Source organism: Sander vitreus, unplaced genomic scaffold, assembly GCF_031162955.1.
Source record: "Sander vitreus isolate 19-12246 unplaced genomic scaffold, sanVit1 ctg154_0, whole genome shotgun sequence".
Taxonomy (NCBI): Eukaryota; Metazoa; Chordata; class Actinopteri; order Perciformes; family Percidae; genus Sander; species Sander vitreus.
In genome coordinates, this window is record NW_027595402.1 from 1 (window position 1) to 112,500 (window position 112,500).

The following is a 112,500-nucleotide window of genomic DNA, read 5'->3' on the forward strand; positions in this document are numbered from 1 at the left end:
AGCCTAAAAATGCCCAAAAGATCATCTTATCTCAGCTAGTAAAGACTTGCTGCAAAAATGCAACAGATGACAAGTTGACCTAACGTCCACACATCAGTTTTATAAAAACATATCTATTGTTAGTGTACGTATTATTTTGCATGCAGCAAATACACAGTGTGTTTAAGACATGAGGTCAATTTGTACGTTCTAAATATCTGCCCAACATCTTCTTCCTCCTTGTCAGTGTTTGGGTTCATTTTGTAAACAGATAACGTTTGATGAGATCTTGAGAACGGAGGTAAAAGAAAAATCTCTTTATCATCTCAAGTCTTGGATTGTAAAGAGAAATAAGTCCGTGTCAGAGGTTACTGGCGTAACTTTGAGGTTTTGTTTGTGTGAAATGTAATTTGAAATCTTCCAAGATTGACATCGTGACTAAACCGCAGTAATCCAGTTCAGATACGTGGACTCTCCGTGAGTAAATAGAAACCGAAAGGCTGCTGCTGTTTTGACTGTGTATTTGTTCTGTTTCCTGTTTTATTTTGGTAATCCGTTTTTCTCCCTTGTCATGTCTTGTTTTACTTCCCGCTTTGCGTTTTCCCGCCTTTTGTGACCGTCACACACTGACTTGTTTCACCGGTTAAAGAGTGCTCGTGTCACCTTGTCCCCTTCGTTACCTCTTGTATTTAGTCTCTGCGTTTTCTTTGTCTGTTGTCAGGTCATTCATTCTGTTTTGGAGCGTCGGTGTGCGAGGCTACCCGTTTTGTCCCAGTGTTCCCGTTTCCTGCGCCTCCCGTTTTGGATTTCCTTGCCTGCTGTCTTGAGGACTCCTTGGTTGTATATCTTGTGTTTAATAGTAAATCCTCGAGCTTAGTACTTTTGCCTGCCGTCTTGGGTCCTACGACGTTCTCCGATTCCCACAACTGCTGCATACAGAAAAGGTGCCCAGGATGTTGATATTCCGGGTCGGTTAAATGCGATATAATGTCGATAGTCCGATGTCTGCTGCTAACCAACTTTGCCATAGCAGGGATCGTATCAACTGCCCTAACAGAACTGTCGGATAGGAACTAGGGGTGCACGATTCAGAAAATGTCACGTTTCGATAACGATTCTCGATTTAATGTAGTTACTATTCCCATGTGATTGCAGTAGACGTACAAAAACAAAAAATAAGCAAACTATTTTGAATCGTTAGAGCTTGAACCGCGATATTCAAATAGATTTTTTTGCACACCCTTAATAGGAACCGTCAACTTTTTTAACGCATCCTACTGAGCACTCCGATACAGAGACAAACTCACTGTCCTTTTCTTCCATCGTGGGATGATTAAAGGTCGTCATCTCCCGACTGAACGCTGGCCCAGACCAAGTAGTGAAGGCAGCGCTGGCGCTTTCTCTTAAATGAAGAAGTCGTCCTGACTTACAGTTTGGGGTTGATGCCGTAGTTTGAGTAAATATGCGCCGACTCCAACACCCAGGATCAGGACGACGCAGCCAAACACACCGAGGATCGGTACGCTCAGGAAGAGACGGCCACCTGATGAAAAAAAAACAAACATACATAAGCTACAGAAGCTGGAATATCACATACACACATTATATATATATATATATATATATCTTCCATCTTCCATCTTCATCCGCTTATCCGGGGTCGGGTCGCGGGGGTAGCAGCTCCAGCAGGGGACCCCAAACTTCCCTTTCCCGGGCCACATTAACCAGCTCTGACTGGGGGATCCCGAGGCGTTCCCAGGCCAGGTTAGAGGTATAATCCCTCCACCTAGTCCTGGGTCTCCCCCGAGGCCTCCTCCCAGCTGGACGTGCCTGGAACACCTCCCTAGGGAGGCGCCCAGGGGGCATCCTTACCAGATGCCTGAACCACCTCAACTGGCTCCTTTCGACGCAAAGGAGCAGCAGCTCTACTCCGAGCTCCTCACGGATAACTGAGCTTCTCACCCTATCTCTAAGGGAGACACCAGCTACCCTCCTGAGGAAACCCATTTTGGCTGCTTGTACCCTGGATCTTGTTCTTTCGGTTATGACCCAGCCTTCATGACCATAGGTGAGGGTAGGAACAAAAACTGACCGGTAGATTGAGAGCTTTGCCTTCTGGCTCAGCTCTCTTTTCGTCACAACGGTGCGATAAATTGAATGTAATACCGCACCTGCTGTGCCGATTCTCCGACCAATCTCCCGCTCCATTGTCCCCTAAGCTCGCGAACAAGACCCCAAGTTACTTGAACTCCTTCACTTGGGGTAAGGACTCATTCCCTACCTGGAGAAGGCACTCCATCGGTTTCCTGCTGAGAACCATGGCCTCCGATTTAGAGGTGCTGATCCTCATCCCAGCCGCTTCACACTCGGCTGCGAACCGATCCAGTGAGTGCTGAAGGTCACAGGCCGATGATGCCATCAGGACCACATCATCTGCAAAAAGCAGCGATGAGATCCCCAGCCCACCGAACTGCAACCCCTCTCCACCCCGACTACGCCTCGATATCCTGTCCATAAATACTACAAACAGGATTGGTAACAAAGCGCAGCCCTGGCGGAGGCCAACTCTCACCTGAAACGAGTCCGACTTACTGCCGAGAACCCGGACACAGCTCTCGCTTTGGTCGTACAGAGATTGGATGGCCCTGAGAAGGGACCCCCTCACCCCGTACTCCGCAGCACCTCCCACAGTATCTCCCGGGGCACCCGGTCATACGCCTTCTCCAGATCCACAAAACACATGTAGACTGGTTGGGCATACTCCCAGGCTCCCTCCAGGATCCTTGCAGAGTAAAGATCTGGTCCGTTGTTCCACGACCAGGACGGAATCCGCATTGTTCCTCTTCAACCTGAGATTCGACTATCGACCGAACCCTCCTTTCAAGCACCTTGGAGTAGACTTTACCAGGGAGGCTGAGAAGTGTGATACCCCTGTAATTGGCACACACCCTCTGGTCCCCCTTTTTAAAAAGGGGAACCACCACCCCGGTCTGCCACTCCTTAGGCACCGTCCCAGACTTCCACGCAATGTTGAAGAGGCGTGTCAACCAAGACAACCCCTCCACACTCAGAGCTTTAAGCATTTCTGGACGGATCTCATCAATTCCTGGGGCTTTGCCACTGTGGAGTTGTTTAACTACCTCAGCAACCTCCACCAGGGAAATTGATGCCAATCCCCCCTCATCCTCCAGCTCTGCCTCTACCATAGAGGGCGTATTAGTCGGATTTAGGAGTTCCTCAAAGTGCTCCTTCCACCGCCCTATTACCTCCTCAGTTGAGGTCAACAGCGTCCCATCCTTACTGTACACAGCTTGGATGGTTCCCTTCCCCCTCCTGAGGTGGCGAGCGGTTTTCCAGAAGTACCTTGGTGCCGACCGAAAGTCCTTCTCCATGTCTTCTCCGAACTTCTCCCACACACGCTGCTTTGCCTCTTTCACGGCAGAGGCTGCAGCCCTTCGAGCCCTTCGGTACCTTGCAACTGCCTCCCGGAGTCGTCTGGGATAACATATCCCGGAAAGACTCCTTCTTCAGTCGGACGGCTTCCTGACCACCGGTGTCCACCACGGTGTTCGTGGGTTACCGCCCCTTGAGGCACCTAAGACCCTAAGACCACAGCTCCTCACCGCAGCTTCAGCAATGGAAACTTTGAACATTGTCCACTCGGGTTCAATGCCCCCAGCCTCCACAGGGATGCACGAAAAGCTCCGCCCGGAGGTGTGAGTTGAAAGTCTGTCGGACAGGGGCCTCCTCAGACGTTCCCAATTTACCCGCACTACCCGTTTGGGCTTACCAGGTCTGTCAGAGTCTTCCCCCACCCCTGACCCAACTCACCACCAGATGGTGATCGGTTGACAGCTCCGCCCCTCTCTTCACCCGAGTGTCCAAAACATATGGCCTCAGATCAGATGAAACGATTATAAAATCGATCATTGACCTTTGGCCTAGGGTGCTCTGGTACCAAGTACACTTATGAGCATCCCTATGTTCGAACATGGTGTTCGTTATAGACAATCCATGACTAGCACAGAAGTCCAACAACAAACAACCACTCTGGTTTAGATCAGGGAGGCCGTTCCTCCCAATCACGCCTCTCCATGTGTCTCCATCATTACCCACGTGCGCGTTGAAGTCCCCCAGCAGAACTATGGAGTCCCCGACTGGAGCCCTATGCAGGACTCCACTCAAGGTCTCCAAGAAGGCCGAATACTCTGAACTCTTGTTTGGTGCATATGCGCAAACAACAGTCAGAGTTTTCCCCCCCACAACCCGCAGGCGTAGGGAGGCGACCCTCTCGTCCACCGGGTTAAACTCCAACGTAGTGGCGCTCAGCCGGGGGCTTGTGAGTATCCCCACACCCGCCCGGGGGCCCCGGGCTTCCTCCGGGCAGGGTCACTTCATCCCTTCCTCAATTTTTCATAGGATTTTTGAACCATTCTTTGTCTGGCCCCTCACCTGAGACCACTTTGCCTTGGGAGACCCTACCAGGAGCACAAAGCTCCAGACAACACAGCCCTCAGGTTCATAGGGACACACAAACCTCTCCACCACGATAAGGTGATGGTTCCCGGAGAAGTGGTTCTGTATTGACGGGTGCAATATCTGAAAATCGATAATTATTTATTATTTTATAATAAAAATTATAAATTTATATTTATATATTTATATCTGCATTTATGTCAAAACCTAGATACTTTCAAACATCAAAATGTCATTTATTAAATGTATTTGTGTCAAAATGACATATAAACATCTTTTCCTATTTTATTTTGCCTGGAAACGCTTCCAACACGCTTGTGTGTCTCGTGAAAAATAGGCGTCGGTCGTCCTGCTGTTTTCAACGCTGCAGCACCATAAAAGTACCAAAAGTGGTCAAAACTCCACAGGGTACCTTTAGGTTATAATGCTTGTAATTATTGTAAATTTAAAGAGAATACTGTTTTTATTCTTCTTTTTTTTTAGAGCTGAAGAATTTAGGTTTTTAGGTTAAAGCCTTCATTAAAGAGGGCGATGTCAGGTCATTTTAGACACATGTACATCTTGGGCTCTTAAAATCTTAGTCACCACGTTGCATTGAAAGCTACGTCATTTACATGAAACACTCATCTGCATTGGGTTATTTTTTGTTCCACCTGTGATTGGTCGGTGGTTGTCTATTTCCATTGTCCTTTGATCTGAGGATGTGGGTAAAGTGTTAAAACTGCACAGAAACAAAACGACATTGACGCAGTATGGAGCTCACATCACTCTGCCTGATACTTTGTAAGAAAGCTCAATTCTTTCAATAATTTCAATAGATGTACTTTTCTTTCTTTTTCTGGTTTATTTGCAAGTACCGAGACCACAAAATGGAGTTAAGCATCGAAGCAGAAGTGAAGGTAAACAGTAAAGTTCAGATTATAACAGGAAGGGACAGTTTAAAAGAACCTAAGATATATACAATGTCAACAAAAATATATTTAGTGCAGGTGGAAGTACAAGTAAAGGCAGGAGATTGGGGAAAAAAACCCACCAGGAACGTGGTCACGTCACGGCACTCCCGTGTTCTGCGAGGTAAAATTTTTTCAAAGGAGTCTGGTGGCTTTGTTAAAGGGTAACTTCAGTATGGAGAATTGGCACAGACAACCACACTTCTAAACATCGAAACTGTCCCTTTAAACTAAACCTGCATTTGTGCAGCAACACATTTATCGACTCAAATGCTCAAGTGAATTCATGTGCATTTTCATTTCTTAAATAAAATAAACCTAGATATCAAAGCTTGTCTCCTCATTACCACAATCAGTGCATGTACATGCAGTTTAAAAACCAGATTGTATTAAAGCTACATTGTGTAAGAATTTCTCCCATCTGAAACTGTATATGACAACCACCTGAATATTACTTTCTAGCCCTTCCTCCTACGGTGGCCGAATCCGAAATGCAGAGGTATGTCCCTCTTCGGCTAATGTATTTTAAAGATGGAGGCGCTACATGGCTGCCGTCATTCCAGCGACTCACTCGTCATGTATTCTGAATGATCCTGAATGGCAGATTCTACGCTTACGAGAATACTTTGATTAGCTGGTGGAAGTAATTACACATGAATGAGCACATATTTGTGAAAGAACAAAGGGGTTTTTGCTAAGAATAAAAAAAAAAATGACACAATGTAGGTTACGGTTACTGGGTTTTCTTAAATGTCTTGTCATAAAACCCACGTGTGAACCCATTTTTCAAATCAATCTTGTTCTAAGAAGTTTGATGAAAAATGTTGATTTAATTGACAATAATTGTTGATTAATCATATCGATACAAAGGTGGAATAAGACCAAACGCACAAGGTTTGGTGTCTCTGTTTTTAACACAGAAAACATCTCTATTTTCCGGGTTTGAACCAGCAGCGGCAGCCACACTGAGCATCCATCCTGATAAATCGCAGTTCTTCCGGTATGAGGACATCTCTCTGAGCTGTTTGGCGCGGGCGAACTCCAGCGGATGGACACTGAGGAAAAACGGCTCCTCTAAGACGCCCGAGCCATGCGAGGGTAGCTGCCGCCTCAAGGACGTGTACCCATCGGACACCGGCGAGTACTGGTGTGAGTCGGAGCGGGGAGAGTGCAGCAACACCGTCAGCATCACAGTGACCCGTATGTATTGGCTTGTTGTTTTGTTTCACACTGTTTCTGCTCTACCGGTTTGACAAAGGGACCATAAGTCATTCATTTATATCTTGAGTTTAAAGGAAAGTAGAAGATACTGCTTTGTGCCTAAACCACACGCACGCTCATTTCTACCAACAAGTCCTCCAAACCGTACGACAATATGGGTCTGGGATTTGTTTCTAACTCTCTAATATGACCCACAGGAGCGTTTCAAGTTAGCGCCAATGGTGGCAGAAATATAGCCTGGCGCCGCCCTCCTACGTACTTCCTCTCAATTTTCATTTTCCTTCAGTGCTACGTCTGGGTTTGTGGTATATTCTTGGCTTTTCTCCGGCCAAATCTTTACCAGTCCTATCAGAAAAACCAAAAATAGACAGAAAACGACCAAGATACCTACTACAAATGACCCAAAACGGCCACATACAAAAGTAAAATGGCTAAAGATCGATGAAAAAAAATTACTTGCACAATTGACCAAACATAGATGTAAAATGACCAAAATAGAAAATGGATGCTAAATAATCACCGATACAAAAAGACTAAGGGCCCTATTTTAAGGATCTAAGCGCCTGGCGCGGGTGCGTTTAGGGCGTGTCCAAATCCACTTTTGCTAGTTTGACGGCGGAAAAAAGTGTCCTTGCGCCGGGCACATGGTTCAAAAGGGTAGTACTTAGTGTCTTCATTAATTCATAGTTGTGTTTTGGGCGTAACATGCAATATACCAATCAGAGATCATCTCCCATTCCCTTTAAAAGCCAGGCGCGTTTGGACCTTGGAGCATTGCTATTATGATGGAGGATTTGCACCGTAATATTTTTATTTGTAATCTTTTGCATGCTTGTGTGCTGCTGTGCGTCCCTGTGTGTGTAACAAGCATAGTGTGCGCTCGCTGTGCACGAGCCTAGGCGCATTTACTAATTTGCTGCGCCGGGTGCAAGATAGAGCCCTAAAAGTAGACTCGTTGAGTTTGGGTGGCTTGTTCCTATGTAGACAGGGTGGGGGGGCCTCTTACATCTCATAATCCGTCCATGCCCAGGCCAACGAAAATGCAGCAACAGTCAGAGTTTGTAAGTGGAAGAAGCAGCTGGAGACTCCATGGGACAGGGAAGAGTTGGCAGACACACGGACTGCTGCAGAGATCAAACAGAACACACACCTACATTGTGTTTTTAAATCAAGTTAAGCTCTGCTGATCCCACTGGCTTTACGCACAGATTCTAGTTGTCTGTCACTGTTTATACGGATTAACTTTAAAAACTACCCTGTGATAAAAGCTTTCCAAACGTGAACATATTAGATGTAGAGATTACAGTAGGTTGCTAACCTATCTTCAACCACAACAACAACAACGATTGAATGCTATTCTTTGTTTCAGCCGGCGTTGTGATCCTGGAGAGTCCTGCACTTCCTGCGGCAGAGGGAGACAACGTGACGCTCCGCTGCTCCTACAGGGAAAGATACGAAGCGCATCCTGCATCCAACTTCTCCGCCGCGTTCTTCAAAAACGGCGTGTTCATCGGCTCCGAGCCTGCAGGAGAGATGATCCTCCCAGCGGTGTCCAAAACTGACGAAGGCTTCTACAAGTGTGAACACCCAACGAAGGGAGAGTCCCCGCAGAGCTGGCTGGCTGTGAGAGGTGACCTTAACAAAAAATGAACAAATGGAGAAATTTCTCTCTCAAAATCACCATGAACCTGGCTATTTTATTTTGAAATGTGTTTTATTTTGGTAGTAGTAAGTATCCGGCTTCACTGTTGTCTTCCTGTATGTGATTTCCTTCCTGGCTTGACACGTACGCTCGCGTCTCGCGCCGGTGTGGCCGGACAGATTGGATTACATGGGCGCCGTAAAACAAACAAACTACGCCGCTCACGCGTGCGGTGTGTTCCAGCTGTTAGTCGACTCAATAGTATCGCAATATTTCGCATAGTATCGCAATATTTTCCGTGGCAATACTGTATCGATATACAGACACCGAGTATTGATCTTTTATTATATATAGTTGTGTTCAAAATAATAGCAGTGTGAGTTAAAAAAAGTGAATAATGCTCAAAATCCTTAGAATAGCTTTTAATTCCATAATATCATTGCATTGGGAACACTGCACATTCAATTCCAAATCAAAACATGACCAAAATTGATCACGTTTGTGTTATACCTTTACAGAAAGTGAAGAAAAAGGAATATTAGGCTGTTCAAAAAATAGCAGTATTTGCATTTTTCTTTACAAACTCAAACATTTACTGTATGAACTGAAAAATGTCTCAAGGGTTTGCTTTACTTTGAATCACTGCACTAATATTTAGTTGCATAACCATTATTTCTGAGAACTGCTTCACATCTGTGTTGCATGGAGTCGACCAACTTCTGGCACCTGTGAACAGGTATTCCAGCCCAGGACCATTGAACTACGTTCCACAATTCCTCTGCATTACTGGGTTTTGCCTCAGAAACAGCATTTTTGATGTCACCCCACACGTTTTCTATGGGAATTCTTTTTTTTCAGCAATGGGACTTTGCGGTGGCTTCTAGCTGATAGCTTTGCTTCACATAGCCAATCGTAACAATCGTAACAGTACTCACAGGTAACTTTAAAGGGATATTTCACCGTTGGAACGATGAATATATCTTTAAATTGGGTCACTTATGTAGTAGAAATGTGAATGTGATGTGAATTTTTGGTGGCTTCTAGGCCGAGAAAAGCTAGAAAATGTGTTTTTGGCTCATGTGGATGAAAGACACCAAATCCCAGAATGCACTTGCTTCGCTGCCCCTAAGCTACGTCTACTGTTACAGACAGACGGTGAGACAGTCAACTCAGCTTTAGTCTGTTTTATTGTCATTTTAACCATATACACGAAACAACGTTTCACCGTGGCTCAATTGGTTACACAATTAAAATATATAAAAACGACATTATATAAAAACGACATACGAAACAGGCTACATTTAGTACACATGATATGCTCCGTAAGGTTCAGCTAACACATAGCTACTAGCATTAGCGCTTGGTACAAATTTGCATGTAATGTAAATGGTCGGCATTTAACAGTCACAAACTCCACCAGCAGTTAGCAGTTAGTTGTCTAGTGAGCAGACACTTGCAAGCAGGATTGATGGAACAGGTGGCCGGCTAGCGTTAGCTTTCCACCCGCAAACTCGCTCAACGTCCCCCGCTGATGATGTCCCTTTACCGGCCAGAGGCTTCGATCAGCACCGCTGGTCTCCATAGCCGAGTATTCCGTCTGTAATAAAGTGTCCTGTGTATTCTCCGATCTGTACCAATGTATCCCGGAGGTACACGTGTGCGGTAGTTTGAATGCACATAATTGTTGTTCTAAAATTTCCTTCGGGATGAATAAATCTATCTAAAGTTTTGATGCTGAGAAGCCACTAAGCTACGCGAGGATTCAAGATGGCTGACACCCGTTTTGTTTCGTGGAATTTCGGAGAATGCCGGAGTCCAACCCCCCTATGGGCGGGTTTGAAATATGCGGAAGTTGGACTGTAGTCCATAGCCTCTGGGCAAAAAAGCCTCTTATGAAGCAAAATGACGATTTTTGCGTCATAAGAGGCTTTTTTCCAGACCCACAATACAGAGATCTCTCGTCTCAGGGGGACATGAGGGAGGGAAGCACGGTCATTCAAAAATACTACCGGGTTTCTACTGATACAAAGCTCAATGCTAAATCGGTGAAGTATCCCTTTAAGTCTTCTTTGATTTTCCTGGAGCTGATCATTGGTTGAGCCTTTGCCATTTTGGCTATTCTTCGATCCATTCGAATGGTAGTTGACCGTTTTTTTCCACGTCGTTCAGGCTTTGGATGCCATTTCAAGGCATTTGAAATCATTTTGGCTGAGCAGCCTATAATCTTCTGCACTTCTTTATATTTTTCCCCTCTCCAATCAACTTTTTAATCAAAGTCCACAGTTCCTCAGAGCAATATCTGGAACGACCCATTTTGCTGAGTATTTCAGTGTGAAATGCACTATAACCTTCCTTAAATATGGGCCATAACTGACACCGGTTTCTTCACAGAATCAATCACCTCACTAATTGAACACAACACTGCTATTATTTTGAACATTCCCCTTTCAATTACAGATTCAATTACACAGAATGAGCAGCATGCATGTCATGACTGTTGGGTCTGTTGGTTTTCTATGGCTCTACAACACCATCCATCCATCCATCTTCATCCGCTTATCCGGGGTCGGGTCGCGGGGGTAGCAGCTCCAGCAGGGGACCCCAAACTTCCTTTCGGTCATGACCCAGCCTTCATGACCATAGGTGAGGGTAGGAACAAAAACTGACCGGTAGATTGAGAGCTTTGCCTTCTGGCTCAGCTCTCTTTTAGTCTAACGGTGCGATAAATTGAATGTAATACCGCACCTGCTGTGCCGATTCTCCGACCAATCTCCCGCTCCATTGTCCCCTCACTCGCGAACAAGACCCCAAGGTACTTGAACTCCTTCACTTGGGGTAAGGACTCATTCCCTACCTGGAGAAGGCACTCCATCGGTTTCCTGCTGAGAACCATGGCCTCCGATTTAGAGGTGCTGATCCTCATCCCAGCCGCTTCACACTCGGCTGCAAACCGATCCAGTGAGTGCTGAAGGTCACAGGCCGATGATGCCATCAGGACCACATCATCTGCAAAAAAGCAGTGATGAGATCCCCAGCCCACCGAACTGCAACCCCTCTCCACCCGACTACGCCTCGATATCCTGTCCATAAATACTACAAACAGGATTGGTGACAAAAGCGCAGCCCTGGCGGAGGCCAACTCTCACCTGAAACGAGTCCGACTTACTGCCGAGAACCCGGACACAGCTCTCGCTTTGGTCGTACAGAGATTGGATGGCCCTGAGAAGGGACCCCCTCACCCCATACTCCCGCAGCACCTCCCACAGTATCTCCCGGGGCACCCGGTCATACGCCTTCTCCAGATCCACAAAACACATGTAGACTGGTTGGGCATACTCCCAGGCTCCCTCCAGGATCCTTGCGAGAGTAAAGATCTGGTCCGTTGTTCCACCACCAGGACGGAATCCGCATTGTTCCTCTTCAACCTGAGATTCGACTATCGACCGAACCCTCCTTTCCAGCACCTTGGAGTAGACTTTACTGGGGAGGCTGAGAAGTGTGATACCCCTGTAATTGGCACACACCCTCTGGTCCCCCCTTTTTAAAAAGGGGAACCACCACCCCGGTCTGCCACTCCTTAGGCACCGTCCCAGACTTCCACGCAATGTTGAAGAGGCATGTCAACCAAGACAACCCCTCCACACCCAGAGCTTTAAGCATTTCTGGGACGGATCTCATCAATTCCTGGGGCTTTGCCACTGTGGAGTTGTTTAACTACCTCAGCAACCTCCACCAGGGAAATTGATGCCAATCCCCCCCTCATCCTCCAGCTCTGCCTCTACCATAGAGGGCGTATTAGTCGGATTTAGGAGTTCCTCAAAGTGCTCCTTCCACCGCCCCTATTACCTCCTCAGTTGAGGTCAACAGCGTCCCATCCTTACTGTACACAGCTTGGATGGTTCCCCGCTTCCCCCCTCCTGAGGTGGCGAACGGTTTTCCAGAAGCACCTTGGTGCCGACCGAAAGTCCTTCTCCATGTCTTCTCCGAACTTCTCCCACACACGCTGCTTTGCCTCTTTCACGGCAGAGGCTGCAGCCCTTCGGGCCCTTCGGTACCTTGCAACTGCCTCCGGAGTCGTCTGGGATAACATATCCCGGAAAGACTCCTTCTTCAGTCGGACGGCTTCCCTGACCACCGGTGTCCACCACGGTGTTCGTGGGTTACCGCCCCTTGAGGCACCTAAGACCCTAAGACCACAGCTCCTCACCGCAGCTTCAGCAATGGAAACTTTGAACATTGTCCACTCGGGTTCAATGCCCCCCGCCTCCACAGGGATGCACTAAAAGCTCCGCCGGAGGTGTGAGTTGAAAGTCTGTCGGACAGGGGCCTCCTCCAGACGTTCCCAATTTACCCGCACTACCCGTTTGGGCTTACCAGGTCTGTCCAGAGTCTTCCCCCACCCCCTGACCCAACTCACCACCAGATGGTGATCGGTTGACAGCTCCGCCCCTCTCTTCACCCGAGTGTCCAAAACATATGGCCTCAGATCAGATGAAACGATTATAAAATCGATCATTGACCTTTGGCCTAGGGTGCTCTGGTACCAAGTACACTTATGAGCATCCCTATGTTCGAACATGGTGTTCGTTATAGACAATCCATGACTAGCACAGAAGTCCAACAACAAACAACCACTCTGGTTTAGATCAGGGAGGCCGTTCCTCCCAATCACGCCTCTCCATGTGTCTCCATCATTACCCACGTGCGCGTTGAAGTCCCCCCAGCAGAACTATGGAGTCCCCGACTGGAGCCCCATGCAGGACTCCACTCAAGGTCTCCAAGAAGGCCGAATACTCTGAACTCTTGTTTGGTGCATATGCACAAACAACAGTCAGAGTTTTCCCCCCCACAACCCGCAGGCGTAGGGAGGCGACCCTCTCGTCCACCGGGTTAAACTCCAACGTAGCGGCGCTCAGCCGGGGGCTTGTGAGTATCCCCACACCCGCCCGGCGCCTCACACCCTGGGCAACTCCGGAGAAGAAAAGAGTCCAACCCCTATCCAGGAGTATGGTTCCAGAACCAAGACTGTGCGTAGAGGTAAGCCCCACCAGATCTAACCGGTAGCGCTCCACCTCCCGCACAAGTTCCGGCTCCTTCCCCCACAGAGAGGTGACATTCCACGTCCCCAGAGCCAGCCTCTGCTGCCCGGGTCTGGTCCGTCGAGGCCCCTGACCTTCACTGCCACCCATCTACAACACTTACTCGTAAATTATTTGTCATATAAATATCACTTCTACCAAAAATTTTGATTTATGAGGTTAGTGATGTTGGACTGCTATTATTTTGAACACAACTGTATGTCTTGGTCAGTTTGTCTGCTTGACAATCCCATTCATCAGCAGTAAAAGTGAAGTGCGATGAACAAAAGAGAAATGTAAACAGATGTTTTGGGGACATCAGTGGAAGTTAGAAAAAAGGTATTAAATTGCAATACATCCCAGTATCAAACCAAATCAAATGCTATGAAATTGAATAAAACTTGTGAGAACCCTCCACGTTATTTCTTTTGAAAATGTGGTTGAAAAAACCACATTTTTCATTTGAAACTCTTTCTTCCTCCCAGCTCAGCCTACTCCTCCTCCTCCTCTTCCTCTGATGATACCTCTGCCCTGGCTGCTCTGCTGCATCCTGCTCGTCGTCATCTACAAAGCCATCCTCACACTGGGTATCTACAAGTACCACAGGTGGGCTTGAGGTAAGAACTGCTCTAAACCGGGGGTGTTCCAATGCAACCAAAACTGTTTGCTGGTGTGTTTGCGGATCAGATCACATTAACCGTTCAACCGTTTTTTTCAGTTTGAGTTTGTTATTGTTGTTCATGCTGTTGCGTCACATCCTGTTCCACTGAACTGTGAAGGTGGCCTCTCAGGTCTCACTGTGGTTTTTCGTCACGTTGATAAAGCAGCAAGTGGAAGATTCACACTTCACTCTAACCTTTTCTCCGCTCTGGTTTCCCTGCAGCTCGAGCCGAGGCGAAAAGCAGAGCTTCCGATCATCTTGTACCGGAACGATGAAGATAAAATGGTTCATATGCTGGCAATATTCATATTTTTGTATTTATCTTGTTGTTGTGTATTACGATGCCTACATGCTTTATTTAACCCTCCTGTTGTCATCGGGTCGAATTTGACCCATTTTTTTCAAAAAGTTTCTATATCAGAAGCGCTACAACCAACCAGAGCACGCTAGGCAGGGCTCAATCCGAGGGGTAGGATAAACGCACGCAATATGATAGCACTACAACCAACCAGAGCAACGCTAGTTGATAGATTAAACTTTTGTCGTATCCGGTCGGCAAAACTCCGAACACATCTTCCTTTTTTAAGAATGACTTCAGTGCTTAACTCCAAGTCTTCCAGAGTCGCGGCTAAATTAAATATTCTGACCAGAATTTGGTTTTTCCAGCTGGCAAGCCAACGGAGAGTCGCTAGACGCGTTCTAGGCTACAATCTTATAGCATTTGAAGAAAAATTGATGAATGACCGATGAAAAATGTGACAAAAATGTCAGAAAAAGGGGGGAAAAAATCAACAAAAACATCGAAAAAAAGTGACAAAAGTGTCGAAAAAGAAGACCAAAAAGCTTATTTTTAATTTTGACCCAGAAAAACAAAAAGTTGATGGGAAGATAACCCAAGGTAATCATCCTTCTGCGTGCACTGAACCATCTGGTGAATTATATTCAAACCAGACAAAAAGATGCCAGATTGATTCTGTTGGGATTTCCCTCCTCTGTGTCCCCTCTTTTGGGACACTGTGTCTGACTCCAATAAAAGACCAATATATCCCCGTGCATTTGTTAAATTGGTATTACATTGATCCTAAGCAGGAGCCAAATAAGATGATAAGATAAAGTCAAATACATTTGTTTAATGAGTCAAGCATCGGAGTTACAATACACAGATCTGTGGGATCACAAAGCACACGGAGACTAAGTTTCCCTAGCAACAGACAAAAAGCCGGAGCTGGTCCACGTATCTCTTTACCTTGTGAGCCCCAATCTATTATTCCCCTCATCTCTTATATTTATTCTTTCTTGGACCCCCTGTTCTTCTCCGGCACAGGGACTGCTATCTTCACACAACACACGCCAGGGTGAGGGCCACTGTGTGATGATCGACCACCTCATACATTATTGTGCGACGCCACCTGCGTTTCAGTCTAACACATGTTTCACCCTTGAAATGAATCTCTAATGAGTCATGTGAACATACATTTGTAATTGCACTCTTAATTAAAAACCCAAACACACAGGTACCACTGCACGTTAACTCTTTATTTGACGTAGAAAGATCCTTTCAGACGAGAAGTCACTGTGAGAGCTCAGAGCTCTGCAGAACTTAAAAATCGGTCAAGGTTGGTTACACCTGAACGCATCATTCCGTCACTTCTTCTGCTGCTGATCATCCCACCGAATAAAACAAAGGGAAATTCATGTTTGTCATCTTTTGCTTAACCCTTGTGTTGCCTTCCCGTCGACCATGCAACATGCAACTTTTAGTTTTTCTGGGTTAGAATATTACAGTTAAAACCGCACACACTTTTTGTCACTTTTCACGAAGTTCTTTTTTTTCCTGCGGGTTTTTTTAAGACATTTTTGTTGTTGTTTTTAAACCACGTTTTTGAAGCTATCTCCGACATTTTTGTCACTTTTTTTCTCGATGTTTTTGTCTCTTTTCCCAAAGTTCTTTTGTCAATTTTTTTTTCAAATGCCATAACACTTTACTTGTGAAGAGCGTCGTACAGAACCGTCCACGTTATTCTTTTTTTTTACAATTTGATTGAAAGAAACCAGAATTTCTGATATAGAAACTATTTGAAAACGAGTCAAATTTGACCCGAGGACAACAGGAGTGTCTGTTTTGTTTTCTTCCTTTTCCTATCCTTTTATCATCACCCGAGCCTTCTAACTAAATAATAAGGATGATTTCGGCAGATTAATTTCTATTTTGACTCTTTTCAAACGAATGCATTACCAAGGTTTGACCAGCAGATGTCACCGTCCTGACTTTTTTAAATGCTTCAAATCAGTAGGGCCAGATGTGAAAACAAGGTAGCCATCCACAAATACAGTTCATCCCTAGGTGCCACATGTATGTTTAACATTAAAACATGATTTATAAAATCATGCCAACGATTATTAGGCTATTTTAATAGCTTAGTATTCTATGCAGTATAAGGTATGTATAAAGGCTTTAGGCCGCCCTACACGTTATTGTAGACCTAGTTTATTATGCAGCTTCATTTTATACAATATAGCACTCAGCATAAGTGAATACACCCATGCTAAAGTTGACTAAAAAGAGGAATAAAAAAAATCAGCTTTTGGAAATTGATCTTAATGCCTTCATTTAAAAAACTAATTAGGAAAAATCCAACCTTTAAGAACACCAATTGTCTGAATGAATAATTTATTGTAAATAAATAAATGTTCTTCCTTAAAATACAGGGGGCATAACTATACACAACCCTATGTTAAATTCCCCCATAGAGACAGGCATACTTTTATTTTGAAAGGTCAGTTATTTCATGGATCCAGGATACTATGCATCCTGATACAGTTCCCTTGGCCTTTGGAATTAAAATAGCCCCACATCATCACATACCCTTCACCATACCCCCACATCATCACATACCCTTCACCATACCCCCACATCATCACATACCCTTCACCATACCCCTACATCATCACATACTCTTCACCATACCCCCACATCATCACATACCCTTCACCATACCCCTACATCATCACATACCCTTCACCATACCTAGAGATTGGCATGGGGTACTTTCCATAAAATCATCTCTCAGTGCAAATCAAACCAGCTATTAGGCTAACTGAAATCAAACCATGCCAAAGGACTATGGTTAACTGCTCCTTAGATCTCTGCAGGGTAAATCCAGACAGCTAGCTAGACTATCTGTCCAATCTCAGTTTTCTCTTGCACGACTATTTTACAGCGGCTCTGTGCGGAGTTTAGCGCCGTCTGTCACGGTTGTGATTGGTTTAAAGAAACGCCAATAAACCAGAGCACGTTTTCCTCCCATCCTGCAATGCTGTGTGGAGTAGTCAGACCCTCGTTCAGCGCACTTTGGAAGAGGGTCTGGCAAAGCGAGATTATTAACAATTAGACTCACAACTTGAACCAACTTTGTAACATAGAAACAAACTTATTACTGACCCCTGTTGTCTTTTTCAGGTATTAAAAGTGTATCAAAGTCTCTCAGGTTTTATTGGATTGATCAATGAAAGTGTAAATACTTTGATAATTGATTATTTTCTGAATTCAAATTAGGTGTGTGATGTTTCCAATTTAAGTTTGATTTTGATCCAGGCTTTTGAGGCAACAGCTGTGTCGTCCACCTGATGTCTCGTAGAGTTACAGTCTGGTTTGTAAGTGTTTTCATTGTGTCAGTTTATATGCTCAAATGTTGCATATAACACCCAAAAAGTCATGTGATAAATGACATAACCACAAACAATACATACACCGTTTTGGCTCCCGGAGGAAACTGGAAAATCTGACTTGTTCTTTGTTTAGTTGTATGGAAAAATACCTTAATGGAGGCATAACTGGGGGGGGGTTTCTTTTGTTGACGTACAAAGGAACAGAGCTGGCTCTATCAGGATGCTGCTGTGTTTTTCCTGCTGCTGATGGCATCATAGTAGCAATATATTAACCAGGGGAAAACTGTTTTATTATTGACTGTTATTTTACTGCAGCCTTTATCGTCTGCTCACACGAAACAACAAAACAGAGTTTCCCGTGAAGTTTTCAGGGTTTTTTTTTAGGGAAATGTAGACCTCTTCATGATGTCATGTTTGAAGATCCCGAGTCACTTTAAAAGTCATGAATCTAATGTTTGAACCAGGCTTGTTTCTCACCCTGCACTCTGACTTGTATTCGTGTATTTCGGTCCTGTCTCATAGGTTTGTATTCAGTGTGTACATAAAAGGAAGGAAATTTCCATTGTGACGACTAACAATCAAAAGTCACGAGGAAGTAATAATAGTACTATGTATTGTTTGTGTTGCTAAGAATAGGATCAGGACGTTCACGAACATTTCTCTCATCAGTTTCTGTCAACACGTAAATGATTAACTATAATTAAAGTCGACTTTTGACCTCACAGACGGACAGATACTCGACAACTGATACACAGAGACTTAGAGCCGCATGCCTTAGAAATGCTTATGTAAACAATATGAACACATGACGGCATGTCGAAAGAAGTCTCGAACACCCTCACAAATCTATGTTTAGTCTTGATGGCAGTTCAGTTCATTCAGCTGTATTATTTTCATTCTGTTGTGTCTACAACTCAGAGATTTTAAAGGGAACTATCTTACTTGAAAGAAAGCTAATCTCTGTTTCTAGTAGTATCTTCCTTTTCTTTTAACCCTAACTCTGCTGTAGAAGGGAATTAACATATACCATAATATGTTATAAGAAAAAGCTCATGGCTGTTGATATAATTCTAAGTCTTTGACTTTTTACTCTGAAAACACAGACCAATGATGCATCTGAGATAATTAATGAATGAATCTCGCGCCAATGTCTGACACTGAAAACTTTGAACTAAGGAACATCACATCTATCAAATCCTTCTCCAAATCCATAAAACATTGGTTACTGAATACAGAATAATGCGTTTGTCTTTATTGCTACAGTAGTGTCTCTGTGTGTGCTTATGTCTTGTTGATGCGTCCTAATGTGTGTCTATGCACTTTTACCTGTGTCTACTGTGTATGATACTTGTGATATGTTTTTCTCAGGCCATTAACCTGCCGGGAACTCCAGACTACAGACGTTTACTGTCTCTGCTTTCATGGGATTTATTTCACTTCAGTTTCAGCTTGTTTTATTGCACGGACACTGAACTTTCTGTTTCATTATATCCAGACGAAGAAACTGAGACGTCAGTGTTTTGGTCGACCGTTAAGTCTTCATTCCGTCGTCAATGAAGTGGCTCAGCTTTGTGAAAAAATTTCAGCCAGGCTGCTCAGAAGACAAACTCTTTAATAAACTTTGTAATTCTGTAAAAGCACACTGGACATCAAATCATAAAAATATACATTTCCACATGTTGAAAGCCTCCTGCATCTGACCGAGACGCTAAAGGAGACTTTGTGCATCAGTAACAAACGCCATAGGCCCCTGACCAAGCGTTGGTTTTTGACGTGCTGGAAGTGAGACTGTTGATGTTTCCTGTCAGGTGTTCTACCGGTTGTAGAGTAGAGTAGAAGGTATCTGCAGCGTCCACATCTGTCCAGGAGCATAGAATCACAATATTAGAATAATACAAACACTATAACATATGTCACTGTTCCCTGGAGGCCTTTCAGAAGCGGTGGCGTTGATTACGGATTAACAGATTAAAGATTATCTGTTTGCTTTGAAGCCTTAATATTTATTCTCCTGTGTTGATGTTTGTCTGTTTCCATGTGTTGTATCAGATTAATATAAATAGAAAATGGGTCAGTCTAATAACAGCAGTATGTGGAGAGTTAAAGTCTAGGTGGAGCTGTGATCTCGTGCCAACTGTTTAGTTGCTATTGTAACCATGGTGAGTTATGACGGAGCTAGATCACTATGTGAAGTAGGTGAGAGGGCAGGATTCCCTTTACAACGCACGCACATGGCTCTGAGAGAAGTTAAATTAAACAATCATAATACACAGTGGTAGAAATGACTCACGGGCAGCTGATAATCACACTGTGAGTGTGTTATGGTGTAAGATCACACACACACACACACACACACACACACACACATATATGCTAGGGCGAAATATCCACTGGGGATGACTTTTCAAAAACCTGTTTGTGCCCCCCCCTCCCCCACTTTTAAATTAGTTTGATATTATTTTATTTATAAGTCTCGGCTTTTGGCCCCTTTTTTAAGCAATAAAGAAAGACATCTTTTTCTTATACAAAGTTTAGAATACCAGCTGAGATCAGTTGCATTGTTTTTTTAACTAGGGCAGCAGTTTCCAGATATTACATTATGTGCTTACATAATTGCAAAAGGGTTCTCCAATGTTTTCTCAGTTAGCCTTTTAAAATGATATCAGATTAGTAAACAGAATGGGCCTTTGGAAACGTTGGATGAATGGTTGCTGATAATGGGCAATGTAGATATTGCATTAAAGATCAGCTGAGTGGAATGGAAATTTCTAAGTGACCCCAAACTTTTGACCGGTAGTGTGTGTGTGTGCGTGCGTGCGTGCGTGTGTGTGTATATATATATATATAGTCCTTAAGCAAGAGTTTAATAAGAGTGTTCTTTTGTTTACCTCTGACCCTGTTGGGCTGCACTTCCTGTGTGATGATAACGTCGGTGTACGAGACATCACGCTTCACTTTACCTGCAGAACAACACACTCACTGTTACACAGCGGCCGTATTTTAACATTTAAATAATATTCATTTCATGTTAATTCCAATAAAATGGAAAGGTTGCTGCTGAAAACTTTGTAAAATGGGTTTTTGTGCCTACTTGAGATTAGAAGCTTTTGGACAATAAAGCAAAGATGTAAATATGGAAACGGTAGAAATATTGTTCTGATTTCACCACCAAGGAGAAGATATATTTTTCTGTCAGCCATGTATGGAACAGCATGATGTTCTGTTTGAAAATCTTTTTAATATCCATAGTCATCAATTGGTTGAATAGAAAATCGTCAAATAACCTGAAATCCGACAGTTATTATCTGATGAATACAAACAATACGAAACATTGCTTTAAACTTAAAGGCCATTTTAAAGATCAGAATCTGTGGGACATGCAGACTTGTTAAAGATGGCTGACATCATGAAGTTGAATTAACCTGCACTTTACCGATTCATTCTTTAAGTTTTCTAGTCTTTTCTACCGTATGAAAAGAGATGCCATCATCATCAGCAAAAAAACTAACAGAAAAATAATTATTTTATGTGTTTTACAGGAAGAAAAGGGTTGGTCATGAACTAAACTTGTAAACCTGCTTGACGAACATGACTCTCCTACTGATGTCACTTAAGAACAAAAGATGTATCTGCTCTATTTAAAATGAATAGTAGGACCTCAAAGTATTGTAAGTTTGTTTTATCGTCCAGACTACAGTCAGAGTTACGTAGGTGGAGACACTCCCAGTTAAAATTAGATTTTTTGCTATCGCTTTTCAAACTACAGACATACATTCATGCAAAACATTTTCACGGTCAAGGTCCAATTACTGACTTTTCCTGAGGCTGCCCTGCATCTTGTGTCTTTTTCTCAGCAGAATGAATTAGCTCAGTTGTCATGTGTTTACATGTAGATTATAAACCAGAATATATATGGGTTAAGGCAATACCCCGGTTTCTCAAATGCCATGTAAACACTGACCTTACCCCGGCTAAAATCTGAGTTCTCATCCCCTGGTTAACAAACCTAGATAACTTCTTTAGTAGTCTTTATTGAGGACGTTTCATTTCCAGGATTTTTCTGGTTCCCTAATTTTCTGCCAGATGTCCATTACCTTCCTCTTTCTTTGCGTTGTAATTTTACAATACGACTATGGTTAACTGCTCCTCAGATCTCTGCAGGGTAAATCCAGACAGCTAGCTAGACTATCTGTCCAATCTGAGTTTTCTATTGCACGACTAAAACTACTTTTGAACGTATAAGTTCCACCAAAACGTGTTCCTTCCCAAGGCTATTTTGCAGAGGCACTGTGTCTACGTCCGGTCCTTAGTGCCGCCCAAGACGATTGTGATTGGTTTAAAGAAATGCCGATCAACCAGAGCACGTTTTTCTCCCATCCCGGATTGTTGTGTGGACTAGCCGGGCCTTCCTCCGCAGCGCTGTGGAGGAAGGTCTGGCAATGCGAGACTACTCCTTAAGTAACCGGGGTATTTGTGCATAACTGGAGTAAACTCAGGTTAGGTGTCTGCACATGCTCCGCTGCAGACCCAGTTGGAAGCAACAGCGCTAAAAACAACAGCAACAACACAAGGTTTAACCCTTTAAACCCACTCAGAACTAGCAACAAGACCCATTGCTGGACGAACCAGGAGACTTATTTCTCCCTGCTTTCCATGTTGTCCAACGGTCAACCGGAAGAACAAGCCTCATTACGTACTAGTTATACGTTGGCAGAGAGCAACCTATATTGGTGGCAAAAACAACAGCAACAACACAAGCTTTAAACCTTAAAACCCACTGAGGACATGTCCAAAATGTACAGCACTGAAAAACTGTCCATGTTGTCCCCGCTTTTCAAGTTGTTGTGATTTTGACAAAGGTCATCCGGAAGAAAAAGCCTTGTTGGCTGTACGTTGGCAGAGGTAGAGTTACTCCGGTAATTTTTCCCATTCTTCCCCGCTTATGTATACGGGAAGAACTGGCAGAACATGGTTATTCACTTAACCTGTTACTGTTGTGTATGTAAATGCACGTTTTGGTGAGTTGAAAACCAGGAAAAAGCTAGTAAGTGGACCTTAAGATGTATTTATTTATTTCATGTTTCCTAATTCAAGAATAAAGCTTCCAGGCTTGACAGAAGTATCGCTGAAACAGCAGGGTGCAAAATGTTATTTTGTTGACATTCAAACAGCCTGACCTTTGTGGCTTCTCCAGAGGCAGAGCAGCATCACCGAGACAAGAGCGACCAGCGCTAGGCCCACCACAGGAAGTAGAATGCGTGTGCAGAGGGAGTCAAGTGACTCAGGATGCCCTGCTTCAAAAACAGAAAGACCAAAGGTTGGCCTCAATGCAAAGGGGGAAAAAATATCTGTGTACGAGGCTGGCTTTATGCTATACACACACTGATTTATATCTACACTTATATTCAGGGTTTTCTCATGAACCATTTGTACATATAGCTAAGTAAAGCACTGTAACTCATGTATTCCACCTATTTTTTACTGTCAGCACCACATTAACTCCTAGGGTTTAAGAGCGCTGTCGTCAGTGTAGGGAGGAGGTCGGGGTGGATGTTTGGCTCCTAAAACACAGGGCTTTCAAGCAGGGGAACGGAGTTTGCTTTCCGGGGAAAACACAAGACTTTCACCCAGGTAATGGGTGATCGTGCCCCGGTATTACGACTTAAGGCAGGGATGTCAAACTCAACTTCACTTAGGGCCAGACTGGAAAATGAGAATAACGTCAAGGGCCAGACACGTATAGTTTATTGACATGCTTTAATGTATAAGAAAAAGTCAAATATGTTGACTGTATTATTGCATGTCTCATATAGCCTTCTCACTTACAGTTTGGGCTTCATAAAGCCCTAAAAAAAAGTCGGAAAATAGCTCCTTAGCCATCATAGAAAAAAGCGACAAAAACATCAGAGAAAGCACCAGAAAAAAAGTCTTAACTAGTCATTTTGGTGTCTAAACTAATTATAAAATAACATATTACTTACTTATAATTACTAAAATAATTTCGTATATCATACAAACCCATTCATGAGAATGCGTTGTTATATTACATTTTCAATCCTCTCATCTCAATTCTCCGGACAATGAGCTGCTCTATTATACAGGCTTTGTACTTATGAGCTGGTAGGTTAAACGCCGTTTGATGTCCTGCCCAAGTGATTCGGACGTTTGCATTCCCTAATGTCTAGATAATTTCAGGGTTGCAGTGCATGTATGAAAGGGCCATCAAGGACCTCTGACAGTCAGCCAGCTGTCTGGTGATTCTCCAGCTCCAGAGACGTTGCACTTGTAGAGTCCTTCGTCTGAATTTGAAACTCTGTGGATGGTCAGGTTTTTTGTAGAGCTGCTCCTGATGAGGCGGCCATCTTTATAGAAATCAGCTGTGAGGTTGAAGGAGGAAGTCGTCTTGGTTCTGCAGTGCAGAGTCACAGCGTCTCCGTTCATCACAGGAAGGACTGGACTCTCCAGGATCACACCACCAGCTGAATGACAGATGGCCAGAAAGACAAGAAGACAGTTTAAGATCTTTTGAAAAGGGCAAAACTCCAGCAACACTAGAATAAGGAAGCAAGGAAGGGTTAAACTGGGTGGGGTGGGGTGGGGTGGGGTGGGGTGGGGGGGTGGGAGCACTAAAAACGTTTGTGAAAGTGCCAAAAATCTAAATTAAAAACCTGCCAAAAATGTGAAAAAAAGCAACAAAAAACATTGAAAGAAAACGAGAAACAAAGCGAGAAAAACGTTGAAGGTGCTCAAGAGATGTTTTGTCTCTCATCCAAGAGACTTCTTCAGTTCTGACTGAACTATTTAACCTCTGTGAGGTTGTTAGATGATTTATACAGTGGTATAAACAGTCTTTACGGTCGTTGGAGACACCGGAGACAAAGTCTAAACAACCATTGTTGGCATTCTCACATGAGGCCAGATGTAAGTATTTGTTTAGTTTCCTGGGAAACATTAAAAGGACAATACATTCTCACTCCCATCCTGTAAAATATGAACGCTTGGTCAGGTGCCTTTGGCGTTGTTATTGATGCTTAAAGTCTCCTTTAGCGTCAGATCTAAACACGCTTTGTCTAAACGCGCTGGGCCGGGACTATTGGCGTCACTTTGGACGCAGTTAGGTTGAGGAAAAGGTCGTGGGTGGGCTTATAAAAGGTATGTTTCCGTGACACGCGGGACAAGAACGGGACAGTTGGGTTTAGGAAAAGAAGAACGGGACAGTTGGGTTTAGGAAAAGAAGAACGGGACAGTTGGGTTTAGGAAATGTGACACACGGGACACGAACACTGGTCTCCTGGGTGAACGCAGAATTTTGGCCTTTCATAGTACTCGCTACCGTTAATACCACGTCACCTTCAAGCACCGTGTAGCTGCTGCTCTGCCCGGTGCGTTCTACACACACACACACACACACTGAAGGGTGCTTTTTGCATCATATCTGACGCGTTTTTCTACCGTATAGACAAAACTGAAGAAGTCTCTCAGGTGAAAGACGAAACGTCTTCGGAGCATCTTTAACCAAGTCCAGTTGCCCTCGAGTTTAACACTTCCCTGGATAACTCCAGTATGACCTATAGATCACTGAGAAACTTGTGAAATGTATGTTCAGCCTCTCACAGGAGGATATATTGAGATTTTAAAAAGATTCTCCCCTATAGAACTACACCTTTGTTTAAACCCACCGCCAATCACGGTGATGTTGACGGTGTTGCTGCATTCTCCCACCGCAGACTCGCACCAGTACACGCCGGTGTCAAATGGGTAAAGTTCAGTGATGGAGCAGTCAGATTCATTCATTCTATCACAGGATTCATTTATGTTTGTGGATGTGTTCTTCTTAACTCTCCAGCCAGAAGAGTTTCCCGGCGGCCCACAGCTCAGTTTGACGGACTCGTACTGGAAGAACTGGGATCTGTTGGGAATGACACTCAGAGCGGCTGCAAGAAACAGACAGATCATGGTTCATTTAGATTGATTTTTTTCTTTCCTTAACATACACACTGTTGTGTGTCTGACAATCAATGGTACTGATAACTGAACTTGTGTTGCTGCTGGAATCCCTGCCGGGAAAAAAATGCTCCCAGAGGTCATTAGTTTCAAGTGCTCATATTATGCTCATTTTCAGGTTCATAATTGTATTTAGAGGTTATATCAGAATAGGTTTACATGGTTTCATTTTCAAAAAACACCATATATTTAGTTGTACTGCACATTGCTGCAGCTCCTCTTTTCACCCTGTGTGTTGAGCTCTCTGTTTTAGCTACAGAGTGAGGCATCGCACTTCTGTTCCATCTTTGTTGGGAGTCGCACATGCTCAGTAGCTAGTGCAGTACCTAGGTAAGGACTACTAGCCAGTCAGAAGCAGAGTATGAGGGCGTGCCCTGACAGTACCTAGGTAAGGACTACTAGCCAGTCAGAAGCAGAGTATGAGGGCGTGCCCTGACAGTACCTAGGTAAGGACTACTAGCCAGTCAGAAGCAGAGTATGAGGGCGTGCCCTGACAGTACCTAGGTAAGGACTACTAGCCAGTCACAAGCAGAGTATGAGGGCGTGCCCTGACAGTACCTTGGTAAGGACTACTAGCCAGTCAGAAGCAGAGTATGAGGGCATGCCAGGCTAGCAGCTAGGCGAGCATCATTATTTTTTTATTTATTATTTTACATTAGCGACGTACAATTGTGACCTATACGTTATATTCTCTGCTTTTAATGAAATATATTTTCTGCCACCGCTCAAGGCACCAATTAATAAAACGCTCCTGTAGGTTGAAATAGGAATAAACGACAGATATCATCTTGTGGTCTCATTTGTTGGAGAGTTAGATAAAGATAAAGTTTGAAGTAAACATGCAGGCAATCTTCTCCGATGTTTGGGCACTCAGCAATCCGCAAACCTTTTTTTTCACATCTTCTTGCTTCCTTCTTTCACTGCGGATGTTATTTTGAACAATACGTGTTATCTCTCATCTCTGCAGGCGTCAATTTCAAACACAACAGCAACAAATCTCTCGGCTGCCTTCACTGTCGGGGTCGGAGGGGAAGACGCCAAGATATTTCGTGAAGTTTATTCACGAAATATATATATTCAATTCTTATAAACACAGAGTGCTCTCCGCCTGTCTGCAAAGCAACGCTACAGTATGAAGGCCAAAAAACAAAAAAATTCAAAGAACCAAAGCTGATAGCTGTCTGCTAGCTGATAGCTGTCTGCTTCTGCTCCTGCATCGTTGTAAAAGTCGCCGCTGTCAGTGTGAAAACCACGATAAGAGAAACTAACACTTTAAAGATAACGCTGCATCTCGCAAATGCTCTCTGCACACACTTTACAGACACACACAGAGAGAGACACACACACACACGCATTCTGCAGACACTGAGAAAGATGAATATGCGTCTGTGAAGGGAAACAGGCGGTTTCTGTGATGCTCTGATGAGTCGTCTTCACGTTGCAGTTTGTTTTCTGATTAATGTGTGGTAACATGAAAGTTATTATTATGTCTTTAGTTATCAGTGCAAAAAGGTTCCCTGTGGTTTATATATTATTAAGATAATAAAAGATAGAAGTTTTACTAATTCCGAAGGGAAATTGTTGTGCAGCAAAGTAGGAAAGAGTGCAAATATACAAAAGACAATATGCATAATGCCCAAAAACATAAAGCAGGTTAACGGAGAGGATTATATCTATCTCAGGTTGCTTCTTGATGAGATGCACACAGATAAGCATGGGTAGTATTAGTAGGTTAGTCATTGCCGGAGTTGCGTAAGATCATTCGTGGTGATTATATAATCCCATTCAACCTTTATTTATACTCGAGAAATCATTGACATTTACAACGACGTCGAGACAAAAACAAAACATCACAGAAAAATAGAAAGACACTAAAACTTTCTGAATTGGAGAAATGATTTGATGACTAAATCAGGATAATAAGGACGCACAAGAATGCACAAGTTTGCAGGTTTAAAACCAGATTTCTTTAAAACCAGACTTAACCATTTCTTCTATTTTTAGTAGTAATAACCCTTGTGTTGTTTTGTCTCTTTTGGCGCCTTTAATGACGTTTAAATCTTCTTTTCCCTACCATGTATAAACACCACTAGCACCAACTCATTACTAGATTTGCACTTATTGTTGAAATTCATGGTCAATAAACCTCATTCATAGGAAATGATACCTAATTCTTGAGTTAAAAAAGCAGAAATTATGAATTTTGTAGACTAATATTAAAGGAAGGATAATCGCAGAAGGGTCAACATTCAGTCGAGATACCGTTTCTTTTCAAATGCTACAAAAAATTTAACCAAACACAAAATTCAATGAAAGTAGAGATCCTATCTTTTGTTGTACTTGCGAAGCGCCTTGTATGGAATCATCCATCCATGTTATTTTTGGGTAATCAAAATTAGGTAGTTAAAAAGAAACCCATATTTCTGATATCTCTTTTGTACTAATTGTATTCTGTCTCTTTACTACATCTCAGCAATGTTATAGATTGTCTATTTCATGTATATTGTGTGACTACCATACCACTTTCGCATATCCATCGACTTCCTAACAGCTCACTTTGTGCCGGCTTGAACTGCCTACGTTGTCTTGCACGCTTACACTTTTCTTGGCCAGGTCGCCGTTGTAAATGAGAACCTGTTCGGCCTACCTGGTTAAATAAAGGTTACATAAATATATATATATATATAAGCTTGACCCAAAGTCGACACAAGGGTTAAGTCAGGTTATTATGGAGATCTTGTTAACCCTAATCCTAGACACACAACACAGTTTTCAATCTAACGTTAAGATATTAACATTGAAATTGCTCAGAAACAAGGACGGAGTTAACCCTTGTGTTGTCTTCGGGTCAAATTTGACCCGTTTTCTAAATTTCTATTTTAGAAATATGGATTTCTTTTGAACTACCTAATTTTATTCACCCAAAAAAAAAAAATAACACAAACGGACGATTCCTTACAACGCCCCTTCGCAAGTACAACAAGAGATTGGATCTCTACTTATATTGAATTTTGGGTGTTTTTGTTCAAATTTGTAGCATTTGAAAAAGAAATTGAAATGTTTTTCGAAACAGTATCCTCTCTGAACTTCCATATAAATGAGGTTTATTGACCGTGAATTCCAAAAATAAGTGTAAAACTAATAAGAAGTTGGCGTGAGTGTTGTTTATACATGGTAGTCTAGTGAAAAGAAGCGTTCCAATGGCAAAAAAAAGTGCCAAAAGTGTTGAAAAACGGAACAAAAACGAGGACCTGCGTGCATGGTCCAATGGAAGACAACAAAAGGGTTAACTTTTTAGAACGAAAACACACTTTTATTAGGCCTAGTACTCACCAATGACGGTGCACAGTGTTGTTATCGCCATGCTGCTGCTAGACAGACTGACTGATGACTGACTGACTGGGGGGCTGTATCATAGCGTCATCACCATCTACCTCATACAGGCCTGCCTGTGTCAGGCCTGCCTGTGTCAGGCCACAGTTTCCTGCTGTTTTGTTCTTTAACATCTCAAATGTCAAACGTATATGAGCCTGGCCAGTGGCCTCCTTTCACTTTCCTGATGCCCTGATTTATTTATTTTTTTGTTCTTTTTGTGGTAATGAAAGTTTGAAACAACTGCGCTGTTTTTTGGAGAACACATACATACATCATCCGCGTACGGCTTTAACTCACGATTCAAACTCTCAAAAAAATACAAAATTAAGATACGTTTTTAGAGAAGCTTAAATGTGGCTGTTCTAAATAAATCCTGTTTTGTTTGAGGTTGGTAACCGAGTCTCAGTTTGATCAGAAGAAATAAACAAAAACTAACAGGAAGTGTTAGAAAACATCTGTTTGTCCCAAAGTAAACTGCTCAGACTGGAGAACAACTGCAGATTTAAGTGTTCAGTGTGTCTGCAGAACACACACACACACAGGAACTCACACACACACACTCTCTCACACACACACACACACACACACACACACACACAGAAACTCTCTTACACACACACACACACACACACACACACACACACACACACACACACACACACTCTCTTACACACACACACACACACACACACACACGTATTGGCAAAAGCAAAAAGTCAAACATTCTTTGTTCCAAGCTTCTAAACTATAAGGGTTTGCTGCTTTTAGTTGATTAATTATATTTTGGGTTTTAGATTGTTGGATAAAATAAATAATGTATAGATGTGACTTTAAGCTCTAAAAAGTAAGGCTTTAAGCAGATATTTCACCTTGTTGTAACACTAATAGAGCCGAGGATTAATCGGTTGTCAACTATCTATCTAATAAAGCGAGACGTATCTGTATGTACAGTATGTATGCAGGTCTAAACGGCAGGGTCAGGGTGATTCTAGGCCTTACTGACACAGAGTTACAGAGGCTAGAATGGAGGGGTTTTTTTCCGTCCAAGTCATACATCCGTAAAATGACTAAAACGCGCTGCTGTAAATACATTTAGGTGAGATACAGACAACACAAGACCAGAGCCACATGTCTCAGCTTACTACAGAAAATATTTGAAGTCACAAGACTCAAAAATGGATTTTATATAACAATAAATTCTACAGTTATGTCTAAGAACCCCTTTGTCTAGACACATCATGGTCTCTATTGAAAGCTAATACTCTGAGGTATCTTGCAAGATTGGATTTGATGTCAGTCATTTAGGCACAGCATTACATAAGCATAAAAACACAAAACCCATATTTTCCTTCTATTCCGCCCAAGAGATTTGATAGAAAAAATGGGCAAAGTGCACTGGCAAACTTTCTTTTATATATATATATATATATACATATAAATAAATATTAGAAAAGTGCAAAACTGAAAGCCCACCTCCACTAGTCTTACCCGGCGACAGAGCAGCAGGCCTGCTAGCTGGATAGTCCGGTACACTGTTGTTCAGCCATGTTTCCACAACAACAAAAAACACAGCAGTCTCTGAACTCGCGTTGGGCGTTTCGTTGAAGTTGGATGTAGTCCAGTTTGTTGTCTAATGAGAGGACACTTGCAAGCAGGATGGATGGAGCAGGTGGCCGGCTAGCGTTAGCTTTCCACCGGCTCCAACTCCTGCACACCGCTGTCGAGGTCCCTTTCCCCGGCTAGCGTCCCCCCCCTCCTATGGGCAGGTTGAAAACATGCGGAACTAGCTGGCTGTAGTCCACAGACTCTGGGCAAAAAAGATCTTCCGATGACGCAAATATCGCCGTTTTCCGTCATCGGAAGATTTGTTCCAGACCCACAATACAGAGATCTCTCGTCTCAGGGGGACACGAGACAGGGAAGCACGGTCATTCGAAAACACTACCGTGTTTCTACTGATACAAAGCTTAATGCTAAATCGGTGAAGTGTCCCTTGGGATGGCAGATGGCCTATAGTTTGTTGATAAACCCAACAGCTGATGGTCCAAATGATGGAAACACACAGATGAATGACACAAAAATAAACTATTTACATAAATATGTAGAAATGAGTCATCATAAATTGTTCAGGGTGTGCCATGCATTGTAACAGTCCCTGTTTATGGTGAAACACAGACACTTATCGCAGGAGGAGCATTTCACGGTGGTCCTCTGGTGGCAGTGGACACACCTCCTCCGACCTGCACTGCCGTCCTGGGAAAAATGTACGGGTTTGTGCGAGGCGCCTGGGGGAGCAGGAGGGGGTGGCTGTGGAGGGGCAGTGGTGGTAGACCCAGCCGCTTTCAGCTCTGTCACCAGGGTCTCGCGAAAGGCCTTCTGTGACATCACCTTCTCCTGCCTCGCAATGGCCATCTCCTTGTACAGGATGAAGGCGTTGACGATGGCAATGTCTATGAAGTGGAAGAGGAAAGACCGGTACCACTTCTTGGTCTTGTGTAGGATGGTGTAGTAGCCAATCAGGGCATCGGACAGGTCCACGCCACCCATGTTCCTGGGTAGAGAAACAAATATAGGAAAAGGAAGGTTTCATCGTGGCTTCATCGCGGGGGTTTGCAGCTTTTCGATAATGTTCACGTCGCGTAATTACGTCACTTCATAACGTTCCCAGTGGCGACAGGGGAAAACGGCTGCTCTTGTGTGTGTAAGTAAACGCAACATTTTTCAACTTTCTGCTAAGATATGTGGAACTTTTTTGCAACGAAAATTCGGGAAGTTATGAAATCATGCAAGCCCCGCATATTTTGCGCGGAAATCGGCAATTTATGCGGCGAAAGTGCGGCGTTGGCTGGGACTGACAAAGGCATTTTCTATGGGCCCCTCCCCGCATCCGCAGCTATTCATTCTAGCATTTTTTTTTGGGCCCTCCTGGGTACTCAGTCCGACGCCCCTGCATTGACACAATGTCAAAATTCAATTCAAAAGAGTTGAAATGATGAAAACGGTGTACATACTTGTTGTAGTCCTTGATGGCTGGTGGGATGGGGACGTCCTGCACAGACCACTGCCCATCTGCCCCCTTGACCCTTCTCTGGGTCGTGTCGTCTCCGTGGGCTGCGTGGATTGTGGAGCACATCAGCACATCTCTGGTGTCCTTCCACTGAACGAACACCACGGGCCCCTCGCGGATCCAGCGGATGGTGCCCCGGGGAGCCTGCCTCTCAAGCCCGCCTGGCCTGTCTTTGGGGAACCCAACTTGATGTTGGCGAATGGTACCACAGGCCCAGATCTTCTTTGCCAGCAAATCGCGAAAGAGAGCTGGGCTGGTGTAAAAGTTATCCACAAATAACTTATACCCGGTACCCAGCACCGGTGTATTTACGAGCCGCGTTACGATGTCGTAACTGAACCCCTTCACAATCGGTGACCCTTTTCCTTCGTACACAAAGAAGTCCCAGGTGTAACCGTTGGTGGAGTCCGCCAGCACAAACAGCTTATAACCCCACTTCACAGGCTTATTTTTCATGTACTGGCGGAGTCGATTGCGGGCTTTGGATGCGACCATCCTCTCGTCAATGGCGATACACTGGTGGGGGTGGTAATTTGCCATGCATACCTGCCTAACCTCATTGTACACTGGCTTAATTTTGCAAAGCCTGTCGTACCCGGCAGTGCCTCTCTTTAGGTCGTTGGCAGCGTCGTCGTCAGGGTCACTGATGTGGATGGCGCGCGAGACGGCTTTGAACCTGCGCCCTGACATCACACTTGATGGGAAAGAAAAGGTGTACAGCTCAGATCTCCTCCAATAGTCAGTGATGTCCGGCGTATCGATTATTCCCATGTAAATAATCATGGCCAAGTACGACATCATGTCTGGCATGGTGATCCTCTGAAAGGTTTCTGGATGGTCAGCTTCTCCAAACTTGTTTGAATTATTCAAAACGGTCTGAAGTATGTGAGTCGACATAAATAACTGAAATAATTGTAAAACTGAGTATTGTGAAGCACCCGCGAGCTGGCCACCGGGTGTGCGTGCTGGCTGGAAGGATGGCTGTTCAGGAGTGATGTCATCCACATCAGTGCCTTGCCACGCACCTTCAGGTGCAGAACTCTGCTCTGGAGGGCTTCTTCCTCCTGCTCTCCCCCTCCCCTGTCTTGCAGGCGGTGTGGAGATAGAGGGTTGGGATTCCAGCTCCTCCTCTTCTTCTTCTTCTTCTTCTTCTTCTTCTTCCTCTTCTTCCTCCTCCTCCACCTCCTCCTCTTCCTCCACAACAGGAGACCTTGGGGTCCTCCTGGGCTTCTTTGCCTCCGGCTGCCAATCTGGGTCAGACTTCTCTGGCTCTCTGAAACAGAAATACAATGATTATTAGCTCATTCTCCACACACACACACACACACACACACACACACACACACAGACATATATACACACACATATACACACACACACACACACACACACACACACACACACACACACACACACACACACACACACACACAGACACACACAGACACACACACACACGCACGCACGCACGCACGCGCTTCGGCAGCAGCAGCCCTCCCCCTTGTTTACATTCTCAGAGCGACATCGGTCTTCACACATAATAACTACTCAAATTATGTCCGTAATAAATACTTTCTGATCAAATAATCAGCATGTAACGCAGGCTATGTACTCACAGATCCGGATCAGGGTCCCTTCCTTTGAGAAAATCCTCCTCGGCTGCAGAGTCCCCAGAGAACTCGCTTGATGAAGAGGACAAGGACAACTCCTCTTCATCGGCTAGTTCGAGCAATAAAGCAGCCGCCTGCTCCACTGTAAACATGTTCTCCCCCACGGACATGTTCGCAAAAGTCGACAAACGCTAAATAACTCAGCAAACTCGCAACTGAAAGTTCACTCTCTGCAGCCAACGTGTGCTCATTCTTTCTTTTCTACGTTTAATGGCGGATCGCAACCAACTTGTTTAGGTGTATACCGCCACCTACTGTACCGGAGTGTGTAATATCAAGGCTTTAGTACTTCAGGTGACATTTTAATAATAATAATAAAATGTTTTAAAAAATTAGAAAAAATAAAAATAAATTAAAAAAATAAAAATAAAAAATAAATAAAAAAAATAAAAAAAAGAAATAAAAAAAATAAGAAATAAAAATAAAAAATAAATAAAAATAAAAATAATAAAAAATAAAATAAAACTAGACCTTAGTGCACTATATTCTCTTATATAGTCCAGTGTCTGTTAAACATTTGAAAAGAACAACGTGTTCCCCTCCCGCTTGACCCTATACTTCTAAAATACTTTTCAGAGATACTTCTTCCAAAGCCAATTTTCTCGCAATTCTCAGAGTAGATCTTGTCTTTGACGGTCATCATTTCTACAAGAAATCAAAATGTCGCACAGTACTGTCTCAGGTTCCAGTGGAGTTGCATATGAAGTGGTTCGGGGGTCCTTCTGTAAAGTCATTTTTTTGGGGGGGTTACAATTCTACAAGACAGGCCAAGCAATCGGCCCGTTTCAACGGGCACTGGACTAGTTCAATTAATCGCCAATAACTATTTTGATAATCGGTTTGAGTCCTTTTTTTAATGAAAAAACAGAAAAACCTTCTCTGATGTCAGCTTGTTAAATGTGAATATGTCATGAGTCATTTTGTATTTATAAGTTGTAGTAGAATGCGGATTTACCTTAAAATACCCCCCTCCAGAAACTCTGGGCGTCACTTTGGTTTGACATGTGCTGGGTACAATGATGCATTTATTTATTTTTCTTTCTCTCTCTCGCGCAGTTAATGTTTTGAAAGACGCTGTCCTGAAGCTTACTGATGTAAATGAATAAAAATGTATACAAAAATGAAGCAACTTTTTGTTTTTCTGGGTCAACATTTAAAATGAAATCTTTTTGGTCAACGTTTATTGGTCGTCTTTTTCGACACATTTTTCGCTTTCCCCCCTGATGTTTTTGGCACTTTTTCCAGCGTTTTTTTTTCTTTTTCTCACTTTTATCCAAGTTTTCTTTTTGACACTTTTTCAGATGTTTTTGATGATTTTTTTCAATGTTCTTTTATCATTATTTTTTTTATTGAATACAACATCCAAAAGCAATGAAAGTAGGCCATAATTGACTTTACTAATTGTATAGAACCATCCACGTAGTTGTTGTTTTTTTTCTTCTTTTTTAACAATTTGGTTGAAAGAAACCCAGTTTTCTGATACAGAAACTTTTTGAAAATGGGTCAAATTTGACCCGAGGACAACAGGAACAGGAGGTTAACGTTAACGAACCTAAGATAATTCAAATGGGTCTGTTTCTGAAATAAGAAATCAGTATAAATGAGCAGAACATTCTAGGATAGTCTCGTTTTAACACGTGTTATATAATCCAGCTGACTGCTTTTGATACACAGTCAGTCAGAGACACGTGTTTATATTTACATGCATCCATGGATCCATGGGAAGGGCTAAACAAACATTCACCAATGGAAAGTTACGTCAGTTGGTACGTGCTGACGTAAGACGCAGCTTCATAAGTAACCACGTCCACCCAGGCATTTATTCATTCGATAAGCTAACTTTCTACCGAGGTCTTCGTTGTTTGCTTCACTTTTACACTCTGGACGGTCTTTGTGCCTTTTAGCACGGCAGTACAGACGGACGTTAAAGGTAAGCTCGTGTGTTTTCGCTAGCTATACTTTTCAGGTGTCTGAACATGTTCTACTGATACGTTTTATCCATAAACCCGTAACTTGAATTAATATTAGACGTTATTTTCGGTGTGGCTTCGCTGTAACTGTTTAGCTATTTAAATGTATTTAAACAGTCCGCTATCATCCGCCCATCTCTATCCGTTTTTACTAACGTTAACGTTAGATATATAGCTAACACGCGGACACTGTTTGGCTAATGTTCGGAATATCTGTTTAAATATGTTATAGCTGAGAACGGTGTCAGACTCATAGACTGTATATTATTATTAATAATACTAATAATATACAGTCTATGGTCAGACCATGGATACAGTTACGATATGTAGCTAGCTAGCTAGCTAGCGTTATGTTTACTAAACTGTTAACGTTACTAACGCAACGTTTCCATAGCTACAGCATCCAAGCGCATAACATGAATAACATACATAACATGAAAACATAAATAAATAGAAAATAAATAGAAGGGGCTATCTCAAATTTTAAATTAAAAGTTTCAAGTAATTAATTTAATTCAAGGGCTTTTGTTTCCTTAACGTTTCAATGACTTACACAAAATATTTAACTCCTTCTTCCAATGGACCAGCGAGGTTTTGGTCTTAAAATATCTACATTTATGTATAAAATGTTTTCCTAAAAGCATCAAGTACAGAGACTGAGAGAGACACAAACCGACTACAAAGGGAAACGGAAAAACCCAGAGACATAAAATGTACGGGGGAAATTTGGTATGAATTGACTGAAAGAAAAGTTTGGGAATTATTTAGAAGTAAAATATTAGTTGAGATTTACAGGGGGGGGGTTTTTAGGCTGGTGGTGTGAAAAAATACATTCAAAAGTAACTCCCAGTGGCTTCGGCCTGCAGTACGCTGAGGGAAAGTCCAGTACGTTCCAGTCTCCCCCCTTTTTCAGAAGGTTTAAATTGTCCCCTCTGTGTGATTTCCAGTTCAGGTGAATGGGTCCCTTCGGCCAATCGTGGCCGCCCCGGGCGACGACGTCATCCTGCCATGTCAGTTAGAGCCCAGAGAGGATGTTCGGGACAAGACGGTGGAGTGGTCCAAGCCCGACCTGAAGCCGGACCCGTTGGACCGGCTGAGCCGCGTCTGCTACGTGCACCTTTACCGGGACAAACTGGAAGTCCCGGACATGAAGATCCCGTCGTACGCCCGGAGGACGGCGCTGTTCACGGACGCCCTGAAGGAGGGGAACATCTCGCTCCGGATCGCCAACGTGACGCTCGCAGACACGGGCAGATACCGGTGCTACGTACCCAAGCTAGGCTGCCACTCGATCGTCGAACTCGTCGTCGGTGAGTAACTTTTTGTTTTCGGACGTTTAAGGTCCGTCACAAGGCTGGAGGTTGTTGTTGTCTTAGTCTCGCTTTGCCGGACCTCCCTCCCTCCACAGAGCTGCGGAGGAAGGTCCGGCACTTTAAAACAAATTAATAAAGCTTGGAATGAATCCCAGGACACGTATCTTGTCATGTGACCCAGATATTGTAACGTTTTTTGCCCAACGTGGCGTTTATTTGAAGTGGCAAAAAAGTAATCAGCTGCGGCCCAGGATGTGTACCTCAACAGTCCTATAATTAACAATTTGGCACATCTGAACAAAGTCGACAATTACCATCAACAGTCATACCCCGTAGCTAACGTTAAACAAAGGAACGGTAAATTGCTATTAGACATTTGTGTAATAATATAATTGTTTGCCTATCTAATTTAGGTTCACAATACATTTTGGCCATCTAGTTGTGCACAAAACTAAAAAAGGCCAACAGGGTTTTTTGGGTTTGGGTTTCAAACTGATGACTTGTTGACTCAAAACCAGAGTAGTTTACATCGGTCGTTGTTTTCAGGGGTTTCACTCTCAGTTGCAGCACCCCAGCCGTTTTGGGCTGCTCCTAAACGCAAATGTGGCAAAAAAACCCCAAAAAGCATTTAACTTAACCCTTGTGTTGTCTTTGGGTCACATTTTGACCCGTTTTCTAACTTTCTTTATCAGAAATATGGGTTTCTTTCAACCAAATTAACCAAAAATAACATGGGTGAGTCCCAGCGACGCTCTTCGTGAGTAAAATTAACGATCTACTACTTTCATTGAATTTTGGGTGGTTTTTTTTTATTTAATTTTTTGCAATGGGACACTTGTGCTTTACAGCTGAGACACACACACACACACACACACACACTAGAGCTGGGCGATATGGAGAAAATCTAATATCACGATATTTTTGACCAAATCTCTCTATCGATACAGAGACGATATTGTGGTGTTGAATATCGGTGCTTTCACAAAATATTTACACAATGAGATTTTTGATAATGATAAGTAATGACTAAGTGGGTAAAGGCAAATAATAAATGAATAAATAATAGATGACATCGCTTTACTGTAATGCAGCCTTTAAAACCAGGAAAAGGCAACACTTATGCCATATGACGATATCCTAGTCTCATATCACGATATCGATATATTGCCCAGCTCTAACACACACACACACACACACACACACACAGTATAACAACAAGTATGAGTCTTACACATATACACCTAAGTCTTCCACAAACCGAGGGGAAACGCTGTTTGGGCTTGATTTTCTGAACTCTACGATGGCTGAGGAACTGTTTTTGGGGTCTTTATGTCGACCAAACTGTAAGTGGGAAGACTTCATGGTACAGGAAGTCCAAGATATTTAACACTTTATGATTTATATGTTAAATAAAAGCACGTCGACAAACTATAAGTATGATATGGTTCGTATTTGTTGCCCTCGGTGAAGTTGAGTTCTGACACCGCTGGTCTAAACGGACAGTAAGAGGACATGTAAATGAGATTTTTTGGTAGATTTTCTGCCCTGTGTTCAGAATCCGACAGCTTTAAAACTTTAAGGATCGTTTTGTCAACAACTGTTTGTCCTATAATGTGTGTTTTTTTTGTCCATAGAGACGAGCTCTGTTAAAGCCTGGACGACAGAGACGCCGCTGCATCCCAAAATCCTCCAGACTCCAGGTCCAAACGATGGGACGGGTGTTAACGGTGAGAACACGGGCCGACTCCGGGAAGACGGAAGCAAAACGCTGAGTCATGCTTACTTTGACTGATAGTTAAGATCAGAGGATGTTGAGTGGATCACAGTTTATTTCAAATGCTATAAAATTGGAGGAAGAAAAAAAAAACGCCCACAATTCAATGAAAGTAATCTTTAATTTAACACATTCATGTTATTTTGGGGAAAGGGTTAAAAAAGTTAACATGCGTGAATCCCATTCCCCATCCGCTTTATGCTTATATGTATGTGTGTGTGCGTGATATTCCAGCTTCTGTAGCTTATGTATGTTTGTTTTTTTTCCATCAGGTGGCCGTCTCTTCCTGAGCGTACCGATCCTCGGTGTGTTTGGCTGCGTCGTCCTGATCCTGGGTGTTGGAGTCGGCACATATTTACTCAAACTACGGCATCAACCCCAAGCTGTAAGTCAGGACGACTTCTTCGTTTAAGAGAAAGCGCCAGCGCTGCCTTCACTACTTGGTCTGGGCCAGCGTTCAGTCGGGAGATGACGGCCGTGGTATTTCACCGGACCTTTAATCATCCCACGATGGAAGAAAAGGACAGCGAGTTTGTCTCTGTATCGGAGGGCTCAGTAGGATGCGTTAAAAAAGTTGACGGTTCCTATTAAGGGTGTGCAAAAAAATCTATTTGAATATCGCGGTTCAAGCTCTAACGATTCAAAATAGTTTGCTTATTTTTTTTGTACGTCTACTGCAATCACATGGGAATAGTAACTACATTAAATCGAGAATCGTTATCGAAACGTGACATTTTCTGAATCGTGCACCCCTAGTTCCTATCCGACAGTTCTGTTAGGGCAGTTGATACGATCCCTGCTATGGCAAAGTTGGTTAGCAGCAGACATCGGACTATCGACATTATATCGCATTTAACCGACCCGGAATATCAACATCCTGGGCACCTTTTCTGTATGCAGCAGTTGTGGGAATCGGAGAACGTCGTAGGACCCAAGACGGCAGGCAAAAGTACTAAGCTCGAGGATTTACTATTAAACACAAGATATACAACCAAGGAGTCCTCAAGACAGCAGGCAAGGAAATCCAAAACGGGAGGCGCAGGAAACGGGAACACTGGGACAAAACGGGTAGCCTCGCACACCGACGCTCCAAAACAGAATGAATGACCTGACAACAGACAAAGAAAACGCAGAGACTAAATACAAGAGGTAACGAAGGGGACAAGGTGACACGAGCACTCTTTAACCGGTGAAACAAGTCAGTGTGTGACGGTCACAAAAGGCGGGAAAACGCAAAGCGGGAAGTAAAACAAGACATGACAAGGGAGAAAAACGGATTACCAAAATAAAACAGGAAACAGAACAAATACACAGTCAAAACAGCAGCAGCCTTTCGGTTTCTATTTACTCACGGAGAGTCCACGTATCTGAACTGGATTACTGCGGTTTAGTCACGATGTCAATCTTGGAAGATTTAAAATTATATTTCACACAAACAAAACCTCAAAGTTACGCCAATAACCTCTGACACGGACTTATTTCTCTTTACAATCCAAGACTTGAGATGATAAAGAGATTTTTCTTTTACCTCCGTTCTTAAGATCTCATCAAACGTTATCTGTTTACAAAATGAACCCAAACACTGACAAGGAGGAAGAAGATGTTGGGCAGATATTTAGAACGTACAAATTGACCTCATGTCTTAAACACACTGTGTATTTGCTGCATGCAAAATAATACGTACACTAACAATAGATATGTTTTTATAAAACTGATGTAGTGGACGTTAGGTCAACTTGTCATCTGTTGCATTTTTGCAGCAAGTCTTTACTAGCTGAGATAAGATGATCTTTTGGGCATTTTTAGGCTTTTATTTTGAGAGGGGGGGGGTGAGATAGATAGATAGATAGATAGATAGATAGATAGATAGATAGATCTCTATCTCACTCCCATACATACTGAGCTACCCAGGCACCCAGCTGAGATATTTAAGTTTAAATGGGGCTCTCTCTCCACTCCCTAACTGACCCCAGCATCACCTTATTTATATTATACTGTATATTACATTGTTGGGTTTTATCATTTAAGAACTATATTTCACTGAAGGACCTCTTTGTGGGTCTTGAAGATCTAAATACATCTTGCACATCTAAGGTGGGACTGTCTAGTTTGTTGCACTTGGTTCTTGTTTTCAAATGTTGCCCTAATGTTGTTCTCGTGGTTACAAGGACAAGCTGCTAAATGAATCACAGATTTGAAATGACTAACTTATCTACAAATTCATTTGTCGCCTGAACGTCTCTCAGAACAGCGTTGTTGTGCTGCTGGCCAATCCTAGCTTTAGTGCCATACGATACCAATCATCACTATGGAAACGCTGGTATAAGTGTCTTTTTATAGAAATCTTGATATTTCTCTGTATATGTTTACATTTCTCTCTTTAATGTATGTTGTATGGCATGTCTGTCTTCTGAGTGGACCTTGAGTCTGGCAATAAAGATGATGATGAAGATGACTACAGTGCAGCGTGTTGACTGTTATCTGCCGTCTCTTTGCATAAAGGTGGCGTTCAATGTCCTCTCTCAGACTCGGCTCGTGTCTGCCTGCATTTGTCTCCGGCGGTTATGACATACCATAAACAGACGTCCTCTTGTTAAAGGTGCTCTAAGCGATGTCACACGTGTTTTTTTTTTAGGCTACAACATTTTTTTTTGTCACATACAGCAAACATCTCCTCACTATCCGCTAGCTGCCTGTCCCCTGAACACACTGTAAAAAAAAAAAAAAAAAAAAAAAACAGTCTCTGAATGTCTGAAGTGTGACCCAAAAACAAGAAGGTAAACTCATTTTCCTCAAGTTCCTGTTGCGGGGCTTCCTCTAGTGCAGGGATCTTCAACAGGGGTTGTTCATGCGGTGGGGCCTCCAAATTATTAATTTTTTCTTTTTTTTTCTTCAAAAATGTAAGTCTTAACATAAATCCAACATATTAGCAATTATAAATCCCCATTGATTGGTAAGGTTACTGGCCTATAGGTAAGGTAGTCACTAAGATCCACAGATACAGTTCATCCTAAAGACTCACTGTGCCACATGTATGTTTAACATTAAAACATGATTCATAAAAAAACAATAGCTTAGTTTTTTATGCAAGAAAGTTATGTATAAAGGCTTTAGGCCGCCCTACACGTTATCGTAGGCCCAATTTATGTAACTTAATTTTATAAAATACAGTATATGTAGTAGAGGGTCCCTGCTCCATCTCTCTCTCAGTCAAGGGGTCCTTGACTTAAAACACGTTGAAGACCCCTGCTTTAGTGTTACAAATGGTTGTTTAGTGTCCGAGTGTGTATGTATCCTAAATATACACCGAGACATTATTTTGTAACATCTCCATGTTTTAACTATGGAAAATGTTTTTATATATATATATATATATATATATAAAATTTACAATTACTCTCGAATGTATCATCTGGGTGCCAGTGTTTTGATGGAAGTTATGAGTAACTAGAGGGTGAAAGGTTATATGACGCCGACTGACAGGCGACTAAAGGAAACGTCCCATGTCAGAAATAAAATAACAGATTTCTCTGGGTTTGACTTTCGGTAGAAACATTTGGGATAGTTTTAACTACACAACTCAAAAAAAGATATAACATAGGTATGGTCATCTTTAGACATTTTAATGCAGAAATGTTATGTTGTACCTTTTTAAGGTAAATCCGCATCACTACAACTTATAAATACATTTAGAAAATTACAGTTAACCATTTGATTATGTATTTTTAGCCAGTACTTACTAGACTTGCTGAGTCACAAAAGAGATGCTGAGTCATACGCCACACAATAATATCATGATTTTATATGTGATCATGCGAAAAAGAAGTGGAAAGCAAAATTAGCTTTGGATTAAAGTCCACTTGCATTAATCTAAACCATGTTTTGGTTTATAAAAAGTATAATTCATGAAGGATTTTTGCTTGATTTTGGGATATTGGAAGCCGCTCGAACTGCAGTTCCAATGAGACAACGTGAAGGGGGACCGAAGAAAACGTATTGGAATACAACATCCAAATTCAATGAAAGTAGGCCATAATTGACCTTACTAATTGTATAGAACCATCCACCTAGTTGTTGTTTTTTTTCTTCTTTTTTAACAATTTGGTTGAAAGAAACCCAGTTTTCTGATACAGAAACTTTTTGAAAATGGGTCAAATTTGACCCGAGGACAACAGGAACAGGAGGGTTAACGTTAACGAACCTAAGATAATTCAAATGGGTCTGTTTCTGAAATAAGAAATCAGTATAAATGAGCAGAACATTCTAGGATAGTCTCGTTTTAACACGTGTTATATAATCCAGCTGACTGCTTTTGATACACAGTCAGTCAGAGACACGTGTTTATATTTACATTCATCCATGGATCCATGGGAAGGGCTAAACAAACATTCACCAATGGAAAGTTACGTCAGTCAGTTGGTACGTGCTGACGTAAGACGCAGCTTCATAAGTAACCACGTCCACCCAGGCATTTATTCATTCGATAAGCTAACCACAACCGGTAGTTTGTGGTCTTTCTACCGGGTCAGTTCATGGTTCACTTCGAGGTCTTCGTTCTTTGCTTCACTTTTACACTCTGGACGGTCTTTGTGCCTTTTAGCACGGCAGTACAGACGGACGTTAAAAGTAAGCTCGTGTGTTTTCGCTAGCTATACTTTCATGCTGTTAGCTAACTTATTTATTCTTTCAATTCAAATTTCACCGGGCAGAGCTCAACGATAACGTCAACGTCACGTCAGTTAATGTTAGCTGGAGGAGAGACTGTGTCTGAACATGTTCTACTGATACGTTTTATCCATAAACCCGTAACTTGAATTAATATTAGACGTTATTTTCGGTGTGGCTTCGCTGTAACTGTTTAGCTATTTAAATGTATTTAAACAGTCCGCTATCATCCGCCCATCTCTATCCGTTTTTACTAACGTTAACGTTAGATATATAGCTAACACGCGGACACTGTTTGGCTAATGTTCGGAATATCTGTTTAAATATGTTATAGCTGAGAACGGTGTCAGACTCATAGACTGTATATTATTATTAATAATACTAATAATATACAGTCTATGGTCAGACCATGGATACAGTTACGATATGTAGCTAGCTAGCTAGCTAGCGTTATGTTTACTAAACTGTTAACGTTACTAACGCAACGTTACCATAGCTACAGCATCCAAGCGCATAACATGAATAACATACATAACATGAAAACATAAATAAATAGAAAATAAATAGAAGGGGCTATCTCAAATTTTAAATTAAAAGTTTCAAGTAATTAATTTAATTCAAGGGCTTTTGTTTCCTTAACGTTTCAATGACTTACACAAAATATTTAACTCCTTCTTCCAATGGACCAGCGAGGTTTTGGTCTTAAAATATCTACATTTGTGGTCTTTCTACCGGGTCAGTTCATGGTTCACTTCGAGGTCTTCGTTCTTTGCTTCACTTTTACACTCTGGACGGTCTTTGTGCCTTTTAGCACGGCAGTACAGACGGACGTTAAAAGTAAGCTGTAACTGTTTAGCTATTTAAATGTATTTAAACCGTCCGCTATCATCCGCCCATCTCTATGTTTTTACTAACGTTAACGTTAGATATATAGCTAACACGCGGACACTGGCTACTGTGTCTAAATGGCTACTAAATGTATTTAGTACACTGATTCATCTGCTGCTGTTATAGCCTACATATTATATATTTAGACCTATACTAGTATAATAGTTTTCAAAAGACGAACACAGATATATAGCCTATACATCATTTGGCTACACTGTTCCAGATTAACAAAGGCCTAATTAAAATAACAATCATTGGAGAACGAGCACAACGTTGTAGTTTGGAATGATAACAAGGAACCTGTTGGAAACTGGTTTGACTGCAGCTTAGTCACCACCCTCTGCTTTGTCTCACAGTCCATCTCAGATCATTATACCGTAGTAGACTCCTACTTCCTTGTTCTTCCTCAGTTGAAAAGCTCTGCTAACTGGCGCCATCTAGTGACAGAAATACATCACTGTAGCTGCATGTTGTCAGTCCTCTGGTCACTCATGTGTAAGTAACAGAGGAAGAAGTATCAACAGACTGTGTGGGTCCTCTCTCTGTCCTGTAAAGGCCGCTTTATGCTTCTGCGTAGAAACGACTGCGTACCCCCGCAGGCCCCTCTGCGTCTACGCCGGACCCTACGCCGTAGCCTGACGTGCACCTCTCGAAAAATGTAACTACACGTCACGGCTTGGTAGCGTTGCATTCCCCCCCAAACTAATTTCCTGGTTCTCCTTCTCCATAAACAACATGAGATCAAGGAGAGGGTTAACTTCTCCTGCTCCAGATTTCACCGTGGTCAGAAAGAACAGAGGAGACGCTTTGTTTCTCTCGCTACGACTCTAGAGACGCTACTCGCTACGAAGCTAATCTCCGTCACTCTCCCACTCCTCCCTCGCTCTACACACACACACACACACACACACACACACGCTGCTCGACGCACACACCAGCGCACAAGTATAAACATCAGGCCACTTGCGTAGGCTACGGTGAAAGCTCTGCGTGGAGCCTCCGCAGAACCATGAAACGGGCTTAATAAGTGAACTCTGAGCTCATGTGTTTGTGACTCTTCACCTCTGTCTCCTCTCACAGGGTGAAGATGTTCTGCAGCATCCTGCTGCTCATCATCCTGACCTCCTGTGTCTCTGGTTAGTTTACAGCTTCACTTTATTATCCACTAACACTAAACAAAGAATCACTAAAGTGTCCACAGAAACATGTGGAGATGGAGTTTAAAGTTGCCAGTGTGTGTGCTCCTCACTTCCCCTCTCTGTCTCCTCAACAGGAACATTTGTAGTGAATGTGACCCAGACCTCCTATCAGGCAGAGGAGAACCACGACATCACACTGGAGTGGACCTTCACAACCAACCCTCCCAGTTCCTCCAACTCTCTGAATATCTTCTGTGAACTGTTAACTGAGCTCAAGAATCCGGTCCTGTTTCGTCTCCATGAAGGAGTTGAGGTCCCAGAGTCTCAGCATGAACAGTTTGCAGGACGAGTCCAGTGGGACAAAGACGTCCTCAGAGATGGACGACTCAGACTTCATGTGTCCAGACTCAGGACTGAAGACTCAGGACTGTACGTGTGTGACGTTCACACAGATTATGGGAGTAACTCTGGTGGATGTCGGCTCAATGTCACTGGTAAGTTGATTCATTATAAAAAAGGGGTAGCTCAAATCTTTCAATCCGATTGGTTAAAAGCCGTGATATAATAACCATACAACGGCTATAATCGGACTCCTTTGCACATTAAGTATCACTCCGCGTCTGAGAAAAACGTTGACTGGTGGCTGGTGCCTCGGAGGGAAGCACTGCCAGGACACAGAGCTGGCTTCAACTCAAACGCTACATTTAGGATATTTCCAGAGCTTCACCTCGCTGTCAGACGGCCTTTACGACGGGGAACTGAAGCCGTTATCGCTGCTCTCTTCAAAGCCGCCAGACTCCTTTTCACAAAAACAGACATTTTACCGTCGATTTTCTGCCCTGTGATCAGAATCCGACAGCTTTAAAACTTTAAGGATCACTTTGTCAACAACTGTTTGTCCTATAATGTGTGTTTTTTTTCTTTTCTTTTTCATAGAGACGAGCTCTGTTAAAGCCTGGACGACAGAGATGCTGCTGCATCCCAAAATCCTCCAGACTCCAGGTCCAAACGATGGGACGGGTGTTAACGGTGAGAACACGGACCGACTCCGGGAAGATGCTGAGTCATGCTTACTAGGGGCTGGAAGATGCTGAGTCATGCTTACTAGGGGCTGGAAGATGCTGGAAGATGTTGAGTCATGCTTACTAGGGGCTGGAAGATGCTGAGTCACGCTTACTAGGGGCTGGGACCATATGCTTTTGTCCCGATTCGATTCTTTCACGATACGTGGGTGCCGATTAGATTTGTGTTGGCTTTTCATTAATTGCAATTCTAGAAGTGTGTGAACTTGTTGTCCTTCTGGGTTTTTCCAACAATTTGTGACGTTTTTTTGAAATGTTTTTGTCTTTATATATATATGTGTATGTATATATGTATGTGTGTGTGTATATATATATATATATATATATATATATATATATATATATATATATACATACATACATACATACATAAATATGTGTGTATATATATATATATATAAATAATGTGTGTATGTGTGATATTCCAGCTTCTGTAGCTTATGTATGTTTGTTTTTTTTCCATCAGGTGGCCGTCTCTTCCTGAGCGTACCGATCCTCGGTGTGTTTGGCTGCGTCGTCCTGATCCTGGGTGTTGGAGTCGGCGCATATTTACTCAAACTACGGCATCAACCCCAAACTGTAAGTCAGGACGACGACTTCGTTTAAGAGAAAGCGCCAGCGCTGCCTTCACTACTTGGTCTGGGCCAGCGTTCAGTCGGGAGATGACGGCCGCGGTATTTCACCGGACCTTTAATCATCCCATGATGGAAGAAAAGGACAGCGAGTTTGTCTCTGTATCGCAGGGGTCTCCTCCACCAGCTCGGGGTAACTGGGAGTGAAATACACCACTTTTTTTTTTTTTAGGCTACAACATTTTTTGTCACACACAGCAAACATCGCCTCACTATCCGCTAGCTGCCTGTCCCCTGAACACACTGTAAGAAGACGTGGTCTCTGTAGACAGCCCAGGCTCCACAAACACCAACAAAAACAAACTGCACCAACCTGCACCACCAAACATAACAAACAGCGTTCCAGCCAATAACCGACAAGAAGGATGTGGGGAGATATATATATATATATATATATATATATATATATATATATATATATATATATATATATATATATATATATATATATATAATAAAAAATTTACAATTACTCTCGAATGTATCATCTGGGTGCCAGTGTTTTGATGGAAGTTATGAGTAATTAGAGGGTGAAAGGTTATATGACGCCCGACTGACAGGCGATTTTTTTAACTGTGGAAAATGTATTTTTTCATATATATATTTCTTTATTTGGATGAAGACTGAAATTTGCCAGCTCTATGTGAATGTGCCATTAGTCCCCCTCATGAGCTGTCCTTGGTGCTGAAAGTGACTAACGAATGTTTTTCTTTCTTTATATATATATATAAAAAATGTGTGTGTACGTATTGTACGTGTGTGTACGTATTTTTTTCTTTGATTAAAAACTGAAATTTCCCAGCTGTATGTGAATTAGTCCCCCCTCATGAGCTGTCCTTGGTGCTGAAAGTGACTAACGAATGTTTCTTTCTTTATATATTTGTGAAAAACTGAAATTTCCCAGCTGTATATCAACGCGCCATTAGCCCCATCGTGTGCTGCCCTTGGTGCTGAAGCCCCTGAACGTCCCCTCCTCTCCCTCCTCTCTCTCATGACATATTCAGAGCGCGGCAGATTGTCTCGTGCGACGCTGGGAGGCACGCAGCGGCAGCCAGGTGGCGGAGGGCGACGCGGTGACGTCACATAAAACGTGGCCAAAAGATCGCGTGACGCTCCCTCCTTGCCGAAGATCGTCTGTGTTTTCACAGATGAAGACAGCGGCGCTGCTCCCTCCTCTGTGTTTAGTTTGGTCTGCTGAAACCAAAAGCACACTTCGCAGCTTGAACACAAGCATTAAAGCTTACAGTTAGCGTGTATCTGTGAGACAAAAATACATCTTTGTAATCATTTTAAAACCAGAAACATTTAAAGGAGGGAGTCAAGAAAGAGCTGTCACTCTGCCTCTATTTCCAAGAACTACAAAAATCTTCCAAAACCTCCATGTCTTGGCAATATTAGCTTTAGTTTTCCTAATGTTCAGTTTTGTGACGATGCATTTTCAGTTCGTCCAGCTTAAGAAGGAGATTATTCATTCATATTTCCCAACGTTTAGACACAGATATGGTCATACTATAACAATGGTTAAAAAATGATGACTTGTTATTGAAAAACTTGCACCTAAAGTCTTCCACAAACCGAGGAGAAAACACAGCAGCGGGGGTAAAAAGTACAATATTTACCTCTGAGATGTGGCGGAGTACAAGTAGAAAGTAGCAGAACATGGAAATACTCAAAGTAAAGCACCTCAAATGTATACTTAAGTCAGTGGTGTAGTCTAATGTATTGGATATACTGTACTATACATAAATATATTGGCCTATATATTTATATATATATATGGGCCAGAATCTGCCTTTGGGGGAGGGGGGTCCTCCCCCCAGGGTTATTTTGAACGTCAAATACTTCATTTCCTGTATTCAGACAACTTCTATGCACCGATTTTACGGTGGAAATACCTTCTTTTTTTTTTTTTTAGCCTATGTGAAGAAGAAAAACAGATGATGATTGAAAATATATCAGAAATATAATGGGAAGTATGTTGTAGCGCGTCATTGGGCATTTTTTTAAGCGGGTATATGGGAATCCCGGAGCTTTCTTAGTGGGTATACTGCGTATACCTGCGTATCGCGTAGTAGACTACACCGCTAGCTAGCTACATTTCAGTTCCTTTGACGCTCTTGCAGTCAGACTTACTACAGGGGTGATCCATCGCATCACTAGACGATCTTTGTCTCTCTCTCTCACTCTCTCTCTCTCTCTATGTCTCTCTCTCTCTCTCTCTCTCTCTCACTCTCTCACTCACTCTCTCTCTCTCTCTATGTCTCTCTCTCTCTGTCTCTCTCTCTCTCTCTCTCTCTGACTGAAAATAGATGCAGCTGGGTTTGGTCTGGCGATCGTCTGCCTCCGATTCCACCGCCAATTTCACCAAAATAAACGGATAATATCGACGTCTGGTGACCGTTACCCGGAGGATCTACCGCATATTTTTCTGCTTGTAAACCCACCGGCCTGCTAATATTTATTATACACATATCATTTTTATTTATTTAAAAAAAAATCTAATTCAGCCCTATTTTTTTGGGTTTTTCTCTCCTCCAGCGAAGTGATGTCCGTCGCGGGGTTTAAAAAGCAGTTCCATAAAGCCACCCAGGTAAGAACAAACAGTGTCTGTTTATGTCACACATATCTTCGCTATTTTAATTAGTTATTAGGCTTTTTATATGTTGACCCGTCGGTGATAGAAAGCGCCAATATCGGTAGAAATCGTGACTATATCTTAAAGAAATCGCACGAAATCCAGCTTTTTTTGGGGGCGAATTTTGAAAAAATGTACATTGAAATCATCTATGACGGAAAATTATGCCTGGGTTGTTGTTTATTCTCGCGGTGTTTTGTCTCGCAGGGTACACACACACACACACGCCGTTACGTAACAGTCCTATAACATCCCAGCGCGCGCGCGTGTGTGTACGTGTGTGTGTGTGTGTGTGTGAGTGAGTGGGTGGGTGGGTGGGGAGAGCTGATTGGCCGTAGCTGAACGCAACAGGGAATTCCCTCCACATTCCTCTGTCCATCTTTACATCCGTTTCGACTCCCCCATCATCCACCCCCTCCATCTTCATTCCAAGTATACCTTCATCTCTCCGCCATCCCTCCATCTTTACCTCCATGTGCCTGTCCTCACTCTAAACTTTCTTCCATCCCTCCATTCGTCCCTCCATTCCTGTCTTGTCTTTTCATCCTTCAATCCGCCCCCGAAATGGTTATCAGAAATAATCTCAGAAATAATTTATTTAAAAAAAGACTTAAATGTTTTGACTAAAACTAGACTAAAATGACGAGACTTTTAGTCGACTAAAACTTGACTAACAAAAAAGATATGCGAGTGACTAAATATGACTGAAACTAACAAGGACATTTGGCACAAGACTAAGACTAAATAAAAAATAGGTGACAAAATGACAAACAGTCCTCTGTCCCTTTCCTTCCTCCCCCCCCCCCTCTGTAGTCATCCCTTCATCAACTCCGTTTCCCTTCAGGGCCAAACTGGGAAAAGAGAACGTAGAGGGCCAGACATATAGTCTTCTCACTTACAGTTTGGTCGATATAGAAAACCCTAAAAAAGTCAGCAATGAAGTTGCTCAGCCATCATAGAAAAAAGCAACAACAATGTTGGAAAAAGCGACGAAAACTTCAGAAAAAGTGACAAAAACTTCAGAAAAAGGGACAGTAACTAGGTGGGCCAAAAGTTATTGCGACCCTTAACCCTCCTGTTGTCCTCGGGTCAAATCTGACCCGTTTTCAAAAAGTTTCTATATCAGAAATTTGGGTTTCTTTCAACCACATTGTCAAAGAAAAAAAAAGTAACATGAAGTTAAATAAATGGTCAGTTGACTACTTTCATTGACTTTGGGTGTTTTATCGTATTTTATAGCATTTGAGGGAAAAAATTCAAAAAAGTGACAAAAATGTCGGAAAAAGACTCAAAAACGTCAAAAGGCGCGGGAAAAAAAATCGACAGACTTCGGAAAAAGTGACAAAAAGACGACCAAAACATTGAAAAAAAAAGTTTTGATTTTAAATTTTGACCCAGAAAAACAAAAAAAATGTGCTTGTTGGTCGACAGGAAGACAACACAACGGGCCGGATCAAAACCTGCGAGGGGCCGTCTTTGGCCCGCGGGCCTTGAGTTTGACACATGTTCTAAACGTGCTTCCATCCCTCCATCTATGGAGTTTTATTGGCTAATTGAGTCTGAGAGTCTGAAGGTTTTGAGGGAAATTATTACAAAATCTGAACGTAAAATCAATGAGAAATGCTCTCAACTTGAAAGAATGCGTGGTTGAATAAAGATAGGATTAAAAGTATTAAATATCTCCATCATCCCTTTTCACGTCACATCCAGGGCCAGACATGTAGAAGTTATTGCTTTTATTTCATGGATTATTGCGTGTATCATGTAGTCTTCTCACTTACGGTTTGGTCGATATATAGAAAACCCCTAAAAAAGTCAGCAGTAAAGTTGCTCAGCCGTCATAGACAAAAGCAACAAGAACTTTGAAGAGCAACAAAAACACCAGAAAAAATGACAAAAACGTCAGAAATAATGACAAAAACATTGGAAAAAGTGGCAAAAAATTCAGAAAAGTGGCAAAAAATCCCCAAAAAGTGACAAAAACGTCGATAAAAGTGACAAAAAAAATCCCCAAAAAGTGGCAAAAACGTCGATAAAAGTGACAAAAAAATCCCCAAAAAGTGGCAAAAACGTTGATAAAAGTGACAAAAACTTCGGAAAAAGGGACAGAAACGTCGGTAGAAGTGATAAAAAATATGGCGAATACGTCGGAAAAAGTGACAGAAACCAGGCCATATTTGGCCCGCAGGCCTTGAGTTTGATACATGTTCTACACATACCTCCATCCCTCCATCATCCCTTTATCTTCCTGTATGATGCGTCTGAGCGTCCCTGCATGTTCTTTCTCTTTTCATCCATCCATCATTCTTCCAGTGAGTCATCCATCCCCAACCGTACACTCTAAGAAATAAATCCGTACAATGACAGAGAAAGTTCTGGCGGCCCATTGGTCATCCCCCATCTCCCTCTCCCACCTTTCCTGTCTGTCCACTGTCACTATCGAATAAAGGGAAAAAATGCCCCCCAAAAAAAAACGTAAAAAAAAAAAAAAAAAAATAATAAAACGCGACAAAACCACCGGAAAAAGGTGTCACAAATGACGTACAAAAGCGACAATTGTCAGAGAAAAACAGTGACAACGTGGACTTTCTTAAATCTCCCAAAAACACATATATATATATATATATATATATGCATATATATATATATATATATATATATATATATATATATATATATATATATATATATATATATGTGTGAATCTCGTTCTACGGACAGTTTCTGCTCAAATATATACATACAACCTACAACTGTTACTCAGATACACAGTACACCGATATTTCTTAGAGTGTAGTCACCCCTCCATCATCCCTCTCTCATGCTGCCTCCACTCATCCCTTCATCTCCTCCACATCCCTGTCTCTCGCTTTCCATCCACCTCTTTATATCATCCTTCTCAGCACACTCTCATCCCTCCATCACCCCTTCATCCTCCCTAATGTTTCATCTCAACATCCTGGCATCTCCGTTCCACCCTCCGTTCTCTTTTCATCCGTCCATCATTCTTCTAACCGTCCTTCTAAACACTTCCATCCCTAATCCCACCATCTTTCTATCTCTCCCATCACCCCTTTTATTCTGCCTCTAAACGTCCACCTGTACATCCGTCCGTCTTTTCACTTCTTTCCGCTCCCTCCATCATTCTTGTAAACAATCGTTCCTCTTCCTTTTTTCTAGCATCCTCCCTGTCGTCATCCCTCCATCACATCCCTCTACACATTTAAACTCTGTCGTCTCTCATTTTTCATCTACATCCGTCCATCATTCCTGCAGCCAATCCTCCATCCTTCTTTTTCCTGTCATCACACCTTCCATCTTTTAGTTTGGTCGCTCTAACCATCCCTCCATCATCCCTTTATCTTTACACACCTCTTTATTTTGCCCTCTTTTATCCGTCAGAATTGCCAGAATGATTTGTGTAGTCATCCTTCCTTCCCTCCTTCATCGCTACATCTTTATTTTTCTTCATGACCTCTCTGTCCTCATCCCTTTATCATCTTTCCACACATGTTATTATCATCCTTTCATTTTCCATCACCTCCTCCTCCTCCTCCCTCCCAGACTTTCCTTTCACCCTTTTTCCATCCTTCCATCATCCAACGTAAACCTCTCTTCATCCCCCCGGTCCATATTCATTTACATCCCTCTATCGGCCTTCTTAATATCCCTCTATCCTCTGATATAGTATCCATCTGTCCCTTCTACATCATCATATCTACTCTGATTTCTGACTGAATATGTTTAAACCGACGCGTTAACGTGTGAGGTCAACGTGCAGTTGATTTAGTTTTGTGACGATGATGAAGATGGAGGGAGATGAAGAGGATGCCGGCAGCTTTTTTAATGGCCGTTTGTGTTCAGAGCAGAACAAACAGAGGCTGACGCGAACAGAGAGAGATTCCTGAGGAATCCTGAAGACCTGTTAGACTCTCGGCTCGCTCCGGTCTGAATGTGGGATCAAGACAGACAGGTAGACAGGCAGGCAGACAGACAGACACACACACAGGCAGGCAGGCAGAGAGACACATAGACACACAGACAAACACACAGACAGACACACAGACAGACACACAGGCAGGCAGGCAGAGAGACACATAGACACACAGACAAACACACAGACACACAGACAGACACACAGGCAGGAAGGCAGACAGACAGACAAAGGCAGGTGGGCGGGCGGACGTCTGTCCTCTCAGCCTCCACCCAGACCCATTCCTCCTCCTCCTCCTCCTCCTCCTCCTCCTCCCTCTGTTCCGTTCATCACGTCTCTGCTGTAAATACAACCTGGAAACCTTTTAGTCTACAAGAGAGTCTGCAGTCATGATAATAATTCATAATATTATTATAAATCTTAACTGAAGGTCCACTTGTATAACTCGTATTTAATCAGGTAATCTCACTGATAACATAACATAACAGGGCTAACATGCAGATGTTATGAAGACAGTAGTTATGATGAAGCATCAACAAGCCAAATATGCACAAACAAAACAGCTTTTTTTGTCTGCTCTATCCTCCGCTGTTCTGTCTGAGAGTCCAAATCAATGAAAATGTTGTTCATTTCACAGCTTTGTTGTGCACTATATAAGGTGAGCCCGAGTGCTCCGTTGAAACGTGTTAAGAGGAAGTGGGAATCATCGACGCTGAGAGCAGAACATTTCACTCTTTGTGTCTGTCAGCGGGACGGATTCCTGCACATTTTTTAGTTCCATTTGTCAGACGAAGCGACGCTGATAAAGAGAGGAGAGGAGATGAAGAGTATTGATCCCTGAGGGGGGAAACTGGGTCACTGCAGCAGAGCTACACGGGAAATAAAACTAAAATGTTCAGCAGAGACAGAGACGGGGACGGGGAGCGTCCCGGAGCCTCAGACGGGAACTGTGGAATAGGGGTGTAAGAAAAAAATCGATACACTTGAGTGTCGCGATATTTTATTTTGCAATACTGTATGGATTTTCAAAAAGGAAATATCGATTTTTTATTTTAATTATTATTATTATTTTTCTTTTTTTAAATGTTCAAGAATATTCATGTAAGACAGTGGTTCACGTTTATGTTGTGTTTAAAACCCCTACCGCTAGATGGCTATGCTGAGACGCACCACTAGTGTCCTTGCCTAACAGTGCCTAACAGTGCCTAACAGTGCCTAACAGTGCCTAGCAGTGCCTAGCAGTGCCTAACAGTGCCTAGCAGTGCCTAGCAGTGCCTAGCAGTGCCTAGCAGTGCCTAACAGTGCCTAGCAGTGCCTAGCAGTGCCTAGCAGTGCCTAGCAGTGCCTAGCAGTGCAGCAGTGCCTAACAGTGCCTAGCAGTGCCTAACAGTGCCTAGCAGTGCCTAACAGTGCCTAGCAGTGCCTAACAGTGCTTAAGAGTGCCTAGCAGTGCCTAACAGGGCTTAAGAGTGCCTAGCAGTGCCTAACAGTGCCTAGCAGTTCTAACAGTGCCTAACAGTGCCTAGCAGTGCCTAGCAGTGTCTAACAGTGCCTAACAGTGCCTAACAGTGCCTGACTTTTTGCTAGAAGCTAACAATGTAGCTATGGTTGAACTTTGGCCTACTTTAGCATATAAACATTAGCTCACTAAGAACCTGTCCAGTTTGATTTTCTGTGTACTGAATTGTACCTAAATATATTGCAATATATTGAATCGTCACCCATGTATCGTGATACGTATCGTATCGCCAGATTCTTGCCAATACACAGCCCTGCTGTGGAAGTACTGTTCGTAAATACACGATTTAGGTTCTTTTTACTTTTCTTGGGTCTTTTCTTTTCGTGCTTCTTCATACTTCTACTCCGCTTCATCTCAGAGGGAAATATTGTGATCTGATTATATATATATTTACAGGCTTTTAACGAAGCAGGGTTCAACGTTAAAGGTCCAATGTGTGGGAATTTCTCCCATCTAGCGTTGAGATCATATATCCCAATCAACTCTCTCGCGCCACGCAGCTCAAAGTACGTATTACAGCTACGGTAGCCTTCGCGCTTCAAAAAGACGGTCTCTTGCTCTTTTCAGTCTCCTTTTTCTTACGATACCCATTAGCAGCATTAGCAGCACTTGCGAAAACGCAAAAGACGGAGCAGCATGTCCTGTATGTCCCTTAACTGCTAACGTATTTCAAGATGGAGCATTGTGCCCGCATTTGTGTTTGTGAACGGGCAACCCAGATTTTGATAATGAACAACTAAACACGTTACACACTGGGACTTTAAGTTATTTATTTATTTTTAATTCTACTTGCCCGATGTCAGTTTTTACTGGCCCCTTTCCAAAAAAAAAAAAGGTTATTGAGTGTTCCAAAAAGCGTAAAAAAAAACCTTCAAACATCGTGAAAAAAAAATCAAAAAATTAAAAAAAAAAACATTAAAATCTTTCACAACAAAACCCGCAATATAAACGTCAAAAGCATCTCGCACGAACTCCATTCCTGATTGGCCAACGGCACGTTCAAATCAAATCATTCAACGAGCGTTCTCCGATGGCGGCTATGGAACGATGACGTCATTTGATGATGCGAGGACGCCCGAACGCCCGGGCCGCTGAGTTGTTATGTTTACTCGCCCGACAGAAAACAATATCTGCACGATATGAGGACAATATGCGATAATGTTGTTGAATACCGCGATAACGATATCAGTTTCAATAAACGGACATCAAAGTGTTTCTGCATTTCTGCTGCTTTCAGTATTCTGCTAAAATACAACAAACTACATATAAAATATCTACATCTACTTTCTCGTATACTGGTTAGTATATTAGTACATTAGACCCTCCTCCAAAGCACCCTGGAAGAGGGTCTGACTACTTCACGTATCATTCTGGGATGGGAGGAAAACGTGCTCTGGTTTATTGACATTTCTTTAAACCAATCACAGTCGTGTTGGGCGGTGCTAAGAGCCGGACGGAGCCACGGTGCCTCTGCTAAATAGTCTCAGGAAGGACCTTGTTCTGGTGGAACACGTGTACGTTCAAAAGTTGTTTTAGTCGTGCGAGAGAAAACTCAGATTGGACAGATAGTCTAGCTAGCTGTCTGGATTTACCCTGCAGAGATCTGAGGAGCAGTTAGGCGATTAAAAAAAAAAAGAAAAAAGATACATTGTGCCGCCCTACTTTTGAACGGAAGCGAAGGCGTCGCTCTCACAGGTTAGATGTCAACAGTGTGGGGGCGAGCGAGGCCCGAAATAGACGTGTGAATCAGCAGCAGACGTAGACAGAAAGAAAGAGGGGGGCATGAGACACCAGAGGCCGTAACTCTGGAAACCGGGAGAGAGAGGGAACCTATCTACCTACCTACCTATCTACCTACCTACCTATCTACCTACCTACCTATCTACCTACCTACCTATCTACCTACCTATCTACCTATCTACCTACCTACCTACCTATCTACCTACCTATCTACCTACCTGCCTATCTGCCTGCCTATCTATCTGCCTACCTGCCTGCCTGCCTACCTGTCTACCTGCCTGCCTGTCTATCTGCCTGCCTACTCTGTCACCCTGTCTGTCTGCCTGCCTGTCTATCTGCCTGCCTGCCTGCCTACCTGCCTGCCTACCTGCCTGCCTGCCCACTCTATCTGCCTGCCTACCTGCCTGCACCTATCTATCTGCCTGCCTGCCTGCCTATCTACCTGCCTATCTGCACCTGTCATCTCATCTGCACCTGCACCCTCTACCTGCCTATCTATCTGCCTGCCTATCTGCCTGCCTGCCTGTCTATCTGCCTGCCTGCCTGCCTGCCTACCTGCCTGTCTGCCTGCCTGCCTGTCTGCCTGCCTGCCTGCCTGCCTGTCTGCCTGCCTGCCTATCTGCCTGCCTGTCTGTCTGCCTGTCTGTCTGCCTGCCTGTCTGTCTGCCTGCCTGCCTGCCTGCCCTCTGCCTGCCTGTCTGCCTGCCTGCCTGCCTGTCTGTCTGCCTGCCTGTCTGCCTGCCTGCCTGCCTATCTGTCTGCCTGCCTACCTACCTACCTACCTATCTATCTACCTACCTACCTATCTACCTAGCTAGCTATCTGATCTGTCGGTGTGATTCCAACCTGATTGGCCGTCTCTCTCTGGTGTTGATTATCTTTCCCTGGCGCTGTGATCTAGTTCATCAGCATGGTTTATTCATGGCGTCGCCGGCCACAGAGCAAACAGACCTGTAACGGGGGAGGGGGAGGCGGGGTGTTGTGCAGCAGAGGTGATGGATAATTACAGATGATTATACGCAGCGCTGGCCCAATACAATACATCCTTTTCAGCAATTTCAGAGTAATTGCAGGCTGAAAAATGTCATTCGGTTTAAAAAAAAAAGTCCCAATCCTGTGACTTTAAAGGTAGAGTGTCTTATTATGGAATTAGGACTCATGTTTATGTATAACTTCGACAAAAACATCAAGCTCACGGTGGAAATAACCGGTTACTTCTGTGATGTTTTGAGTTCAGACTTCATTTCCCATCAGCCCCGCTGTTTCCCCGCCTGAAGAGGAGCGACTTGTTCAAAACAAATCTAGTTGTAGTCCTGCAATGTGTGAGCCTGCAAGATCAGGGTTGTTTTGGTGTGTGTGTGTGTGTGTGTGCTGCTGATTGGCTGTCGATGTCGACTCAGCCAATCAAATGTGAGGAGCGAGCCGCTGTGGGAACATTAAAACTTCATACGAACGCCGACTTCCTGTCCGCCGAGAGCTGAATGTAGGACACATCTCTGCGTGAGGTGTGTGTGTGTGTGTGTGTGTGTGTGTGTGTGTGTGTGTGTGTGTATATACGTGACGGTCGCTCTGCCTTTTAATTACCACCAGTTTACAGACACGTGCGAAAACGCACCAATGTCTGCTCTGTAAGTCATGTAATCCATAGATAGCAAAACAACATTATTATGTCATTTTTACAAAATACCATTTATAAACAATATCTACAGCTTTCTGAGCTCTTTAAAGGGAATTCATAACCAACAACGAGGCACTCGGAGAACGTAGACCTCCGCCAAGGCCAGGCCCCTCTCACAATGTTAATGTAAAGTGTGAGTTTTCCCAGCCGGGAACTCATTTTTCCGATTTATTACGACAACACATGAATGCAGCACAAATGCCCTGTGTCGCAATGTTACCATAAGTAAAGCAATAATGTTGCTTATCTGGCCCTAGATTCAGATTCACTCCAAAATGTAATGGGTTCTTTCTAACTGCAGAGGGAGGAAGAGGAGGCGTGAGAGGAGGGAAGAGTAAGGAATAAAGACGGAGAGAAAGAGAGGATAAGATAATACATTTTATTTATGTACCACTTTTCAAAACAGATGTTACATCGAGCTTCACAAGGCCATGAAAGCAAGATAAACGATGCCAACGTCAAGAAAATAAAGCAACTAAATTAAAAAACAGAGCAGCAATAAATAGTAGAACAATATAAATATAATAAAACAAAGTGCAAAATACTACAGAGATTTAGGGAGGAAATAAAACGGAATGAAAACATTAAAACCAGCTTTAAACCAGGTTACTTTGCACAGAAAAAAATATTTAAGTAATTTATTGTATTTTATTGGACTAAAAAACAACATTTACGGTTCAGTTTGATTTTATTTTGAAAGGGTAAATAAATCCAACATACCAAACCCTCGCCACAGTGTTGTCGTGGCAACCACACACGTGTGGAGAGAAAGCATGCGTGATGCAGACACACACACACACACACACACACACACACACACACACAGACAGACACACACACACACAGAGACACACACACACACACACACAGAGACAGAGAGAGACACAGAAAGCAGGCATGATGCAGACACACACACACACACACACAAACACAGACACAGACACACAAACACAGACACACAAACACACAGAGACACACACACACACACACACACACACACACACACACAGACAGACAGAGACACAGAAAGCAGGCGTGATGCAGACACACACACATACACACACACACACACACACACACACACACACACAGACACACACACACACACACACACACACACACACACACACACACAGAGACAGACAGAGACACAGAAAGCAGGCATGATGCAGACACACACACACACACACACACACAAACACAGAGACACAAACACACAGAGACACACACACACACACACACACACACACACACACACACACACAGACAGACAGACAGAGAGCAGGCGTGATGCAGACACACACACATACACACACACACACAGACACACACACACACACACACACACACAGAGACACACACACACACAGACAAACACAGACACACACACAGACACACACACACACACACACACACAAAGAGACAAACACACACAGACACACACACACACACTGCGCTCTGGTCGGCTCTCTCAATAATTGATCAACCTTGAGGGCTTCTACACGTGACGGAGAAGCAGAGAAAGGAAGAGAGACGGCTTCCTGTGTCCTCCACCGTTTGGTTTCAGGTTCACCAAGCGTCTCCGCGCCTCCTCCACCTTTGACCTTTGACCTTTTGATCTCCTCGCTTCTAGATGCTTCCGCCGCGGACATTTACAGGCGCCGCGCAGATTACTAAAAGCTGGACGACTGTAGTTCTTGTTCACTGAGGCAAAAAACACTCTCATTGGCCGGTTTAAACGTCAGGGGGGGCGGAGCCACAGATGAGAGTAGGGCTGGGCAGTGATGCCAAAATAAATAGCTTTTTAGGTTTTAATGAGGATTTTTTAAGATTTTGACACATACATTTTTTTTTATGGAAAACATATGCAAATTAACTTAAAGCTGCAAAAACAATATTTTAATGTTACACCTTTCTCTGCGTGTCACTCTCTAAACTGTCCCCCCATACACAACTCCCATTAAAAGATTCCTACCCATATAACATGCAATAACACCACAAGCATTTAAGTAGTCTCGCATTGCCAGACCCTCCTCCACAGCGCCGCAGAGGAAGGTCTGGCTAGTCTACACAGCATTCTGGGATGGGAGAAAAACATGCTCTGGTTTAATGACATTTCTTTAAACCAATCACAATCGTCTTGGGCGGCGCTAAGCGCCGGACAGAGTCACGGTGCCTCTGCAAAATACCCTCGGGGGAAGGACCTTTTTTTGGTGGAACGTGTGTACGTTCAAAAGTAGTTTTAGTCGTGCGAGAGAAAACTCAGATTGGACAGATAGTCTAGCTAGCTGTCTGGATTTACCCTGCAGAGATCTGAGGAGCAGTTAACCATAGTCCTCACAAATCCACCGGAGGTTAGAATGCCAACACAGAGACAGAGGAAAGGGACGGACATCTGGGGGAAAATGGGGCGGCTGTGTTTCAAAATAAAAGTACTTTTTGGCAGCTAAAGTGACACATTGATGGTCTAGTCGTCTCGTCTCTGAGGATATCCGAAAGAAGTGTGTGTGTGTGTGTGTGTGTGTGTGTGTGTTCTTGTTTAACTATATTCGTGGGGTATACAGTATTCTTGTGGGGTCCGGACAGCTTTGTGGGGCCAAAATGCTGGACCCCACAAGTTTAAAGGTCTGTTTGAGGGTTAAGACCTGGTTTTAGGATTAGGGTTAGAATGAGGTTCTGGTTAGGGTGAGGGTAAGGGTTAAGGTTAGGCATTTAGTTGTGATGGTTAAGGTTAGGGTAAGGGGCTAGGAAATGCATTATGTCAATGATGGGTCCCCACAAAGATAGTGCCACGCACTGTGTGTGTGTGTGTGTGTGTGTGCGTGAAGACTATTCATCTTCTCGAAGGAGAAAATCGATCCGCAGCATAGGAAATAAAACCACAAATTAGTTTTTCTTTCCTTCGCGCTATCCCCATCAATCTGTCTCGTTCTCATATCCCTTCCTCACTTTCTCTCCCCTCCCACTCCGTCTCTCCCTCCGCTGCTCTTTCTCGTTAATTCCCGACTCTAAAAGCCTAGTTCAGAGAAACTGTCTGCCTTCTGTAACAGTATGTGTCTCTTTATTGCCCCCATCAATCCTGAGTGCCTCTCTAAAGAGCCCAACGCTGGCCGCCCTGCCGCACTCTCGCTTTCTTTACACAGACGTCGCATGATGTGGTTGGAGTGCCGGAGCGCTGACCGGTCACAAAAAGACTCTGCGAAGGCAAATGACTCTTTCATTTTACACGGTGAAACATTGTTTTGAGGCTAAAGAGCAGATGCTTTATTTATTGGGGCATTTTAGGCCTTTATTTGTGACAGGACAGCTTAGACGTGAAAGGGGGGGATGATATGTAGCAAAGGGCTGCAGGTCGGAATCGAACACGCGGCTGCTGCATCGAGGACTGAGTCTCTGTATATGGGCGCGCGCGCTCTACCAGGTGAGCTACCCAGGCGCCCAATGAGCAGCTACTACAATTTTGACGTTTTAGTCACTTATTTTGCTGCTTTTAAAAACCTTTTTCTCCAACCATTTTTTTAGAGCATTTTGGGCATTTTGTTTTCACTCCCTCACACCAACTTATTACCACTAGTTTTACACTGGTTTTTGGAATTTATGGTCAATAAACCTCATTTATGTGAAATGATATCAACTTTTTAAAAACAAATGATGAATTATTTTGACTGATTATGTAAGAGAGCATAGGCAGATTACAAACATGCATTTCTTGTATCACAGAGCTCATTGAGAACTGTTCGTACTACTTACAACTACTTCTTACACATTCAAGCCAGCAATCCAGTGTAGCGTCAGCCTTTCAGCATACAGCATTCACACCGCAATTTCCTCAGAAATTGCATTTTTGTAACATTAGAGTCGTGTATATTCTTCAAAACAATACTCTGCTAATGCAGAGAAAAGATGTTTTTTTAAAACGTGATTTGTGTGTTTGATTTTCTTCCTGTGGAGCTTCACGTGGGAAGTTTCCCAGAAGGCTCGGGTTTAGTTTATAAAACCAGATCATTGTGTTACTCATCACTCATCGGTTATCTTCATCAGTCTGACAGAGACAGGCCCTGAACGCCGTCAAAACATCATTTCACAGCCCTCTCTTTGTCCGTCTAAATATATCTCATCTCTCCGTACACCATCTTTTTTCCTTTTATCTCTGCTTTTCTATTAATCTTCTTTGTCATTCTTTCTCGCCTTTTTTCCAAACGTTCCCCCGCCACTGGCTGATTATTATGTGACATCCTTGTTTTGTGTGTGTGTGTGTCGGTGTGTGTGTGACTGTGGTAGCCAGTGATCCACGTTATACACCTCAACGTCACAAACTCACTGCCAGGAAATGTGACTGGAATAAAGAAATACAATTAGGATTTTTCGATGTTTGTTTTTTTCATTCTGCTGGAGGAATCATTGTGGCAAGTGACCTCTGTTATGTAACTCATCGTCACGCACGCACACACACACACACACACATACACACACACACACGCACCCACACACACACACACACACACACACACACAGACAGACGTGTATAAAGTACTAGAGACCCATACTTGAGTAAAAGTACAAGTGCTCTATCAAAAAAGTGACTTGAGTAGAAGTTGAATGGCTCTTTAAGCACCACACTTAAGTAGAAGTATTCAACATTTTTTGTACTTAAGTATTGCAAGTAGTTCATTTTAAAATCTACTACTCAAGTACTGAAAGTACAAGTGCAAGTATTGTGTTATTTAGTTATTAAAGAAAGCAGTCAAAAGTTTGAATATCATATTGTTTATACTATTTCAAATGTTTAGCCTAAGGCTGTAGCCAAAGGAATGAACAAATATTAAATAACAAGACATTTGAGCTGATCCACATTTTTCAAACAATGTATCCATTAAAGGACAATTCCGGCGCAAAATGAACCTGGAGGTTAATTACATATGTGTACAGAGTCGACCGTTCTCTGGGACATGTTTTCATGCTAATCAAATGTGTCTATAGCTTGAAACAAGCTAGCACAAACCAGTGATTAGCTGCTAACGCTAGCCTTCGGGGGCAGAGGGTAAATCTCTATTTCTACACCACTAACAAGGCTCGAAATAGCACCACACTTCAACGGTAGCATAATGAGGGTCCCTACATGTAAACCGAAGCATTGAGAACTTTGTAACTGTACAGCCTTGTTTAGCCTTTAGCCTTGTTAGTGGTATAAAATAGCGATTTCTTTTGACTTTCGCGTGGCCCCGAAGGCTAGCGTTAGCAGCTAATCACCGGTTTGTGCTAGCTTGTTTCAAACTAGAGACACATTGGATTAGCATGAAAACATGTCCCAGAGAACGGTCGACTCTGTAGTCTCTACACATATGTTATTAACTCCTAGGTTCATTTTGCTCCAGAATTGTCCTTTTAATCCAGAAAATAATCCACACGTTAATCAACGATGAAAATAATCGTTATTTGCAGCCCAAGCATTTTCCTTTCCTGTCTCTTTTTAGAGTGTTTGTCTCGTTAACAGCAGCAGTTCTAGATCTCTAGCACTGGTGGCTCGTTGCTTGTAGGCACGTTATTGATCAGGAATTAATTCTGCATCGAGATGTCTCCCAGAGGAGAATCTTAAGGACGCGTCACGCTCGCTGGTTATATATTATGTCATTTATCTATTTGTTTCAAGTGTGAACCGTGTCTTTGAGTTTAACTGCAGTTCATTCCTCCTCTTGGTCTTATTCTGCTGCTGCTGTTGTTAATATTGTATGAGTGTTGTTGGTGTTTGTGTTGCGCTGCAGCTGGTCCGAGGCTTCCTGCAGCATTTCATCCTGTCTGCATCTGCAGAGCGCTGAAACCTGCAGGAATTCTGATGCAACACACGGAGCGGTTTACACCCACAATGACTACGTTTACATGCACATAATATTCCGTTTTTTGCCCTAATTCCGAAAAAGACGATATCCCCACTAAGCTGTTTATACGGCTAATGAAAGTTAGTATCCCACTAATATTCCTGTTTACATGTAGCCGTGCAAAATAAGTTTTTTTTCAAAGTTTACCAGCGGTGGAGGACTTGTTGGACCGTGCGAACACAGCGTCCCTCTTTCATCCCTTCAACCAGCTTCTCGAAAAAGGTCGGCGTAGCGATGTGTGCGCATATCCAAAAACCTGTTGATATTCAAGTCTTTGATAATGTTTAAAAGTAGCAGTTTCTCCTTCTTATCGGGTCTGCAGCCTTGCAAACTGTTGGCTGGTTGGTTTGTGTACAGCCACCATAGCAACGCACAGAGCTGACTCCCTGATTGAGACACATATTCCAAATGCGCTGTATATGTCCAAAGACCCGAATAATACCGGAATATCCCACATGTCTTAATCGGAAAATGCTATATTCGGAAAAAGGCCTTATTCCGGATATCCAACCGGAATATGCTGTTTACATGACCTGTATCAAATATTGTCATATTCGGAATAATAGTGGAATATTGGTGTGCATGTAAACGTAGTCACTGATCCTCCTTGTTGTCTCATCTCTCAGTCCCTTCTTCCATCCCACCTTTCCTATTTCCTGTAATGCATTCTGGTAGCGTCGTGGCGACTTTTGAGGGGCATCGAGTTGCCAGCTTCTCATTTGCATAAAGTTGAATCTAAAGGCTAATTTCTGCAAATCAGGGGCATCCAGCTCATCCAGCTCAACTCCGCCACCTCTGGAAAACTCATACAAATCTTTCAAACTGACACTTGTGTATCTGAAATGAAGATTATTGAGACTATACGCCCCGAAAAACACCCACATAAGTCGTTTGTTCCAGCATAAATTTGGACCTGTGTTTAGGTTGCTAGTGGTGGCGCCCTCTAATGGCCGTGGTAGTTATGACGGGAGCAAAACAGGAAGTAAGGTGAGGAAGTTGAGAAAGTATAAGAGCGCCAAATGTCCTGGTACGGAGGCAGGTTAAAGTTTATGTTTGAAGACATTCACACAACATTTTTCCCTCAGAGAGGTATGTTCGTAGCATCCACACAACACAGCATCTTCCTTTCTCTCATCTCATTTGTAATTCATCCATCCTCCTACACATATATGTGTAGATTTTCAAAAAATATGAAAGACAACCCACTCCCCAAAAAGAGGTAAAACAAATAACCGTTCATGCTTCTTAGGGTTGCGTTTCTCCTAAAGTTGAATCCGTCTCAACTTTATTACCGTATTGAAGGGAAAACGAAGCAAAAACCAAATATTTGAATCCCAAAATTGAACGCTTACCCAACAAATGAATATCAGTACAGTTGGATATTGGCATCCAGCCCTCCTTCTTACCCGTAAATATATATTTTCCAATGATTTCAGACACAGGAAATGACGCTGCACCCTTGCTTTTACTCTTCTTTACCTCTTCGAGGTCTCTCCGGGCCCCCCTTTACCTCCTCTCTTTTCTACTTTTGTCTCTCTTTGACTTTCATCTCTTCCCATTTCTCATCTCAGCCTTCTCTGTCTTGCCACCATCATACTCCTGATTGGATCGTTCCCCGTCCCGTCTGGACTCAGAGTCACTTTCAGATCAATCACGTCCGTCTGTTTGATCCAGTTATCCTCTCATCGCAACTCAAAGAGGTTTAAGGATCAGACTTAATATCCCCAGAAGACCTTGGAAGGATTTACCACGTCTCTCTGAGAGTCTCCCTCTCTCTCTCTCTCTGTCTCTCTCTCTCTCTCTCTCTCTATCTTTCTGTCAAAAACGTTGCTGTTTCAAAAGGAGTAGTGGGGATTTTCTTGCATCCTTTCCATTCCTGTCTCATCTTTTATTTCTCGGTGTCTCTCTGCTTCCTCTTCCTGGCCTAAGAAAAAGAAGTTTATAAAACCAGTACAAGCTTTTCAAAGTAGCTTTAATCTGGGAGACAAAGAGGAGGAAAGCTAACATGCAGCCCTTTGTGTTTTCAAAGAATAAGGCAACATCTACATGACTACGTTTTTAAGACCAAAACGGTCTCCGTCCACACAAGAGTTTCAGCTCCAGTAGCGGAACTAATCTCCGTCTATATTAACACGTCTACCAACGCATGTCACATGACCGCTCGCACACACTGGGCATGTGCGTGCCGGTGTAAACAGGAAGCAGAGTGTCTGAAGTTACTCTGCGGTTGAATATCATGGATGTAATAAGTTGAAAATACAGAAAATACTTTGGAGAAAGAACAACAATGGTGAAAAGTAGAGATGTTTCGATGCCGATAACGGAATCGGAAAACCCTCCGATACTGCCTCAAATACTGGTATCGGTATCGGCGAGTACTGGAGTTTACCTGATAGCCCTGAAGAAAATCAACTTTAAAGTAGTTTAAAGTCTTCTCTCTGTCTCTGTGGTGATTAAATAGCTGCTGCGTCTCACATTTTCTCCCTGTTGACTAACTGACAACAAGACAAATCATAATTCCTCAGATTCATAAAGCTGTAAGATGTGTTCCTGGTCGTGTTTCTCTCTGTCGGCGAAAGTGTGCGTGTGCGTGTGCGTGTGTGTGTGTGTGTGTGCGTGCGCGTGTGTGAGCGAGAGAGAGAGAGAGAAACTTGGCTAAAAACCACAACTGTGACACTTTCTGTTGTAAAACCATCGCTGGCTGTGAAGCAAAGCCCTCTTCAGGTGATTGTTAGAGAGCCTGAAGCACGTTAAATCTGCACTGGACGTCATGTAGAAGTCAAACTGCAGCCGTCGCATCGTTCTCTGGAGATTCTGTAGCTCTCACACAGAAAGGCGATGAAGCACGAGCAGCAACAGCCGAAACCTCCTCCCCCAAAATATGACAATTCTGCTTCTCAAAGGTTATACACAGTCAGAAAAGTCAACTGTCAACGAGTAAGAAATTCTCCTGGAGGAAGAGAAAGGAGCTCCGCCTCCTTCTTTTTTCTTCCCAGAAATATAAAAAACTAAGAAATTACAGTATTTCCTTTAGGATTATTTTTAGCAGATGTTTGATATCAGGACGATGAGCCGACAGAACTGACAAGTTAAACGTTGTCCAATCAGAACGGACCCACTGCGGTGATGTTTTTGGTGGAGCTTTTTCGCTTAATAGTCGACTCGGAAGAAAGCGAACATTTTGAGAATAAACTACATCAACACAACAGTATGTGGAGTTAAACTGGACGGGTCCAGTACCCTCTGAATAGTTCTACTGGTTGTTAAACTGGACGGGCCCAATAACCTCTGAATAGTTCTACTTGTTAAACTGGACGGGCCCAATAACCTCTGAATAGTTCTACTGGTTGTTAAACTGGACGGGTCCAGTACCCTCTGAATAGTTCTACTGGTTGTTAAACTGGACGGGCCCAATAACCTCTGAATAGTTCTACTTGTTAAACTGGACGGGCCCAGTACCCTCTGAATAGTTCTACTTGTTAAATTGCAACGTGAGCGGCAGCCAACGGGGCGTGCATTATGTCGGCAGGATCATTTAAAAGGCAACCGCGACTACATTGTGCGTCTGCCTTATTTTTGATACCGTGGCGGCAGAAGTTTTGCCAATGGCGGGCCGCCACTACAAAATCAGCATAGAGGAAACACTGAATTAAGACTTCCTGTTTTGAAAAACAGACCTTTTGAAGCTCAAATCTTGGATGCAACTTTGTAACTTTCTGCTCAAAGTCTGTTTACGTTGACACAAACTTTTTCACCTCAGCCAAGCTTTAAAACTTCAGTTTTGCATCATTTCTACTGTAGTTTTTTTTTCTTAAAAAAAATAATGAACCCATTCACGTGTTATTTGGCATTTGCATAAAAACATGCAAAAAATGATTTCCTTTCATTTGTTTTAGATCCAACAAGCAGTTTGTTGTATTTTAGCAGAAGTCTGAAAGCAGCAGAAACTGAGAACACTTAAATATCTGTTGTTATCGCGAGTAATACCGTTATCTCGATATTTAACAACGTTATCGCATCATTTCCTCATGTCGTGCAGCCCTAAAACCACACTCACACTCACACACACACATCTCAACTGTCCCTTTTTTTAGATCCTGGACACTTAATCACTTAATGGTGCTTTCTGTGTAATTATACTACTGATGGAATAATACAACTGGGTTGAACATGTTGAACATTTTAAATAAAAAGCCTGGGCTGGCCATTAATCCAGCCCTTTTTTTAAATTTTTTTAATCCATTTTCAGTCCAAGATGGCGTCTGAGAGTTTTGGCCGCCGTTCAGACTGATAGATGAACCAACTCTGGCTGCCAACACACATACACACACACACACACACACACACACACACACACACACACACACACACACACACACACACATGGTTCTTATTTCTGTCCCCTGATAGGCTAATTCTCCTCCACAGCGGATTAATGTCAGCTGGAGAGGAGGAGGAGGATATCTGCTCCATCTGCTGTCAGCCAACCATAACCTCTGACTCTTTGTGATTATTTTTTCTGCATTAAGCCCTATTCACAGGGGACCGGTTATACCTCGGGATGTTTATTAAGTTCTGATAGTTCCAGAGGTTGTCTGTGGTTTTATAATCCTGTTCTCGTAAACCATTCGTACAAAAAACTATTTTACTATACTCATTTTTTGGGGCTTTTCCCTTTATTCGATAGTGACAGTGGATAGACAGGAAAGGTGGGAGAGAAAGACTAGAGAGGGGATGACACGCAGCAAAGGGCCGCAAGGTTGGATTTGAACCCGGCCCGCTGCCAAGGACTCTAGGACCTACATGGGGGCGCACGCTCTTACTGGGTGAGCTAGAGGTCGCCCCGTAAGGGCCCTATTTTAAGGATCCAAGCGCATGGCGTGAAGCGCCTGGCGCTGGTGCGTTTAGAGCATGTATGAATCCACTTTTGCTAGGTTGACGGCGGAAAAAAGTGTCCGTGCGCCGGGCGCATGGTTCAAAAGGGTTGACCTTAGTGTCTTAATTAATTCATAGGTGTGTTTTGGGCGTAACATGCAATAAACCAATCAGAGATCATCTCCCATTCCCTTTAAAAGCCAGGTGCGTTTGGACCTTGGAGCATTGCTGTTATGATGGAGGAAGCTCTCTAAATTTCTAAATCATATGAGGTTCGTCTGGGAATATAAGTCTGGTGCGAACAGGGCTCGAGTCTTCAGTCTGGGAATAACTCAGCAGAAAGGAGAAAGGAAGAGGAGAGGAAATGAGACGGGGAGAAGAAGGGAACGAAGAAAGGACTGAGCACGAGTGAGAAAGAGATGGAGAGATGGAGGACGTGGTAGAAAACATAGCTGAAGGTGTAGGAGTCGCAAAAAAACAAAAGAGAAACTGAGAACAGGCAACTGTGGAGGCGGAAAGAGATGTAGAACAGATGGAGCGGTCTTTAAGGTGGTTCCTTCTACTTCCTGTGTGTGTGTGTGTGTGTGTGTGTGTGTGTGTGTGTGTGTGTGTGTGTGTGTGTGTGTGTGTGTGTGTGTGGGTGTGGTTGTGGTTGTGTCTGCCTGCCAGCCTGTTTTTGCAGACTTTTCTGTGGCATCTGTGTATACTATTACTACTAGAATAACTCATACTTCTCTGAGTCATAATAGCTCAGTCACATCTCAACACACGGACACGATAAACATGTTTTAAGATTCGGTGTGACTCGCACTTCCCAGTGATGTCATGATGTCAGATGTCAGTTGCAAATAAACGTCTGTAAATCTGGTTAGAAACCATAGCAGAAACTGCTTATAGCTGCAGAACTTGCCTGAGAAGCATCACGTTTTGAAGTCTTCTTCAGTATAACAGTGACGGAGCGATAGCTACATGGACATCCATCAGCACACTGCACACAGGAAGCGCTAATAGCTTATTCGGCTGATAGACGTCACAAATGTCGGTGCTGCTCCTGAACGTTACACGGCGAACGGTCGAAGATACGAACACTACTGAGAGAGTTATGTAACCTGTGTGCGTGTGCGTGTGCGTGTGTGTGTGTGTGTGTGTGTGTTTTTTTCTTGGAAACGAGAGGATCAGTCAGATCTTCCTGTTTCCATAGCAACTGCATCTTCCTCTGCATCTGTCTGTCCTTCTTACTTTCTTTCCTGCTTTGTTTTGTTTTTATAATAGACCTTTTTTTTTCATTACTGTTCTCGCCTCTCTCTCTCTCTCTCACACACACACACACACACACACACACACACATGTTTTTGATCAGAGCGTGTCCTGTACTGTAACTCGTGCACACATGTCGGTGCTCAGGTGTGTTGGCGGTTATATAAACACACACACACACGTTTACTTTTATGTTTGCATGGTTTGTTAGTTTGATGGAGAAGACCTGTGACATCTGCTTCACACACGCGCGCGCACACACAGACACACACACACACACACACACACACCCTCACACACACACACAGCTCAACAAGCTGCATGTCATCGTGATATGTTTGCGTAATGAGCTTCCATGTGAGCAGTGGTGGAAGCATTACCGTAAGTAAAAGTACCGAATAAAAACTAGACAAATCAGTCAACTGTAAGAGTCTGTAAAAGAAAAGGATGAAAAAAAAACTGCTTTATAATGTATTTTTAGACATTAGTTAACTGTTAAATACCGTGAAAGCTATTTAAAAAACAGTTCATGCTGTATTTAAGTACAAAAGCAAACATTTTAATAACAGTAAAAAAGAGAATAATGTGTGACCCACTTGGAAACGGGTCAAATGTGACCCCAGCCTTTTTGGCTCTTTTTCTTTATGCTTTTGACACTTTTTAAAAAGCTTTTGTTACTTTTTTCAACATTTTGTTTCAAATTCATGGTCAATAAACCATATTTATATGACATTATACCTAATTTTTGAGTTAAAAAAGCAGAACTTATGAATTATTTTGACTAATAGTTAAGACCAAAGGATGTTGAGTGAGGTATAATGATCACAGACTGGTTTATGTCAAAGTTTAGTCAGGATACTGTTTCAAACGTTATATACAATTGAATAAAACACCCAAAATGCAATGAATGTAATCATTCATTTTACCTGCGAAGATCGTTGTGTGTATATATATTATAATATTCCAGATGAGGGTTCATTGAAACACATTTTACAGTATATAGTGTTCATTAAATAGTATAATAGTATAGTAACTATAGAGGGAACGACCAAACGAGATTTCGGACACTACACTGAAAACACATCGTTGCGTGAATCGCGTCAGGAGTTGCGCCCGTTATTATGTGTGACGGAGGCGGGCGCGCCCCGGCGTCATGTAAACAAACCCAAACTAAAATAACTTCTAATACGTCCCTCAAACACACCGAGCACCCAGGAGAATAATAAAGGTTGTATGTGTATGTTGCATTTTACATTTTTGCCGCTTAGAAACGAAAGAACGCCCCATTTGTCCTTTGTAGTTTTCTTAGTGACTTCTGCTTCTACTTCTCCTCCGAGAAAACACGACCCCGTTGCATTGTGGGTATACGGGAGTAAAATGTAGGCTATATCGTACAGGATGTACGCTCAAATTAGCAGTGGACTATGTAGTGAATGAAATTCGAACACCGCTACAACGTGGTGAACACACCACATGGGGAACTATTTCCGGTGATAGGGAACGGTTTCCAACACAGTTTCCGTCTGCTTTTTTTGCAAAAAAAATGTCTTTTGTCTGACTGCAATGAGAACATTATATACAAACTCAACACACAGTAGAAGCTCGGTTAAAAGGAGCAGCAGTTACTCGATGGCGAGGACTGAACACGGTTAAATAAAGAAAGATTGAAAGTGTGGCGTGCCGAGGCAGCACGCTGGCCTTCATATTCAGAACATGTTCATTAATTCAGAGGAAATAATGAGGAAAAAGACGGAGCTAAATCAATGCTACCGTTCAACGAGACGTGTGAATGCAAACACTTCAGCTTTTAGTCTTTTTATTGTAGGAGAATGCAAGCGGATCATTCTTTGGGTCGTCTACAAAGCCTGTGTCACAACTCATTTCTTATTTCGTGTTTTCCTGCTTTCAACGGCTGATTTCTCTCTTTTGCTCTGCTCTCGCTTTCCATCTCGCAGCGAGAATCAAAGTTTTTCTGTCACTGTCGAGACTTTGAAAGCCCGTTCGCTCTTTGTTCTCTCCGGGTGGGTTTTAAACATTACACACTTTCTTTTGTTTCTTTGTGTTTCCTGTTACAGAAAGTCAGCGAGAAGGTCGGCGGCGCGGAAGGAACCAAACTAGATGATGACTTCAAAGAAATGGAAAAGGTAAAAAAAAAAAAAGTATAAATATTTATTATGGTGGCCCTGACGGACAAAATAGCATTTCACAAAACACAAATACATTTCTACAACTACCTTTTGTTTTTTGAAATGTGGTCCACCGTAATTTCCTCTATTCACACAAAATATAATATAAAAAGTACTCCAAACCTAATATAAATCAAACCATTGCAGTTCATATTAAAGTGCTCATATTATACCCATTTTCAGGTTCATAATTGTATTTAGAGGTTATATAACAGAATAGGTTTACATGGTTTAATTTTCAAAAAACATCATATTTTTGTTGTACTGCACATTGCTGCAGCTCCTCTTTTCACCCTGTGTTCAGGTCTCTGTTTTAGCTACAGAGTGAGACCTCTCACTGCTGTACCATCTTTGTTGGCAGTCGCAGTACCTAGGTAAGGACTACTAGCCAGTCAGAAGCAGAGTATGAGGGCGTGCCCTGACAGTACCTAGGTAAGGACTACTAGCCAGTCAGAAGCAGAGTATGAGGGCGTGCCCTGACAGTACCTAGGTAAGGACTACTAGCCAGTCAGAAGCAGAGTATGAGGGCGTGCCCTGACAGTAGCTAGGTAAGGACTACTAGCCAGTCAGAAGCAGAGTATGAGGGCGTGCCCTGACAGTACCTAGGTAAGGACTACTAGCCAGTCAGAAGCAGAGTATGAGGGCGTGCCCTGACAGTAGCTAGGTAAGGACTACTAGCCAGTCAGAAACAGAGTATGAGGGCGTGCCCTGACAGTACCTAGGTAAGGACTACTAGCCAGTCAGAAGCAGAGTATGAGGGCGTGCCCTGACAGTAGCTAGGTAAGGACTACTAGCCAGTCAGAAGCAGAGTATGAGGGCGTGCCCTGACAGTACCTAGGTAAGGACTACTAGCCAGTCAGAAGCAGAGTATGAGGCGTGCCCTGACAGTACCCTAGGTAAGGACTACTAGCCAGTCAGAAGCAGAGTATGAGGGCGTGCCCTGACAGTACCCTAGGTAAGGACTACTAGCCAGTCAGAAGCAGAGTATGAGGCGTGCCCTGACAGTACCTAGGTAAGGACTACTAGCCAGTCAGAAGCAGAGTATGAGGCGTGCCCTGACAGTACCCTAGGTAAGGACTACTAGCCAGTCAGAAGCAGAGTATGAGGGCGTGCCCTGACAGTACCTAGGTAAGGACTACTAGCCAGTCAGAAGCAGAGTATGAGGGCGTGCTACGCTAGCAGCTAGGCGAGCATTATAACGTGTGTTACAAAGTGACCACGTTTGTCTCTGAAGTAAAGGCTGGACTACAACAGAGCTGTTTGGAGCAGTTTGTGAACAGTGTTTTCTGTTGGAGATGGTAAGTCCCTTTGGGGGGGACTTTGGGATTTTTCACTTTGTAAACCTATAACGTGCACAAAAAAGATATATAACACAATAAAGGAAAGGGAGAAAGCCTAAAAGTATAATATGAGCACTTTAAAATACTTATACATTTTTGGATTCTACCCATCTTACTCTCTGCCAGAAAGTGAATGAATGTATTCCCCAAAATGTTGAACTATTATTTGCTTTTTTTGTCTATCTATCTAGATTCACTCGTCGTCATTAAGTAGGTTAGTGTGCTTTCCTCTCATCGTGTCCCTGATGTGTTTTCCTCTGCAGAAGGTGGACATCACCAGCCGAGCGGTGTTGGACATCATGACCAGAACTACTGAGTACCTACAACCTAATCCAGGTATCCAACACACCGTTAGACCGCCACAACACGTAGCCTGAGGCCATAGTCACATTTGGAGTCTTTTTTTTTTAAGCTGGTTTCACATTATAATCCTGTGGAGTAAACCCTCGCTCCACTCGTTTGACAGCCCTAGTTCTCCCTCTCTCTCTCTCTCTCTCTCTCTCTCTCTCTCTCTCTCTCTCTCTCTTGTTTTCTGTAACGTCAGTAGCACCCCTCCCTCTCTTCAAGAACGTCGAAAAAACAACAAAAATGTCCCAAAATGACAAAACTTCGGAAAAAAATGATTTTCAGAGTCTTGAATACTGTAGCAGTAACTGTTTTCACAGCAACATAAGACGCTCTCGGCTACTTTTTGGAATAAAAATAACGCTGCCGGTTTCTTCATGTTTTACTAAAATAGCGCCCTAGCCACCTTCTCCTTTCAAAAAACAGAAGCCAAATGTGATCGTGGCCTCACGCAGCATCAGTCCCTCATAATAACATAACCGTCATGGCCGCTCCGCAGCGTCCAGAGCCAAGCTGAGTATGATCAGCACCATGTCAAAGATCCGCGGGCAGGAGAAGGGACCAGGGTACCCGCAGGCCGAGTCCGTCCTGGGAGACGCCATGCTGAGGTTCGGACGCGAGTTAGGGGAGGAGTCCAGCTTCGGTGAGTGGGAATGTACACGTTTATAGATAGAAATGTCACGATTGTGGGTTTTCTGTTGTAGTTGTTTCCTGTTTTATTTTGTAGTCTGTTTTCTCCCATGTCATGTCTTGTTTTACTTCCTGCCTTGTGTTTTCCCGCCTTTCTGATTGTCTGTGTGTGTGTGTATGTCTCTGTCTGTGTGTGTGTGTGTGTGTGTGTGTGTGTGTGTGTGTGTGTGTGTGTGTGTGTGTGTGTGTGTGTGTGTGTGTGTGTGTGTGTGTGTGTGTGTGTGTGTGTGTGTGTGTGTATGTGTGTGTGGCTCTCTCTGTGGTTCCTTTTGACATTTTATCATTGTCTTCATTTGTACCGATGATTTAAATGAGTTTTATTCTGATCCAAACAATAGAAGTGCTTCAACAACTTTGTAATATATATATATATATATATATATATATCTTCCTCCCCTCTGTCTCTTTCTCTCTCTCTCTCTCTCTCTCTCTCTCTCTCTCTCTCTCTCTCTCTCTCTCTCTCTCTCTCTCTCTCTCTCTCTCTCTCTCTCTCTCTCTCTCTCTCTCTCTCTTATTATATATATTTCCCTCTCTCTCTCTCTTTCTCTCTCTCTCTCTCTCTTATTATATATATTTCCCTCTCTCTCTCTCTTTCTCTCTGTCCCGTCCCCCCCAGGCCTGGCCCTGATCGATGCCAGCGAGGCGATGAAGGAGCTGGGCGAGGTGAAGGACGCCCTGGACATGGAGGTCAAACAGAACTTCATCGACCCGCTGCAGAACCTCCACGACAAAGACCTCAAAGAGATCCAGGTGAGGAAACCTGCTTCCCTGTTGAAAGGCTTCAGAGGAAACTAAAGGAGACCTTAAAGTAGTGGTTCCCACGGTGGGGTCAGAGGACCCCCCAGGGGCCCTATTTTAACGATCTAAAGCGCACGGCGTGAAGCGCCTGGCGCAGGTGGGTTTAGGGCGTGTCCAAATCCACTTTTGCTAGTTTGACGGCGGGAAAAAGTGTCCGTGCGCCGGGCACATGGTTCAAAAGGGTTGACCTTAGTGTCTTCATTAATCAGAGGTGAGTTTTGGGCGTAACATGCAATCAACCAATCAGAGATCATCTCCCATTCCCTTTAAAAGCCAGGCGCGTTTGGACCTTGGAGCATTGCTGTTATGATGGAGGATTTGCACCGTAATATTTTTATTTGTAATCTTCTGCATGTGTGTGTGCTGCTGTGCGTCCCTGTGTGTGTAACAAGCATAGTGTGCACGCTGTGCACGAGCCTAGGAGCATTTTACTAATTTGCTGTTAAAATAACAATGAAATGCTGCGTTATTGACTTTAGACCAGGTTTCTGTTGGTCAATGGTGCGATCACTTCCCGCTGCCTCAAGATAGCAATACGCCCAGAATGCACCTGAACACACCTCCCTGTAACACCAGCACGCCCAGAATGCACCTGAACACACCTCCCTGTAAGACCAGCACGCCCAGAATGCACCTGAACACACCTCCCTGTAAGACTAGCACGCCCATGGGCGCAAAGATGGGCGCAAAGATGGGTGCAGGTGCGTTTGCTATTTAAACGACGCGGGCGCTGGGCCCAACAAATTGACAACTGCATCGGTCTTAAACTAGCAAAGACACCTGCGTCGGGCTTTGTGTCGCGCAGCGTCAGGTGCAAGATAGGGCCCTGAATGTATCTGAAACATTTAAGCAGTAATGGAAGCTAAAGAAACTGCAGGGTACGGATGCTGCGTAAGAACTTTACTAGACACAAATCTAGAGACATTTTTATGAATCGTAAACGTTCTCCGAAGTCATTTGTTTTCCGTCTTGTTTCCCCTCTCTCGGCTGCAGCACCACCTGAAAAAGATGGAGGGCAGGCGTCTGGACTTTGACTACAAGAAGAAGCGCCAGGGGAAAGGGGTCCAGGACGAGGAACTCAAACAGGCGCTGGAGAAGTTCGACGAGAGCAAAGAGGTCGCTGAGCAGAGCATGTTCAACCTTCTGGAGAGCGATGTAAGGACTTAATTTACCTCGGCTACAAAGACTTTCAGACGTCAATTCATCTGCCCATTATTAGGGGTAATTGTGGGGGGTTTTAACCATGTTTTTGTGTCTACTCATGAAGTAGCGTATGTAGTGCCAATTCGTATGCCATTATTGGCGTGTTATCAAGACGCATACTCGCTTTTTAGCGTGTTTATCAACGCCGTTTGGCCTCCATTGACTTACATTAGCTTGCAATTGCGTGTGAATTAACGCCGTAGCGACTAGTATGAAAGCCCGAAAATCCGCGTAGGGAGGTTGGTCGGGGTGGAGGATGGGTCAAACACAGGACTTTCACCATGGAGACCGGGGATCGTGTCCCACGTCTCACGTTTCCTAAACCCAACCGGCGCTTTCTTCTCGCGATAACATGCCACGTGTATATTTACGGCTGCTGTATACAGCATAGACATACACGTGGATAGCTAAAACTAAGTACAGGTAACACGCCACTTGGCTTAAGAAAGTGGTCGTGTATGTTTACGCGAAGTCATGATGCCATGTTGCTATGTGACTGATTGGAGCAACAGTCTTTGAAAGTATGAACCGACTGCAGCGGTCTTGGTTAATTCTTGAGCAATTGCAAAGATTGTTGTCCCAATCAGTCACTCAGAAACAAAAAACAAGGGGTAAAAAATACCAACGTTACCCTGGTTGTTAGCACTGCTCTGCTCCAGTGAGTGACATGAGTGGAGAGCGACAGAAAAAGTAAGACCCAAGCAATGTTAAAACAACAAACACAATGGAAGTGGAAACAGAAATATGATCCGATTTTTTTTCCCCCCGAGGGAAACTGCAAAAACATCTTTTTAAAAAAACGGGGATATCTTGTCCACAATACGGACACAAACGTGATCAAATATTCACCCTTACCGTTGCTATAGTTACCCGTGTGTTGCTGTGCCAAGCCAGACCCAGGCCCAGCATGGGTACAGAACAGGGGGAGAGAAAAAAAACGTGTGTGTGTGTGTGTGTGTGTGTGTGTGTGTGTGTGTGTGTGTGTGTGTGTGTGTGTGTGTGTGTTGCAGATAGAGCAGGTGAGCCAGCTGGCAGCGTTGGTTCAGGCTCAGCTGGAATACCACAGCCGCTCGGCCGAAATCCTCCAACAGCTCGCCAGTAAAATGGAAGACAGGTATGGCTCTATATGTCTACTTGAGATTTTTACAAACAAACCCATAAACATACAGTCATAAGTGTGGATAGACAAACCTTTATTCTACTGTATCAGAATCAGAAAGGTATTCATTAGAGCTGCACAATATATCGTTCTTTTATCGTCATCGCGAAAGACACTCCGAGATTTTTGGTGTTAGTTGAAAGAAATCAGTAGAAAAACTGCACTTTAACATGTTGTTTAAGTGCTGCCTTTTATGTTTACTTCAAAGTTTAATTTGTTCAGTAAAAGAAAGTTGGACATGATTTCCTTTCATTTGTTTGAAATCCAACAAGCAGTTTGTTGTATTTTAGCAAAATACTGAATACTTCAATATCCGTTTATGTATCGCAAGTAATATTGTTATCACCGTATTCAACACCGTTATTGCATATAACATTGCTGTGTCTCAAATCGCGTGCTTCTGTACTTACACTAGCTATTTTGATTACATAGTGTGTTTACACTGTCAAAGTGTGGTCAAATGCAGTGCACTACGAGAACCCGGAAGGTGCACTCATCCATCCAACCATCCATCCATCCAACCATCCATCCATCCATCCATCCAACCATCCATCCATCCAATCAACCATTCATCCATCCAACCATCCATCCATCCATCCAACCATCCATCAATCCATCCATCCATCCATCCATCCATTTAACCATCCATCCATCCATCCATCCATCCATCCATCCATCCATCCATCCAACCAACCAACCATCCATCCATCTATTCATCCATTCATCCAACCATCCAACCATCAGTCCATCCATCCATCCATCCATCCATCCATCCATCCATCTCCCCTGTTGAAATGTACGCACTATGCAATTCAGTACGTAGTGTACAAAGTGTTCTGCCTGTTAACGGAAGTGTGCGGTTTGAGACACAAACATATCGTGCAGCCCAACTGTTTATAGCCACAGTAGTCACTGTTCATGGAGTTTGCCTTGGTGATAGGTGCGTACATACACAAACCAACATATTGAACGTTGATAATGTGTCCCTCCAGGATAAAAGAAGTGTCCAATAAACCGAGGAAGGAGTACACTCCCAAACCCCGAATGACTCTGGAGCTGCTGCCATCCAGCGAGAGCCACAACGGGGGGATCCACTCGGCCAAATCGCCCGGAAGATCACCAGGTACACTGGCTGGGAGTCCACTCTGGGTCGGAGAACGAGTGCTGGAACCATAGAAACAAAATGGATAGAAATTTACACTACCGGTCAAAAGTTTGGGGTCACTTATACATTCCCATTCCACTCCATTACAGACAGAATACCAGCTGAGATTAGTTGCATTGTTTTTTTAATCAGGGCAGCAGTTTTCAGATATTACATTATGTGCTTACATAATTGCAAAAGGGTTCTCGACTGTTGTAGAAAGAAGTGGCTGATCTTTAATGCAATATCTACATTGCCCATTATCAGCAACCATTCATCCAACGTTTCCAAAGGCCCATTCTGTTCACTAATCTGATATCATTTTAAAAGGCTAACTGAGAAAACATTGGAGAACCCTTTTGCAATTATGTAAGCACATAATGTAATCTGGAAACTGCTGCCCTGATTAAAAAAACAACTTTTAAGTGGTAAGTTAAGCTTTTGACCGGTAGTGTATATATACAGTTATATGTTGTATATATACGGTGTAATTTACATTTTATTTATTTATTTTTCCTTTTTAAACGTTTTTGTTGCTTTTCGGAGTTTTTGCGAGGGTTATTTTGGGCAGTGTTGTCGCCTTTTTAATTTTTTTTTGCCTCTTGGCCTTTTTGTCGCTTCTTTTGATTTTTTTTGTAGCTTTTTTTTTTCGAAATTTGCAGACATGTCCCTGGATAGTTGGAGATCTGGAGATTGGAGAGTTGTTTTTCTGGCGTTTTTTGAACATTTTAGTTTTACTTTTTCAAGGTTTTTGTCTCATATTTCAATCCATGCAGACATGTCCCGGTACCTCCCTAAATAGTTGGAGATCTCAATCCCCCAATGTTGAGCCCCAAGTCACGCCCTTGGCTGGACCCCCACCCCCCCCAAAAAAAAATATTATAATTTCCTTTACATACATAAAGACATTTGCACCATAACGTGTTACATACAGAAGAGGTATGTAAAAAATTGCCAATTAGACAATTATGTAATAACTGTTACAGGCCTACAATTCATATATTTCTGGCTTGTGTGTCCCCCGCCCCCCAGCCCCCATGGACCAGCCGTGTTGCCGAGCGCTCTACGACTTTGAACCAGAGAACGAGGGCGAGCTGGGCTTTAAAGAGGGCGACATCATCACCCTGACCAATCAGATCGACGACAACTGGTACGAGGGCATGATCAACGGCCAGTCGGGCTTCTTCCCCATCAACTACGTGGATATTCTGGTGCCGCTCCCCCATTAGTTCCCCCCACCCCCCGCCAATGACCTGACCCTCAAACCCCTCGACCAATCCAGACACCCTGAAAAACAAAAAACCACGCCCTCCTTCTACTTCTTCTTCCTGTGCTTTTTGTGCGATTCTGCTTTCACAAAAACAGGACTGCAATGACAGAGACGGAGATGGAGACGGGGATGGACGGGACGAGGCAGTGGGGCGGTGATGGGAGGAGGATTTTAAGTGTGAGAGATGCAGAAAGGAGGGATTGAAAGGGGAAGACAAGACGCAGAGATGATGTTCTTTTTACACCGCTCACTCAGCCGGGCGGCACTGGGAACCAATGAGGCTTTGGAGACTCAAAGGCAGGGTGTATATGTACGTGCATGTGTGTGTCTGTATGTGCGTTTCGACTTGTTCTTACTCTATTATGACCGAGCCAGCACAAAGCCTCGCTTGTCTGTTTAACTCCCTGACAGCTTCTTTTGTGCTGCTGTCTTTTCTTCTCTTCTTGAAGGGGTTACTTCAGGGTTTTTTTTTGAACATGGGCTCTCATTTTTCTCGTTTTTGTGTCTTAGTGTGTGATGGGAACAACCGTATTTGAAATTGGTGCAGTATTAAGCAAGACGAAACTGCAATGTAACGTTATAATGAGCAATTTCGTTGATTTTGCATCCGCTAAAAGTTCAGTTTTTGCCACTGACAGGCTCAGATTATTATTCTAAGTGTCTGACAACATTATGGAAAGGATCCCTACAGAGATAGACCTTTTGGTTAAAGAGTAAGATCCTTTTTGTTTAACATGAAACAGCCCCGAAAATCGCCATCGCTAAACTCACCAGACTCCATGTAAATAAACAGTACTGTTATCAGCGTAAAACACAATTCATTCAAAGTCGTGGTTTGGTTAAAATAAACCCCTAATTCACCCATTTACATGTGAAAATATGCTGGCTCTGTACACGCTAAAAGTACTGATTATTTACATGGAGTCTGGTGGGTTTGGTGACGGCGATTTCAGATCTGTTTCTGGTTAAACAAAAAGGATCTTACTCTTAAACAAAAAGGTCTATCTCTGTAGGGATCCTTTCCATAATGTTGTCAGACATTTAGAATAATAATTTGAGCCTTTCAGCAGAGAAAATGTTCCCATCAGTCACTTAGACACCAATGCGTGGGAAAATAGGGTCCAGTTTGAAAAAAAACCTTTAAGTTTCTTGCTGTTTTTCTCTCAAAGTACTTCTGTCTTTTCTACCTTGACTTGCCTTTCCTGTGCTCTTCTTCAGTCCGAGATTTGTCACAGTCTTCCCCACTTTCTGTCTTTTTCTCCTTCCCTTCTTTACTTGCACTTTCAGCATGGCTCCATACCATGTACAGGCCTCTAGCTCATGGTCCGGAGCCGCAGATAGGGCACCAGACCATTCTGCTTTTCTTTGAGTACATCTCGTACTCTTGTAACATACTCTGCCTTTTTTTCTGAGTATCGACTCAACTGGCTGTACGCATGAACCAGCCAAATCAGAAACGAGAGTAGAAAGACGCCCGTGAAATGTAGTTGTTTTTTTTAGGGGTGCATCTTTGGAATAAAGTCGTATCTGCAATAAGTAGATTTTTACAGACTACTCGTCACCCATTCATCCTTTAATGGATAGGTTTTTAAAGGTCTTAGGGTCAGGAAACTCATTTAACACGTTGATAAACTCTGGGTTACGTGATTTACCGGACAGCAGCGCCAGTTGCATTGACCAGAACTTTTCACCAGGTGTGCATGGAGGAAAAGATGCTTAGATTTTTTTTTTTTTTTCTGAGTCACCCATTCATAGTGTTCTGTGTGGAGTAGATACGTGTTCACTCGTCTTATTCGTGGTTTTTGCATGCTGGACTGCGTGAGCCGTATTAAAATTCATAGATTTAAGTCCTCTACCATTAATTACATTTAGGAAGGCTGATGCTCAGCGGGTCCTTAAAGTGGCAGTCCTTAACATTTCAGTCCTGGGTGATAGAATTTCTTAGACTGACGTCGTCATATTCAGATTCTAGTCAGAATATGAGTCTGATACCGCTCCATTGGGCTGTGATTATGGGGCATGTTTCAACCGAACCAGGAAAGAAAAGGCCTCTGCACTCAATTGGATAGACCTACAACCAATCAGAGCAACGGATAGACCTACCACCAATCAGAGCAACGGATAGACGTACCACCAATCAGAGCCACAGATAGACCTACCACCAATCAGAGCAACGGATAGACCTACCACCAATCAGAGCAACGGATAGACCTACCACCAATCAGAGCAACGGATAGACCTACAACCAATCAGAGCAATGGAGTAGCCTATGTGATGTATGTTGAACTTTTGCCGAATCCCGTAGGAAGGATGGCAAAAACATCTTTCCGTCCGACAAATGCCTTGATCGTGGTTCTCTGTTCTGTCGATATCTTCTATAACAGACGCGATGGCAGCCATCTTTGTTGTAAACTAATTCAACCCAAGCGCTCTTTGGTGATGTGGTTGATTACGTTACCGTTGATCGTCTGTCCATCATCGTATAAAGCCCGCCCTGACAATTTGATTGGGCCGATCAGCTATGGTTTAACGTTTCAACGTTGTGAAACATTAGCAGTTTGGTTCGGTTTAGGCACCAAAACTACTTGGTTAAGTTTAGGAAAATATGGTGGTTTGGGTTCAAATCAGATGTTACTTCACTTCCTGAACTTGACGTAGCTCCGTTTGTTCCGTAAAGTTAAAAAAAACTCGTTGTTTAATTTTATTTTCAAACGGGATGAAAGTCCTGTGTGTGTTTAATCCACCCACCAACCCAGTTCGTCACCTTACTTCCTGCTTTGCTCCCGTCATCACTACTACGGTCACTAGAGGTCACCGCCACTATAAACGTAAATATGACTCGTAATTGCTGCTTGAACAAACGACCCATTTGGGCGTTTTTCGGAGGAGGACAGTCTCGTAGTAACTGTTAGCCGTGCTAGTTCCCTGGAGTTTAAAGTAGGACTTTATTGGGACTTTTTGGCGATAACTTTTACCCCACCACAGTGCTACCTACCTAAGTGTTTGTCTATATCAGAAGTGTTCTTTATAAGGCAGTGTTTAAAGAGTCTAGTCCTTATTCTTAAGGGCTCTTTAATAATTCAACTATTTATCACAGATTTTTACATTAAACAGATCAACTTTTTTAAGGCCGCTGGAAAGCATCGGTACATGTTTTTGCGTTTGATCGCAGCCAGGGCTTTAAATTAACACCTGCCAACCTGCCAAATGCGGGTAAAAAAAAATGTTTTTGGCTTGTAACCAGGGTAAGACCATACCCCAGTTACTGCTGTGCATATTTCGTGCACAGCGAGTGTTGCCAGATTGGTCTGTTTTCCACCAAGAATTTTTGGCGGTTTTGTGTTCGCTTGGCTTGGAAACGTTTGCTTGACGTGTCTTACAACCGTTAGGAACGTGCCTGGCGCATGTGGTATAGATTACAAGCTACGCTAAAACGGAGAAGACGAACGGAACGGCGCAAAACAAACCAGAGGAGCTGAAATTAGGTAGTAAACTTAGTTAGGAAAGCATGTGGCTAGTGGAACATCTGATTGGCTGGTAACTTTAGATATCTGCTAGCCACGTTGGTTTGTGATCTAAAAAAGTTAATTTAAAACCCTGATCGCAGCAGCTGAACATTTTAACACCAGAATGTCAGATTTTGTCAGCTTTGGCACTTATCGACTTTGGTTCGCTAACGAGAAAAGCTGCCAGTGAGTTTCACAGACGATTAGACAGATGACTGCAATGTCGAAGCAAAGAGATCTGATCAAATGTGTCTTGTCCGTCCATTCAAACGAAACATGAGACTGATGAACTTGTTGGTCTGGTGCTGGGTTTATATCGACTCCATTGTACATAAAACAACTGCATGGTGTCAAAGATCGGAGCTCTTCGTCTACATCGGTCTAGATTTGTGTTCTCATTTACCATGCTCACATTTTTAAAACTAAAACTGAACTTTAAGGTTTTATTGGATATTTAATGTGTAGACTGTATTGTTAAATTAAAACAGCGTAGGGTCTTTCTATCCGGGCGTTTGTGTGGCTAACAGGCTAGCCTTTTCGCTTCACTTTCCCGTCTTTGCAGTGTTGAGCAGCAGAATACTTAAAAGTTTAAGTATTTAGCGCCTGAGTATGGAGTCATCCTAAATGTAACAGATTTTGTTAAAAATACAGAGAAAGGTTTTATATATTGAGAATAAATCTTGGGATGCATAGTCTGAAGGACGAAACATTTTTACTTTGAATGGTTTTTGTCACATTTTCAATTGTAGTGACCCCTTTGCCTATCAAACGAACGGCCACCACGGTTGACAATTGCTAGAAGTTTGTTTAAGACTCGTGCAATAGACAACCAAATGTCCAGTGTTTTTAATACAAAGACTGTCCCACTATAACCAGTCCACTCAGCCTCTCTGTATACCACTACACTACTTTTTTCTACGCTTTATCGACCCATTTGACGTATTTTTTTTAAAATCTTTTGACGCTTTTTCTTCGCTTATTTATGACGTTTTTTCCAACGTTTTCAGTGCTTTTTTCAACACTTTTTGACGCTTTTTTGGACGCACTTTTCGACGTTTTCAACGCTTTTTTGGACGCCTTTTTGGACGTTTTGGACCCTTGACTATAATCTCTTGTCTAATTGACAGTGAACTACTGCCCCAAGTGGCAGGAGGCCCAAAACTAACAGAATCCAAAATGGCTCTTGAAACAATTATTACACATTACATTACAAGTCATTTATTACAATAACAGCCAAGGGGCTTTACGGACATGGACTGATACAAACTCTAACTTTTTTTTTTCCAATCTTTTTTCCCATTCCCTGATTTATATTTAGGATGTTGTCACTTTTGTCCCTGACCCAAAATCTACTCAAAATCTACTCTCTCTTCCGCTCAATTTTCATTTTCCTTCAGTACATTTTTGGGTCAAATCTTTACCGGTCCAATCAGCAAACAGAGGGAGTGGCTGAGAACGATGACGTTGAGGTCGTCCGCTAGTTTGAGTTGTAGTTCCGTAATGGCGGCAGAGAAAGATGCGAGCGAAGCCATTCGGTCCGTTGTGGCAACGCTGCCGAATATCCAGAAGTTAAAAGTCTGGTAGGACCAGGCTACATGTAGGTAGGTTTATCAAACTATTGTCAGAATGTAAAAGAACCGTTTGGTTTTTAAAGTGGATACTTCATCTTCTTGTATTCTGAATACATTACAACAAGTCGACAATAGTTAGTTATAGTACATACAATAGTAATATTACAATAGTAATAATACACCCGGTTTGGTTGGAGGATGGGAACGTTTAAGAGTTCCTCTTGAAAGCCATAATGTTGTTTTAGACTCAGATAATAATATTTTCAACCAGAGATTCAATATCATCTCTCTACAGTCAATAAACGTTGAATACCAAGGCAATAAATCATAATATAACAATAACATGTTTCAATAAAAGGAAGAGATGTCTGTCTATCTAAAGAGCTGTCGGACATCTCTTCCATTGCCAAAGCACATTTGTGACAGCGTCAATAAAATCACAAACAAACTCTAACGTAACTAACTCTCTTTCTGCCAGATACTGTACCTGCTTGACTAAAACTGTTACAGGCTGTTGTAAAAGATGGCATTTTGGGGCACAACTGTGTTCAGTGTTCTCCTTTTGATTTTCTTTGTTTTGTCTGTTCGTTCGGAGTCTAAAACCTGATTTTTCAAGTCCGCCTGTGGAAAGTCTGTGAACTGCATTAAAGGACAATTCCGGCGCAAAATGAACCTATGGGTTAATAACACGTGTACCAAGTCAACCGTTCTCTGGGAGATGTTTTCATGCTAATTGAATGTGTCTCTCGCTTGAAACAAGCTACCGCAAACGGGTGATTAGCTTGTAACGCTAGCTTTCGGGACAGAGGGTAAATTGCTATTTTATACCACTAACAAGGCTCAAAATAGCACCACACTTCCATGATAGCATAATGAGGGTCCCTACATGTAAACCGAAGCATTGAGAACTTTGTGTACAGACAGTTTATTAATAAGATTATAAAGACTGTAGCGTTCACGTATACAAGCAGGCGCCATCTTGGAAAACAGTCATGACCAGTCGAACCACCTGTAAACATGAACGCTACTGTCTTTATAATCTATCTTTTTAATAAAATAGCGATTTACCCTCTGCCCCGAAAGCTAGCATTAGAAGCTAATCACCGGTTTGCGGTAGCTTGTTTCTAGCTAGAGACACCTTCGATTAGCATGAAAACATATCCCAGAGAACGGTCGACTCGGTACACATATGTTATTAACCCCTAGGTACGTTTTGCGCCGGAATTGTCCTTTAAACTGAATGACTTCACAGCTGTTTTGGGATGGTTTTCCAAATAAAAACAGGGAGATATTCATCCCGCTGGAGCCTCGGTTAACTCTGCATTAGTTACTTATTTGTTTATCTTAGTTATGCTATATTTGTATAGCTCTCCTCTCCAAATTACAAAGTGCTTTAAAAAATCTTGAATATGTTTTTAATTATTTTGCACCTTGTCCGAATGGTTTCTCTTCTTTTTGTGTGTTTTTTCCTCATGCTGATTTGCCCTCTAATGGCGAGATGTATTCTAACCTCAATGAGGGACTTGTACAGTGTTACACTCCTGTTTTCTCTTTTCACCCAAATGAGAGTCGGATTTAGGCCACGTTACCTGCCTCAGTTTAATTTCAACATCGCTCTCAGATTGTCGAGCAGAGCACTTTGAATCCAACCCTTCGACTGAAGCTTTAGTTCTCCGGTCCGTCCTCAGAGATAGAGCGGCTCTGAAAGCAGAAATGTTCTCATTGGTTCGGCTAAACTTCCCGAAAAGTCAGATTATACGACTGATTATGTATTCACATGTTGACTGTTTCTGATATAATAGAAAATCAAGGCAACAGGAAATCGCCCCTTAATCTCAAAACTGCATATTTCTAATTAAAAAAAAAACATATTTAGATGCATGTGGTCTTTGTTATTACATTCAAGTCAAGTCAAGTGGGTTTTATTGTAATTTCAACCATATACACTGTGTATAGTGAGACGAAACAACGTTTCACCATGGATCAAGTGGTGTTACACGCTGAGCACGCTGTTACATTTAAAATATGTAAAAATGACATTTGAGACAGGCTACGTTTAGTGCACACGAGAGAGTATCTTTTTATTAAACTGAAGGGAGTCAGTCAGGGATTACAGAATATGGCTAAGAGTCATGTGACGTTCATAATCAATTAACCCGAGGGGCACCCGGAGAGCGCAGACCTCCGTGAAAGGCTGCCGTTCATCTGCATGTACGACAGAAGAGAAAATCTGCAGACTTTCCCTTAAGTTACCAGCTAACGGTAGCGGTAGCTAGCTAGTTTTAAAAAACTAATCTCGTAGTTCTGCAATGTTTGACCCTGCAAGATCCCCAGTCTAACATATTACGACATTATGTCGTCAACGTTAGCTGTGAGATGATAGTCTTTAGATGTGAGATGGTGTCTGACTTTAGTCTTTTCAAAGTCTGTTCAGAGTCGTCTAGTATATGGAAGGCATTAGCGAACAGTTACATCTTTTTAGGCCCCACCCAACACATCTGAACCAATGAGATTGTTCCTGCTCTGTGGGCTGTTTTGCTTTCAATAAACTTAACTGATAATGATAACGTGGCCTTGGTCTGGCCGTGTTACATTATGCCTTGTGGCTGTATAAAATAAGCCTGTATGAACCTAGTGTCTTCTGGTGAGCTACATGTGTGTATGTGGGTATATACACACCGTGTTGCTATTTATTTATGTAATGTATGTATTTATTTATTTATTCCTGCGTCCTCTTTATGGATTCGGCACCTGTGGCGTATTTGACGGTTGTCAATACATCGGTGTATGATGTGTAGGGATGGAGGGAGGGAGAGTGAAGGGATATTTGGGTGTGGGGTGGGGGCTTGGTCAATGGGAAAACCTAGCTGTGATATTAACTATCTAATTGATACTAATATAATCTAAGACCACTGTATGTATATCTGCTTGTCGTGAAGATGATCTACAATGTAATGACAATAAAGAATTAACACTATGATCAACTCTGCAGACATATGGAGTTCAATCTGTTCTTTAATGTGCTCATTTTCAGGTTCATACTTGTATTTTGGGTTTCTACTGAAACATGTTTACATGCTTAACGCTTGTGGTGTCTTCCAATCGACCAAAATCCAATTTTTTTTGCGCTTTTTCCCATGTTTTTGTTGCTTATTTTGATTCTTTTATAAATGTTTTTTCCACTTTTTCAACGTTTTTTTATTAATGGTCAATAAACCTAATTTAAATGCATAACCTCTGCTTTTTTTAAACAAGAAATGTGGCATAATGTCATTTAAATTAGGTTTATTGACCATGAATAAAAAATAAAAAAAAAACGTTAAAAAAGTGACAAAAACATTTATAAAAGAATCAAAATAAGCAACAAAAAGCGCCAAAAAAAAGTACATTTTGGTCGATGGGAAATGCCAATTTTTTCAGTTTAAAAAAGCAGAAATGATGCATTATTTTGACTAATAGTTAAGATCAGAGAATGTTGAGTGAATCACAGACTGGTATATGTCAAAGTTTGTTCAGGATACAGTTTTTAAACCATTTAAAAAAATATATATAAAAGAAATGCTATAAAACCCACAATTCAATGGAAGTAATCATTCATTTTACATACGAAGAATGTTGGTGGGTTCAATACAACGTATGTGCATGCAGCCATGCTGTTTTTGGGCAATTTGTTTGTAAGAAACCCATATTTAAGAACTTTCAAAACGGGTCAAATTTGGACGACTTAAACGTCTGTCTGCAACGCTCCATTTTAGCAATTTAATGGTACGTTCAATTTGAACGGAGAAGTCGGGATTAACGAGTTCCCAGTCGGAAATTACGAAGAAGAACAACGCCCCCTGAAGTCGAATTTCCGACTCGGGAAGTCGGAGAACCTCGCAGTACCCCGAGCAAAGCCAACGTGGCTGCTCTGTTCATCAACAGTAGTGAAAGCTGTAGTAACATACTGTTTATTTAATCTTGAGTCTTATTTGTGTCTCATTAAATCCATCTTGAACACAGTACTGTCCAACTTCTATCTGTGGACATGTTGCTATTGTGTTTGTACGCTCAAAACACAGCGTAATGCGTTGTTATCAACTGGTATTGCTAACAATGGCTGATCTGGCTGTGAAATAACGGTTGTTCCCGCTAGTTGTATCGAAACGCGGTCAACTCGGTTGTAACGCCATTCCAAGCTACGACTTCCAAGGTAAAGGGAGCGCGCTTTAAGCCCACCTCTAAGTCCTGCTTCAAGCCCAGTCTGCTCTAATTGGTCAGCGTTTCCTTGTTTTTGTTTTTTTGCATCTGCGCTCTCAGCGTCTCTGCACCGTCATTGCAGCCAGAGAATGACTGTAACGGTTTATTTAAAGGCACAGTTCCTGAATACGGCTGTGTGCTTTTCCCTGTGGATTGATGTTTTGATACTTTCACAATATAGATCTCCAAGTCTTTGATAATGTTTAAAAGTATCTGTGTTTCTCCTTCTTATCAGGTCTGCAGCCTTGCAAACTGTCGGCTGGTTGGTTTGTTTACAGCAACCATAGCAACGCACAGAGCTGAACGTAAGCCGTAAACAAGCAAGATGCCGTAAACTGCGGTAAAACCCACGACTGAGACGCATATTCCAAATGTTCTATATACATGTCCAAAGAATGCCTCTAAAACCCGAATAATACCGAAATATTCCACGTCTTAATCGGAAAATGCTATATTCGGAAAAAGGCCTTATTCTGAATATCCAACCGGAATATGCTGTTTACATGACCTTTTTCAATTCCGAATATTGTCATATTCGGAATAATACTGGAATATTGGTGTGCACGTAAACGCAGTCACTGATTATCTTGTTTTGTTTTATCTTTTGTGTTGACCCCAGGAAGAATAGTTGCTTCGGTAACAACTAATGGGGATCCTAAATTAATAAAAAAATAAAACAAATTAAGGTAGAATGTATAACATCTTTGTTTACCTAATCAACTGGAAACTAAGTATTAATAGGATTTAAATATTGAATTCTGCCAATAGTTAATGTCACTTTTTAACCACAGGGTGGCAGCGTTGCCTCAACGCTGCACCAACACAACTTGTCTGAAACTCTGTCCTATGGAGATTTGAGCAAGGGGTTTTGTGGTGAGCTCAACATTACACCTGGTCCGAGATCTAGGGCTACGAGGCAAAGAGCTACACAAAACCTGGAGGGAGCTCTCAGAAGAGGCAGAGAAGGCCAGCTTCTGGTTATGGCTGAGGAGGGGTGACAAGATCTGGGGAGGTAGCAGCTCCTGAGGATCAGAAAGGGTTTTATTGCCAAGTACGTTTTTTAACACATACAAGGAATTTGTGTTGGTGTTGTTGGTGTACGTCACACATTCTTTAGATTGAATATTAAACAATATAAGTACAAGTATTCCACTAAGGGAGTGACCGGGAACGACCCTAACGGGGCAGCACTAGTTTTTTGTATTCACAGTGTTTAAAATTGTTCTTTTTGAGCAGGATGCATTGACTTCTGTCTCCGTTCTTCAGGCTGAACTAGTTCAGACTGAACACCAGTTTGCATGTGACTCATAAGTCCTTCCACTTCTGATTTAACCCACAAGAAAAAGAACTATAATAATAATAGTTTTTATTTGTAGTCAAAAAGTTAAAGGAAACCACTTTCTTACCCCTGAGTGGCACCCAAAGGACCCAAGTGTTGTGTTGGGCTCTGTTAGTGGGAACCCTACAGATGATGAAGAACAGAGAGGAAAAAGAAGTTCTCATAACTTACACTGTTGCATGTTCATTTCTGTTGTAAGTTCATTCCCTCCACACAAGCTCTAGGGAAACATTTGATGGAGCCTTTTTTCTATATTACTATAACTCTTTCATTTGCATAAAGTACTGCAGTTCCTACAATCAGCTGTGCTTCCTGTCTCTCCGTAGCGCTGTCTTAGGGGTCTCACAGAAGGGACATTGCAGTGTATTGCCCTGGCCACGTCTGCTGTCCTCATACCTCCTTTCACCACGCCTAAGGTACGTTCACGCAGATTATAAGGGACCCTGGGTGTCTATGTCTTGGTGTTTTTCAGAGTCAGTAGAAAGGTCTCTTTACTTTCCTAATTTTCTTTAAACTGTGACCTTAATTGCCTACCACCCTTAAAGCGCCCATATTATGCTCATTTTCAGGTTCATAATTGTATTTTAAGGTTGTACCAGAATAGGTTTACATGGGTTTAATTTTCAAAAAACACCATATTGTTGTACTGCACAGCTCTCTCTCACTGCTGCAGATCCTCTTTTCAGCTGGTCTCTGTTTTAGCTACAGAGTGAGACCTCTTTTCTTCTTCTTCTGTACTATCTTTGATTGCACATGCTCAGTAGCTCAGATGTAGATCATGTCAGCTAGCTAGCTCCATAGACGGTAAAAGAAAGGCTGTTTCTACAACTTCGGTCAGTTACAAGGCAGGATTAGCTGGGAGACTTCTTCTAAATGAGGACGCACATGGAAGTAGTTCTTTTGGAGATTATGGTGAACTTGTGTGTGTTGTAGCAGTGCTTTGCTATTGAGAACCGAGCTAACAGTTGCGGCTAGCCAGCTCGTTTCGGCTTGTGACGTCACAAGCCGTGCCGATTTTGACCAGCTCACCCGGAGACTGAAGGCAGGACACATTCAGAAACCGTATCTCACACAAAACAGCATGGATGGATTTTTTTCAAAGTTTGTATGCGTGTGGAAGCACCAGAGACACAAAAGAACACCCCAAATCCCAGAAAATGTGTTTTTTTCATAATATGGGCACTTTAAGCTCTTATTGTCTTTTCGACCGTTCAACAGTTGCATGTTCATAAATTGTTAAAAGCGTGGAAAACATTTAAACCCTTTACAGTGAAGATCTCTAAAGTTATTTTTAATTGTACTGTGTTGTCTTCAAAATACAGCGTCCTGAAAAAGGAGCGTTTCTTTTCTTTTTTTGCTGAGTATATAATAGGAAGCAGTTGGCTGATACAGAAACTCTCTGTGTGATGAAGGTTTTGGACTTTCAGATTTGCCTTCTTCACTTCTATCGTCTAGCTGTGAGTTTGTATGGTCATGACATTTCTCACACTTTGTTTATGAAGGCTTTTTTTTCTTTTTTTTTTAAGTATATCTGTTTAAACATTACTGGTGATTCAGGTTACACTGTTTTTGTGTCTCTTGCATAGCTTACTGAGATTTAAACTTCCGGTAACATTTTATAATAATAATACGGGGTGAAATCATGATGCCGTGATGTTTAGCTAATGTGTGACTTATCCTCTGCTCTGTTTTGACTGGTTTATTAAGCCAGTTATTGTGAGAACGTTACTCTCGTCTTGGATCACCGAATCCAAACGGGACACGTTTTCTCCAGAAAACGCCTCCGAAATCATGTTGCTTGAGTTGCATTTACTGAAAATATTTGAGTTGGCTTAATCAGTACTAATTTAACTGATATTCAAAAAGTACAAGTATCAGTTACTCCATATATTTAAGCTAAGAGAACCTCATACCTTTGAGTATAAACTCAAAACAATGACCTTTTCAGGGGAGTAACAACTAATTCAAGCGTTCACCCCTTAGTAGCTTATTAGTTTTGTCCCTACAGATGTTTACATTATTTTGACCAAGTGTAAAAGTATAAATATTGCGTGAGAATGTGTGTGTGTGTGTGTGTGTGTGTGTGTGTGTGTGTGTGTGTGTGTGTGTGTGTGTGAAAAGCACCGGTATCTTTTTTATCTATACGATACTCGTTCTGCTGACTGGCTTTTCAGGTTTAACGACCTCACTCTAAACTTGGAAAACGTGACTCAAGGAACAAGTTACAGCACGTTCTTCAGACCACATCACTTTAGAAATCTGGTTTTAAACCTGCGAACTTCCACCTGTACTTTCTTTACATAATTGTTCTTTCTTTTGTATCCGTTTTATACTAATTTATTTATACATTTTTCAATTCAGAAAGTTTGAAAGATGTTATTGTCGTTTATATCTTGCCTATGATAGTGTATTCTTCTCTGTGTTGTTTTGTTGCTGTCTTTGTAATTACTTAATAAGACTGTAAATGAGGGTCGCCCCTCAATGGTCTTTCCAGTTTAAATAACGGTTGAATGAATAAATAAATGAATATCTGATTTGTAATTTTGTTTATGAAAAGTTGCAATGTTACACAGCTCTGTTTATTGTATGTACATTTTGGTTTTTTCACTCCTGCTATGGCGATGTAAATGTGTTACCCATGTTAGTAAAGCCCCTTTAAGTTGAATTAAATAGACAAAGGCTGATAATATTGACACTGAAAAGATGACGCACAACCAGTTTCTGTGCAAATGAAAAATGATGTATTTGCATTTAGATCCGGAAGGTAAGATCGGATCAAAGTTAGCACAAAAATAAACAAGACAATGTTTGTGATAGGGAGTGTAAGGTAACCTGAGGGCTGGCAGTCGATCAAGAATGACGCATTAACAAGTGAGCCTGAAATAAAACAGAAACTAAACAAACCAGGATATAGACACATCGTAAGTCACACATTATGTAAATCATAAAGAAAACATTATTTTAACATGTACTTTTGTTTTATTTACTCATCTGTGGTCATCTTACAGCTCGGTTGTGTTTTGTTTCTTTCACTTTGCCGACAGCCTCATTAAAAATGGCAGCAGGTGCAAGCTGCGGAAAAGTAAGTAACATTTTTTTAGTGGTGTGAGCTAAATATTGTTTGTTTAATGCATTCATTTATACATAATTCAAATCCTTGTTTATTGATCATGTTAACATTTTAAAATGTGTTTGCCAGATTTAGGTTCGTTGTTTTTATTAATGCAGTATGTAACCTGGTGTTTTCAAAAAGGCTCAAATTCTGTAATTATATTATATTATTATTCCATTGCAGTACTTTGATACTTTTTGGAAGGTTTTTGAATATTTTTCCACCACTACTTTTAACAAAACAAATGTTGTTTTCTTGGTGACAGAGACCCAGACTGGAGTTGGCCCTGAAACCTCTGAAATCCTCCTACCAAATAAAACTGAGGTGAATGGGAATTTATTTTAAGTATTTATGTAACTCATGTCATGTCAGCAGTCTTTAAAATCTGAGCAACATGCTACATTCTCTATTATTAGACCCTCAAGTGTCCTTACAATGTGATCAGTATTCTCCTCATTTAAAGGTTCATGGGTTCTTGCTTGGTGGTTATTGGTGATGGTGTCTGGCCTGTAGATACCAAATATTGGTAGGACCTGGACTATAAAACCTCCCCTGTTCTTTCAGACAGCTGGGACCACTGACATTGTTTATTAGCTATACATATTAGCTAGTTGTGTATATACCATATGTTTCAGGGATCTAGTGTAGGTTACACACCCAAAAATAGAAGTAACATTGTGTACCTAAAAGGGTACAAATGCTTGTCGCAGGAGAGGTACCCTTTTGACACAATTCATTACCCTTCTCTTTCATTTTGTACCCTCAAATTAGTCAAAAGGTACAGTTCCGGCCTCTTAAAAATATAATACTTTACTCTTAAGGGAACTTAAAAAGTGTACCTCACACTGGTCTGGTCTTGGTCTTGACTTGGTCTCGGTTTAGGTGGTCTTGACTACAACATTGTTGCCGACTTTAAACCAGCTAAATAATTAACATATCTCTTTTGACGGCTGCAAGATTATTATCTTTTCTCTCTTTCTTTCAGGTCGGAAAATCAGCTGTCTGGTCTAACTAACTTAAAACAATTCGAAGGGAAAACATGTAGCTACACATACTTGCATCACACATCATAAAACCATGCTATGATAAGTGTTTTCTGTATTCCATCAAACTCTTCTTGTCTGGCATGTGTTGCAGGTTCAGAATACCTGAAAGGGGTGTTGGACTTTGTGTCCATGAACAGACACAAGACTTTAAACTTGAAGAATCCAGCTGGCGCCACATGGAAGATAGGAGACCTGGACGATACTATTTATAGTGGGGAAGATTACAAGGTGGATGGTTGGGAAAAGTTTTACCTTCCTGAGAAAGTAAGTATGCAGGTTGTAGGTGTAGTGGAGGGGATCTCGTGCCCGTGTGACCAGCTCGTTCTGATGACCTGCTGTGAGGACAAACAGCTGTATGCCTACGATGGAGAGAAGCTGCATCTGGTGGCTTCAATCCTGAAGAAGCTAATGGACGAGGGAATAAAGTATCCAGGATCCAAGAGCTATCACAATGGGGAGGCCTTCAAAGATATGGTGAGAACTTAGTTACGTTGCTGGGAACAAGCAAGGCTTTGTGACTCTGGTGAACCTGTGGGCCCTGATAACTATGGGTTATATTGTCTGTTTTGTGTAGACCGACGAGGACTGGGACAAAGTGAAGAAAAGGCTGGAACAAGATCACCATGAACTGGTGATGTCAAAAAAGTCTGAATTCCTTAAGAATCTGAAATCAATCAAAGACAACCTAGGTGGGCATCTTTCTCTTCCCTGCTTTCAGTTGTGTTTTGTGTGGAATAATTAATCAATCAGCAATTATCCTTTCACAGAGAAGAGATCCACAGAGATCCTCCAAGCAAAACATGCAACGTTCACAGAACCCTTGCCGGGTTTCAAACCCAGAACCCACTTAACCGCCAGGACTGGGACAAAAATTCAGCCCTGGCTCCGTAGTCACACCAGCCCACATTACCATGCAGCCCCACCCACGGACACTTGCATTCACTAATTACATTTGTGTACAGATGGTGAAATAATATAAGCAGTACCTTATGTAACAGATTTTTAAACATTTAATGTAAGTAATTGGCAAACAATGCTTACTACTTTTTAAAGAGCACACGTTTATAACAAATGTACACATACTGTCTGTCTGTTCATGCCGTTTGTATGCTGTCATTCTCTACAGTATGTTGTTCTTTGTTGTCTGTCTGTTCGATTGTGTTTCTCTCGGTTGACACTGTACATATTGTCCGTCTGGTTCTCCATCTTTTCATCTTCTGTAACTCTCTGACTCTGCAATTTATTTTATGTTTTTATGGCTGTCTGTGATTATACTTCAGGGTTTTTCCTTGCTCAGAATTGGCCTTTGGGGAACACATAAAGCAGGGGGGTCTGGTCACCCCAGGAAATTTTGAGGGTAAAAGACTTCAATTCCTGCATTCTGATACATTTTTGGGCACCAATTTCTGGTAAAAATGTCCAAACCCTGTGCGGTAAAAGTGGATCGAAACTTTTACCCACCGCAATGGATACTTTGTGTAGCTCAAAGCCACACTCTGCCTGGACTCCGCCCCCACGAAAGGGGGAGGGAGCTCCCAATGACTCGGACAACACATGTCCATCCCCAAAACTAGGTCTCAGACTCCTCAAAGGGACCTGGCACTGGTTCCTCATCAGCAGAACCAGACCAGGGAGGGGAACTAGAGGACCACAGAGTGCACCCTGAAACCATGACGCCTAGCGCCTCACAACCCCCTCCCCTGAAGTCCTGGGGAGACCCTGCCCACAAGGGCAATGCCCACGGTACAGATACCGCAGCAGGGGCAAAAGGGGGTGTGGGCACCCTAGCCTTGCTGGACTGCGTCTCCAGGATAAGTCAGACACATTCTAACACTTCTGCAGAAGTCGTTAGAGCAATGCTCCAGTACAACAGTACTAGCCGTAGCATTCAGTGGTAGCATTCCCAGCTACCTGCAAAATAAATCGCCCTTCACAAAACCTGTTTTGGTCGATATCACACCCCAGAGGATGACTCTTGTGCATCCTATTCACATCTGTGTAAGTGACACAGAAGGCTTGGACACCGGTCACAACCACCTGAGATCGGGCCCACTCACTGACTGCCACGTGGACACAGTCAGGCTCAGGTCGACATCCTGAAGCCACTTGATCCTGCAGGCAGTCTGCCAGCCCCAGACGGACAAGTCACTGTCATTCATGAGCAAATGGCCATGATTCTCCCAGAGCCTGATCTTGGCTCTGACTCTTCCTTGCCGCCGGTGAGCACACAGCCACCACAGTCGGGCAGCCTTGATTTTTCCAACTTTCACAGGTCTCTCCTTTGCTCGCTGAACACAAGCAATGCACCACGCCGTCCCTGTATGGTTGAAGGTGCATCCTTCTATGGCTCCACGCCCACAGACGTGCCCATATCACTTTGGCCAAAGAACCCTGCCGTCAGGCCAGACTTGCACCATCACTTGCGCCCACCTGACCCGCCTCCAGCTTTTGCACAGCAAATCCACTGCCTTCCTTCAGAGTCCCAGCATACTCTCCTCAAGGTGGCTGGAGCAGGCGCCTTCTCTGTACTCCAGGGAAAGGGGGTCATACACTTATGGCCCCACCTCCAGGTAAACTTGATCGGCCCAGTTACCAGAACTGGGCGAGGTAACCAGTACCTCCTCACTGTCATGTGCACTCTCACTGTGTGGGTTGAATGCCTCTCAGCTCCAAACTGCACAACCGTGACAGCCGCGGTTCTGCTCCTGAACTACATGTTCAGCCAGACCGACTCAACATGCTGTCCTCACGCCCAGGAAAAGGGGGAGGGAGGCTTCCCCCCCAAGAGGATAGAAACGCAAACCAGTTGAGTCATAGGGATAGCTGCATGCCTCACCTCACTCTGTTGACATGCACTCCCATCCTAAACTTTTCCAAACAGTAATCAAACTACCTCAAAGCTTCGGTAGTAAAATTCTTTTCAGGAAAACATTTTACTGTTAAGTTCCATTCTGCTCCTCAAAACACTGTCTTCAGAGCAAAAAAGGGGGACTGTTGGGACCATCAGTTGTGTTAAACCAAAAGGCCTCAGAATCACACGTAGGTGCTACTGCACAAAATGGCCACAGGTCCGAGAACTCTGATCTCCCATTCGCTCCTGGGACCATGAAACAGCATGGAGCCAGGTCAGGGGACCTGAGCCATAAATGGCCTGACCACCCAAAAATCCCAGTCTTCCACTGGTGGCTCACGCTGCTGAAGGAAGCACACAAGCGCTTGTGCTAAAAATTTCCATTTTCTGGAGAAAGTGGATTTCATTTTGGTGTCCAAGGAGCACCGTGGATCCTATGAAAAACGCACCAGTGTGACATAGCTTACCCTCCTTCTGCCCTTTTTGGAGGGAAAGTTTCTCCGTGACTGCTGACGAGCCCCACGGGCCGTTCTGTTTTAGCGTGGAAAGGTATGGACAGACACGAACGGACTTAACACACAGTAAGAAGGCTTAAGGTTTTCTGGGCAGAGGAATAGTGTGTTTTATTAATGTTGCCATCGTTTACCATTAATGTGATCGATTAATAAGCGCGACTGGTGCGCGGTTGATTTATTAATCTATGATTGTCTAGAAATCTATTTCTGTGAATGTACTCTGATCACGGTGCATTTGTTGATATGTTGTGTTGAATATTGCAGCTAGCTTGTTAGACTGTAATTAATACCTGCTAACTCTCCTTTCACAGAGTTTTAGTTATTGTACTGAGTGAGATAATCAGATTTTTCAAAGTGTCTTTCTTTCTCTAAGGGGTTTTCTTTCCTCTTTCACTAACACACACACACACACACACGTACCAACCCAGTCTCACGGCAGTTCGTTTAAATGTCACGTTATTTTTAATCTATTGATACGTGTTCACGGGGACGTTTTTCTCGTTTTTTACGTGGTGGCCAGCATGAAATACCCTATGGGGAAAGGACGCCTCACACGCATCGAGATGGCCGAAAAGGACCCCTCATACACGCCGGGAGACGGCTGCGGGGGACGCGCGACAATAATGGGATGGCGGAGGTTGGGTTTAGGGAAAACATTACAGGGAAAGGACGCCTCACACACAGGGAGACGGCCCCTGGGGACGTGCGACAATAACGGGACGGTTGTGATTAGGAAGACTACGGGAAACAAAACCCCACACGCGGAACGTGATCCCCGCTCACCCGGGTGAAAGTCCTGTGTTGCTTGACTCATCCACCACCCCGACCAGCCTCCCTATGCGGATTTTCGGCTTTTTATACTACTCCCTACCATTTTCGTGCTGTGACCACGGAATATGCTTCCCATTACTTCACATTTTCATGCTGGCCACCACGTTAAAAAAAAAGAGAAAAACGTCCCCGGGAACACGTATCAATAGATTAAAAATAACGTGACATTTACACGAACTGCTGACCGAGCAACCCCCGGGTTGCGTCCCCCCCCCCCCCCCTCTCACTCACTCACTCACTCACACACAGATCACATCACATGCCGGCTTGTTTTTGCTTTGTTTTGTTGTAGTTTAAAAAAAGGTATATTGGTTTTAATTGATCAAAGGATTATCGATTTTGAAGTTAATAAATTCTACTGTATTTTAAATAGTAAAGAAAAAGTGAAATCATCATCAGCACATATTATCATACTGTCTTTTTACATACTATTATTTTAAGAGTATATCTCTGTATTTATGTTATTGTATGTAGCAGTACATTCCTTTGTTTATTCCTTTTTTTATGTTTATTGTTCACTGTATGCACCTTATGCACCAAGGAATAATGTCTTACAAGTGCAATCTGATTCTGATTCAAATGATTCATTTAAATTGAATAAAAAATGATGGTTAAGGCAGTCAAGTGTGTGACTATACTCTGTAGCTTAGTCAATAGTTCGCCTATATGTAATTTGTGAAATTTTCTATTTGTGCTGCAAATATTGGGCCTCATTCACCAACCGTGCTTACGAAGAAATGTGTTCTTAAACCCCACTTACGCACTTTTTACGAAGATTCTGACATTCACTCATGTTTTCTTATCTTGGATTTGTTCTTAGCTGAGAACAAAATGTACGAACACTCAAGATCACTCTTACGCACATTTGAGTGATGACAGTTTGCTCCAAATAATTGGTCACTGCATTTTATTTAATTCTACAGTTGTTTACAATGATAGTTTTGTACTGTAATGTTTTTCTGATCATTTGTTGAAGAAAAAAAATCATAGTATGCAAAGAAACACTAACTGCAATTTACATCAGCAATTACACTGATTAAGTCCTGCGTTACTTGGTGATTGATCACGCTATGTATAGGGCCAAAATAGAATTTCTACAACGTTCTGTTACATTTTCTGATCAGTTTTCCTCCTGCCAAAACGTCTTCCTGACTGTCACACGTTTGTCTCACCAGTGAAGTTTGGTTGCCATAGATATATATGTGGGCACCGCCGATCCTTCATCGGCTTCCAAGCCGGATCCAGAGCCCGAGTGCGGTCATGGGCTTCCTCAATCCTTTCATGGAGGACCGGCCAACGTCCAGTAATATGGGGGGAGGGGAAGCTCTAAATGACAGTGGACAATGGCCAGAGGACAGTGATAATGCCATGGCCGGGCACACAGTAGACTAAGATTGAACATGATTGAACATAGAATGCTGCAACGTCAGAGCGGCCAAAGCGTCAAAAGCTTCCCCGTACTTTTTGACAAGCGTCAATGACAGGGTGGCCAGAGTTTCTTTTGCAGCTCAAGTCAGCAGCGATGCATACGTACAGATAAACTCTGCAACACAGCCAGACCATACACCCAACTGTCCCGTTCTTCTTTATCTAAACCCAACTGTCCCGTTCTTCTTTACCTTAACCCAACTGTCCCGTTCTTCTTTACCTAAACCCAACTGTCCCGTTCTTCTTTACCTTAACCCAACTGTCCCGTTCTTCTTTATCTAAACCCAACTGTCCCGTTCTTCTTTACCTTAACCCAACTGTCCCGTTCTTCTTTACCTTAACCCAACTGTCCCGTTCTTCTTTATCTAAACCCAACTGTCCCGTTCTTCTTTACCTTAACCCAACTGTCCCGTTCTTCTTTACCTAAACCCAACCGTCCCGTTCTTCTTTACCTAAACCCAACTGTCCCGTTCTTCTTTACCTTAACCCAACTGTCCCGTTCTTCTTTACCTTAACCCAACTGTCCCGTTCTTCTTTATCTAAACCCAACCGTCCCGTTCTTCTTTACCTAAACCCAACCGTCCCGTTCTTCTTTACCTAAACCCAACTGTCCCGTTCTTCTTTATCTAAACCCAACTGTCCCGTTCTTCTTTACCTAAACCCAACCGTCCCGTTCTTCTTTATCTAAACCCAACTGTCCCGTTCTTCTTTACCTAAACCCAACTGTCCCGTTCTTCTTTATCTAAACCCAACCTTCCCGTTCTTCTTTACCTAAACCCAACTGTCCCGTTCTTCTTTATCTAAACCCAACTGTCCCGTTCTTCTTTACCTTAACCCAACTGTCCCATTCTTCTTTATCTAAACCCAACTGTCCCGTTCTTCTTTATCTAAACCCAACTGTCCCGTTCTTCTTTACCTAAACCCAACCGTCCCGTTCTTGTCCCGCGTGCCTTTTATAAGCCCACCCACCATCTTTTCCTTAACCTAACCGTATCAAAAGTTAAGACACCAATAGTCCCAACCCAGCGTGATCCTTAGATAAACCGTGTTTAGATCTGACGCTAAAGGAGACTTTTAGCGCCAAAGGCACCTAACCGAGTTAATTTCAAATCTGAAGGCACTTGGGCGGGACTCTTGGCGTCACTTTTGACTCTCTAGGTACATTCTGTAAGAAGAACTCTCTGAGACAGGAGTCGTTACGGCAACCTTTAACTGCAGTTGTTAATGTGAGCTGGGTAAATTCAAGGCAGCAATCCAGTGTAGCATCAGCCTTTCAACATATAGCAGTCACACTGCAATTTCTTCAGAAACTGAATTCATCATCTCACAGCTCAGTTGTGTTTAAAGTTCGCTGTTTTTTGTTTGTTTTTTCACTTTTGAATATAATCTTTGTTTATTGCTGGCAGTCACATGAAAAATGGAAGACGGTACATAAGAGTACGATAGTAAGTAACAACTGTTAGTTATTTTATTTCATATTTCATGGCGTAAGCTAAATAAAAACAAATGTAATGTATTTATTTATTTATCATTCATTCATTCAGTCAAATACTGAATAATTTGCTAGATTTAGGTTAGTTGTTTTCTACTGATGCAGTATGTAACTTTTTTTTTTAAAGACCCAGATTCTGTAATGATAATTATGATATTATTCCATTGAGGGCCCAGTGTCTGTATATTGGCGCGCACTCTCCCAGGTGAGCTACCCAAGCGCACAAAAAAGGCTGATATTGATGAACGATTTTCATTTCATGCAAATCTCCTGACTGATATTAAGTTGTCTTTGAGTTACTGTATCCCAAGATTGTTTGTCGAAGTATTTTTCTTAACCCTCTTAGTCCTAAGATTTTTCGACAACTTATTGTCTGCATGGTTTTCTAGTTCAATCAACCCAGGGTTTCTCAATCCAGCGGCGCGTTCACATACAGTAAAAGAGGCAGTGTTTGCACAGCATGACCACTCGCAAACATCTACCAGAGCTGCATATTTTACATAAGAGCAAACTATAACTCTACATAAATATGAAGAACACAGACACGGTTTTACAGGCAGACCACAATGAAGACGAAGCAGAAATGCGTAAATCACAACGCTCATCAATATCACTTCCCCATCAGCCAGGACCGAGATCTGACCATAATCACACACGTGCTTTCCATAAACTGTCGTTGCTTTAGTCTTTTTATTTCAGTTGCAGCCCTGGCAGTGGGAAGTGTTCGTGAGAGCAAATAAAACATATAAAAACATAAAACAAACCGATGTGCGTATTGGCGACAAACGGCTCAACAAGCCGACAAATAGCCTAAACGTAATTCTCTGTGCTGAAAATCAATATATTTAATAAAGATACCCATCAGGGAATGTTAACAGGGTTGTCGGTCTCTAAATGTTTTTACTTTTCTGAGCAGCCCTCTCTCTCTGTCCCTCTGCGCACCGAGCTCCACCGGATCTAAGAACGGTGACACTGTTATCGGAAACGTGACAAAGTGAAGAAAAGGCTGGAACAAGATCACCATGAACTGGTGATGTCAAAAAAGTCTGAATTCCTTAAGAATCTCAAATCGATCCAACGAAACCTAGGTGGGCATCTTTCTCTTTGCTGCAGGATAAAGTTTTTATTTCAGTTGTCTCTCGTATTAATGAATCAGTAATTATCCTTTCACAGGGAAGCCAGAGATCCTCCGAGAAGAAAATGAAAAGTCCACAGAGGCATCCCAAGCTGGGACTGAGAACTCAATTTCAGTCAAACCTTAATCCCCTCTCTCCCAACAGACCCTACACAAACCGTACAGCCTTCTTCTCTTTTCTTAAACAGTTTTATTGTGCAACTTTTTAAAAGGCTTTTTTACGAAATATCTACACAAAATCTACGGGCAGACAGACTGCCGATTTAGCACAATAGACAATAGTCAGTATAAATTCAGAAAAGGTCCGAAAAAAAGCATTAAACACATTGCGATCATTCCAAAACTGTAAGAAAAATGTGTAAGATATCGAAATACTGTACGTTTTGCAGCTCAAAGTCTTGCAGGTCTTTGTAGCTTAAATGAAGTCCCTTGCTGAGAGTATGCAGGAGGAAAAGCATTTCAAAGTGGAGTAGGCAAAGAGGTTTGGAAGAATGAGTTCCATTAAATAAAAAAAGAATAAGTTTTTTATTTTAAAAAGCATACATCTCCTTAATCATGTCCTTAACACGTTTATCTGATATGGCACCTTTTACAGACAAAGTCACAAAGTGCCTCACATGATGAACATTTGTAAAAATACAGTAAGATGCAACAGAAAATAAGCATGGACAAAATAATTGAAAGACCAATGAAAATCATTTAATTTGTTTATTTTATTTTATTCTTTTTTTGTAATATACATACACATACGTACACAGACGTGTACATATATATATATATATATATATATATACGTACACAGACGTGTATATATATATATATGCATACACACATACACACACGTATACACATACAAATAAAATGACAATGACATAAAAGAACAAAGACAACAACAACAAAAAACATAACAAATCAAAAACAAATAGGTTTAGTCTTTACTTATCTTACGCTTGTTACTATGCTGTAGTAAGTTGTGATGCGTATTAATGCAAACTACATTTTCATTGAGATACGACACTTTAATTTGTTAATTTGTCTTTAGGCTGCTAAGAAAAGTGACCATATTCAATTATACTCATCTAGAGAGTCTACTTTAATGAAGATTACTCTTTCAAGTTTAGCTATTTTCAACAGTGCATCTAACCAGCCTTGAATGTGTGGAGCACTACTTTCTCTCCATTTACAAAAAAATCTGCTTTTTGGCAACGGCAAAGGCTACCGACATCCACTTATTGTGATGTTGATGAGGCAATCTTGATAGAACCCCTATTACACAGAGTACAGGGTCAGGTTGGATACACATTTTTGACACGTCACACAATTTTCTGAATGAAAATCATTTAAAAGATTAAAACCTAAAACCCAAAGTTACAAACATGAGTCAAAAGCGAATTTAAACAAGTGCGTTCAGCTGCTTTTTAAAAGCTTCAACAGAGACTGCAGAACGTAAGACAATAGGAAGGGCGGTCCACAGAGTCTGAGCCACCGCTTTAAAGGAACGGTCACCTTTAGTTTTTAAGCGAGTGTGTGGGACCACCAGTAATCCCTGGTTAGAAGACCTGAGTGACCTGTTAGTAATGTACGGATGGAGCATGTCCGAGATATAAACAGGTAGCCTGGCTCCGCCCTCCTACATACTTCTGCTCAATTTTCATTTCCCTTCAGTACTCCGTCTGGGTTTGCGGTATATTCTTAGGTTTTCTCCGGTCAAATATTTGTAGGTCCAATCAGCGAACAGAGGGAGTGGCTGAGAACGATGACGTTGAGGACGTGCACTAGAAAGGTGCGAGCGAAGCCATTTGGTCCGTTGTGGCAGCAAAGTTGCCGAATATCCAGAAGTTAAAGCCCGAGCAAGAACAATCTTTGCTGAGTTGTGTTGGTGGCCGTGATGTTGTGGCCCTCCTCTCCACGAGGTTCGGGAGCAGTTTGATTTTCCAGCTCGCTCCGTTAGTGGTGAAGGAGTTAGCTAAGGCTAACGCTAGCGATGCTAATGCTAAATATAAGCCGATAGTTGTTGCACATGCGCATGACATACGTCACGACCAAACGTTAGCGATTGGTTATGGCAGATCCAGAGTGACTCTGGGCAGATCCAATAGTTTTAAACTTCAACAGAGTACCCGCCTTCAAGGAAGTTAACACTTGTCAATGGAGAGTGGCCAGACTCTCTGTAAAAATGAAATGGACCAGAGTCTGGTAGGACCAGGCTAATGGACCAGAGTCTGGTAGGACCAGGCTAATGTACCAGAGTCTGGTAGGACTAGACTAATGTACCAGAGTATGGTAGGACTAGACTAATGTACCAGAGTCTGGTAGGACCAGGCTAATGTAGCAGAGTCTGGTAGAACCAGGCTAATGTACCAGAGTCTGGTAGGACTAGACTAATGTACCAGAGTCTGGTAGGACTAGACTAATGTACCAGAGTCTGGTAGGACCAGGCTAATGTACCAGAGTCTGGTAGGACCAGGCTAGTGTACCAGAGTCTGGTAGGACCAGGCTAATGTACCAGAGTCTGGTAGGACCAGGCTAATGTACCAGAGTATGGTAGGACCAGGCTAGTGTACCAGAGTCTGGTAGGACCAGGCTAATGTACCAGAGTCTGGTAGGACCAGGCTAATGTACCAGAGTATGGTAGGACCAGGCTAATGTACCAGAGTCTGGTAGGACCAGGCTAGTGTACCAGAGTCTGGTAGGACCAGGCTAATGTACCAGAGTATGGTAGGACCAGGCTAGTGTACCAGAGTCTGGTAGGACCAGGCTAGTGTACCAGAGTCTGGTAGGACCAGGCTAATGTAGCAGAGTCTGGTAGAACCAGGCTAATGTACCAGAGTCTGGTAGGACTAGGCTAGTGTACCAGAGTCTGGTAGGACCAGGCTAATGTACCAGAGTCTGGTAGGACTAGACAAATGTACCAGAGTATGGTAGGACCATGCTAGTGTACCAGAGTCTGGTAGGACCAGACTAATGTACCAGAGTCTGGTAGGACTAGACTAATGTACCAGAGTATGGTAGGACCAGGCTAGTGTACCAGAGTATGGTAGGACCAGGCTAATGTACCAGAGTCTGGTAGGACCAGGCTAATGTACCAGAGTCTGGTAGGACCAGGCTAATGTACCAGAGTCTGGTAGGACCAGGCTAATAAACAGGCGCCTGACCGTGCAAAATTTTATAATTCAGAACAATAACTTTAAATTGGATCCTGGACTTGATTGGAAGCCAGTGTAATGAGTATAAAACAGGAGTGATGTGCGACATCCTGCTGGACCTGGTCAACAGACTTGCAGCAGAGTCCTGGACCAGTTGTAGACGGTCCTGGGACGACTTGCTGAGACATGTGAAAATGGAGTTGCAGTAATCAAGCCATGATCAGACTCTACAATCAGCACTGCTCTCAGTAGACCACATGGACAAAATACACACACCAGGACTTACAATAAAACATGTGACTTACTGCAGTAACTGTAAATACATTTTACTTTTACTTTTACTTTTTACTATTTACTGTGCAATTACTGTAAATACATTTTACTATTTTAATATTTACTCTATTTAATATGTTATTATTGTTGTGTTTTAATGTGTGTCCTCTACTTTCCTCTTATCCCTTGCTGCTGCAACAGTGTGAGTTTTCCCCATTGTGGGATAATAAAGGATTTTGAATGATATAAAACCATGAATGATCCTGTCAAGCTCAGAATGCTCTAAGATTTGGTCATGTTTCTTAATTGAAAGAAACAAGTGTGAGTCAGTGATTTGATATGTTGATCGAAATACATGTTATGATCAAATATAACACCAAGATTTCTCAGTTTGGACTGTACCGCTGAAGAAAGGGACCCCAAAAGCTGAGTAACTTTGGAAGAGCTGAACATTTTGGATATTTGAATGTTTTTTTGTAGATACAAGTAGTTATGTGGAAGTTTTTGGGCATCCATAAAACACATGAAGGAAGAACAGAAACCCTGTATCATGTGTTTGTGTGTGTTTTTCTCATTTCTGTATGAGAATCCTTGACAACCCCACAAACGTCTTCATGGAAATCTTTAACCTCAGACACCATACTGAAGGTATACTATACGTGACTTATGCCTGCTTGCATGTGAGTGTGTTCTTGTTTGGATAAGAACAGTGTAGTTATTTCCTCCAATGATGGTTAACACCAAAGTCTCCTTCTTATTCCTCGTGGTTAAATCAGTTGTTACTGCATGAGTGGGGTTTTCAATGTCCCCTTTCAGTTAAGTTAAAGGGAACTATGGAGTTTTTTTAGCTTAATTTACCCTAACTGAGCAGCTTCAGAGTCAATGGTCGTCTCGCTCCCCCCTAGCGCCTGTGAGTGTAGTGAAGTTTTATTATGTTTGCATTCCTATTAGTGTGTAATGTATTATCTCAAACAATACATCAGTTCGTAATGTGTTTGTGCCCTTAATTAGTTTCCACTGGCAGTTTACAGACACTTATATTCAATTCAATTCAATTTATAGTGTCAGTTGTGAACCGAAGTTATCTCAGGACACTTTACAGATAGAGTAGGTCTAGACAACACTTCATATTTACAAAGACCCAACAATTGAGAGAGACACACACGCAGATATACAGACTTCCTAAAGACTAAACTAGTATTGGGAAAAAAATGAATAGATGTAATGTGTATATGTTATGTAGTATTCATATTCTTATTGTAACTGCCATTGTAAGTTCATAACATGAAAACATCTAAGGAGTGGTGCAAATCATCGGGGGGCGGGGCTTGCCTTCTCCTTTTTGGTCAAATCACTCAGAGCTGCACCATGGTGAGTAGGTGTCTTTAAGTCCTCTGCTTTGCCAATATTTTATATCGTTCTAATTACATTATACATTGCTTATTTCATTTCTGTTGTCAGTGAAATGTGGAATTGTAATTTGTTTTGTATTATTTCTGGTTGCATCAGGCTGCGACTGAAGATCAGACAGACAGGTGAGTCATCTGATTGACTGAACTATAAGTTAGTATCAATGCATATGTCACAAAGTAGACACAGCTAAAGTACTTTACATCCTCAGTCTGGGTACACACACAGTCAAGTGTTGTTGTTAAAAAATGTATATTTATGTTTTAATTTTCAACATGTTTAATACATTTACAAACAACCTTTGAAACTGTCACTTCTTTAGGAAAGGTGGGAAGACATCCAGTGTTGGTGTGCTGATCTTTTCAGATGTCCTAAAAACTTTTCATTTTATTATTTTAGAGCTGCAAAATACATGGAAGACCCTTTCAGGTCGAATGCTTTCCTGATTATTAACACAATGTTGGAACTGAATTCAGAACGTCCTACAGTGCTGGTGGATGAGGTACGTCTGAGACTGTTATGAACTTGAAGTGCTGTTCTTTTGGACATACTGCTTGGCCCTGGCTGACATAGTGTATTTTTTACACAACACAGAAAATGATATCTCAGTGACTGTGTTTTGACTTTACAGATTCTTCACAGCATCTTCTTTTTGGGAAAGATAAATGATCCACAGCATCCCCCAGAAAGTATTGTGACTGATGCTGAAATGCTTGAAGGCTTAAAGAACACCTACCCTCGGCCTTTTGTCCACTATTCCTCTCAAATGCCCAAGCGGAGTCCATTCTCATGTGTGCTAGACATGGTAAGATGACAGCTTGTCAAAAGATGATACAATTGTTCTTTGTCAAGTAGTACAGGACTGCTACTTCTCCTTAACATTCTCAAATATTACAGCATGTTTCAAAATGATTTGATGCGTTTGTGGGGACAGCAGCAGCTTGATAATATGTGTGATCGCTTTCAGATTGTCCTCCTGACTGGAGAAGAGAAAGAAGAGGAAATAAAGGAGAAGGTGCGAGAGATCACCAAACAACTGAGGAGGGGTAAAACAAGGCCTCTTATCTCCTCCACCATCTGTGTCTCTCAGATCCCAAATTCAGACAGGTACTATGGCGTCTCCATGTCCACTAGTGGGCCTAAGCCTGGTAGAATCATGGTTGCTGCGTCCTGTCTTAGCTCCTGGGATAAGTATGTGGCTGGTGCAGTGATGACCTACCCCCCAAATAAGGCCAAGAAACGATGTTTTGATGGGACCATGAGACTGCCAGAGAATGTCAGGTGCGAGGCGTCTAACATCCTTCAAGGTACACCTCTGCCTCCTTGCAGATCATGTAAGAATTTGTTTTTTAAAACAGATGTAACAAAAGAGTGGCCCTACGGTCACTGTGCTGAAGTTGAAAGTCTGAGCAACTTGTTTAGAAATGTTGAAGAAGTTAGAGAGCAAGCAAGACCAACATCGGCGAATAGCACAGAGGAGAACAGGCTGAGGGCTGAAGAGAGTGTCAAGACAGAGCTTAGACGTCTGCTGGAAGAGCACAACTTTACATGGGATGGAGAATACTTCACCCCACAACATCCTTAACAGAATGTAAAGAAGTCACGTTCAGCGTGACGCTCGTTACCAGAAATGAAATTATATTAAATATCGTAAGTAGAATTCTTATGGTGCTCTATTATAACTTGACCAGAGATATTTAAGAGTATTTACTGTAACATTAAAGATACAAATACATGTATTGAGAAGATTGTAAACCAATGGCAGTTGTTTAAAGGAAGCAAGCAGAAGGTGATGTATTAAAGATGTCATTCATAATAAAATGAAACTGGTGTGAACTCCAATGCATGATTTGTTTTGATTTCATGTCCTGCAACCTGAAAGAAGTGATCATTTGCCAAAGAGATAATTAAGATAATTACAAGCATCAGGACGGATCTTAACAGAATTAGACAGAGAATATGAAACCTACATTTTTGATTCATGTGTGAGTTTATAAATATCAGATATATGCTGTTGCACTGTGAGAAATCATTTTGATATATGAAGTCCTGTAGCTGTACAAGTTTGTGGTATTATTAGAATATAATTCAGTTAATACAGGACGGGGGGGGTATGTATGTATCTAACCCTACCCTTCAACACAGGCTTGCATAACGACACACGATACAGTTGTAGTTCCTTTATGCTGAACAATAAAAGAAAAACACATTTGTTTTTCTTCTTGCGCAGCAACGGTGACAGACACACAGGTTATTAAACCTGTTTCACGGCCTTTAACCCTGTAATAGTTTGTCCTCTGTCACTAACAGACGCGTTCACAAAAGCAAGAATCACAAAGAACAGGAACAGCTTCAAACAAGCCAAACTACAAAGTACCACATGTGAGGGCAATGTTCACACAACCATGTTATAGTAAATGAATGTTAGTGTTAGTAACCAGAAACTAAATGAAAACTATACTATATGTCAACTAATGTAGTTTACTTTATTTGCACGATATATAAAGTATACAATAGATAGATAAAAATGAGCACTTTCAGTGCCGGAGAAAGAAGCCTGAAATGTTCATTCAGAGTTCTTCTCTGATCCAAAAGAGAAAAAACAGCATGAAGCATGATAATTCCTCTACAAAAAATAAAAAGGAAGCCAAGCAAAACAACAACCAAACAGGTTAATATAACACACACAATACATATAATATATATATATATGTTCTAATAATCAGTCCTTCCAGGATTTTGCGATGTCCCGATCACAACAATTCACGCAAATTCATCCAATCACCGTAAATTCGGTGCGACTTTTACCAAAAACCGGCGTTTCCTGTGACTTCAACCAATCCCAGCAGTCCCACGTGCCAGACTCTGCGTCAGTATGTGACTCTGAGAGCCACTGACCAAGCGGGAGTGAGAACCAAGGGGGTAAGCCAGCATCTGGAAGGCGTATCTCCAACGAGGTGGTGGTGATGGTGCTGTGGATATGACACGTGCCCTTGGTGTGGGAGATCTGGGTTCAATTCCCACTGCGGTACATCAACCAATGTGTCCCTGAGCAAGACACTTAACCCCTAGCTGCTCCAGAGGTGTGCCACCTCTGACATATAGCAATTGTAAGCTGCTTTGGATAAAAGCATCAACTAAAAGACATGTGATGTTAGCATCCCATTGACTCCCATTCATTCTGACGTCACTTTGACAGAGAATAACTTTACATCTGAAGCGTTTAAAGACTCTATTTGTCTGTTGTTTATTTCTAAAGAAACACGACAATGTATAAAAGGCTCCATTACCTTGTAGCTCACGTTATGGCTCACACATCTACGTCTTCAAGCTCAGTTGGAGGCTGCTCAGTAACGCTCAGCCATCACCGGGAAAGAGCTTCTAATGTCCTTCACTGGTCTCCGTCCAGAGACAACGGGATCTGTTAGTCCATTTATTTTACCGTCCATAGGAAAACCAAACTCTGTAAGCCCTAGACATAACAATACTGTTGTAGCGAGTTTCCTTTCTGGTTCGTGCTTTGACAAATGATGTGAATTCAAACAAAACTATTTTGGAGATCAGAACAGATCTCACTGTTTAGTTAGTTTGTTTTGTCAACGTAAAATAAGTCAATGTTGACTTCTGGTTTCAAACGTCTGGGCAGAACCGTCGCATGGGTTGTGCCAACAGCGTGACCGCACATGGCATCACACCTCTGGG

General features: G+C 42.5%; 6 protein-coding genes across 19 annotated transcripts; 5 read left to right on the forward strand and 1 right to left on the reverse strand.

Annotated features, from left to right (window-relative positions):
• Positions 1 to 5,164: 5,164 nt before the first annotated feature.
• Positions 5,165 to 17,490, forward strand: LOC144513264 (sialoadhesin-like). Of its 2 annotated transcripts, none has more exons than XM_078244292.1 (5): positions 5,165 to 5,238; positions 6,357 to 6,605; positions 7,996 to 8,256; positions 13,832 to 13,963; positions 14,230 to 17,490. In XM_078244292.1, exons 1-4 carry the CDS (start codon positions 5,208 to 5,210, stop codon positions 13,960 to 13,962), a joined length of 672 nt encoding a protein of 223 aa, XP_078100418.1. In that variant the 5' UTR covers positions 5,165 to 5,207; the 3' UTR covers position 13,963; positions 14,230 to 17,490. The 2 variants fall into 2 exon arrangements, with proteins under 2 accessions (XP_078100418.1, XP_078100419.1); XM_078244293.1 differs by having other exon boundaries at positions 5,186 to 5,238; positions 6,360 to 6,605.
• A 1,778-nt stretch (positions 17,491 to 19,268) lies between these two features.
• Positions 19,269 to 29,653, reverse strand: LOC144513225 (uncharacterized). Its single transcript, XM_078244228.1, has 6 exons — positions 29,014 to 29,653; positions 25,356 to 25,610; positions 23,907 to 24,155; positions 22,854 to 22,970; positions 20,565 to 20,636; positions 19,269 to 19,534 (listed from the first exon to the last, which is right to left on the reverse strand). Exons 1-6 carry the CDS (start codon positions 29,042 to 29,044, stop codon positions 19,404 to 19,406), a joined length of 855 nt encoding a protein of 284 aa, XP_078100354.1. The 5' UTR covers positions 29,045 to 29,653; the 3' UTR covers positions 19,269 to 19,403.
• Positions 29,654 to 35,346: 5,693 nt separating this feature from the next.
• On the forward strand, positions 35,347 to 47,623 carry LOC144513263 (uncharacterized). 5 transcript variants are annotated; one of them, XR_013501104.1, is made up of 7 exons: positions 35,348 to 35,722; positions 36,710 to 37,072; positions 45,483 to 45,538; positions 45,676 to 46,035; positions 46,478 to 46,570; positions 47,090 to 47,388; positions 47,454 to 47,623. XR_013501104.1 is itself a non-coding variant. In XM_078244291.1 (6 exons), the coding sequence occupies exons 2-5, from the start codon at positions 36,771 to 36,773 to the stop codon at positions 46,633 to 46,635; spliced, it is 876 nt and encodes a 291-aa protein (XP_078100417.1). In that variant the 5' UTR covers positions 35,347 to 35,722; positions 36,710 to 36,770; the 3' UTR covers positions 46,636 to 46,640; positions 46,713 to 46,884. The 5 variants fall into 5 exon arrangements, 3 of the variants coding, with proteins under 3 accessions (XP_078100417.1, XP_078100414.1, XP_078100416.1); XR_013501105.1 differs by having other exon boundaries at positions 47,090 to 47,343; XM_078244291.1 differs by lacking the exons at positions 47,090 to 47,388; positions 47,454 to 47,623 and adding an exon at positions 46,713 to 46,884 and having other exon boundaries at positions 35,347 to 35,722; positions 46,478 to 46,640.
• Positions 47,624 to 49,746: 2,123 nt separating this feature from the next.
• On the forward strand, positions 49,747 to 81,538 carry LOC144513242 (endophilin-A1-like). Its single transcript, XM_078244256.1, has 11 exons — positions 49,747 to 49,845; positions 72,845 to 72,913; positions 74,559 to 74,631; positions 75,140 to 75,283; positions 75,947 to 76,080; positions 77,122 to 77,283; positions 78,342 to 78,445; positions 79,483 to 79,613; positions 80,297 to 80,300; positions 80,540 to 80,555; positions 80,621 to 81,538. The coding sequence occupies exons 1-11, from the start codon at positions 49,801 to 49,803 to the stop codon at positions 80,861 to 80,863; spliced, it is 1,125 nt and encodes a 374-aa protein (XP_078100382.1). The 5' UTR covers positions 49,747 to 49,800; the 3' UTR covers positions 80,864 to 81,538.
• Positions 81,539 to 91,866: 10,328 nt separating this feature from the next.
• On the forward strand, positions 91,867 to 100,533 carry LOC144513216 (uncharacterized). Of its 9 annotated transcripts, XM_078244215.1 has the most exons (9): positions 91,868 to 91,975; positions 92,932 to 93,016; positions 94,377 to 94,480; positions 94,604 to 94,641; positions 94,937 to 94,995; positions 95,657 to 95,712; positions 95,809 to 96,191; positions 96,292 to 96,406; positions 96,485 to 100,533. In XM_078244215.1, the coding sequence occupies exons 4-9, from the start codon at positions 94,615 to 94,617 to the stop codon at positions 96,661 to 96,663; spliced, it is 819 nt and encodes a 272-aa protein (XP_078100341.1). In that variant the 5' UTR covers positions 91,868 to 91,975; positions 92,932 to 93,016; positions 94,377 to 94,480; positions 94,604 to 94,614; the 3' UTR covers positions 96,664 to 100,533. The 9 variants fall into 9 exon arrangements, with proteins under 9 accessions (XP_078100342.1, XP_078100336.1, XP_078100341.1 ...); XM_078244216.1 differs by lacking the exon at positions 92,932 to 93,016 and having other exon boundaries at positions 91,867 to 91,975; XM_078244212.1 differs by lacking the exon at positions 91,868 to 91,975 and having other exon boundaries at positions 92,458 to 93,016; positions 94,568 to 94,641.
• Positions 100,534 to 108,738: 8,205 nt separating this feature from the next.
• On the forward strand, positions 108,739 to 110,633 carry LOC144513238 (uncharacterized). Its single transcript, XM_078244249.1, has 5 exons — positions 108,739 to 108,759; positions 108,898 to 108,923; positions 109,198 to 109,300; positions 109,430 to 109,603; positions 109,766 to 110,633. Exons 1-5 carry the CDS (start codon positions 108,757 to 108,759, stop codon positions 110,381 to 110,383), a joined length of 924 nt encoding a protein of 307 aa, XP_078100375.1. The 5' UTR covers positions 108,739 to 108,756; the 3' UTR covers positions 110,384 to 110,633.
• The last annotated feature ends 1,867 nt before the right edge of the window (positions 110,634 to 112,500 follow it).

Coding starts and splice junctions, on each gene's coding strand:
- LOC144513242 (XM_078244256.1), top strand. CDS start 49,801: ATGTCCGTCGCGGGGTTTAAAAAGCAGTTCCATAAAGCCACCCAG. Junction 75,284..75,946: donor AGGGGAGGAGTCCAGCTTCG/GTGAGTGGGAAT, acceptor CGTCCCCCCCAG/GCCTGGCCCTGATCGATGCC. Junction 76,081..77,121: donor AAGACCTCAAAGAGATCCAG/GTGAGGAAACCT, acceptor TCTCGGCTGCAG/CACCACCTGAAAAAGATGGA.
- LOC144513216 (XM_078244216.1), top strand. CDS start 94,615: ATGGCAGCAGGTGCAAGCTGCGGAAAA. Junction 95,713..95,808: donor ACAATTCGAAGGGAAAACAT/GTAGCTACACAT, acceptor CATGTGTTGCAG/GTTCAGAATACCTGAAAGGG. Junction 96,192..96,291: donor GGGAGGCCTTCAAAGATATG/GTGAGAACTTAG, acceptor TGTTTTGTGTAG/ACCGACGAGGACTGGGACAA.
- LOC144513238 (XM_078244249.1), top strand. Junction 108,924..109,197: donor ACTGAAGATCAGACAGACAG/GTGAGTCATCTG, acceptor TTATTATTTTAG/AGCTGCAAAATACATGGAAG. Junction 109,604..109,765: donor TCTCATGTGTGCTAGACATG/GTAAGATGACAG, acceptor GATCGCTTTCAG/ATTGTCCTCCTGACTGGAGA.
- LOC144513264 (XM_078244292.1), top strand. CDS start 5,208: ATGGAGCTCACATCACTCTGCCTGATACTTT. Junction 5,239..6,356: donor ATCACTCTGCCTGATACTTT/GTAAGAAAGCTC, acceptor GGTTTGAACCAG/CAGCGGCAGCCACACTGAGC. Junction 8,257..13,831: donor GAGCTGGCTGGCTGTGAGAG/GTGACCTTAACA, acceptor TCTTCCTCCCAG/CTCAGCCTACTCCTCCTCCT.
- LOC144513263 (XM_078244288.1), top strand. CDS start 36,771: ATGTCAGTTAGAGCCCAGAGAGGATGTTCGGGACAAGACGGTGGAGTG. Junction 46,036..46,477: donor ATGTCGGCTCAATGTCACTG/GTAAGTTGATTC, acceptor TCTTTTTCATAG/AGACGAGCTCTGTTAAAGCC. Junction 46,571..47,089: donor CGATGGGACGGGTGTTAACG/GTGAGAACACGG, acceptor TTTTTCCATCAG/GTGGCCGTCTCTTCCTGAGC.
- LOC144513225 (XM_078244228.1), bottom strand. CDS start 29,044: ATGGCGATAACAACACTGTGCACCGTCATTG. Junction 20,637..22,853: donor CCTCTGGAGAAGCCACAAAG/GTCAGGCTGTTT, acceptor GTTGTTCTGCAG/GTAAAGTGAAGCGTGATGTC. Junction 19,535..20,564: donor GCAGCCCAACAGGGTCAGAG/GTAAACAAAAGA, acceptor GCTCCTGGACAG/ATGTGGACGCTGCAGATACC.